Genomic DNA, 144179 nt, shown 5'->3' with positions numbered 1-144179 from the left:
TCCCCACTTCATTCCCTCCACCTAGATCCTACAACCTCCTTCTCCAAGCTTGTGTCGGCTGCCTCCTCCTCCTCACCTCATTTGCACCATAGATTCATCAAAATTAAGTGGTTAAATTACCTTTTTTGATAGGTAAGTAAGGGGAAAGCTATCTTTATGTTATAGATCTACTTTTTTTCTCCCTAGCTCGCTCCAACAACGTGCACATGCACTTTTTGTGGCCTAGCTAGATCTATGTATGTTTGTGGTGTTGCATATGTTTGTGGTGTTGCATATATGTTTGTGTTTGCAGGTACCGGTATTTGAAATGCGATAGTTTCCAATATTTTGCCGGAATGTTGATTCATTTTCGTTTCGGCGAGAATTTTGGCACTATGCATTCTTTTTGGTCCTATTTTTAGGGAAAGTCATGCCAAATTTTTTCTTGGTTCTAAAATATCGTTTTGCTCTACCCTGCAGGCGACCATGGTCCGCACGATGACCGAAGGCATCATGAATAGGTTTTTGAGCCCCGCGAAGGCCGAGATGCTTCAAAAGAACGAGACGGAGATAAGATGTCCGTGTCGAAGATGCAAGCTGAAGATCCTTATTGCGGACCCGGATTCCGGGCAGGTGCGTGACCACCTGCTCTTGCGTGGTTTCATGGATGGCTATCGGTGGCAAGGTGATGAAGATGACTATGAAGTCGTCCATGGGGGCCGGGCAAGAAATGAGGAAGGGCAGCAAGACAACCACCGCGGCTCGGGCGGGCGAGAAGACGAAGAATCTCCATGACATGATCACGACGGTGATGCTGTACACAGTCATCATGTAGAAGATGTCGGACATGATGATGAGGAAGATCAAGACGAAGGGCATGATCATGAAGATGAAGATGCCGGAGCAGACGACGATGGAGGCTGGGTGCAGGACCCTCATATTCAAGAGCTGCTTCTCAAGCAGACGGATAACGCAAGAGCTGCCACCCGAGAGAAAGCCAAGCTGGATCAACTAGAGATAGACGCGGTTACTCCATTATATGAAGGATGCAGGCCCGAGGATACCCGCCTGAAAGTAACGCTCATGGCTCTGGAGATGAAGGTAAAACACAATATGACCGACGCATGCTTCGACGAGAACATGTCATTCTAGCACGAACGTCTTTCCAAGGGGAACAAGTGCCCGACCAGTTTCGAGGAGGCGAAGAAAATCGTGTGTCCTCTGGGTTTACCGCAAGTGAAATACCATGTGTGCATGAACAATTGCATCATTTATCGGGACAAGCACGCGGAGTCTACCATATGTCCAGTGTGCGGCGTCACTCGATACAAGAAGAGGAAGAAAGCTCCTTGAAAAGTGGTGTGGTACTTTCCGATCACTCCTCGTCTGCAGCGGTATTTCGCGGACCCTAAGGTAGCAAAGCTCCTGCGTTGGCACGCGGATAGGGAGGAGAAGAAGCGGGAAGATGACGGAAATGATCCGGAGATAAATAAAAAAGACAAGATGCTGAGTCACCCTAAGGATGCGAGCTAGTGGCAAGCGTTGAACTTCGAAGACCCAGAATTTGGGAACGATACAAGGAACATCGTGCTGGGCGCGAGCACCGATGGAGTCAATCCGTTTGGCAGCCAGAGAAGCAGACATAGCACCTGGCCTGTGTTTGTCTGGATGTACAACCTCCCCCTGGTTGTGCATGAAGAGGAAGTACATTCACATGAGTATTCTAATTGAAGGGCCGGAACAACCAGGGAACGACATCAATCTGTATCTGGGGCTGCTGAAAGAGGAGCTAGACACGCTGTCGAAGTAATGGGCCATGGGTAGGCCAACCAGAAGCCCATAACCTTTCAAGACATCGGGGCAAGCTGCGCCCCTCAAGAGCCCAGGGCGAAGAGCCGCCTCCTGGGGAGTCTACGGCGAAGTGACCGGCTGCCCGCTCACGGCCGAGTCCCAGGGACGACTTCCAGAGAAGCCGGCTTTGGGGAGTCGGTCGGCGACTCCAACAAACCGTGACCTCATCAAAGGGGACGGGGCAGGGGCGTGGCTACAGTGAAGCCCACTCCCCGCCCTTACCAAGGGCAGGCATGGCTACAGCACGCCGTACTTGGGGAGATCTCCTTGCAGCGTGGCACTCTTGCCCGGCCGGCCCTGACATCAGCACCACTGTGCCACGTCTTGCGCCCACGATGTCTTGACTGTACGGCCTGGAGGCAGCGGGGCCCACCAGTCAGCGAGACCTCGGAAGACGGCGGGAGAACCGCCAGTCAGACCCATCGGGAGTCGGCCCGGGGGAGTCGGCCGAGCCCTCCCCCGGGGCCCACGAGCCATTAATCAAGGAGAGATGGGGAGTGGCCACAGTGATCGCCCGCCAGGCGGCGGGGCTGTTGCCACGACCCCATGACCAAGCTTGCATCATCAAGAGCACGGCTACAGTAAGCAGCAACCGGCAAGACCCGCCCGCGGCGGACGCGGCCTGTCGGCTCCGTACCAGACCAGTCGGCGGGACCCACCAGTCGGCGGGCCCCAGCAGTCGGCGGAGAAGTCGGAGGTCGGAGGCACTGACGGCTGGGCCCGCGCCCAGTCACATTACCATTGTACCCCAGGGGGGCAGGCCTATATAAACCCCCCAGGGCACCCATGCAAAGGGTTGGATGCCAGTAGTTCTAGACCACACCAGATAGAAGGAGAGAGCTAGCCTTGCCCTCTCCTACCACCCGAAATAGCTCACGGAGCAACCTTGTAAGCACTTGGCCATAGTGATCATGCGGAGACCCCGTAGAGCAGCAGTAGGGGTGTTATCTCCCCGGAGAGCCCTGAAGCTGGGTAAGATTCACCGGCGTGCATGTCTTCGCCTCATCCCGTTTCCAGGCACCGGCGACGTTCTACTCGCCCCCACCATGATAAGCCATCCGTTCGCATATGTCGCACCAAACCCCCGACACACGATGTGGAAAACGCCAGCCAATACGTGGGACGCCGCAGAGAAATAATATTTCCCTATGAGAGCCGCACTGCTCACGACGGTGCACGACTATCTCGGTTACGGATATCTCGCGGGGTAGGTGGTCCATGGATTTTCTGGATGCGTCAGGTGCATGGATGACACAACGTATCGCCAGCTAGATAGAGATCTCGGGTCTTCGAAAACTGTGTTCATGGGACATCGAAGGTGGCTTCGCGACGATGACCCGTGGAGAAAACGCAAGGATCTGTTCGATGGTGAAACCAAACCCCAAAGACGCCCGCGTACGAGGAGCGGCGAGGAAATAGACGAGCTGTTGAAAAATTGGAAAGATTGCCCACTGCCGGGAAAGAAGCAAAAGGCGCCAGAGCTGGAAAGAAGCGAAACGCGCCAGAGCCGCTGCTGAAGGTATGGAAAACGAGGTTTGTTTTCTGGGACTTGCCGTACTGGAAGATCCACCATGTGCCTCACACCCTTGATGTCATGCATATCACGAAGAACATGTGCGAGAGTCTGCTTGGTACCCTGCTCAACATGCCAGAGAGGACCAAAGATGGGCCGAAAGCAAGGGCAGACTTGAAATCAATGGGCATCAGGAAGGAGCTTCATGGTAATGATGATGATGATGAGGCGAATCAGGACACAGAAAGTCGTCGCAAAGGCAAAAAGGCCAAGAAGAACGGAAATGACTACCCTCCCGCGTGCTTCACTCTAAGTCAGGAGGAGATCGAGCAGTTTTTCACCTGCCTCATAGGAGTAAAACTTCCTTACAGTTACGGGGGGAAGATAAGAAGATACCTAGACCGAGCGAAGCAGAAGTTCAGCGGGATGAAGTCTCACGACTGTCACGTGCTGTTGACGCATATACTTCCAGTTGCAATCCGTGGGATCATGGACGCGCACGTCCGTGAAACGCTATTTGGCCTATGCAACTTTTTCGACATCATCTCTCAGAAGTCGGTTGGCGTGAGGCAACTCAGAAGGCTACATGAAGAGATCGTGGTGATACTATGTGAGCTTGAGATGTACTTCCCACCCGCATTCTTCGACGTTATGGTGCATCTGCTGGTCCATATCGTGGAAGATATCATCCAACTCGGGCCAACGTTCCTGCACAGCATGATGCCATTCGAAAGGATGAATGGTGTCATCAAAGGATACGTTCGCAACATGTCACGTCCAGAGGGAAGCATAGCCAGGAGCTTTCTGACCGAAGAGTGCATCTCCTACTGCACGAATTATCTAGGCATCGAGAACCCCGTTGGTCTGCCCGTCAACAAGCACCTCGGCAGGCTCGGTGGATGGGGTCACTGTGAGGGTCGCCACGAAATGCATGTCGACTTCGAGGGTCGACTCGCCGACTTTGAAAGAGCAAACCTAGTCGCGCTACAACACATAGACGTGGTCGATCCTTGGGTGGTAGAGCACAAAACCTTTATTGAGAAGACGTACAATGACCGAGGCCAACAGAGGACGGACGGAGATATAATCAAAGAGCACAACTCATGTTTCATGCGTTGGTTCAAGCAGAAGCTTCTGTCGTACCCTTTACATGAGGATTCTTCCGCGGAGGAACAACTCATATTCGCCTTGTCACAGGGCGCCGAACACAACCTGATGACCTATGAGGCGTACGATATCAACGGCTACACATTCTACACCGAGGACAAGGACATGAAGAGCGATGGTTATCAGAACTCCAGGGTAATGATGGAATCCTACACCGGTAACGACAAGGACAGATACTACAGAAGGATCGAGGAGATCTGGGAGCTGAGCTACGCTGGAGAGAAGGTCCCGATGTTCCGTGTCAGATGGGCCAAGAGCGTCCTAAAAGAATACCGGTATTTCACCACCATGGTTATACCCGAAGCCAAATCCAAGACCGCGGGCGCAAACGTCACCGCGAAAAATGAGCCATGGGTACTCGCTTCCCAAGTGGACCAATGCTTCTTCATTACCGACCCGTTAAAGCCCAGTCGTGTTGTCATGAGGAGAGGCAAAAGGAAGATCATCAGAATGGATGGAGTAGCCAATGAGCAAGACTTCGACAAGTACGTCGACCCGAAGATCGAAAATGACGACGACGATGAAGTAGCAGCATACACCACAAGAAGAAGTAGGACCACCCTACCTAAAGGACGCCCGTTCAAGACAAGAACTCCATTTACGAAAAATAAGGGCAAGAAGATTGTGAACAGATAGCTAGCTAAGATCGATTGTATTTAAATTGTAGCCTTCATTTCTCGATTGTATTTCATGGGCACTTTTTGAACTCATGAATGTTTTTAAATTTCACGGACACTCGATCTCGATCGCTATCCCACCTCGCCAGATATCAATCCCCCTCCGACGACCCACCGCACCCTCCCTGGCCCACTCCACCGTCACAAATAAATGCAACTAAAATTGCAAAAAAAAACAAATTTGATTATATTTTCAAATAACAAATTTGATGATATTTTCAAATAATAAATTTGATGATATTTTTTCATATTCATAAATATTTTCAAATAACAAATTTGATGATATTTTTTAAAAAATTATTACTATTTTTATAAAAAATTATTACTATTTCATATTCATATTCATTTTCTTAAAAATTATTAGATGCAACAAAAAATAATAATAATAAAAATTACTTATGGCGCACCTCTGGCTGGTGCGCCATTGGTATATAAAAAAAGATTACTAATGGCGCACCTCCTGCTGGTGCGCCATTGCTATATAAAAAAATTACTAATGGCGCACCGACGGGGGGTGCACCATTGCTATCTAAAAAAATACTTATGGCGCACCGCCGCGGGGTGCGCCATTAGTAAGCTTCCCCCTAGCTAATTCCTCCCTCTCCCTCGCCAGATCCCCTTCGTCCCTCTCTCCCTCGCCAGATCCACCCGCGCGCTGCCCGGACCCACGACGCCGCCGCCCCGACCTCCGCCGGACTCCACCCCCGCGCCCCCACCCCCGCCGCCCCGACCCCCGCCGGACTCCACCCCCGCCGCCCCTGTGCCCCCGCGGCTAACTAACGCTAGCCCACGCGGCTTCGTTGCGTCGCCGTCGCCGTTCTCTTCACCGACCTCGCCGTTCGTCCGCCGCCGCCGCCTCGTGCTCCGGCTACTCCCATCCCTCGCGCGCCCACATACGGCGGCGAAGGTGACCGGGTCCCCCGCTCGCCGTCTCCTCCGACTCCTCCAAGCCCCTCGCCTCCTCCTTGACCGGCGGCGGCGCCGACCCCGACGAGGAGCCCGTCCTGTCCCTCCTCTAGGAACTCGCAGTAAGCCACCGATTCTCCTCTGGCTCTTCGTATGTACATTCAGTTTATATTTTGGTGAAGCCTGTGGATTCGATGGGCTCTGAACTTCTTATTGCGTTGTTCCGGTGGTAGGATTGCTTGGTGCTCCCACCCAAATTCCTATCCCTGCTGCCCCGCGACCTCCGCCTCGATGTAAGCAGTCACTACCCCCTGCTGTCCCCCAAGAAGGCTTAGTCGATTACTGTCCAGTGCTTCCTAATAGAATTAGTGTTCACTGTTTGGGTAATGGTGTTGATGTGTTCTGTTCTGCTGAGAAAGAAAATGTTAGAAATCTCTCTGACTTACCGTAAATTATTTGCTCTGTTCCCCGTCTGTTCATGATTTTGCAATGCTGTGTAGTTTTAGATTTGTGAGGTGGGATGAATCCTCTGTATTGTATTTACTGCTCAGTTGAATCTGAAGAAGCCAAGGAGTATCCCCAACCTGTGTTTTACGTGTATATGAAGTGCCACCAAACCAAATTCAGCCGAGATCACTAGATTGTAGAATACGTACTATGTTGCCTGATGACTGAATAAGTTAAGTTGCACATCTGTGAAACAAATACAGAGAAAGAGGACCCATTCTTGATAGACTACAGTTGCTGGGGTTATGGGAACTTAGAAAGGCCTCTAGCTGATGAGATGTGAGTGACTCATTTTCTTCATAACAACATGCACTTTTACGATTTCCCCACATTTGCTCGTTGTTTTCGTGAAAAATATTGTCTGCTTGTGTGATGCACTGCTGTTGTATATTCCAGTGCCCGTGATCTGCTTCATAGTACTAATATTACATTAATATACTGTAAAATGTTGTTTTGTTCAGCAAAAAGTAGTTTCTTAAGACAGTCGTTTTGTCTTTTGATGATCCTCTATTTATTCGTCCTTTAAGCATGTTATTTTCTGGAGTGTCCATGGAAATATGAGCAGAGTAACTAAACTGTCTAAGCATACAGTAACTGATGCCTCACTCTTGAATGCCCTAGATCTGTTCAGAAGGGCCAGTGTTAGCAACTTGTTACCGAATTCATAATATTTCTCGCAACTGGTAGGGGGTTTGTACCAAACGGAGCAGATGAGCTTGGATCGGAGCTAAGATAATCAGTTAATAACTGTGCACTCACCGAGGATAATCACAGTGAGCGTCAAAATGTGGCTGGCAAAAATTGCCAATTCTATGCTGAAGTTGAGGCTCACCATTTGTTCTGTGACTACTTTTACTTAGTGGCTAAACAAATGTGGAACTTGGTTAGGCACTACATGCCAAGTTTGCTGGGTTTTGTCTCCAACCATCGTGTCGTGATGATTTTGCAGGTACCCTGAGAGGCCCTTGAGTTTGTCGGAATGTCGATTAACTTCCGTTCTGGCAAATTCGGGTACTCCATATGTCCTATTTTCAGCAAAGGTCATGATGAAATTTTCCGTGAATTTTAGCATGACTTTGCTAAAAAAAGGACATACGGGGTACTTGCGACTAATGCATGGGCCGGGGTATCTTAGTACTTAGTTAAGTAGGATCAACTGCCCCGCCATTCTTGCCGCATTAAACCATAGGTGGCAATAGAGCCAAGTGATTAGGCCCAACTTAGAATTCTCCTTAGCATCGATAAACCCTAGATGATAAACCCAACATAGGTGGCAATAGAGCCAAGTGATTAGTGGCAAGTGATTAGGCCCAACCTAGGGTGCCTCGGCATCGATAAACCCTAAATGATGAAAACTTAACTTAGCATTTAGGGTGCCTCGGCATCAACAAACCCTAAATGATGAAACCTTGGCTTCTATAGGGTGCCTTGGTGTCGATGAGAACCAAAATGATGTACGCTTAGGCTTTTAGGGTGCCTCGGCGTCGACAAACCCTAAATGATAAAAGCTTAGCTTTTAGGATGCCTCGGTGTCGACAAACCCTAAATGATGAGACCATGATCTTGTTCCTTGAAAATAACCAACTTTTTGACCAAACTTTTTTCCTATTTAGAGCGAAACATGGCCCACAATGATGAGGCCGGCGGTTCGGGCGGCAAGCAATTCTGGGAGCTGTCCCAGGAGTTGGAGGAAGAACCTCACCGCTATGAGGACGCCGCGGAAGACACCGATCCTGACTACACAACCCCTAGTGGCATCGGGGATGACACCACTGATGGTGCCGCCGAGGATGCCACCACTGATGATGGCGGCGCACGCACAGATGGCAGCCAATCGAAGAGGCAACGGAAGGACCAGCGCCCAAGCGTGCTCGGCACCGTCAAGGAGGAATTTACTGAAGTGAGCTCCGACGGGCATCCGACGGCGCCCAAAGAAGTAGTCAATGGGTACTCAGTTCAGCTCGGGTGCATTCTCCGGAGCACCGTCTCGATCAACACCGAGAACCTAAGGCATAAGGACCGAGGGAGTTTGCGCAGCCTCCTCTTCACGAAGCTGCATGAACGACACAAGTTCCCTGCTGAGTTTGCAAACACACGCCTCTCAGGGAATAAAGTGAACAGTGCCTCCCTCACGAGGATGAGCACGACCCTGTCTACTTGGAGAAGCACGGTGAAGGCAATGATTGAAAAAGGTGATAGTTATGAGAAGATCAAGGCGAAATATCCTTTGATGAGCGAAGATGACTACAAGGAGTTCAAGATCAAGTGCGAGAGCAGCAAAACCTCCGAATCAAGTCAGTGGGGGAAACAAATGCGGCAGTTGAACTAAGGGGTCCACCAACTCGGTCCCGACGGTTACAGAGTGGCGGAACCTATATGGGACAAGGAGGACGCGGAGCGTGCCGAGCAAGGCCTACCGCCCCGCTTCGAGAAATACCGTGACAAGCAGACCAGGAACTTTCTCAGGGCCCGGTACAAGGAGGACCCGGTAACAAAGGAGCTTACCACGGATCTGAAGACCAGGGCGCTTGAGCTTGTTCTGGTAAGGAATACACCCCCCGCGTAATTAGCTCCATACGGTTGCATTCTAATTAATCCCCAATATTTCTAAATGGTTCACGTTCGTTCCGCAGGACAATGAAAGCAGTAGCGCGGGGTTGTCTCAGATGTCCCCTTCGACACCCCTTTAAATAGGGCGTTGAACGTAATGAAAAACAAGGATAAACTCAGTAAGCCGACGTCAGCTGGTCGTGTGGCCGGCAAAGGCTTGTCCACAAAATGGTCGTCATACTATACCGCTGGTGGGCGAAAGGAGAAAAAGACCAGCTCGGAAAGCCAGTTGCGCGAGGTTGAAGCACTCAAGGCACAAGTGGCGCGGATTCCGGAGATTGTCCAAGAGCAAGTGCAACAACAACTTGGAACGACGCTCAACGCCATGGTGCCTACTTTGATTCATGGGCTGACGACGTCGATTGCGGGCGGCCAACAGGGGCCTCCCCCGGTTCCCAGATTCACGGCCAACAACTCGCACAACACGCAGGCGGCGCCATTGGTGTCTCCGGCGGCGCCATTGGTGTCGTGGTATTTCTCACGGGGGGATTGCGAGTCGACAGATGCCACAAGGGCTTAGTGTGTGGGTAAGACTGCTGCTGATAGGACCGGGAGCGGGTATGCGAGTAACAAGCGGTGGTTTACCCAGCTTCGGAGCTCTCCGTAGAGATAATACTCCTACTGCTGCATGTCTGAGTGTATCTATCTGGGGTGTACATCGGGCAGTACAAAGTGCTCCTGGAGCTGTATCTGGGATCAGTTCCAAGTGCATCTGATCTGGTATATGCCTATGCGAGGCATGCTAGTGGCCGGCCATGCTCATGGCTGTGAGCATGTGTGCTCATGTGGATGGATGGATGGATAGATGGATGGATAGCTAGCTTGCTTGCTAGCTTGTATGTGTCTCAGCGTCCATCCCCTGGATGGATGGATATGTGCCTTTATATAGGCATGGCTAGCTTACTTCCTAAGCTATGTGAGTGGCGTGGGGGGCAAGTGGGCATGGGGCACCATGCCCATGAGAGGTGTGGTGCATGTCATGCTTGTCCCCTAGGCACTTTATAGAATAGTGCCAAGGGGACATGTACACTGTAGATGATGGCGTCGCGGTACAGCTGTCTCGTCCGCGGTATGGCCGTCCCGTCAGGGTCTTGTCGGTGTCGGGTCGGGCTGCAGTCGGCAGCCGGCTGGTAGGCGCAGTCGGCAGCCGGCTGGGGAGCCGGCGGAAGCGGCCGGGCAGTCGGACTGAGGGGCTTTGCTAGCCCCGATGTCTTGAAATATCGTCTTGCCGTCCTCGGGGTACCCGTGGTCGATTACTCCGACGGTAGCCCCCAAGCCTCCGGGCAACTTGGCAAAGTTGGGCGGAGGTTTTTTGGCAAATGTTCATGGAAATGGTCATAAAAAAGGACAAAGTTAGTCCACGCAAATATATCATATGCTTGCTTTTAGTATTGGAAGTTTTATGCGGAGGGTACTGACTCAGTTTCGTCCGAGCCCCCTTAATCTTTTTCGTGTTCCCTCTGCATTTTGGCTTGTGCTCTTGCTTGCCGAACAGCCGCTCTGCGGTCTGTGGCTAAGAGTGGGCCGCGAAGTGGAGTGTACAGTACTCAGAGTCTAGGAGCAGATTCAACCGAGTAGATACTTGTAAAGGAAAACGGCCAGGTCGCCCGAGCGTTTTTCTTCCCAGACGTTTTTCGCATGGGTGGCCTCCAGCGCACACTCTTGCTAGTCAGACAGCCGCTCCGCGGTCTGTGACTAAGAGTGGGCCTTTGGTACCGCGCATGGTACTAAGCCGTCTGCGGGAACTAACGTCTCAGGCCAAGCGGCTAGCCCCCGGGCCAACTCTGGCTGGCGCCGGGGCGAACAGTGACGCTACTATAATAAAATGCGGAGACAGCCCCCGAGCATCGCTTGTGGTTATCCATGCTTGCGTGGTGCAAAAAATATGCGTGTGAGGAGCTCACATTGATTTTCGTGTAGTTGCGGTTGTTGGAGACAGCCGGCGCGACTCGGCGCTCGCGGAGTGCGACTCGGTGCTCGCGGAGCGCGTCGGCGCACCCGCTGGGTGAAGCCTTCGCCCGGCCGGTCAGGCTCGACCGGCCAGGCGGCGAGGCGTCTTGCAACGCCCTTTTTCTTCTGCCGGCTGCTGACAGCCGGACAAAACTCTTCTCTTGTCTGCAATCTTCGCGGGGGCGCGTAAGCGCATCCGCTGGGTGTAGCCCCCGAGATTTGGGCCGACTGCTGAGTAGTCGGGCCGGATCTCCCGGGAACTACTTTGTCTTCTCTCTCGCGGGAGCGCGTCAGCGCACCCTCTGGGTGTAGCCCCCGAGATTCGGGCCGACTGTTGAGTAGTCGGGCCGGATCTTCCGGCAACTACCTTGTCTTCCAGGCGGCGAGGCGTCTTGCAACGCCCTTTTTCTTCTGCCGGCTGCTGACAGCCGGACAAAACTCTTCTCTTGTCTGCAATCTTCGCGGGGGCGCGTAAGCGCATCCGCTGGGTGTAGCCCCCGAGATTCGGGCCGACTGCTGAGTAGTCGGGCCGGATCTCCCGGGAACTACTTTGTCTTCTCTCTCGCGGGAGCGCGTCAGGGCACCCGCTGGGTGTAGCCCTCGAGATTCGGGCACTCAAGGAGGGTCCAGTCGGCTGGGCTTGACCGGCCAGGCGGACAGGCGGCCAGGCCGGCGCTCCTGCCTGCCAGGCGTTGAAGCGGGCAGACAGGCAGGGTCACGTCTGGCCGTCCGAGTGGCGAAGCAGGCGGACGGACAGACAGACGTTTTTTCTTCTTCACTTTGTCCGGCGGTGGGCAGCCGGACGCTCATTTTTTTAGCCGTCTAGAAGCGAGCGACCGGACCGGTTTTTTGTTTCTTTGTCCGACTCCATGCGAGCAGCCCGACACCACCGGTCGGCCACTTTCTTTTCTCTCTTTTTTTTTGGGAGCCGGCTTCGCACTCGCCCATTGACTTTTCCTCTTTCCCTCGCATGGGGCAGCCGGCCCCCTTTCTTTTCATCTCCAGCCGGCCCTGGACAGCCGGATGTGGGAACCAGCTGCAGGCGGGCGGGGAGCCGGTGGCCGGCCAGGCCGGCCGGGTGGTGGGCGAAGCCGGCACGCGACGGAGCCGGCCGTCTGGCTCGGGGCGGAGACGGCAAGCGGCCGGAGCCGGGCGCGGAGGCCGGCAACAGAGGCGGCCGGGTTGGGGGAGCCGGTCGGGGCAGAGCAGGCGAGCTGGCACGGAGGACCCGGATGGGAGGAGCCGGACGCTCGGGGCCGGCTAGGCAAGAAGGCGGAGCCGACGCGGAGGTCCCGGGGAGGCGGCGCGGGAGCATGTAGTCGGCAGGCAGCCGGGCCGGCCGGATGGCCGGGGAGTCGGCCAACGCGGGAGCCGGCCGGGCCGCGCGCGGCATTAGTCGGCCGGGGAAGCCGGCGGGCGTGCCGCGGCTGTAGAGGAGGCGCGCGAGGCAGGCGGCCACGGGCGGACCGGCGCAGGCGTGGGGTCGCGGAGCCGCAGGGCGGCGCAGGCGGAGGCGGGACGGCCAGAGCCGGCAGCCGCAGGGACGCGGCCGGGGCCGGTTGCAGCGGCGAGCAGGCGGCCACGGGCGGAGTCGGCCCGGCGCAGCGGCAGCCGGCGTAGCCAGATCCGGAGTCGGTGGTCAGCATGGGTCAACTGGCGTGGCGGGGCGGCAGCCGGCGTGGCGCGAGTCGGAGCCACCTGGAGCGGCGAGGCGTAGTCGGCGTGGCGTGGTGAAGAGGGACCTGGCGGCGGGAAGGCGAGGCCGGGCCTGCGGACGAGCCGGAGGCGGCCGCGCGCGGGAGCCGAGGCATCCTAGCGCGGGGGCGGTCCGGTGCTTGAGCCGGCGCGGTTGGAGGCCAGGTTGACGCGGGCGGCGAAGGGCGGAGCCGGCGAGCACTCGGCGCATGCGGAGACGGCAGACAAGCAGCCGGAGCAACGCGGCGGGTGCAGTTGGCGCGGGGCTCGTGGGAGCGCCCGGCGCATTAGTCTGGAGCGATGGAGCAGCAGGGAGCCCAGGCGGACGCGCGCGGTGGAGTGACGGCGATGGGATACGGGAGTCGTCTCCGTGGTTGCTAGAGGTGCGGCCATGATGGTCCGTAGCAGACGGGGTGGCGAGCAGGGTAGCAGCTCGTTGCCGGAGCATCTTGTGGAGCAGCGGACCAGCACTCAGGGGCTGCCGCAACGCGTGGCCGCGAGAAGGGAGTGGCGGGGCTGAAGCAGCGCGCAGAGCAGAGAAGAGTGGAGGCGAGCCTGTACCTATGGCCATTATCTGACCATTGTACACACACACACGATCCGACTCGTATCCGGCTAGTGTATGGGCATCATCTAGGAAATATCTAGGCCTAATGTCTGGCCAATGGTTTGACCATTGTCTGACTTACATCTAGCTAGCTTGGCTAGATAATATGTGGAGTGGCGAATGGCGTGTTACGGCCAGAACAAGGCGCAGCGTGGAGGGGAGTCGACGCGAGCGGCGCGTGGACGGACGCGGCCGACGAAGCGAGGCCCCGCGTGCGGCGCGCGCGGACGGACAGCCGGCGTCGCAACAGTGGTGATGATGAAGGCGACGCCAACGGCGAGGACGCGGCGCCCCTCACGGCCATTCCGGGGGCATGTTGATGTCGAGCCCCCGACCGCTATCGAAGGGACGGCGTGACGCCGCGGTGGAGATGACGAAGATGGTCCCGCCCGGATTGCGAAACCAGCAGCAGCGCGGTAGCATAGTACCGCCCCACGGTGGGCGCCAACTGTCGTGGTATTTCTCACGGGGGGATTGCGAGTCGACAGATGCCACAAGGGCTTAGTGTGTGGATAAGACTGCTGCTGATAGGACCGGGAGCGGGTATGCGAGTAACACGCGGTGGTTTACCCAGCTTCGGAGCTCTCCGTAGAGATAATACTCCTACTGCTGCATGTCTGAGTGTATCTATCTGGGGTGTACATCGGGCAGTACAAAGTGCTCCTGGAGCTGTATCTGGGATCAGTGCCAAGTGCATCTGATCTGGTATATGCCTATGCGAGGCATGCTAGTGGCCGGCCATGCTCATGGCCGTGAGCATGTGTGCTCATGTGGATGGATGGATGGATAGATGGATGGATAGCTAGCTTGCTTGCTAGCTTGTGTGTGTCTCAGCGTCCATCCCCTGGATGGATGGATATGTGCCTTTATATAGGCATGGCTAGCTTACTTCCTAAGCTATGTGAGTGGCATGGGGGGCAAGTGGGCATGGGGCACCATGCCCATGAGAGGTGTGGTGCATGTCATGCTTGTCCCCTAGGCACTTTATAGAATAGTGCCAAGGGGACAGGTACACTGTAGATGATGGCGTCGCGGTACAGCTGTCTCGTCCGCGGTATGACCGTCCCGTCGGGGTCTTGTCGGTATCGGGTCGGGCTGGAGTCGGCAGCCGGCTAGTTGGCGCAGTCGGCAGCCGGCTGGTAGGCGCAGTCGGCAGCCGGCTGGGGAGCCGGCGGAAGCGGCCGGGCAGTTGGACTAAGGGGCTTTGCTAGCCCCGATGTCTTGAAATATCGTCTTGCCATCCTCGGGGTACCCGTGGTCGATTACTCCGACAATTGGTCTCTCCGGCGGAGGTGGTATTCGTGTCTCCGGCGCCGGCACGGGCATTGGAGCTTAATGCACCCGGGTGTACGCCGGCCAGCACCTCGCCAGCAAGCGGCCCCTCCGTCAGTTGCACGCCCGCTGTTGGTGGTGCCTCGACATTAGCCGAGCTCGACGGCATCATGGTAACTAAGCCTCTCAGCCGATGACTTCATCTCCTTGCCTTTGACTGGGCATCCCTGACGCCCTACATGTTTTCGCAGGGCACCACCGACGTTCCTTGCACTCTCCTGCACTTCGTGGGCAGCGAGTTGGTCGATGTCGCCAAGGGTAGAATCGTTCAACCGGGCAACCCCGTGTTCCACGGTAATCCGATGCCACCCACAGTGTATAGGGTTGAAGTGGTTCGGGTGCTGCCAGGCTGCGACGAGCTGTTACCTCCGATTTGACCTGCTGGGCCGACGAAGAAGATGAGATGACCCTCAGCGCCTGCCTAAGCTGGCCCTTGCTTTGGCCGAAGAGCCAGATTCGTTTGGGGATGGGGGACACCACCCCACAGATAAGACCGCCAGTCGTGCCGGCCCCAAGCCATGGCAAGAACGCCGCAACACTACCGGACATGCCGGACATCCCTATGGCACAGGATCCGGACATGCATATGGCACAGGATCCGGATGACGATGACAACGACGACGGTACATTTACCAACGTCGATAAGTACTTTGCTGAACATGGGTACGGTGACGAGTTCTGTGGGCCTCCTTCTCAAGAACCCAACCAAGACGACCGCGATCTAGCTGGTATGGCGGAGAAACCCAATTGCAACAGGCGTCGTCTGGCGTTCAGTTCTCAGGAGATGCCTCCAGCTGCCGCCTTCACCGAGCCTCAGATAGCTGAGGTGCGAAATATTATCAGCCCCAACACGCTCAAGAAGGCGGTCTGTGAGCAGAACTCGGTCCCATTACAGCATATCAAGAAGAAGGGACGGAAACGAAAGACTAAAAAGGGCGCTGGTGCAAGCCAGCCGGCACCGAGTACGATCCGTGCTCAGGACGGGCCACCTTCACCTAAGGATATCTCGAGGAGGGTGCATGTGGCGGGTAGGGCGATGCTACTGACAAATATGCTCAATGCTGCAACCGGTGCTATGCGGAGTCTGCATGACAGTGTTCTTTCTTTGGAGAAGCGGCGTCTCAGAGAGAATGATGAGGCATACCTGGTTTTCGTGGCCAAGGTGCCGGAGGGCAAGGGCTTTGTGAATGGCGCCATCGGGGGTACGATCGTCCTGCGGTTTGATGCCATCTTTGCTATGTTTAACCTTCATCCGCTGCACTACACCTTCGTTCGGCTGTTTTCGCTGAGTATGGAGATGCGGATCATTAGAGACAAGACCCCAAACATCGTGATAGTCGACCCCTTCTACATGTGTGCCAAGCTCTTGGGCAGCGTTGGGGACCGCCAAGTCATGAGTTCACACCTCGAAGGCGTCATTCTGGCAAACCCAGATAAGGATGACTTCCTCGTGCCTTACTTTCCCGAGTAAGCCATCCCCTAACCGCCCCGTAACATATGATTTCTTAGATTTCGATCGTTCTTTTTTTTTTCTAACATTCCGTGTTCTGTGCAGTGACACACATTGCACACTCACCCTCTTAAGCCCGAAATATTCCATGGCCACGTATTTCGACCCGAACCGTGACTCCAATATAGACTACACAAATATCAAGAAAGTTCTTGATGATGTTCTCCCCGGCTACACCAAATCTGGAGGTCAAGCAGCCGCCTGGCGGTCAGAAGGATGCCTACTACGCCCTCCATCACATGCGGGCGATCGTACGGGACCATCATCACCTTCTGCTACCAGATAATCTCAAAGATTGGGCCGCGAGCTTGTCGGCAATTGCTACATCTTGAGCTTGCGTTGGTTTTCCCCGAAGAGGAAGGGATGATGCAGCAGAGTAGCGTAAGTATTTCCCTCAGTTTTTGAGAACCAAGGTATCAATCCAGTAGGAGGCCACACTCAAGTCCCTCGTACCTGCACAAAACGATAGCTACTCGCAAACAACGCGATTAGGGGTTGTCAATCCCTTCACGGTCACTTACACGAGTGAGATCTGATAGATATAATATTTTTGGTATTTTTGGTATAAAGATGCAAAGTAAAAAGTAAAGACAAAGTAAAAAAAGCAAAGCAAGATTAAAGTGATGGAGATTGATATGATGAGAATAGACCCGGGGGCCATAGGTTTCACTAGTGGCTTATCTCAAGAGCATAAGTATTCTACGGTGGGTGAACAAATTATTGTTGAGCAATTGAAAAAATTGAGCATAGTTATGAGAATATCTAGGCATGATCATGTATATAGGCATCACGTCCGTGAAAAGTAGACCGAAACGATTCTGCATCTACTATTATTACTCCACTCATCGACCGCTATCCAGCATGCATCTAGAGTATTAAGTTAAAAATAGAGTAACGCCTTAAGCAAGATGACATTATGTAGAGAGATAAATTCATGCAATATGAAATAAACCCCATCTTGTTATCCTCGATGGCAACGATGCAATACGTGCCTTGCGGCCCCTTCTGTCACTGGGAAAGGACACCGCAAGATCGAACCCAAAGCTAAGCACTTCTCCCATGGCAAGAACTACCAATCTAGTTGGCCAAACCAAACGGATAATTCGAAGAGACTTGCAAAGATAACCAATCATACATAAAAGAATTCAGAGAAGATTCAAATATTATTCATAGATAGACTTGATCATAAACCCACAATTCATCGGTCTCAACAAACACACCGCAAAAGGAAGATTACATCGAATAGATCTCCACAAGAGAGGGGGAGAAATTTGTATTGAGATCCAAAAAGAGAGAAGAAGCCATCTAGCTACTAACTATGGACCCGAAGGTCTGAGATAAACTACTCACACTTCATCGGAGAGGCTATGATGATGTAGAAGCCCTCCGTGATGATGGCCCTCTTCCGGCGGTGCTCCGGAACAGGCCTCAAGATGGGATCTCGTGGATACAGAAAGTTGCGGCGGTGGAATTAGGTTTTTGGCTCCGTATCTGGTCGTTTGGGGGTACGTATGTATATATAGGAGGAAGAAGTACGTCGGTGGAGCATCGAGGGGCCCACGAGGCAGGGGGCACGCCCTAGGGTGGGGGGGGGCACCCCCACCCTCGTGACCGCCTCTCCGATGCCTTGGCGTAGGGTCCAAGTCTCCTGGATCATGTTCGGTGAGAAAATCACGTTCCCGAAGGTTTCATTCCGTTTGGACTCCGTTTGATATTCCGTTTCTTCGAAACACTGAAATAGGCAAAAAAAACAACAATTCTGGGCTGGGCCTCCGGTTAATAGGTTAGTCCCAAAAATAATATAAAAGTGGAAAATAAAGCCCAATATAGTCCAAAACAGTAGATAATATAGCATGGAGCAATCAAAAATTATAGATACGTTGGAGACGTATCAGCATCCCCAAGCTTAATTCCTGCTCGTCCTCGAGTAGGTAAATGATAAAAAGAGAATTTTTGATGCGGAGTGCTACTTGGCATAATTTCAATGCAAATCTTCTTAATTGTGATATGAATATTCAGATTCGAAAGATTCAAGACAAAAGTTTATATTGACATAAAAATAATAATAATTCAAGCATACTAACAAAGCAATTATGTCTTCTCAAGATAACATGGCCAAAGAAAGTTATCCCTACAAAATCATATAGTCTGGCTATGCTCTATCTTCACCACACAATGTATTTAAATCATGCACAACCCCGATGACAAGCCAAGCAATTGTTTCATACTCTAACTTTTCCAATCTTCACGCAATACATGAGCGTGAGCCATGGATATAGCACTATAGGTGGAATAGAATGGTGGTTGTGGAGAAGACAAAAAGGAGAAGAGAGTCTCACATCAACTAGGCGTATCAACGAGCTATGGAAATGCCCATCAATAGATATCAATGTGAGTGAGTAGGGATTTCCATGCAACAGATGCACTAGAGCTATAATTATATGAAAGCTCAAAAAGAAACTAAGTGGGTGTGCGTCCAACTTTCTTGCTCATGAAGACCTAGGGCAATTTGAGGAAGCCCATCATTGGAATATACAAGCCAAGTTATATAATGAAAAATTCCCACTAGTATATGGAAGTGATAACATGCGAGACTCTCTACTATGAAGATCATGGTGCTACTTTGAAGCACACGTGTGGTAAAAGGATAGTAACATTGTCCCTTCTCTCTTTTTCTCTCATTTTTTTATTTATAAATTTTTTGGGCCTTTTCTTTTTTATGGCCTCTTTTTATTTGTTTTTTTATTTTTCGTCTGGAGTCTCATCCCGACTTATGGGGGAATCATAGTCTCCATCATTCTTTCCTCACTTGGGACAATGCTCTAATAATGATGATCATCACACTTTTATTTTTCTTACAACTCAATACTTAGAACAAAATATGAATCTATATGAATGCTTTCGGCGGTGTACCGGGATATGCAATATGACAATGATGAATGTGTCATGATAAACGGAACTGTGGAAAGTTGCATGGCAATATATCTCCGAATGGCTATGGAAATGCCATAATAGGTAGGTATGGTGGCTGTTTTGAGGAAGGTATATGGTGGGTGTATGGTACCGGCGAAAAGTGCGCGGTATTAGAGAGGCTAGCAAAGGTGGAAGGGTGAGAGTGCGTATAATCCATGGACTCAACATTAGTCATAAAGAACTCATATAGTTATTGCAAAAATCTAGAAGTTATCAAAGCAAAGTATTACGCGCATGCTCCTAGGGGGATAGATTGGTAGGAAAATACCCTCGCTCGTCCCCGACCGCCACTCATAAGGAAGACAATCAATAAATAAATCATGCTCCGACTTCATCACATAACGGTTCACCATACGTGCATGCTACGGGAATCACAAACTTTAACACAAGTATTCTTTAAATTCAAAACTACTCAACTAGCATGACTTTAATATTATCACCTCCATATCTCAAAACAATTATCATGTTTCAATATTTTCTTAGTATTCAACACACTCAAAAGAAAGTTTCACAAATCTCTAATACCAAGCATATTATTATTAAGCAAATTACCATGCTATTAAGAGACTCTCAAAATAATTTAAGTGAAGAATGAGAGATCAATAGTTTATTTAAAACAAATCCACCACCGTGCTCTAAAAGGTCTAAGTGAAGAACATAGATCAAAATTACATAGCTCAAAAGATATAAGTGAAGCACATAGAGCAAAACTACATAGCTCAAAAGATATAAGTGGAGCACATAGAGTATTCTATCAAATTTTAATTCATGTATGGCTCTCTCAAAAGGTGTGTACAGAAATGATGATTGTGGCATACTAAGACACAAAGACACAAATAATACAAGACGCTCCAAGCAAAACACATATCATGTTGGTGAATAAAAATATAGCTCCAAGTAAATTACCGATGGAAGTGGACGAAAGAGGGGATGCCTTCCGGGGCATCCCCAAGCTTTGACTTTTTGGTGTCCTTGGATTATGTTGGGGGTGCCATGGGCATCCCCAATCTTAGGCTCTTGCCACTCCTTGTTCCATAATCCATCAAAAGAATTCACCCAAAACTTGAAAACTTCACAACACAAAACTTAAAGTAGAAAACTCGTGAGCTCCGTTAGCGAAAGAAAACAAAAGACCACTTCAAGGTACTGTAATGAACTCATTATTTATTTATATAGGTGTTAAACCTAATGTATTCCAACTTATCTATGGATTATAAACTATTTTACTAACCATAGATTTATCAAAATAAGCAAACAACACACGAAAAACAGAATCTGTCAAAAACAGAACAGTCTGTAGTAATCTGTTGCTAGCGAAAGATCTGGAACCCCAAAAATTCTAAAATAAATTTCTGGATGTGAGGAATTTATCTATTAATCATCTTCAAAAATAATTAACTAAATAGCACTCTCCAAATAAAAATTACAGCAGTTCTCGTGAGCACTAAAGTTTCTGTTTTTTACAGCAAGTTCAACAAGACTTTCCCCAAGTCTTCCCAACGGTTCTACTTGGCACAAACACTAATTAAACACAAAAACCACAACAAAAACAGAGGCTAAATAATTTATTTATTACTAAACAGGAGCAAAAATCAAGGAATAAAAATAAAATTGGGTTGCCTCCCAACAAGCGCTATCGTTTAACGCCCCTAGCTAGGCATAAAAGCGAGGATAGATCTAGGTATTGCCATCTTTGGTAGGCAATCCATAAGTGGCTCTCATGATAGTTTCATATGGTAATTTTATTTTCTTTCTTGGAAAGTGCTCCATGCCCTTTTTTAATGGAAATTGAAATCTAATATTCCCTTCCTTCATATCAATAATCGCACCAACTGTTCTAAGGAAAGGTCTACCAAGAATAATAGGGCAAGAAGGATTGCAATCTATATCAAGAACAATGAAATCTACGGGCACATAATTCCTATTTGCAAAAATAAGAACATCATTAATCCTTCCCATAGGTTTCTTAATAGTGGAATCCGCAAGATGCCAGTTTAGAGAGCAATCATCAAAATTACGGAAATCTAGCAAATCACACAAAGTCTTGGGAATAGTAGAGACACTAGCACCCAAATCACACAAAGCATAAAACTCATGATCTTTAATTTTAATTTTAATAGTTGGTTCCCACTCATCATAGAGTTTTCTAGGGATAGAAACTTTCAACTCAAGTTTTTCTTCATAAGATTGCATCAAGGCATCAACAATATGTTCGGGGAAGGCTTTATGTTGACTATAAGCATGTGGAGAATTTAGCACGGATTGCAAAAAGGAAATACAATCAATTAAAGAGCAACTTTCATAATTAAATTCCTTGAAATCCAATATAGTGGGTTGAGCAACATCTAGATTTTTATTTCTTTCAATCCCACTTTCATCAATTTCATCATAAAGATATAAATACTCCGAATTTTTAGAATGCCTTCTAGGTAAAGGAAGATCATATTCAGTTTCATCAAGATTTATATTGCAAAACAAAGATTTAATAGGGGACACATCAATAACTTTTAGATCTTCATCTTGATTTTCATAGGTATTGGAAGAACACGCTTTAATAAAGGCATCTTTGGAAGCACGCATCCTAGCGGTTCTTTCCTTGCACTCATCAATGGAAATTCTCATGGCTTTGAGAGACTCATTGATATCATGCTTAGGAGGAATAGATCTAAGCTTCAAAAAAATCAATCACAAGAGAAATTCTATCAACGTTTCTAGCCAAATCATCAACTTTAAGCAATTTCTCTTCAAGCAAAGCATTAAAATTCTTTTGTGAATTCATAAACTCTATAAAACTATTCTCAAATTCAGAGGGCATCTTATTATAATTTCCATAAGAGTTGTTGTAGGAATTCCCATGATTATTAGAAGTATTACTAGGATATGGCCTAGGATTAAAATTCCCTCTATAAGCGTTGTTACCAAAATTATTCCTACCAACAAAATTCACATCCATAGATTCATTGTTATTCTCAATCAAAGTAGACAAAGGCATATCATTAGGATCAGAAGAAACACTCTTAGTAGCAAATAATTTCATAAGTTCATCCATCTTTCCACTCAACACATTAATTTCTTCTATCGCATGCACTTTTTTATTAGAAGATCTTTTATTATGTAGGAGTTTAGTAGCATCTCCTAAAGTGATTTCCATAAAAGTGCCTCCCGCAGCCGAATCTAAAAGATTTCTAGAAGCAAAATTCAATCCGGCATAAAATTTTTGTATAATCATCCACAAATTCAAACCATGAGTAGGGCAATTATGTACCATTAATTTCATTCTCTCCCAAGCTTGTGCACCATGTTCATGATCAAGTTGTTTAAAGTTCATAATATCGTTTCTAAGAGAGATGATCTTAGCGGGAGGGAAATACTTAGAGATAAAAGCATCTTTGCACTTGTTCCAAGAATCAATACTATTTTTAGGCAAAGACGAAAACCAAGCTTTAGCACGATCTCTAAGTGAAAAAGGAAATAGCTTCAATTTAATGACATCATTATCGACATCTTTTTTCTTTTGCATATCTCATAAATCAACGAAGCTATTCAGATGAGTAGCGGCATCTTCACTAGGAAGGCCGGCGAATTGATCTTTCATAACAAGATTCAACAAAGCAGTATTAATTTCACAAGATTCCGCATCGGTAAGAGGAGCAATCGGAGTGCTAAGGAAATCATTATTATTGGTATTGGTGAGGTCACACAATTTAGTATTAGCCATCGCGACAAGCAAGCAAACTAGCACACAAGCAAACAAGAGCAAACGGGCAAAAGAGGCAAATAGAGAGGGAGGATAGAGAGAGAGAGGGCGAATAAAACGGCAAGGGTGAAGTGGGGGAGAGGAAAATGAGAGGCAAATGGCAAATATTGTAATGTGAGAGATAGGGATTGTGATGGGTACTTGGTTTGTTGACTTTTTGCGTAGACTCCCCGGCAACGGTGCCAGAAATCCTTCTTGCTACGTCTTGAGCTTGCGTTGGTTTTCCCCGAAGAGGAAGGGATGATGCAGCAGAGTAGCGTAAGTATTTCCCTCAGTTTTTGAGAACCAAGGTATCAATCCAGTAGGAGGCCACGCTCAAGTCCCTCGTACCCGCACAAAACGATAGCTACTCGCAACCAACGCGATTAGGGGTTGTCAATCCCTTCACGGTCACTTACGAGAGTGAGATCTGATAGATATAATATTTTTGGTATAAAGATGCAAAGTAAAAAAGCAAAGGCAAAGTAAAAAGCAAAGCAAGATTAAAGTGATGGAGATTGATATGATGAGAATATACCCGGGGGCCATAGGTTTCACTAGTGGCTTCTCTCAAGAGCATAAGTATTCTACGGTGGGTGAACAAATTACTGTTGAGCAATTGACAAAATTGAGCATAGTTATGAGAATATCTAGGCATGATCATGTATATAGGCATCACGTCCGTGACAAGTAGACCGAAACGATTCTGCATCTACTACTATTACTCCACTCGTCGACCGCTATCCAGCATGCATCTAGAGTATTAAGTTAAAAATAGAGTAACGCCTTAAGCAAGATGACATGATGTAGAGAGATAAATTCATGCAATATGAAATAAACCCCATCTTGTTATCCTCGATGGCAACGATGCAATACGTGCCTTGCCGCCCCTTCTGTCACTGGGAAAGGACACCGCAAGATCGAACCCAAAGCTAAGCACTTCTCCCATGGCAAGAACTACCAATCTAGTTGGCCAAACCAAACGGATAATTCGAAGAGACTTGCAAAGATAACCAATCATACATAAAAGAATTCAGAGAAGATTCAAATATTATTCATAGATAGACTTGATCATAAACCCACAGTTCATCGGTCTCAACAAACACACCGCAAAAAGAAGATTACATCGAATAGATCTCCACAAGAGAGGGGGGAACTTTGTATTGAGATCCAAAAAGAGAGAAGAAGCCATCTAGCTACTAACTATGGACCCGAAGGTCTGAGGTAAACTACTCACACTTCATCGGAGAGGCTATGATGATGTAGAAGCCCTTCGTGATGACGGCCCTCTTCCGGCGGAGCTCCGGAACAGGCCCCAAGATGGGATCTCGTGGATACAGAAAGTTGCAGCGGTAGAATTAGGTTTTTGGCTCTGTATCTGGTCATTTGGGGGTACGTATGTATATATAGGAGGAAGAAGTACATCGGTGGAGTATCGAGGAGCCCACGAGGCAGGGGCACGCGCCCTAGGGGGGGCCACCCTCGTGACCGCCTCTCCGATGCCTTGGCGTAGGGTCCAAGTCTCCTGGATCACATTCGGTGAGAAAATCACGTTCCCGAAGGTTTCATTCCATTTGGACTCCGTTTGATATTCCGTTTCTTCGAAACACTGAAATAGGGAAAAAAACAGCAATTCTGGGTTGGGCCTCCGGTTAATAGGTTAGTCCCAAAAATAATATAAAAGTAGAAAATAAAGCCCAATATAGTCCAAAACAGTAGATAATATAGCATGGAGCAATCAAAAATTATAGATACGTTGGAGACGTATCAGCAATCCAGGACGCGGACATCAGACAGGAATTCTTTCGCATCTAGTCGGAGTTTGCGGAAATCATCCATCAAGATGTCCTTCATACCTCGGGGCAGTTCTACCTCAGATATCAACTGTCCAACAGTGAGATAGACACAACGCTACAAATGCAGGCTGACAACACCCGCGATTTCATGACCATCACGACAGACGGCGGCTTCATCCACGCTCCGGTCCCATGAGTCGAGTCAAAAGTAGTGATGCTATGTGTAGTTCTGAAACATTTATTGGCTCATGTTGTAATTAAACTTTAATGAATTGTATGTCTCTTTGGTTTGGACAGTCATTCAACTTAGATATAATCGATGCTATTTATTAGTTGGACCATGAATCGTGCTATTAATGTCTTGCTTTTCTCTTCCGATCCTTTTGTTACATACTTATATATTGCTCATGTATTGTCTGTTGTTTGGATTGTGCACAGAGATGCCGTCGTATGTCGTGTACAAGGGTAAGGTTCCCGGAGTCTACGACGACTGGGTGGAGTGTCGGAGACAGGTTCATCGTTTCAGCGGTAACAGTTAGAAAGGGTACACCACTAGGGCGGAGGCGGAATCTAGATACGCCCGCTATCTAGCGGGAGAGAGGAGGGAGCGTTGGAGGAACCGGATGAAGACCAGTTTCATCGCGATGATGCTCATCGTGATGACCGCAGCTCTCTTCTATGTGATGGTAGTTTAGATGATCGATATCGACTTGTAATGTGAAGACAAACTCGCTACTCGCGGTCTCGAGACTTGTAATTTTCTATCTTTGTTCGGTCTTTTGAATTCGGAGACTAATATGATGAATTGTATTCGGAGACTAATCTTCTATTGTATTCGATGAATCTGCTGTTGCTGTGTGGTGCGGTCTATATTCTGTCCAATAATATGTTTTGTAACCTATGCAAAAATCAGAAAAGTAAAAAAAAATTTAAACCTAATATTCATACTAATGGCGCATCACCTCAAAGTGCGCCATTAGTATGCCAAAGGATACTAATGGCGCATCACTACACAGTGCACCATTAGTATGCCAAAGGATACTAATAGCGCATCACCCCACAGTACGCCATTAGTATGCCAAAGCACATGGGTAAATATGCCCCCCTGGGAGGCATACTAATGGCGCATGTTGGTCTATACTAATGGCGCACGGCGTGGTGTGCCATTAGTATACCAGATACTAATGGCGCACCCGTGGTGCGCCATTAGTATATAATACTAGTGGCGAGGTACTAGTGGCACACCAGTAGTGCGCCATTAGTAGGCAAAACTGGTGCGCCACTAGTAGGCCTTTTCCTAGTAGTGAGTGGATCACTGGACAGCGGTCAAGAACATCCTGAAATACCTGAAAAGGACTAAGGATATGTTTCTCGTTTTATGGAGGTGACAAAGAGCTCATCGTAAACGGTTACGTTGATGCAAGCTTTGACACTGATCCGGACGATTCTAAATCGCAAACTGGATACGTGTTTACATTGAACGGTGGAGCTGTCAGTTGGTGCCGTTCTAAACAAAGCGTCATGGAGGGATCTACGTGTGAAGCGGAGTACATAGCTGCTTCGGAAGCAGCAAATGAAGGAGTCTGGATGAAGGAGTTCATATCCGATCTAGGTGTCATACCTAGTGCATCGGGTCCAATGAAAATATTTTGTGACAATACTGGTGCAATTGCCTTGGCGAAGGAATCCAGATTTGACAAGAGAACCAAGCACATCAAGAGACGCTTCAATTCCATCCGGGATTTAGTCCAGGTGGGAGACATAGAAATTTGCAAGATACATACGGATCTGAATGTTGCAGACCCATTGACTAAGCCTCTTCCACGAGCAAAACATGATCAGCACCAAGGCTCCATGGGTGTTAGAATCATTACTGTGTAATCTAGATTATTGACTCTGGTGCAAGTGGGAGACTGAAGGAAATATGCCCTAGAGGCAATAATAAAGTTATTATTTATTTCCTTATATCATGATAAATGTTTATTATTCCTGCTAGAATTGTATTAACCGGAAACATAATACATGTGGATATACATAGACAAACAGAGTGTCACTAGTATGCCTCTACTTGACTAGCTCGTTGATCAAAGATGGTTAAGTTTCCTAACCATTGACATGGGTTGTCATTTGATTAATGGGATCACATAATTAGGAGAATGATGTGATTGACTTAACCCATTCTGTTAGCTTAGCACTCGATCTTTAGTATGTTGCTATTGCTTTCTTCATGACTTATACATGTTCCTATGACTATGAGATTATGCAACTCCTGTTTACTGGAGGAACACTTTGTGTGCTACCAAACGTCACAATGTAACTCGGTGATTATAAAGGTGCTCTACAGGTGTCTCCGAAGGTACTTGTTGGGTTGGCGTATTTCGAGATTAGGATTTGTCACTCCGATTGTCGGAGAGGTATCTCTGGGCCCTCTCGGTAATGCACATCACTTAAGCCTTGCAAGCATTGCAACTAATGAGTTAGTTGCGGGATGTGCTACGTCTTGAGCTTGCGTTGGTTTTCCCCGAAGAGGAAGGGATGATGCAGCAGAGTAGCGTAAGTATTTCCCTCAGTTTTTGAGAATCAAGGTATCAATCCAGTAGGAGCCCACGCTCAAGTCCCTCGTACCTGCACAAAGCGATAGCTACTCGCAACCAACGCGATTAGGGGTTGTCAATCCCTTCACGGTCACTTACAAGAGTGAGATCTGATAGATAGAATATTTTTGGTATTTTTGATATAAAGATGAAAAGTAAAAAGTAAAAGCAAAGTAAATAGCAAAACAATATAAAAGTGACGGAGATTGATATAATGAGAATAGACCCAGGGGCCATAGATTTCACTAGTGGCTTCTCTCAAGAGCATAAGTATTCTACGGTGGGTGAACAAATTACTGTTGAGCAATTGATAGAATTGTGCATAATTATGAGAATATCTAGGCATGATCATGTATATAGGCATCACGTTCGTGACAAGTAGATCGCAACGATTCTGCATCTACTACTATTACTCCACTCATCGACCGCTATCCAGCATGCACCTAGAGAATTAAGTTAAAACAGAGTAATGCCTTAAGCAAGATGACATGATGTAGAGAGATAAATTCATGCAATATGAAATAAACCCCATCTTTTTATCCTCGATGGCAACGATACAATACGTGCCTTGCTGCCCCTTCTGTCACTGGGTAAGGACACCGCAAGATCGAACCCAAAGCTAAGCACTTCTCCCATGGCAAGAACTACCAATCTAGTTGGCCAAACCAAACGGATAATTCGAAGAGACTTGCAAAGATAACCAATAATGCATAAAAGAATTTAGAGAAGATTCAAATATTATTCATAGATAGACTTGATCATAAACCCACAATTCATCAGTCTCAACAAACACACCGCAAAAAGAAGATTACATCAAATAGATCTCCACAAGAGAGGGGGAGAACTTTGTATTGAGATTCAAAGAGAGAGAAGAAGCCATCTAGCTACTAACTATGGACCCGAAGGTCTGAGGTAAACTACTCACACTTCATCGGAGGGGCTAGGATGATGTAGAAGCCCTCCGTGATGACGGCCCTCTTCCGGCGGAGCTCCGGAACACGCCCCAAGATGGGATCTCGTGGATACAGAAAGTTGCGGCGGTGGAATTAGGGTTTTGGCTCCTGTTCTGATTGTTTGGGGGTACGTGTGTATATATAGGAGGAAGGAGTACGTCGGTGGAGCACCGAGGGGCCCACGAGGCAGGGGGCGCAACCTAGGGGGGGCACCCCCCACCCTCGTGACCACCTCTTTGATCCCTTGAAGTAGGGTCCAAGTCTCCTAGATCATGTTCGGTGAGAAAATCACGTTTTCAAAGATTTTATTCCGTTTGCACTCCGTTTGATATTCTGTTTACCCGAAACACTGAAATAGGCAAAAAACAGCAATTCTGGGCTGGGCCTCCAGTTTTTAGTTAGTCCCAAAAATAATATAAAAGTGGAAAATAAAGCCCAATATAGTCCAAAACAGTAGATAATATAGCATGGAGCAATCAAAAATTATAGATACGTTGGAGACGTATCAGGCATCCCCAAGCTTAATTCCTGCTCGTCCTCGAGTAGGTAAATTATAAAAAGAGATTTTTTGATGCGGAGTGCTACTTGGCATAATTTCAATGCAAATATTCTTAATTGTGGTATGAATATTCAGATTAGAAAGATTCAAGACAAAAGTTTATATTGACATAGAAAATAATAATACTTCAAGCATACTAACAAAGCAATTATGTCTTCTCAAAATGACATGGCCAAAGAAGGTTATCCCTACAAAATCATATAGTCTGGCTATGCTCCATCTTCCCCACACAAAGTATTTGAATCATGCACAACCCCGATGACAAGCCAAGCAATTGTTTCATACTCCAACATTTTCAAAACTTTTTCAATCTTCACGCAATACATGAGCGTGAGCCATGGATATAGCACTATAGGTGGAATAGAATGGTGGTTGTGGAGAAGACAAAAAGGAGAAGATAGTCTCACATCAACTAGGCGTATCAACGGGCTATGGAGATGCCCATCAATAGATATCAATGTGAGTGAGTAGGGATTGCCATGCAACGGATGGACTAGAGCTATAGATGTATGAAAGCTCAACAAAAGAAACTAGTGGGTGTGCATCCAACTTGCTTGCTCACGAAGACCTAGGGCAATTTGAGGAATCCCATCATTGGAATATACAAGCCAAGTTCTATAACGTAAAATTTCCACTAGTATATGGAAGTGCCAACATATGAGACTCTCTATATGAAGAACATGGTGCTACTTTGAAGCACAATATATGAGACTTGCTATATCATGGTGCTACTTTGAAGCACAAGTGTGGAAAAAAGGATAGTAGCATTGCCCCTTTTTTTGGGCCTTCTTTTTTTTCTTTGGCCTTTCTCTTTTTTTTGGGACAATGCTCTATTGAATGATGATCATCACACTTCTATTTATTTACAACTCAATGATTACAACTCGATACTAAAACAAAGTATGACTCTATATGAATGCCTCCGGCGGTGTACCGGGATATGCAATGAATCAAGAGTGACAAGTATGAAAGAATTATGAACGGTGGCTTTGCCACAAATACTATGTCAACTACATGATCATGCTAAGCAATATGACAATGATGGATGTGTCATGATGAACTAGATGGTGGAAAGTTGCATGGCAATATATCTCGGAATGGCTATGGAAATGCCATAATAGGTAGGTATGGTGGCTGTTTTAAAGAAGGTATATGGTAGGTGTATGATACCGGCGAAAGGTGCGCGGTATTAGAGAGGCTAGCAAGGGTGGAAGGGTGAGAGTGCGTATAATCCATGGACTCAACATTAGTCATAAAGAACTCATATACTTATTGCAAAAATTTAGAAGTTATCAAAGCAAAGTATTACGCGCATGCTCCTAGGGGGATAGATTGGTAGGAAAAGACCATCGCTCGTCCCCGACCACCACTCATAAGGAAGACAATCAATAAATAAATCATGCTCCGACTTCATCACATAACGGTTCACCATACGTGCATGCTATGGGAATCACAAACTTCAACACAAGTATTCTTTAAATTCACAACTACTCAACTAGCATGGCTTTAATATTATCACCTCCATATCTCAAAACAATTATCATGCTTCAATCTTTTCTTAGTATTCAACACACTCAAAATAAAGTTTCACAAATCTTGAATACCAAGCATATTATTATTAGGCAAATTACCATGCTACTAAGAGACTCTCAAATTAATTTAAGTGAAGCATGAGAGATCAATAGTTTCTTTAAAACGAATCCACCACCGTGCTCTAAAAGATCTAAGTGAAGCACATAGAGCAAAATTATAACGCTGAAAAGATATAAGTGAAGCACATAGAGCAAAATTATCTAGCTCAAAGGATATAAGTGAAGCACATAGAGCAAAATTATCTAGCTCAAAAGTTATAAGTGAAGCACATAGAGTATTCTATCAAATTTTAATTCATGTATGGCTCTCTCAAAAGGTGTGTACAGTAAGGATGATTGTGGCATACTAACAAACAAAGACACAAATAATACAAGACGCTCCAAGCAAAACACAGATCATGTTGGTGAATAAAAATATAGCTCCAAGTAAATTACCGATGGAAGTGGACGAAAAGAGGGGATGCCTTCCGGGCATCCCCAAGCTTTGACTTTTTGGTGTCCTTGGATTATCTTGGGGGTGCCATGGGCAACCCCAAGCTTAGGCTCTTGCCACTCCTTGTTCCATGATCCATCAAAAGAATTCACCCAAAACTTGAAAACTTCACAACATAAAACTCAAGATAGAAAACCCGTGAGCTCCTTTAGCGGAAGAAAACAAAAGACCACTTCAAGGTACTGTAATGAACTCATTCTTTATTTATATTGGTGTTAAACCTACTGTATTCCAACTTCTCTATGGATTATAAACTATTTTACTAACCATATATTCATCAAAATAAGCAAACAACACACGAAAAACAGAATCTGTCAAAAACAGAACTGTCTGTAGTAATCTGTAGCTAGCGCAAAATCTGGAACCCCAAAAATTCTGAAATAAATTGATGCACGTGAGGAATTTATATATTAATCATCTGAAAAAATCATTAACTAAATAGCACTCTTCAAATAAAAATGACAGCAGTTCTCATGAGCGCTAAAGTTTCTGTTTTTTACAGCAAGTTCAACAAGACTTTCCCCAAGTCTTCCCAACGATTCTACTTGGCACAAACACTAATTAAACACAAAAAACACAACCAAAAAATAGGATAAATAATTTATTTATTAAATAATAGAAACGATAAATATTGGGTTGACTCCCAACAAGCGCTTTTCTTTAAAGCCTTATAGCTAGGAATAATATTTCAATGATGCTCACATGAAAGACAAGAATTGAAGCACAAAGAGAGCATCATAAAACATGTGACAAACACATCTAAGTCTAACATAATTCCTATGAATAGGCATCTTATAGGCAAAGAAATTAGCAAGGCAAGCAAAAACTAGCATATGCAAGGAAACGGAAAGAAACAATAGCAATCTCAACATAACGAGAGGTAATTTAGTAACATGAAAATTTCTACGACCATATTTTCCTCTCTCATAATAATTACATGTAGGATCATAATCAAATTCAACAAAATAGCTATCACATAAAATATTTTCAACACTATCCTCATGCATGCAAAGTTGACACTCCTCATATTCATCATGGGGTTTAAATAAATTTTCATGATCGAAAGAAGAATCACCCCAATCATGATCATTGCAACAAGTAGAGGACATAGCAAAACTAGCATCCCCAAGCTTAGGGTTTTGCATGCTATTAGCACAATTGACATTAATATAATTTAAAATAGAATCATTTCAATCATGCTTTCTATTCAAAGATCTATCGTGAATCGCTTCATGAGGTACTTCATCACACTTTTCAGATTCACGAATTTCAAGCAAAACTTCATAAAGATTATCTAGTGCACAAAACTCACTAGCAATTGGTTTATCATAATTGGACCTCTTAAAAAGATTAGCAAGTGGATGAGGATCCATAGATCTTAGGTTCTCTGTTTAGTAATAAATAAACAACTATTCTAACCATACGAGCAAACAAAAAGCAAACGGGCAAAAGAGGCAAATAGAGAGGGAGGATAGAGAGAGAGGGGGAATAAAACGGCAAGGGTGAATTGGGGGGAGAGGAAAACGAGAGGCAAATGGCAAATAATGTAATGCGAGAGATAGGGATTGTGATGGGTACTTGGTATATTGACTTTTTGCGTAGACTTCCCGGCAACGGCGCCAGAAATCCTGCTTTCTACGTCTTGAGCTTGCGTTGGTTTTCCCCGAAGAGGAAGGGATGATGCAGCAGAGTAGCGTAAGTATTTCCCTCAGTTTTTGAGAACCAAGGTATCAATCCAGTAGGAGCCCGTGCTCAAGTCCCTCGTACCTGCACAAAGCGATAGCTACTCGCAACCAACGCGATTAGGGGTTGTCAAGCCCTTCACGGTCACTTACGTGAGTGAGATCTGATAGATAGAATATTTTTGGTATTTTTGATATAAAGATGCAAAGTAAAAAGTAAAAGCAAAGTAAATAGCAAAACAATATAAAAGTTATGGAGATTGATATGATGAGAATAGACCCGGGGGCCATAGATTTCACTAGTGGCTTCTCTCAAGAGCATAAGTATTCTACGATGGGTGAACAAATTACTGTTGAGCAATTGATAGAATTGTGCATAATTATGAAAATATCTAGGCATGATCATGTATATAGGCATCACGTCCGTGACAAGTAGATCGAAACGATTCTGCATCTACTACTATTACTCCACTCATCGACCGCTATCCAGCATGCATCTAGAGTATTAAGTTTAAAACAGAGTAACACCTTAAGGAAGATGACATGATGTAGAGAGATAAATTCATGCAATATGAAATAAACCCCATCTTGTTATCCTCGATGGCAACGATACAATACGTGCCTTGCTGCCCCTTCTATCACTGGGTAAGGACACCGCAAGATCGAACCCAAAGCTAAGCACTTCTCCCATGGCAAGAACTACCAATCTAGTTGGCCAAACCAAACGGATAATTCGAAGAGACTTGCAAAGATAACCAATCATGCATAAAAGAATTCAGAGAAGATTCAAATATTATTCATAGATAGACTTGATCATAAACCCACAATTCATCGGTCTCAACAAACACACCGCAAAAAGAAGATTACATCGAATAAATCTCCACAAGAGAGGGGGAGAACTTTGTATTGAGATTCAAAGAAAGAGAGAAGAAGCCATCTAGCTACTAACTATGGACCCGAAGGTCTGAGGTAAACTACCCACACTTCATCGGAGGGGCTAGTATGATGTAGAAGCTCTCATGGATACAGAAAGTTGCGGCGGTGGAATTAGGGTTTTGGCTCCTGTTCTGATCATTTGGGGGTACATGTGTATATATAGGAGAAAGGAGTACATCGGTGGAGCACCAAGGGGCCCACGAGGCAGGGGGCGCGCCCTAGGGGGGGCGCCCCCCACCCTCGTTACCACCTCTTTGATCCCTTGAAGTAGGGTCCAAGTCTCCTGGATCACGTTCGGTGAGAAAATCACGTTTCCGAAGATTTTATTCCGTTTGGACTCTGTTTGATATTATGTTTATCCGAAACACTGAAATAGGCAATAAACAGCAATTCTGGGCTGGGCCTCCGGTTAATAGGTTAGTCCCAAAAATAATATCAAAGTGGAAAATAAAGCCCAATATAGTCCAAAACAGTAGATAATATAGCATGGAGCAATCAAAAATTATAGATACGTTGGAGACGTATCAGGATGATGTATTACAGAACGAGTAAAGAGACTTGCCGGTAACGAGATTGAACTAGGTATTGAGATACCGATGATCAAATCTCAGGTAAGTAACATATCGATGACAAAGGGAACAATGTATGTTGTTATGCGGTCTGACCGATAAAGATCTTCCTAGAATATGTGGGAGCCAATATAAGCATCCAGGTTCCGCTATTGGTTATTGACCGGACACGTGTCTCGGTCATGTCTACATAGTTCTCGAACCCGTAGGGTCCGCACGCTTAACGTTTCGATGACAGTTATATTATGAGTTTATATGTTTTGATGTACCGAAGGTTGTTTGGAGTCCCGGATGTGATCATGGACATGACGAGGAGTCTCGAAATGGTCGAGACATGAAGATTGATATATTGGAAGCCTATGTTTGAATATTGGAAGTGTTCCGGGTGAAATCGGGATTTTACCAGAGTACCAGGAGGTTACCGGAACCCCCCGGGAGCATAATGGGCCATAGTGGGCCTTGTGGAGAAGAGGAGAAGCGGCCAGGGCAGGGCCACGCGCCCCTCCCCCCTTCCTCTCTCCCTCCTCCTTCCCCCTCCACTCCTAGTCCAACAAGGAAAAGGGAGGGAGTCCTACTCCCGGTAGGAGTAGGACTCCTCCTGGCGCGCCCCTCTAGGCCGGACGAACCTCCCCCCTTGCTCCTTTATATACGAGGGTAGGGGGCACCCTAGAGACACAACAATTGATCGTTTGATCTTTTAGCCGTGCGCGGTGCCCCCCTCCACCATAGTCCACCTCAATAATACTGTAGCGGTGCTTAGGCAAAGCTTTGCGTCGGTAGAACATCATCATCGCCACCACACCGTCGTGCTGACAAAACTCTCCCTCAACACTCGGCTGGATCAGAGTTCGAGGGACGTCATTGGGCTGAACGTGTGCTGAACTCGGAGGTGCCGTGCGTTCGGTACTTGATCGGTCGGATCGTGAAGACATACGACTACATCAACCGCGTTGTGCTAACAGTTCCACTTTCGGTCTACGAGGGTACGTGGACAACACTCTCCCCTCTCGTTACTATGCATCACCATGATCTTGCATGCGCGTAGGATTTTTTTTGAAATTACTATGTTCCCCAATAATCACCGGTACGCATGGCGGGCTTCTTCCGGTGATCTGCCTCGCCTTTGAAATGCTTGCCTTTCTTTCGACATTGATGGTTGGTCGGAAGAAATCGACGATGGCCCAGGTACACATTCTTCCTGCATTTGTCCAGGTATATACTTTCGGTGTCAGCTAAACAGTGCATGCATGCGTGGTATCCCTTGTTTGTCTGTCCTGAAAGGTTACTAAGAGCGGGCCAATCGTTGATGGTTACAAACAACAACACGTGCAGGTTAAATTCCTGCTGTTTGTGCTCATCCCACACACGTACACCGTTTCCATTCCATAGCTGTAAAAGTTCTTCAACTAATGGCCTTAGGTACACATCAATGTCGTTGCTGGGTTGCTTAGGGCCTTGGATGAGAATTGGCATCATAATGAACTTTTGCTTCATGCACATCCAAGGAGGAAGGTTATACATACATAGAGTCACACGCCAGGTGATGTGATTGCTGCTTTGCTCCCCGAAAGTATTAATGCCATCCGTGCTTAAAGCAAACCATATGTTCCTTGGGTCACCTGCAAACTTAGCCCAGTACTTCCTCTCGATTTTTCTCCACTGCGACCCGTCAGCGGGTGCTCTCAACTTCTCGTCTTTCTTACAGTCCTCACTGTGCCATCACATCAACTTGGCATGCTCTTTGTTTCTGAACAGTCGTTTCAACCGTGGTATTATAGGAGCATACCACATCACCTTCGCAGGAACCCTCTTCCTGCGGGGCTCGCCGTCAACATCACCAGGATCATCTCGTCTGATATTATACCGCAATGCACTGCATACCGGGCATGCATTCAAATCCTTGTACGCACCGCGGTAGAGGATGCAGTCATTAGGGCATGCATGTATCTTCTGCACCTCCAATCCTAGAGGGCATACAACCTTCTTTGATGCGTACGTACTGTCGGGCAATTCGTTATCCTTTGGAAGCTTCTTCTTCAATATTTTCAGTAGCTTCTCAAATCCTTTGTCAGGCACAGCATTCTCTGCCTTCCACTGCAGCAATTCCAGTACGGTACCGAGCTTTGTGTTGCCATCTTCGCAATTGGGGTACAACCCTATTTTGTGACCCTCTAACATGCGATCGAACTTCAGCTTCTCCTTTTCACTTTCCATTGCGTCCTTGCATTGACAATGACGCGGCGGAGATCATCCTCATCGGGCACATCGTCTGGTTCCTCTTGATCTTCAGCAGCTTCCCCCGTTGCAGTATCATCGGGCACATCGTCTGGTTCCTCTTGATCTTCAGCTGCTCCCCCCGTTGCAGCATCACCGTATTCAGAGTGCACATAGTTGTCATCGTCCTCTTCTTATTCACCGTCTTCCATCATAACCCCTATTTCTTCGTGCCTCGTCCAAACATTATAGTGTGGCATGAAACCCTTGTAAAGCAGGTGTATGTGCAGGATTTTACGGTTAGAGTAAGACATAGTATTCCCACATTTAGGGATGGACAACACATAAAACCATTCTGCTTGTTTCCCTCAGCCACTTTGAGAAATTCATGCATGCCCTTAATGTACTCGGAGGTGTGTCTGTCACCATACATCCATTGCCGGTTCATTTGCGTGCCTTATATACAATTATGTGTGTCAAAAGTAAGAAAATCAGACAAGTATCTATCTAAAGTAAGAAAATCAGAAAGAAAATAAGAACAAGAGGCTCACCACGGTGGTGCCGGCGATGAGATCGGCGCGGGCGGTCGATGGCGGTGAAGACGGGGATGAGACGTGATGGACCGCTAAACCTATGCAAATCTCGGGGAAAATGGAGCTTGGAGGTCGAGCTTCAAGAGGAGAAAGCTTAACTATCATGGCTCGGGCATTTCATCGAACACCTAATGTGCATAGGAGGTGAGCTAGAGCACCCACATGCCCTCTCCTCGCCGGCCAGAAAAAACAGAGCACTGTGGAGTGCTCTGCTGCGGCGACGGGGTATATATAGGCAACTCATTTGTCCCAGTTCGTTGCACGAACCGGGACTCAAGCTCCCCCTTCCATCCCGGTTCTTGCCACGAACCGGGACCAATGTATGTGGGCCAGGAGCGAGGCCCATTGGTCCCGGTTCGTGCCTAGAACCGGGACTAATGGGTCCATATGAACCGGGACCAAAGCCCACGAGGCCCGGCCGGCCCCTGGGCTAAAGAACCGGGACGAATGCCCTCATGGGTCCTGGTTCGTGACTGAACCGGGACTAATGGGCTTGCCCTGCCCGAACCAAAGCCCTGTTTTCTACTAGTTATATGAGGGTCGTCCTCTAGTTTAACAAGGTGGATCACCATGTTGCCACTTATCTTTTTTCCCACCCTCGCTGAAGATGGATGTGATGTCCAAGTGATCGCAATCCATTCGATGTGGTAAGTCCCAAGGCAACACTAGTAGAAAAATTGCCTATTGTCCCGGTTCGTAAGGCCCATTTGTCCCAGTTTTTGAATCGGGACTAAAGGGTAGTTACTAAAGCATTAGGCCTTTAGTCCCGGTTCTTACACGAACCGGGACAGATGGGCCTCCACATGGCCGTTGCTGCGAGCCTAGGCAGGAGGGCCTTTGGTCTCAGTTGGTGGCACCAACCGGGACCAAATAGGCGTCCACACGTCAGCAACTGGCAGGAGCTGAGGTTTTTGTTTTTTGTGAAAGGGGGTGGTTTAGGGGGTAATTTAGGGTGTGTTAGCTAGCTAATAGAGAGAAGTGTCCTCTCTTATCTCCGTGCTTGGTTTACCAACGCTACTGCTATGCCTAAACATGGCTTAGATTAAAGTGAAGGCAACATGTGGTGCATGTCCAAAGTAATACTAATCCTAACTTGATCAAGTTTGGATTAGTACTACTTTCGACATGCACCACATGCATGTTGCCTTCACTTCAATCCAATCCATGTTCATTTCACCTACTGATATATGATAACTCTTCATGCCCGCATCATGCATCATCATAATAATAATACTACTAATCATCATCATACAACTTCTACTCGTTATTAATAACAAGTCATACGATCATCATCCTCATAGTCATCGAACCAACCCTACTTAATTGTTCTAGGCACATGATCATCAGTATTCGGTAGGACCTCAATACCCTCTTTAAGGTAAAATAGCATAAAACAATATAGACCCTGACTCTCCATTATGGAGAATGGAGATCATCCTGTCTCCAATTCTTGCGCTTCGTTTCCTTTTGCTTCCAAGAACCTCCTTACGACTGTCCATACATTTTTTCCATTCTTTGATTAGCATGTCTCCACTATTTTTAGAAATCCGGTATGGACAGTTGAGATTCATAGGATGACCTGGCTGTATGTTCAAAACATCAAGCCTACCTTTCTGATACATCAAATGAGGCAAACAATCCTCTGGGATTATCTGATGAAAAACATAGTAATAACTTCATAGTTAGCAAATGATGTACTAGTTTTAGAAGTATGCAAAAGATGCACGGATGTCATAATAGTAAATAATCTTACTAGGGTATCTCCATAGCAGTTACCGTAGTTCAACACGTGCACTAGCGGAACGTATTGACCATAATGTTGAGGAGTTTGATTGTAGATATTGTAATTCTCAATATCAGTACAAAATGCGATCAGATGATTTTTCTCCTGATAAGTTCATTCGGAGCCTTCGGTGTAGTAGGTTCTGTCTACCATCTTCTACACATTCTTTGAAGAATGAAAATAAGCTGTCAATGTAAATAAGTTGTCAACTATTTTGAAATGAACAATATAAATTAGCTAATAACTATGTTTGAGAAACTCACATAGCGGTAGAAATTGGAGGCGTATCAACAAGGACCTAAATGTCCATATTGTCTTCCTCCATTTCAGGATCACCAAGATCCATGGTGACAAGCATATCCTCATGAAAACCATACATCTTGCAAAGTGCTTCCCATTTTTTGCAACCAAAATGGGTTACGCTTTCAGAATTGTACAGCTTTACTTCAAAATCCACACCATGATGGGTCCGTACGTGAATTTTCTTTGTTTCGAAACTTTCATGGTCTTCAAAACCCATCCTCTCCAAGACATAGCGTCTTGCATGGCATGGGATAAGCTAGTCGAATTGTAAAAGATGAAAATTACATGTTGAAATAGTTGAAGTCATGCTTAATTACGAAAAAACACTTGTCGTCGTTGCATACCGTTTCAACATCGAAGGTCTCCTCCAGCTTAATGCTGAAGCGCCGATCTTCGTCGAGGTGAGGCCTGTCGCACAGACCTTGGTCGTCGTGGCACCAATCGCACTCCCTCGGGAGACTTTCGTCGTCCGAGTACGACATTTCCGATGTTCATAATTCAAATATTAAACTTACTATTAAATATATGTATTAAAAAACATAAATTAGATCATTATTATTCATCATGGGCTGACTATCGGTCTGTCGAGTCTTTTCTTGAAAACTCTCAGCTCACGTGGTGTACATATTCGACCGTCGGTGATGCATGCACTACTAGGGAGAAGCTTATACACAGGATCTTACCAGCAGCGAGTTTTAAATTAAGGCGTTGCTGCAATGTAGCAGTAGCGCACTCCGGCAATACTCCCTGCTGAAATAAACGTAGCAGTAGCGCGCCTCCTCTAAGCCGCGCTATTGCTATAATTCCCATGACCCCGCCGCGAAGATAGTTCTAGCAGCAGGGCGTTAATTCGGAGCGCGCTACTGCTAGGTAGTTTAGCAGTAGCGCCTTTGCCTTTAGAGCGCTACTGCTAAAACTAGCTATCTCCCACCCCCACGCTCTCCTCTATCCAATCCACACTCACACTCACACTCACTCCTCCTCAACCCCCCCCCCCCCCGCTCGCCGGTCCTCCCCCGCCGGCCGCCATCGCCCCTGCCAGCCGCCGTCGCCTACCCCTCTTCCCTCTGTGCCGCCGTCAACTCCTCGTCCTCACTGGACTCGGTACCGCCCTCCTCCTCCGTCCTCCCTCGACTCGCCGCTAGCCAGCCCCTCCTCGCTTCGCCTTCCTCCTCCGTCCTACTCTCTTCTCCCTCCTTGAGTCGCCCCTCCTTCTCCCTCTTCCCTGCTACATTTTGATTTACTAGGCTAGTTCATATGCAACATTTTGATTTAGTTGATTTAGTAGGCTAGTTGATTCAGTTGATTTAGTAGGCTAGTTGATTTAGTTGATTTAGAACATTTTGATTTAGTTGATTTAGTAGGCTAGTTGATTTAGTTGATTTAGAACATTTTGATTTAGAGTATTTCGTATGCTAGGGGATTTAGTAGGCTAGTTGATATAGTATGCACCATTTTATTGTTATTTTTTCTGTACATGGATAGGTAGGTGCTTTTGTTTTTTTTTGTAGTAAGTTTTTTTTTGGCAAAATGTAGGTGCCAATTTAGTTAAATTTGCCACTTGTTCTTTTATTCAATTATCTTAGGCAATAGGGGCCAAATTAGATGAAATGTCTTGGTAGGTGGTACCCTTATTTGGTAGATATTTGTGAAAAGTTTTTTCGGCAATAGGTGCCACTAAATGCTTTATTAGGTGGTACCTTGTCATCTAATATGTTACTAGATCTTTGGATTATAATTGTCCATAAAATTGCTTCTCGCGGAAGAACCAAAAATATCACATGCTACTGTTTTTCTTTCCTGTGAAGTGGATCGTTAATCCTTTGCTCATATTGCTTTAGGAAAATGGCGCCGCCACCACCACCACTATGTCGACTGTGCAAGTCTACGTGCGCTAGCAGCCTTGCAACTGGCAAGCTATTCGACATCTACTTCTAGTCGAGTTTTCGTCATGCGGCGGTAAGAAATTAGATGAAATATAACAATTATTTTATTTTTAGTGTTGGCATTACTGCATTGTGTCATTTTGCTTCTTTTACAAAGATAGTCCCATGCAATGTGAGGTTGAAATTCAACAGGCTGACAGGAGACACTGTGACATTTGATGCTCCCAGGGGCGTACACTATAGAAGTTGAGAAAGGACACAATATGTCGCAGATTGGAGGAGATGGATGGGCCCGTTTCCTCGCCCACATGCGTCTTACTGGTGGTGAGTTGATCAGCTTCTCCTTCAGAGCAGAAAGACCCAAGCTGGTTGTCATTTATCTCAACCTGGTGGAAGATGATGAAGATGACGAAGTTGATGAAGATGACGAAGATGATGAAGATAATGAGGACCCACTCGATGAAGATGATGAGAACACACTTCATGAAGCCATCGTAGCTCAAAGAATGAGGCTGAGCGAGGAGGAGGTGTGCAACCTATGGGACATAATTCCGCCACGTGATGACTTTGTCGGGGTGCCATTCCTGACCCGCCTGACAAGTACCATGGTCGATCGGCATGAAATGGTATGTTATACTGACTGTAGTAATTTGATGATATATATATGCTTTATTGTTATACTTACAAATGCAAATTATCCGATGATATGCTTAGTGAATCCGATGATATGCTTAGTGTAGAGTCCAATGATATGCTTTGTGGAATCTAGTTGATGATATGCTTTAGTGTAGAGTCTGATCACATGCTTATTAGTGTAGAATCCAAGGAACTATTAATAGTGTAGATAATCCATATATACTTATTAGTAGAATTCATGATTAATTAGTACAAATACGTAGTACTGTGTCTTTTGATAGTGTAGAAATCTAGACTTAATAGAAATATATTTGCAAGAGTTTGTGCGAGGCTATTTATTAATTGATATGTTTTTCTTATTCAGAAATTGCCAAAGAACCTATCTGTGAGTTGTGGTATCGAGCCTGATGAAGAAGGCTTAGCTGGACTACGCCTTAACGCAAGGGGCTCCGTCACCACCTGTACTTACCGCATGGACACAGACGGTCACACACACTTAAACTCGGTTGGGTGGAAGAGATTTCTCGTTGGCAAGAATCTTCATGTTGGACAGGCCATCCTAATTACTATCAGGAACACCCACCGCCCAGGCTTGAGGATGATGATCGTCGTCGATATCATCTAGAACTACATATGTGTGTGTGGCTATATCATCTAGAACTACATATGATGATCGTCATAGATATCATGTAGAACTACATATGATGATCGTCATCGATATCATCTAGAACTACATATGATGATCATCGTCGATATCACCTAGTACTGCTTGAGGATGCATGTTGAGTATATATGAAATTGTTATCTAGTACTCCCTCCATTCCAAATTACTCGTCGTGGTTTTAGTTCAAATTTGAACTAGAACCACGACGAGTAATTTGGAACCGAGGGAGTACTACCTAGTACCTATAATGCTTTATGAAATTGATATCTAGTAGTACCTAGTATCTGGAAATTGCAGTTTATTGAAGCTGAAACGGGGTAGGAAGCCGGGGGGAAATGATGAAAGATATAGCAGTAGCGCGGGGCCAGAAAATCGCTACTGCTAATTAATAGTAGCGCGTTCTGGAAAAGCGTTGCTGATATAGTCAATAGTAGTAGCGCGGGTACAGACCGCGCTACTACTAACAGTTAGCTGTAGCGCCTTATCGGTAGCACGGCTGCCCGCGCTACTGATAGCCTCAAAACCCGCGCTACTACTAGGGTTTCCCTAGTAGTGATGGTAGCTCCTCCTTTCATCCCCGAGTGCATTACACCAAGTTGTCTAGCACACGGGAATGAAGGAGAAGCTACCCCCACGACAGCAGTCAGGATTCTTCGTCCTCTCATATATATATGGTGGAGACTCTCCCTCACTGATTTCTCTTTGACATTCCGACCGTCGATGATGGTAGCTCCTCCTTTCGTACCCGAGTGCATTACACCAAATTGTCTAGCACGCGGGAATGAAGGAGAAGCTACCCCCACGGCAACAGCTGACATTCTCCGTCCTCTCATATATGGTGGAGACTCGACAGACTTAAAGGACATATCGAGCGCCTGAAATTTGCCGGGACGGAAATATACATGTTTTTGTCTACATCATATGAGCATTCAAACTTGATGGCCATTACATTTCAATTGTTGAATATATGAGCAAAAACTTTTACAAATATCTTATAGGACTCATATAGACATGGCGATTTGGCTGGTCTCACCTCGAGGTCGGAGGGGGGTCGGTGACGGGGATGATGGAGGGGGCTCCTAGATTTCTGCAAAAACAAAAACCCTATAAGCTATCAACTAATCAAATGCATACGCCTTTCATAGTGCTCTACAATTTTAGCATTCAAAGTAGCAGTACTTTTCCAATTTGAGCATTCAATAAGCAAAACCAAATCGTAAAATAAAGTAGTATTCAAATTAGCGTGCATTCAATTATAAGCAAAACTACATCATCTCTTGCGTCCGTACATCGTCGAATATTATCACTAACACACCTCGAATACTATCATACATATAGCATCGCTAATACAGCAAGAACCGTAGCGCCCGATGGGTATCGGCGCGGGCGGTGGACACCCAAAGAGAAGGAACCATCACAGGATCATAGCTCCGGTGAGATCCCTGAAGAACCTGCTAGGTATTGTCGAACATGCCCTCCAACGCAACCATGTAGAGATGGACGTGCTCGTCCTCGCTGACACGGTGACGTACCACCGCCGTGGTGTCCGGAAGCCTCGGCACCGTCACTGGCCCACACAACCGCCACCAAACAAGCTTCGAGTCAACGGCGGGCTGGCTCCTGACCAACCTACACCCCCCGGAAGGTAGCACCTCCTAATACCAGCCCGACAGAGCCCAGTCCTGGACATGCCCCCTCCGATCAAGCAGGCCTCCTCCGCCGAGTCGACGATGAGGATGCGGGATAGGCATCATGGACGTTGATGCGGGAATAATTGCTTCAACTAAAAAAATAAACTAGTTCTATTAATTTTCTTGCTAAAAATAAACTACTTCTATAGTAAAATAAAGTAGTTTTATTAAATCAAGTAGTTCAACTACTAAGCACTTACTATAAATAAAATAAAGTAGTACTTACTAAAGATAAACTACTTCTATATGTAGTAAAATAAAGTAGTTTTATTAGATCAACTAGTTCAACTACTAAGCACTTACTATAAATCAAATAAAGTAGTACTTACTAAAAATAAACTACTTCTATAGTAAAATAAAGTAGTTTTAATAAATCAACTAGTTCAACTACTAAGCACTTACTATAAATAAAATAAAGTAGTCCTTACTAAAAATAAACTAATTCTATAATAAACTAAAGTTGTTTAATTAAATCAACTAGTTCAACTACTAAGCACTTACTATAAATAAAATAAAGTAGTACTTACTAAGAATAAACTAGTTTAAGTAGTTCTATTATTTATGGACCCCCCCCCCTCATGTCGAAGTTATCAGGGAGGGGTATATCGACAACGACATACCCGATAAAAAATAAGAAGAGGAAGAAGAAGAAAAAAAGAGGAGAAGAAGAAAGGAATAGAGGAGATCGAAGAAAAAAAAGAAGAAAAAAAGAGGAGAAGAAGAAAGGAACAGAGGACTTATTTATTTCTTCTCCTCTTTATTTCTTCTTCTTTTTTCCTCTTCTTATTTATTTCTCCTCTTCTTCCTCTCCTCTTATTCTCCTTCTTCTTCTCCTTCTTCCTCTTCGTATTTTCCTTTTTCCTCTACTTCTTTTTCTTCTTCTTCTTCTTCTTCCTTCTTCCTTCTTCCTCTTCTCTTCCTTTTCCTTATTTTACTTTTTCCTCTACACTAACCTAAAATGCACTAACCTAAAATCGATATCTACTAACAACCTAAATAAAAAATCTGAAAAAACTGGACCTATAATCATATACACACACATACATATAATCACACGTATACATATAATCTGGAAAAAAACATCATAGGGGCACGGCGGCAGCGGCGGCGGCTAGTACAGGGAGGTGGCGGGGATCGGGGCGACGCTCATAGCCGGGGCGGCGACGGCGTCAGTGTAGGGCACGGCGACGAGGAGGCAGGGCCGAAGGCGTCGGGGCAGGGGTGGCATGGGGCGGTGACGGCGTCAAGGCAGGGGCGGCGGCGCGGCGGCGGCGGCGAGGCAGGGTCAGCGGCACGGCGACGGCGGCGAGGCAGGGGAGCGCGCGGCGACGGCGTCGGGGCAGTGGGAAGAAGAACTGAATCAAAAATTTTCACAAGTGTGGCTTATATAGAAAGAGCATTGGTCCCGATTTTTGGCACCAACAGGGACCAATGCCCCCTTTAGTCCCGGTTGGTGCCACCAAGCGGGATCAAAGGTCTCTTTTCAGAAGCCCAAAAGGGCGGGAAGTAGAGGCCTTTGGTCCCGGTTGGAGGCACCAACCGGGACTAAAGGGAGGGGGGATTGGTTCCGGTTGGTGCCTCGAACCGGGACCAAAGGTGTGCATTGGTCCCGGTTCGTGGCACCAACCGGGACCAATGTCCTGTGCGTGCCAAAGTTGTGGTGCGGTGGGATGTTTAGTCCCACCTCTCTAGCCGAGGAGCGGCAGGACCTGTTTATAAGCCCTGCCCCGCCCTCTCCATTGAACTCCTCTGAACTGCAGGCCTCTGATGTCTACTACACAACCTTCTTCTTGTAGACGTTGTTGGGCCTCCAAGTGCAGAGGTTTGTAGAACAGTAGCAAATTTCCCTCAAGTGGATGACCTAAGGTTTATCAATCCGTAGAAGGCGTAGGATGAAGATGGTCTCTCTCAAGCAACCCTGCAACCAAATAACAAAGAGTCTCTTGTGTCCCCAACACACCCAATACAATGGTAAATTGTATAGGTGCACTAGTTCGGCGAAGAGATGGTGATACAAGTGCATTATGGATGGTAGATAAAGGTATTTGTAATCTAAAAATATGAAAACAGCAAGGTAACTAATGATAAAAGTGAGCGTAAACGGTATTGCAATGCTAGGAAACAAGGCCTAGGATTCATACTTTCACTAGTGTAAGTCCTCTCAACAATAATAACATAATTGGATCACATAACTATCCATCAACATGCAACAAAGAGTCACTCCAAAGTCACTAATAGCGGAGAACGAACGAAGAGATTATGGTAGGGTACGAAACCACCTCAAAGTTATTCTTTCCAATCAATCCGTTGGGCTATTCCTATAAGTGTCACAAACAGCCCTAGAGTTCGTACTAGAATAACACCTTAAGATACAAATCAACCAAAACCGTAATGTCACCTAGATACTCCAATGTCACCTCAAGTATCCGTGGGCATGATTATACGATATGCATCACACAATCTCAGATTCATCTATTCAACCAACACAAAGGACCTCAAAGAGTGCCCCAAAGTTCTACCGGAGAATCACGACGAAAACGTGTGCCAACCCCTATGCATAGGTTCATGGGCGGAACCCGCAAGTTGGTCACCAAAACATACATCAAGTGAATCACGTGATATCCCATTGTCATCACAGATATCCACGGCAAGACATACATCAAGTGTTCTCAAATCTTTAAAGACTCAATCCGATAAGATAACTTCAAAGGAGAAACTCAATTCATTACAAGAGAGTAGAGGGGGGAGAAAACATCATAGGATCCAACTATAATAGCAAAGCTCGCGATACATCAAGATCGTATCACCTCAAGAACACGAGAGAGAGAGAGAGATATCAAACACATAGCTACTGGTACATACCCTCAGCCCCGAGGGAGAACTACTCCCTCCTCGTCATGGAGAGCGCCGGGATGATGAAGATGGCCACCGGAGAAGGATTTCCCCCCTCCGGCAGGGTGCCGGAACATGTCTAGATTGGTTTTCGGTGGCTACGGAGGCTTCTGGCGGCGGAACTCCCGATCTATTATGCGTTCTGGAAGTTTTAGGTCACGTGGGTATATATGGGTGCAGGGAGTATGTGACGCCCCGAGACCGTTGTGCCAGATGTTTTCCAGTTATTCGTTGTCTTTGACATGTCATTCGCTTGCATGTTGCATCTTGCCATGTCATCATTGTTTGCATTGCATCGTGCCTCTTGCCATTTTTGCATTTCATCATAATCACCATGTGCATCGCATTCTTCATGATGTTGTCTTGATCTATTCTTGTCATTTGTATCAACCCCTTCCCATCTCTCCCAAATCATCCCATGTGTCTGCACCGCCTTCTTCCTTCTTATTCCTTTCATTTTTGCAAGTGCCATTTTCTGTCATCCATAAATGTTCATTCTTCTCCTATAAATCTTACACCTTTCTTTTAACCCCTCTGTAAAATTTCAGATCATTTGAATTGTTTTGGTTGGGTTCAAAAATGGTTCAAGTTTGAATTTTAATTCAAACTTGAATTATTTTTCTGTCCTTAAAAATTCCCAAACCACTTTTATTAAATCGGGCATATTTCATGGTTTCCAGAAATATGTCCCTCTCTCCTCACATCCATTCCAAACCCTATGTACTTTCTTTCTATTTCTGTTTATGCAATAAATAGTAGAGACAAATAAAGGTAAATCAGAAGAAAGAGGAGTGAGAGAAGAGGAAGGGAGCCTAGCAAGGCCTCTGGCCACTTGGGCTTCCTAGCAACCGGCCCACCTAAACACCTCCTGTAGCCGCAGGCCACTTAGGCCCAGCGCCAGTGCCCGTAACCCTAGCCCGCACTCTGCTCGACCCCTTTCTCTCCCTCGCTCGGTCGCTCCCCATCTCTCTCCCGATAGCGCCGCCGCCAACGCACGCAAGAGAGCTCCACCGCCCGTTTTCCCAACGTCGCCCCTGCCGGAGTTCCTCATCTCCACCACCCGATCCGGCCGGCCTCCGCCGCTTTTGCCCGTTCCCGGCCGGATCCCGCCAGCAGGGCCCCGTCCCTGCCTCTGTATCCTCCACCACCGCGCCTCGTCCTTGCGCCTGCACCGGTGACCTCGCCGGAGCCTTGCCTTGCCCGCCGGTGAGCCCCTTCTCCGGCGACCCCGTCCTCTGCTCGCCGGCCTGCCTCGACCTCCTCTACAAGGACGACCCCGCTCCTCGTCTCCTTCGTCCGTGTCCCTTCCGTCACTGCACCTCCTGCCCGCCGGCAGGGCCTCGTCCCTACCTCCGGCGTGCCAAGCTCGTCGTCGTCCTCGCCCTATGAGATCACCACCGCACCACTGCCTCGCTGCAACTGCTGCTTCGCCGTCCAGTTCTGCTGCCTCCCGCGATTCCCCGCCGCCGTCGGCGACCACCAGGAGGACGCCGCCTTGTGCCGCTCCTCTCCCTCGCATCCTCGTCGTGGTACCGCGCGTTGCCCGACACCCCTGCTGCTTCGCTGGAGCGCTTTGCCGCTTCAAGTCCTCGCCGACCTTCCTCTGTGTGCCCGCAAGCTCCACCGACCGCGGGCTGCGTATCTTTCGCTGTCGGATACGTCAAGATCACCTGGTCCAAAACCACCGCAAGCCCTTCTGCACAAACTGCCAAGTACCTCTATGTATCGGATGTCGCCAAGTACCACGACGCCTTTGGGAGACCCGTGAACATCAAGCTCCTCTGCCACGAACGGTTACAGTGTTGTGGACCCGACAGGTACCCTCTTTGGACCGCCAAATTCCTTTACCGATGACTCGAACGTCTACGAAACATAAACGACTACCGTAGCGCCGAAGACCTTGGATGCTCGAACGAGTACCGAACGAAACGCCAAGTACCACTATCGCCGAGTACGACTACTTCAATGATGATACGAGAACAACTACCGTCGACCCTCGAAGCCTCCATGGACGTCAAGTCCCTCGCCGTGATCCCGAACATCTATGGAAAATTGTGCAACTAAGAACGTGAACGACTACCGCCACCAAGATCACGAGTACCTCTACCGTTGTCATGTACCCCTACTTCCACTACCGAACGTCCCGAGAACGTCTACTTCCCCTACACCGCATCGAACTTGAACCCCTCCGATAACGCACGCTTCGAAGGTATAACCATCGAGACGACGCCCGTGAATGAACGCATGTGTGATGTATGAAATGCTCGCGTTTGCACCGTGCCCGACATTTTTTCTTGCATGTTCCCCGTTGCCATACCGTCGTCTCGTGGGACACTCGTTTGCCGAGATCACCCCACCATCCTTGCATGACATGCTCCCGTCACACTCTCTTTTGCACCGGCATCTCAATCGAGTTATCGGAACCGGAAAGTTGCCGTGACATCATTTTTGGATTCGTTGTCGTGGCACCCTTTTTGTTTCCTCCACGATGAAAAATGCTTCATAATGCTCTTGTTAACATTTTCATAAAACCTGCATAAAACTTGCACATGTCATCTGCCTCATGATAACAACATCTAAAATGTTTAAAATTGTTGTTGCATTAAATTACTAAGACATATGGGGATTTACCGGATTTGTTGTTTATTATATCCGGCCCCATTTAAATTGTTTAAATGGTATAGCTTTGTTATGCTTCACCTCTTGCCATGTTAACCAACATTTAATATTGTTGAGTACCTAACCGAGATGAACTAAATAATTGATGTGGTGTTCCGTCAATATGCAACGGAGTTGTATATTGAGCTCCACTTAATTTGTAGGATTGCTTGTGCCCTTTGCCATGACATGCATATTTAAACCGAACATGCATCATACTTGATTGTGCATCATGCCATGATTATGTGTTGGTTGTTTACTATGTTGTTTGCTTCTTTCCGGGTTGTTTCCCTCGTTAGCTTCGGTTCCGTTCCGGAGTTGTGAGGATCCGTTCGACTACGTCCATTTGTCTTCTTCATGGACTTGTTCTTCTTCCTTGCGGGATTTTAGGCAAGATGACCATACCCTCGAAATCACTTCTATCTTTGCTTGCTAGATGCTCGCTCTTTTGCTATGCCTATGCTGCGATACCTACCACTTGCTTATCATGCCTCCCATATTGTTGAGCCAAGCCTCTAACCCACCTTGTTCTAGCAAACTGTTGTTTGGCTATGTTACCACTTTGCTCAGCCCCTCTTATAGCGTTGTTAGTTGCAGGTGAAGATTGGAGTTTGCTCCATGTTGGAACATGGATATTTTGTTGGGATATCACAATATCTCTTATTTTAATTAATGCATGTATATACTTGGTAAAGGGTGGAAGGCTCGGCCTTATGCCTGGTGTTTTGTTCCACTCTTGCCGCCCTAGTTTCCGTCATATCGGTGTTATGTTCCCGGATTTTGCGTTCCTTATGCGGTTGGGTTATAATGGGAACCCCTTGACAGTTCGCTTTGAATAAAACTCCTCCAGCAAGGCCCAACCTTGGTTTTACCATTCGCCACCTAGCCTCTTTTTCCCTTGGGTTAGGCCAGCCCAAGGGTCATCTTTATTTTAAACCCCCGGGCCAGTGCTTGTCTAAGTGTTGGTCCAACCCAGAGCACCGTGCGGGGCCTTCCCTTAGCAACTTGGGTTACGTTGGCTCCCATACGCTTAGCTTATCCGGTGTGCCCTGAGAACGAGATATGTGCAGCTCCTATCGGGATTTGTCGGCACAGCGGGTGGTCTTGCTGGACTTGTTTTACCATTGTCGAGGATGTCTTGTAACCGGGATTCCGAGTCTGATCGGGTCTTCCCGCTAGAAGGAATATCCTTCGTTGACCGTGAGAGCTTGTGATGGGCTAAGTTGGGACACCCCTGCAGGGTTTTGAACTTTCGAAAGCCGTGCCCGCGGTCATGGGCTGATGGGAATTTGTTAATGTCCGGTTGTAGAAAACCTGAAGTTGACCTTAATTAAAATGCATCAACCACGTGTGTAACCGTGATGGTATCTTCTCGGCGGAGTCCGGGAAGTGAACACGGTGTTGGAGTTATGCTTAACGTAGGTTGTTCTAGGATCACTTCTTGATCATAGTTCATTGACCGTGCTTTTGCCTTCTCTTCTCGCTCTCTTTTGCGTATGTTAGCCACCATATATGCTAGTCGCTTGCTGCAGCTCCACCTCATACCTTTTACCCCTACCTATAAGCTTAAATAGTCATGAGCGCGAGGGTGTGAGATTGCTGAGTCCCCGTGACTCACAGATACTTCCAACACCAGCTTGCAGGTACCGTTGAACCGTGTTGATGACGCAACCAAGCTCAAGGAGAAGCTCGATGAAGATCTTGTCCTTTGTGTTGTTTCGTTCTAGTTGATCAGTAGTGGAGCCTTGTTGGGGTCGATCGGGGATCTTTGTAGCTTTTGGGGTAGTCTTCTTTTATTTTGGTTCCGTAGTCGGACCTTTGATTGTATTGGGATGATGTAATGCTTTATTCATGTAATTGTGTGAAGTGGCGATTGTAAGCCAACTATGTATCTTTTCCCCTTTACTTATTTACATGGGTTGTGTGAAGATTACCTCACTTGCGACATTGCTTTCAATGCGGTTATGCCTCTAAGTCGTGCTTCGACACGTGGGAGATATAGCCGCATCGAGGGCGTTACAGAGTACGTCGGAGGAGCCACGGGGGTCCCACGAGACAGGGGGGCGCCCCCACCCTCGTGAGCACCTCGTGTCTCCCCTGACATGGGGTCCAAGTTCATCAGGTGTGTTCCCTTCCAAAAATAACTTCTCCAGTTGATTTCATTCCGTTTCGACTCCGTCTGATATTCCTTTTCTTCGAAACACTGAAATAGGCATAAAACAGCAAATTTGGGCTGGGCCTCCGGTTAATAGTTTAGTCCCAAAAGTAATATAAAAATGGATAATAAAGCCCAATATTGCCCAAAACAGTAGATAATATAGCATGGAGCAATCAAAAATTATAGATACGTTGGAGACGTATCAAGCAATCCCAAGCTTAATTCCTGCTCGTCCTCGAGTAGGTAAATGATAGTAAGAAAAGATAATTTTTTATGTGGAATGCTGGTTGGCATAATTTCAATGTAATTCTTCTTATTTGTGATATGAATATTCAGATCCATAAGATTCAAGAAAAAAGTTCATATTGACATAGAAATAATAATACTTCAAGCATACTAACTAAGAAATCATATCTTCTCAAAATAACATGGCCAAAGAAAGTTATCCCTACAAAATCATATAGTCTGGCTATGCTCTATCTTCACCACACAAAATATTTAAATCATGCACAACCCCGATGACAAGACAAGCAATTGTTTCATACTTTTGATGTTCTCAAACTTTTTCAATCTTCACGCAATACATGAGCGTGAGCCATAGACATAGCACTATAGGTGGAATAGAATGGTGGTTGTGGAGCGGACAAAAAGGGAGAAGATAGTCTCACATCGACTAGGCGTATCAACGGGCTATGGAGATGCCCATCAATAGATATCAATGTGAATGAGTAGGGATTGCCATGCAACGGATGCACTAGAGCTATAAGTATATGAAAGCTCAACAAAAGAAACTAGTGGGTGTGCATCCAACTTGCTTGCTCACGAAGACCTAGGGCATTTTGAGTAAGCCCATCATTGGAATATACAAGCCAAGTTCTATAATGTAATATTCCCACCAGTATATGAAAGTGACAACATATGAGACTCTCTATCATGAAGATCAAGGTGCTACTTTGAAGCACAAGTGTGGTAAAAGGATAGTAGCATTGTCCCTTCTCTCTTTTTCTCTCATTTTTTTATTTTTTATTTTTTTATTTGGTCCTTTTCTCTCTTTTTATGGCCTCTTTTCTTTCTCTTTTTTATTTGGGCTTCTTTGGCCTCTTTTATATATTTTTCGTCCGGGGTCTCATCCCGACTTGTGGGGGAAACATAGTCTCCATCATCCTTTCCTCACTGGGACAATGCTCTAATAATGATGATCATCACACTTTTATTTACTTACAACTCATGAATTACAACTCGATACTTAGAACAAGATATGACTCTATATGAATGCCTCCGGCGGTGTACCGGGATATGCAATGATGCATGAGTGACAAGTATGAAAGAATTATGAACTGTGGCTTTGCCACAAATACTATGTCAACTACATGATCATGCTAAGCAATATGACAATGATGGAGTGTGTCATAATAAACGGAACGATGGAAAGTTGCATGGCAATATATCTCGGAATGGCTATGGAAATGCCATAATAGGTACATACGGTGGCTGTTTTGAGGAAGGTATATGGTGGGTTTATGGTACCGGCGAAAGTTGCGCAGTACTAGAGAGGCTAGCAATGGTGGAATGGTGAGAGTGCGTATAATCCATGGACTCAGCATTAGTCATAAAGAACTCATATACTTATTGCAAAAATCTACAAGTTATCAAAGCAAAGTATTACGCGCATGCTCCTTGGGGGATAGATTGTTAGGAAAAGACCATCGCTCATCCCCGACCGCCACTCATAAGGAAGACAATCAATAAATAAATCATGCTCCGACTTCATCACATAACGGTTCACCATACGTGCATGCTACGGGAATCACAAACTTCAACACAAGTATTTCTCAAATTCACAACTACTCAACTAGCATGACTCTAATATCACCATCTCCATATCTCAAAACAATCATCAAGTATCAAACTTCTCATAGTATTCAACACACTCATAAGAGATTTTTATTATTCTTGAATACCTAGCATATTAGGATTTTAAGCAAATTACCATGCTATTTAAGACTCTCAAAATAATATAAGTGAAGCATGAGAGTTCATCTATTTCTTCAAAATAAAACTACCACCATGCTCTGAAAGATATAAGTGAAGCATTAGAGCAAATGACAAACTACTCCGAAAGATATAAGTGAAGATCAATGAGTAGTTTAATAATTATGCAACTATGTGAAGACTCTAACATTTAATAATTTCAGATCTTGGTATTTTATTCAAACAGAAAGCAAATCCTAACAAAATAAATTGACGCTCCAAGCAAAACACATATCATGTGGCGAATGAAAATATAGCTCCAAGTAAAGTTACCAATGAACGAAGACGAAAGAGGGGATGCCTTCCGGGGCATCCCCAATCTTAGGCTCTTGGCTATCCTTGAATATTACCTTGGGGTGCCTCGGGCATCCCCAAACTTAGGCTCTTTCCACTCCTTATTCCATAGTGCATCGAATCCTTACCCAAAACTTGAAAACTTCACAACACAAAACTTAACAGAAAACTCGTAAGCTCCGTTAGTATAAGAAAATAAATCACCACTTCAACGTACTGTAATGAACTAATTCTTTATTTATATTGGTGTTAAACCTACTGTATTCCAACTTCTCTATGGTTTATAAACTATTTTACTAGCCATAGATTCATCAAAATAAGCAAACAACACACGAAAAACAGAATCTGTCAAAAACAGAACAGTCTGTAGTAATCTAGATCAAACGTATACTTCTGGAACTCATAAAATTCTCAAATAAACTGCTGGACCTGAGGAATTTATATATTAATCATCTTCAAAAAGAATTAATTAAATATCGCTCTCCAAATAAAAATGGCAGCAATTCTCGTGAGCGCTAAAGTTTCTGTTTTTGACAGCATGATCAACAAGAATTTCCCCAAGTCTTCCCAAAGGTTCTACTTGGCACAAACACTAATTAAAATCATAAAAACACATATAAACAGAGTCTAGATGAATTATTTATTACTAAACAGGAACAAAAAGTAAGGAAAAAAAATAAAATTGGGTTGCCTCCCAACAAGCGCTATCGTTTAATGCCCCTAGCTAGGCATGATGATTTCAATGATGCTCACAAAAAGGATAAGAATTGTAACATAAAGAGAGCATCATGAAGAATATGACTAGCACATTTAAGTCTAACATACTTCATATGCATAGGGATTTTGTGAGCAAACAACTTATGGGAACAACAATCAACTAGCATAGGAAGGCAAAACAAGCATAACTTTAAAACTTTAAGAACATAGAGAGGAAACTTGATATTATTGCAATTCCTACAAGCATATGTTCCTCCCTCATAATAATTTTCAGTAGAATCATGAATGAATTCAACAATATAACCAGCACCTAAAGCATTCTTTTCATGATCTACAAGCATGCAAAATTTACTACTCTCCACATAAGCAAAATTCTTCTCATTCGGAATAGTGGGAGTATCATACGAAACTTGGATACTATAAATTGTTTCCACATTAAAAGAGTAATGTTCAGAAAAGGGGTAACCATAATCATGACAAGTTTTATAAATATAATCCTCACTACTTTTTATAGCATATGTATCATCGGAATAATTATCATAAGTAGGAGGCATGTTATTATCATTATGAATTTGCATATCAAAACTTGGGAGACTAAAAATATAGTCTTCATTAAGCGTAGCATCCCCAAGCTTGGGACAAACATTAATTGCAGCAAATATATTCTCAAATATGGCATCCTCATCAAACATAGCTTCCGCAAGCTTTGGCCTTTCCGTATCATAAGCATAATCACTCTCATCATTAATAGCATGGATAGCACCAATAGTATAGCAATTATTACATTCTTCCAAGCAAGTGCCAAAAAGATTTTCAAGATCATAAGAAGTATCATTATCTTCCACAATTATATTTTCATGAGGCACAATAGTAATAGGAGCAGCATTATTTGAGAGAGATATCTTTTTACCTCTCTTCCCTTTTCTTTTCTTCTTCTTCACCACATCATGTGTGGGTTCAATCCTCTTTTTGGAGCTCCTTATTAATGAGATTGGTTGAATAGGAGGCTCCTCCTCGTTACCTGATTCATCATAAGAACTAATAGGAGGAAATTGGGAAGTATCTTCCCTTTCATTAGTATTCTCTTCATCTTCTAATTGTTTTCTTTTCTTTATGTAGTTGGCAATATAAGGATTTTCAATGCAATTCACCGCACAATACATATAAACCTTCTCTAGATCAATTTCGAGGAATTTCTCAAGGTTATATTCTGGAATATGCTTAGTTTGACGTTTCAATTCTTCATAACCCAAAAGCAAACTTAGTTCATTATAATGCGCAAGGGAAATCAAGCCATCAGAATTTTTGGACACGATTCGGTCATGAAAAAATTTGCATTTGATATTTAAATGACCATGTTCATTGCAAAGTTCACAAGTACGGTAACGATATTTTAAATTTTCAGCACTCTCATCAAGACTTTCTTGCAACAATTTAGTTTCTAAACACTTATGCCTCTTGCAATATCTATCTTCCCTATTTGGTGTGTACTTGCAAACCCAATGCACTCCACAAAAATTGACATGTTTATAGGAGGCATTTTCATCATAACTAGTGCAATCATCATTAGCATGATGGATATTCAAAGAATTCATACTAACAACATTGCAATCATGCTCATCATTCAAATATTTAGTGCCAAACATTTTATAGATTTCTTCTTCTAGCACTTGAGCACAATTTTCCTTTCCATCATACTCACGAAAGATATTAAAAAGGTGAAGCGTATGAGACAAACTCAATTCCATTTTTTCGTAGTTTTCTTTTATAAACTAAACTAGTGATAAAACAAGAAACTAAAAGACTCGATTGCAAGATCTAAAGATATACCTTCAAGCGCTAACCTCCCTGGCAACGGCGCCAGAAAAGAGCTTGATGTCTACTACACAACCTTCTTCTTGTAGACGTTGTTGGGCCTCCAAGTGCAGAGGTTTGTAGGACAGTAGCAAATTTCCCTCAAGCGGATGACCTAAGGTTTATCAATCCGTAGGAGGCGTAGGATGAAGATGGTCTCTCTCAAGTAACCCTGCAACCAAATAATAAAGAGTCTCTTATGTCCCCAACACACCCAATACAATGGTAAATTGTATAGGTGCACTAGTTCGGCGAAGAGATGGTGATACAAGTGCAATATGGATGGTAGATAAAGGTATTTGTAATCTGAAAATATAAAAACAACAAGGTAACTAATGATAAAAGTGAGCATAAAAGGTATTGCAATGCTAGGAAACAAGGCCTAGGGTTCATACTTTCACTAGTGTAAGTCCTCTCAACAATAATAACATAATTGGATCACATAACTATCCCTCAACATGTAACAAAGAGTCACTCCAAAGTCACTAATAGCGGAGAACGAACGAAGAGATTATGGTAGGGTACGAAACCACCTCAAAGTTATTCTTTCCAATCAATCCGTTGGGCTATTCCTATAAGTGTCACAAACAGCCCTAGAGTTCGTACTAGAATAACACCTTAAGATACAAATCAACCAAAACCGTAATGTCACCTAGATACTCCAATGTCACCTCAAGTATCCGTGGGCATGATTATACGATATGCATCACAAAATCTCAGATTCATCTATTCAACCAACACAAAGGACCTCAAAGAGTGCCCCAAAGCTCTACCGGAGAATCACGACGAAAACATGTGCCAACCCCTATGCATAGGTTCATGGGCGGAACCCGCAAGTTGGTCACCAAAACATACATCAAGTGAATCACGTGATATCCCATTGTCACCACAGATATCCACGGCAAGACATACATCAAGTGTTCTCAAATCTTTAAAGACTCAATCCGATAAGATAACTTCAAAGGGGAAACTCAATTCATTACAAGAGAGTAGAGGGGGGAGAAAACATCATAGGATCCAACTATAATAGCAAAGCTCGCGATACATCAAGATAGTATCACCTCAAGAACACGAGTGATAGAGATCAAACACATAGCTACTGGTACATACCCTCAGTCCCGAGGGAGAACTACTCCCTCCTCGTCATGGAGAGCGCCGGGATGATGAAGATGGCCACCGGAGAAGGATTGCCCCCTCCGGTAGGGTGCCGGAATGGGTCTTGATTGGTTTTCGGTGGCTACGAAGGCTTCTGGTGGCAGAACTCCCGATCTATTATGCGTTCTAGAAGTTTTAGGTCACGTGGGTATATATGGGTGCAGGGAGTACGTCGGAGGAGCCACGGGGGTCCCACGAGACAGGGAGGCGCGCCCTAGGGGGGGGCGCCCCCCACCCTCGTGAGCACCTCATGTCTCCCCTGACGTGGGGTCCAAGTTCATTAGGTGTGTTTCCTTCCAAAAATAACTTCTCCAGTTGATTTCGTTCCGTTTCGACTCCGTCTGATATTCCTTTTCTTCGGAACACTGAAATAGGCATAAAACAGCAAATCTGGGCTGGGCCTCCGGTTAATAGTTTAGTCCCAAAAGTAATATAAAAGTGGATAATAAAGCCCAATATCGCCCAAAACAGTAGATAATATAGCATGGAGCAATCAAAAATTATAGATACGTTGGAGACGTATCAGCCTCTGGGCCTAATCTCGCACTGCTATGCCTGTGGGCCTGCTGGGCCTTCTGCGGGCCTGAATCCTGGCCCATGGATGGGTTTCTAGTCGTATTCAGGCCGTGGTGGCCCAGGAGGTGGCATTCTTTATTTTTTCCAGTTTTTTTGTTTTCTTTGTTGCTTTATTTTTTATTTTGTTTATACTTACAACAAAATACTTACTGTTGCTATTTTTATTTATTTTATTTTATTTTACTTTGTCTTATTTTCTTTCTACTTATTTATTTAATAAAAGTCTATTTTATTTTATTTTGTTTCTAGTTATTTATTTTATTTTATTTTGTTTCTACTTATTTATTTCATAAAAGTTTATTTTATTTTATTTTGTTTATACATATTTATTTTATTTTTTGCTTTTTGTATTTATTTTAATAAAATTCTTTTTTGCTTTTAATGTTTTGAACAGAAAATAATGTGATAATTTTAGTTGCATAAATTCTATATTTAGTTTCAATAATACTAGAGGTTTATAAAATCTTAGAACATAGTGGATACTAGGGATCAAGCCCTAACAAAACTAACTCAATTACATGATGAATCTCATCCAACTCCTCACCGACCAGCGAGCCTACGAAGGAATTACTCACTCCCAGTGGGGAGCATCATGGAATTGGCGATGGAGAAGGGTTGGTGATGACGAAGAACGAAGATCCCCCTCTCTGGAGCCCCAAACGGACTCCAGATCTGGCCTCCCGATGAAGAACAGGAGGTGACGGCGGCTCCGTCTCGTGGAACACGATAATTCTTTCTCCCTGATTTTTCTCTCCAAATATATGATTTTATAGTATCAGGGTTGAGGTCTGTGGGGCCACCAGGTGGGGACAACCCACCTGGGCGCGCTAGGAGGGGGCGCGCCCTGGTGGGTTGTGCCCATCCAGGTGCCCCCCTCCGGTGGATCTTGGCTCCAGAAATTCTCTTTATAGATATAAAAATTCCTCGCAAAGTTTCGTTCCATTTCGAGAACTTTTATTTCTGCACAAAAAACAACATCATGGTAGTTCTGCTGAAAACAGCGTCGGTTCGGGGTTAGTTTCATTCAAATCATGCAAATTAGAGTCCAAAACAAGAGGAAAAGCGTTAGGAAAAGTAGATACGTTGGAGACGTATGAACTCCCCCAAGCTTAAACATTTTCTTGTCCTCAAGCAATTCAGTTGATCAACTGAAAGTGAAAAAGAAAAACTTGTACGAACTCTTTTGCTCTAGTTTGCATAAATAAGCTTAAACAACACCCAAGTTTTCAGCCAACATTTTAACTAACCATGCCGACAATAACTCTTAAGAATTATATTAACTCATATCAATAACATAATCAGCTGGCAAGCAATAATAAGACATCTCAAACAGCAACACGTTGTCAAAACAACCGTGATATAATATGATAATAGTGGTATCTCCCTAGCACTTTCTGAGACAGCAAAACATAAATGCAGAGCACCTCCAAAGTCCAAGCAGCGACTAAAAATTGTAATTCATGGTAGAAAAGATCCAGTCATGATGGACCAAACATTAGCTACACACAATGCATAAGCATGACATCAGTGCTCTCAGGTTCTGGAACTTATTTTAGAAGGTGATGACACAACATAAAAGTAAATAGATAGTCCCTTCACAGAGGGAAGCAGTGATTTGCAGACGTGCCAGAGCTCAAGTTTTAAAACAGAGGTAAATGATATTTGAGAGATGCACCCTTCTCATTTACTTCCCGACCATTAGTTATCAATATCTTCCATGCTAGGCATGCTAGTGGCGGTTCCCAAGTGATAAAAGTAAAAGTTTACTCCCCCTCCACCAACAATCACACTTCATGGCTTGTCTGAAACAACGGGTGCCGTCCATACCAACAACAGTCCTGGGGGAGTTTTGTTTAATTATTTGCATTTTTTTATTCGGGACTGGGAATCCCTATTACCGCCCTTTCTTGTGCGATGGCGAGTGGATAAACACTCGACCTGAGAATAAACCGCTTAGCATGGAAGATACCTACCACCCCATGTCGTTCCATGAATGATCTAGGCACACAAAAGGATATTTATTAGAAGTTCTAGAGGTGGCACATGCAAATTTACTTAGGACGGTAGGGTAATACCGCATATAGGTAGGTATGGTGGACTCATCTGGAATAACTTGGGTTCAAGGTTTTTGATGTACAAGCAGAATTCCCACTTAGTACAGGCGAAGGCTAGCAATTAGATTGAGAAGCGACCAACTAGAGAGCAACAACGGCCATGAACATGCATTATGCATAAGTAACATTGAACACTAGCATGAGTAGGATATGAACATTATGAACATAAATATCATAAAGGCTATGTTGATTTTGATTCAGCTACATGCATGAACATGTTCCAAGTCAATCCACTCGAACTTTCACAGGAGGATACCATATCATCATACTACATCACAATCATTTTAACGCAATGTTGGTATCCAAGATAAATCACTATCCACTCCTAGCTACTTATGCATCGCATGAGAAACTATAATCTCTAATTGTTATTGCAAACATGTTTAATCATAATGGACTGAATCATGGATACTAGGTTAAACATATTTACACAAACAGAACAAGTCAAGTTCATACCCGTTTCTCTCTGCCATGGCCAGTTCATCGAATATCATCATTATTGCCTTTCACTTGCACGACCGAACGATGTGATCATAATAATAGTGTAATACGTCCATTTTGCATCATGCTTTTATATCGATATTTATTGCATTATGGGCTGTTATTACACATTATGTCACAATACTTATGCCTATTATCTCTTATTTTACAAGGTTTACATGAAGAGGGAGAATGCCGGCACCTGGGATTCTAGGCTGGTAAAGGAGCAAATATTAGAGACCTATTCTGCACAGCTCCAAAAGTCCTGAAACTTCACAGAAGTTATTTCTAGAATATAAAAAAAATATTGAGCGAAGAAAGTTCCAGAGGGGCCACACCCTGGCCATGAGGGTGGGGGCGCGCCCTTACCCCCTGGGCGTGCCCCCTGCCTTGTGGGCCCCCTGGTGGTCCTCCGATGCCCATCTTCTACTATATGACGTCTTTCGTCCGAGAAAAAATCACAAGCAAGCTTTTGGGAAGAAACTCCGCTGCCACGAGGCGGAACCAACCTAGGGCTCCGGCGGAGCTGTTCTGCCGGGGAAACTTCCCTCCGGGAGGGGGAAATCATCACCATCGTCATCACCAATGATCCTCTCATCGGGAGGGGGTCAATCTCCATCAATATCTTCACCAGCACCATGTCATCTCAAACCCTAGTTCATATCTTGTATCCAATCTTTGTATCCAAACCTCAGATTGGTACCTGTGGGTTGCTAGTAGTGTTGATTACTCCTTGTAGTTCATGCTAGTTGGTTTACTTGGTGGAAGATCATATGTTCAGATCCATTATGCATATTAATACCCCTCTGATTATGAACATGAATATGCTTTGTGAGTAGTTACGTTTGTTCTTGAGGACATGGGAGAAGTCTTGCTATTAGTAGTCATGTGAATTTGGTATTCGTTCGATATTTTGATGAGATGTATGTTGTCATCCCTCTAGTGGTGTCATGTGAACATCGACTACATGACACTTCACCATTGTTTGGGCCTAGAGGGAGGCATTGGGAAGTAATAAGTAGATGATGGGTTGCTAGAGTGACACAAGCTTAAACCCTAGTTTATGCGTTGCTTCGTAAGGGGCTGATTTGGATCCATATGTTTCCTGCTATGGTTTGGTTTACCTTAATACTTATGTTGTAGTTGCGGATGCTTGCAATAGGGGTTAATCATAATTGGGATGCTTGTCCAAGTAAGGACAGTACCCAAGCACCGGACCACCCACATATCAAATTATCAAAGTACCAAACGCGAATCATATGAGCATGATGAAAACTAGCTTGACGATAATTCCCATGTGTCCTCGGGAGCGCTTTCCTTCATATAAGAGTTTGTACAGGATTGTCCTTTGCTGCAAAAAGGATTGGGCCATCTTGCTGCACCCTATTTACTTTTATTACTTGCTCCTCGTTACAAATTACCTTATTACAAAATTATCTGTTACCGATAATTTCAGTGCTTGCAGAGAATACCTTACTGAAAACTGCTTATCATTTCCTTCTGCTCCTCGTTGGGTTTGACACTCTTACTTATCGAAAAGCTATGATAGATCCCCTACACTTGTGGGTCATCCAGACTCTTTTCTGGCGCCGTTGCCGGGGAGTGAAGTGCCTTTGGTAGGTGGAATTTGGTAAGGAAAAATTTACATAGTGTGCTGAAATTTACTGTCACTTGTTACTATGGAACATAATCCTTTGAGGGGCTTGTTCGGGGTATGAGGGAGTCCTAGATTAGGGGGTCTCCGGACAGCCGGACTATCTCCATTGGCAGGACTGTTAGACTATGAAGATACAAGATTGAAGACTTCGTCTCGTATCCGGATGGGACTCTACTTGGCGTGGAAGGCAAGCTAGGCAATACGGATATGGATATCTCCTCCTTTGTAACCGACCTTGTGTAACCCTAACCCTCTCTGGTTTCTATATAAACCGAAGGGTTTTAGTCCATAGGACAACAACCACAATATACAATTATACCACAGGCTAGCTTCTAGGGTTTAGCCTCTCTGATCTCGTGGTAGATCTACTCTTGTACTACCCATATCATCAATATTAATCAAGCAGGACATAGGGTTTTACCTCCATAAAGAGGGCCCGAACCTGGGTAAAACATTGTGTCCCCTGCCTCCTGTTACCATCCAGCCTGGACGCACAGTTCGGGACCCGCTACCCGAGATCCGCCGGTTTTGACACCGACAGGGTATCTTCACCCCGACCAGTAGAGCTTAGAGTTGCTCCTCAACCTATTGAACCTACTGAAAATGTTTACTTTGAAATTCCTTCGGGTATGATAGAGAAACTGCTAGCTAATCCTTTTGCAGGAGAGGGAACATTGCATCCCGATTTACAGTTAATCTATGTGGATGAAGTTTTTAGATTATTTAAGCTTGCAGGTATGCCCGATGATGTTATCAAGAAGAAGGTCTTCCCTTTATCTTTGAAGGGAGATGCATTGACATGGTATAGGCTATGTGATGATATGGGATCATGGGACTATAAGTGATTGAAATTTGAATTTCACCAGAAGTTTTATCCTATGCATCTTGTTCATCATGATCGTAATTATATATATAATTTTTGGCCTCGCGAAAGAGAAACCATCGCTCAAGCTTGGGGAGGCTTAAGTCAATGTTATATTCATTCCCCAATCATGAGCTCTCAAGAGAAATGAGTATTCAAAATTTTTATGCTCGGCTTTCTCTCAGTAATCGCTCCATGCTTGATACTTCTTGTACTGGACCTTTTATGATGAAGACTATTGAATTCAAATGGGATTTATTGGAAAGAATTAAACTCAACTCTGAAGATTGGGACCTCGACGAAGGTAAGGAGTCAGGTATAACATCTAAGTTTGATTGTGTTAAATCTTTTATGGATACCGATGCTTTCCATGAATTTAGCACTAAATATGGACTCGACTCTGAGATAGTAGATTCTTTCTGTGAATCCTTTTCTACTCATGTTGATCTCCCTAAGGATAAGTGGTTTAATTATAATCCTCCCATTGAATTAAAAGTAGTTGCACCTATTAAGGTTGAAGAAAAGACTATCACTTATAATGATCATGTTGTTCCTACTGCTTATGTTGACAAACCACCTTTCCCTGTTAGAATAAAGGATCATGCTAAAGTTTCAACTGTAGTAAACAAAAGTAATATAAGGACACACAAACCCCCTGAGCAAGTTAAAGTTGAACCTAATATTGCTATGGTTAAAGATCTCTTGGCCGATAATATTGATGGGCATGTTATTTACTTCTGTGATGAGACTGCTAGAATTGCTAGACCTGATACTAAAAATAAACATAGACCTGTTGTAGGAATGCCTGTTATTTCTGTTAAAATAGGAGATCGTTGCTATCATGGCTTATGTGATATGGGTGCTAGTGCAAGTGCAATACCTCATTCCTTATACAAAGAAATTATGCATGATATTGCACCTGCTGAGATAGAAGATATCGATGTTACCATTAAGCTTGCCAATAGAGATACTATTTCACCAATTGGGATTGTTAGAGATGTTGAAGTCTTGTGTGGGAAGGTTAAATATCCTGATGATTTTCTTGTTCTTGGTTCCCCACAAGATAGCTTTTGTCCCATTATATTTGGTAGACCTTTCTTGAATACTGTAAATGCTAAGATAGACTACAATAAGGATATTGTTTATGTTGGTTTAGGGGATATGTCTCATGAGTTTAATTTTGCTAAGTTTCATAGACAACCCCGTGATGAGGAATTGCCTAGTAAAGATGAAATAATTAGTCTTGCTTCTATTGCTGTGCCTCCTACTGATCCTGTAGAACAATATTTACTAGACCATGAAAATGATATGTTTATGAATGAAAGAAGGGAAATAGATGAAGTATTCTTTACACACAACTTGCCTATTGAAATCCTAGGGGATCCTCCTCCACCCAGGGGTGATCCTGTGTTTGAGCTTAAACCATTACCTTATACTCTTAAATATGCTTATCTTGATGAAAAGAAGATATATCTTGTTATTATTAGTGCTAACCTTTTAGAGCATGATGAAGAGAGATTATTGAAAACTCTGAAGAAGCACTGTGCTGCTATTGGATATACTCTTGATGATCTAAAGGGCATTAGTCCCACTCTATGTCAACACAAAATAAATTTGGAGAAAGACGCCAAACCAGTTATTGATCACCAACGACGGCTAAATCCTAAGATAAAAGAGGTGGGAAGAAAGGAAATATTGAAGTTCCTTAAGGCAGGTATAATTTATCCCGTTGCTGATAGTTAGTGGGTAAGTCTTGTCCATTATGTCCCTAAGAAGGGAGGTATTACTATCATTCCTAATGATAAAGATGAATTGATTGCACATAGAATTATTACAGGTTATAGGATGGTAATTGATTTCCGCAAATTAAATGAAGCTACTAAAAAAGATCATTACCCCTTGCCTTTCATTGATCAAATGCTAGAAAGATTATCCAAACATACACATTTTTGCTTTCTAGATGGTTACTCTGGCTTCTCTCAAATACATGTGTCAGCTGATGATCAAGCAAAGACCACTTTTACTTGCCCTTTCGGTACTTTTGCTTATAGATGTATTCCTTTTGGTTCATGTAATGCACCTGCTACCTTTCAAAGATGCATGATGGCTATATTCTCTGACTTTTGTGAAAAGATTTGTGAGGTTTTCATGGACGATTTCTCTGTTTATGGATCTTCTTTTGATGATTGCTTGAGCAACCTTGATCGAGTTTTGCAGATATGTGAAGAAACTAATCTTGTCTTGAACTGGGAGAAGTGCCACTTTATGGTTAATGAAGGTATTGTCTTGGGGCATAAAATTTCTGAAAGAGGTATTGAAGTTGATAAAGCTAAAGTTGATGCTATTGAAAAGATGCCGTGTCCAAAGGACATAAAAGGTATAAGAAGTTTCCTTGGGCATGCCGGTTTTTATAGGAGGTTCATTAAGGACTTCTCAAAAATTTCTCGGCCTCTGACTAACCTATTACAAAAAGATATTCCTTTTGTCTTTGATGATGATTGTGTAGAAGCATTTGAAATACTTAAGAAAGCTTTGATTTCTGCACCTATTGTTCAGCCACCTGATTGGAATTTACCCTTTGAAATCATGTGTGATGCTAGTGATTATGTTGATAAAAAATTAAATTTTATTCAATATGCTAATAAAACTTTAGATAGTATAAGAGAAATTGTGCTACTACTGAAAAAGAATTTTTAGCGGTTGTTTTTGCTTGTGATAAGTTCAGACCTTATATTGTTGATTCTAAAGTAACTATTCACACTGATCATGCTACTATTAAATACCTTATGGAAAAGAAAGATGCTAAACCTAGACTTATTATATGGGTTCTCCTACTACAAGAATTTGATTTGCATATTATTGATAGAAAGGGAGCTGAGAACCCCATTGCAGACAACTTGTCTAGGTTAGAGAATGTTCTTGATGACCCACTACCTATTGATGATAGCTTTCCTGATGAACAATTAAGTGTCATAAATGCTTCTCATACTGCTCCATGGTATGCTGATTATGCTAATCATATTGTTGCTAAATTTATACCACCTAGTTTCACATACCAGCAAAAGAAAAAGTTCTTCTATCATTTAAGACATTACTTTTGGGATGACCCACATCTTTATAAAGAAGGAGTAGATGGTGTTATTAGACGTTGTGTACCTGAGTATGAACAGGAATAGATCCTATGCAAGTGTCACTCCGAAGCCTATGGAGGACACCATGCTAGAGATAGAACTGCACACAAGGTATTGCAATCCGGTTTTTATTGGCCTACTCTCTTCAAGGATGCCCGTAAGTTTGTCTTATCTTGTGATGAATGTCAAAGAATTGGTAATATTAGTAGACGTCAAGAAATGCCTATGAATTATTCACTTGTTATTGAACCATTTGATGTTTGGGGCTTTGACTATATGGGACCTTTTCCTTCCTCTAATGGGTATACACATATTTTAGTTGCTGTTGATTATGTTACTAAGTGGGTAGAAGCTATTCCAATTAGTAGTGCTGATCATAACACCTCTATTAAGATGCTTAAAGAAGTTATTTTTAGATGGTTTGGAGTCCCTAGATATTTAATGACCGATGGTGGTTCACATTTTATTCATGGTGCCTTTCGTAAAATGCTTGCTAAGTATGATGTTAATCATAGAATTGCATCTCCTTATCACCCACAGTCTAGTGGTCAAGTAGAAATTAGCAATAGAGAGCTTAAATTAATTTTGCAAAAGAATGTTAATAGATCTAGAAAGAATTGGTCCAAGAAACTTGATGATGCATTATGGGCCTATAGAACTGCATACAAAAATCCTATGGGTATGTCTCCGTATAAAATGGTTTATGGTGAAGCATGTCACTTACCTCTTGAATTAGAACATAAGGCATATTAGGCTATTAAAGAGCTCAACTATGACTTCAAACTTGCTGGTGAGAAGAGGCTTTTTGTCATTAGCTCACTTGATGAATGGAGAACCTAGGCCTATGAAAATGTCAAACTGTTTAAAGAAAAATTTAAAAGATGGCATGACAAAAGGATACAAAAGCATGAGTTTAATATAGGTGATTATGTATTGCTATACAACTATTGTTTGAGATTTTTTGCAGGAAAACTCCTCTCTAAATGGGAAGGTCCTTACGTCATCGAGGAGGTCTATCGTTCCGATGCCATAAAAATCAACAAACTTCGAAGGCACAAACCCAAAGGTGGTGAACGGACAAAGAATCAAACATTATATCTTAGGTAATCCCATAAATGTTGAAACCAATATTATTGAAACCGTAACCCCGGAGGAATACATAAGTTTCACTTTCCAGAACGTTTCAGACTCCGAAAATAATAGGTATGTCGTACGGTAAGTAAACCGACTCCAAAACAGTTCTAATGGCAATTTTTCTCCGTTTTGGAATATTTAGAAAAATAGGAAAATAAAAAGTAGACCGGAAAGGACACGGGGCTTCCACGAGGGTGGAGGGTGCGCCCCCTGCCTCGTGGGTACCTCGTGTGCTCTCTGGACTCCGTTTTCTTGCATGATACTTCTTTTGATCGGTAAAAATTCACTATATAATCTCCTGAAGGTTTTGACCACTGTATCACGCAAAAATCTCCTGTTCTTGTTTGGAGTTGTTTTCTGCCAGGGTTGTCAAGGCCAAGCATCAGGTCGTCTCCCTCCTCCTCCAACAATGAGGGCAACGATGCTTGGCTAATGAAGACAGAGCTGAACAGAGAAGAATCCGGAGAGATCAACAAGGATGATGGGATCAAGAAGGTCATGGGGGATCAAGTTCTGGCAGTAGCAGAAGAAGACATCCATCCGCCTCACCACAATCTCTTTACCCCAACGGGGATTGAGGCTTTCAAGATGATTGAGTTAGCTCTTATTCAAAACAAGTATCTCATAAGTGAAAATATTTTGTTGAAGGAGCATATCATCGCACTCAAGGAGCATATCATCGCACTCGATGTGCGACTACCCATCATCACCAACACCTTTGTTGGGGATATTACTACTGGAGGTAAACCGGCCTTATGTAGCCGGGTTGACTCTTTGAAGATTAGAAGCCCATGAAGATGTAAAGATGATGGCGCTTTACGGAGGGCCCAAAGGCGGGTTACAGTCTGTAAATGTAAACCGGCCTAGTCATGTAACTTGTATAGTAAGATAGAAAGAGAGAGGCCGAACCAGATACGTTTATAAACCGGCTTCAGGACTCTGTAGCCCGGCGGGCGTCAACCTATATATATAAAGGGACGACCCGGCCGCGGTTTAGGGACAGACAACAACAACTCAAGAGCCAGACAAAGCGGATTCGCTCCTTGGCCTTCGAAACCCTAGCAATACCAATCACAACTAGACATAGGCTTTTACTTTCATCGAAGGGGCCCCTTTAAGTTAACCCGTTGCGATGGCTCCACGACTAAGTCCTTTCACGAGGACATCTGCCGTGACAAACTGTAACGCCCTTGATGCGGCTATAGCTCCCACGTGTCGAGGCACGACTTAGAGGCATAACCGCATTGAAAGCAATGTCGCAAGTTAGGCAATCATTACAACATCCCATGTAATACATAATAAAAGGGGGAGGTAACATAGTTGGCTTACACTCGCCACGTCACATCAGAGTACATAAATAGCATCCATCAAACAAACACTCATGGCCCGTCTACGGCGCCAAAATAGAAAAGAACCCAACATGCGACAAGGCCCTGAATCAAACCCCAACTAGGCACCACTACTGATCATCGGGAAAGGAAACATAATAACGCTGAGAGTCCTCGTCGAACTCCCACTTGAGCTCGTACTCGTCACCTGGAGCAGAATCACCTGGACCTGCATCTGGAATTATAGTATCTGTGAGCCACAGGGACTCAGCAATCTCGCACCCTCGCGATCAAAACTATTTAAGCTTATAGGAAGGATAAGGCAAGTATATGTGGAACTGCAGCAAGCGGCTAGCATATGTGGTGGCTAACTTATCCGCAAAAGAGAGCGAGAAGAGGAGGCAAGGCGTGAGCGAGAATCTAGAGGAATAACCTGCGCAAGCATAACTCCAACACCGTGTCCACTCCCCGGACTCCGCCGAGAAGAGGCCATCACGGCAACACACGCAGTTGATTCGTTTTAATTAATTAAGGTTTAAGTTATCTACAACCGTACATTAACAAATTCCCATCTGCCCATAACCGCGGGCACGGCTTTCGAAAGTTCAATCCCTGCAGGGGAGTCCCAACTTAGCCCATGACAAGCTCTCACGGTCAACGAAGGAATAGACCTCCACCCGAGACACACCGATCAGACTCGGTAACCCGGTACAACAAGACAATTCGACAGGTTAAAACAAGACCAGCAACACCGCCCGAATGTGCCGACAAATCCCGATAGGAGCTGCACATATCTCTTTCTCAGGGCACACTCAGATGAGCGCTCCATACAACTAAAACCAAACCTCGAGTTTCCCCGAGGGGGCGCTGCACAGGACTCTAGTTTGGACCAACACTGAGAGGAGCACTGGCCCGGGGGGGTTAAAATAAGATGACCCTTGAGTCTGCAGAACCCAAGGGAAAGGAAAAGGCTAGGTGGCAAATGGTAAGACCAATGTTGGGCATTGCTGGAAAAGCTTTAAACAAGGCGAACTATCAAGGGGTTCCCATTATAACCCAACCGCGTAAGGAACGCAAATCCGGGAACATAACACCGATATGACGGAAACTAGGGCGGCAAGAGTGGAACAAAACACTAGGTGAGGGGCCGAGCCTTCCACCCTTTACCAAGTATATAGATGCATTAAGATAACATGGCAATATAATGATATCCCAACAAGTAAATAAATGTTCCAACAAGGAACGGCTCCAATCTTCACCTGCAACTAACAACGCTATAAGAAGGGGCTGAGCGAAGCGGTAACATAGCCAATCAAAGGTTTGCTAGGACAATGGTAGGTTAGAGGTTCAATCATGCAATTGGGAGGCTGACAAGCAAGTGGTAGGCATCGTAGCAGTGGCAAAGCAAAAGAGCGAGCAAACTAGCATAGCAAAGATAGTAGTGATTTCGAGGGTATGATCATCTTGCCTGCACAGTTGTCAAAGTTGACTGGATCCTCACAAGCAAACTCAACGGGCTCCTCGGTAGCGAACTCGTCTCCCGGCTCTACCCAACAAGACAAACAAGCAACAAGGATACAATCAACCACGTGCAAGACCAAGCAATATGATGAAATGATGATATGCTATGCGGGATGCGATGCGGGATGCAAAATGCAAGATGTGACAGGAAATGGATGAACCTGGCCTCAACTTTGAATTCCAAGTGTGCCACTGGATAGAGGGGATGAAATCGCTTGAAAACGATATAAAGATCCTTGGAATCGGAGCTACGGTTTGGAAATGGCGAGCGTTTTACGAAACGAACCGATCTGCGATATACAGCAAGTAGGCTCCTAAATGCAACGAAATGAACATGCTACAGCCACCAAACATGAAAACAAAATACATGGCAGTGATGTACACAAGATGGTTAACAAAACACTAGCACTGAGCCATAGGCAAATTCATCCATTAAGAGGTTCAAACAAGCATGGCAAAAATGAATATGCAAAACAGATTCCAGACTTAGTGAAATTAACACTAGCCTGAAATTTCAGATCACGAAGCCCTCTTCGGAGCAGCAAAACAACATGATAAAAAACCTGAACATGACAAGTAAGAACATGGCATGGAGATACTCAACAAGCTTAACAAAACACCCAAAGTGACCTGGGGCCAAAAGGGTTCACAAAATATATTAACGGGCACACGAACATAGCATAAAACACAATCAGTTTTCAGACTCAGTGAAAACTGAGACATGCTGAAATATAACTCACGAAGGCATGTAAACGAGCTCGATGCACTCACCATGGTGCAAGTCACAGAAAGGCAAGCATACATCCATTGAGAAGGCACAAAATACAAGCTATACATGGCAAGAACAATGGCATAGCATGCACGGATCAACTACAATAACATCGGCAAAATCGCAAACAAGTTGACGATCTGCCCAGATTAACAACGAAGCAAAAGTTGAGCTCGATTGAGTCAACCTAGAGCACTCCACACATGCAAACAAAGACATGGATGAATAGAGCATAACATAAATATCAAAACTCCCTTACTGATCATCCTCAAAAGAGGCACGGATCACTAGGAAACAAGCTGGACATATGGCATCATGAACTAAAATATCCCAGACTCAGTGAAAATCACTAAGTCCCTGAAATCAGCAATCTCAGGTACCTCTCTTCGCAAGCTTGCACAAGACAACACACACATCCTAAAAATGCATGGGTGGCACCTCTGGAAAGAACACAAAATGCTTAACAATTCATCCCAAAGGGGCACAGGCATATCATGCACGGATTAAACATGGCAAAAATGACAAAAGTGCATGATGAACTAACGGATCTGCAATTTAACTCACGAAGCCTCCTTCTAACAGCATTTTGGGCAACAAGATGACCTCAAATGCAAATGATGCAATGGAATGAAATGATGTACATGTCGAGGCGAAGATTTTGATATATTATATGTCCAAATCGGAGTTACGGATGCGGAGATACGAGCAGTCAAAGATAGCACAAAAATCAGGGGGGGAGAGGGAAGAAAGTCAACCGGATCTAGGGTTTGTCCGGTTACTGTAGCTCGGATCGGGCACTATAGCAGCCCGAGCTCGGGCTCACCGGGAATGGCGCGCCGGTGACCATCCGGGAAGAGGAGGGCGGCGAGGAGAGGACCGGGCGACGGGGCGGCGGCGCCGGCTCGTGGGGACGGCGGCGGTGCCGACCGAAGCGAGGCGGCGGCCGGGCGTGGCGGCGAGGTCCCGCACGGGCGGCGGCGTGGCCCGTGGCGGCGCCGGCCACCGGCGACGGAGAGGGCGGCGGCGGACGAGGCGAAAGGCGGCGTAGGCGCGCGGGCTCTCGGGGACCGGCTGCGGGCCTCGGGCCCGGCGGCGGGGGTAGGAGGCGGCGGCGACACGTGGCAAGGCGTGAGTGGCTGGCGGGGCGCAGCGGACGTGTCCGGCTAGGGTCCGGACATGTCCGTCGGCGGCGGATCTGACGGGGGATGTTTTTTTTAAAACTAGGGTTTCGAGGTGGAAGACGAGATCCGAAATGGAGGGGGGTATAAATAGACATAAGTGGAGCTAGGAGAGTCCAAATGAGGTGCGGTTTTCGCCCACGCGATCGTGATCGAACGCTCTAGGACATGGAGCAGAGTTTGGTGGGTTTTGGGCCAAATTGGAGGGGTGTTGGGCTGCAACACACACGAGGCCTTTTTGGTCCCTCGGTTAACCGTTGGAGAATCAAACGAAGTCCAAATGATATGAAACTTGACAGGCGGTCTATCGGTAGAAAACCAAGGCCGCATGACAAGTCTCGGTCCAATCCGGAAATGTTTGAACCCCACACACGAAAGAAAGCTAGAAATGGCCACCGGAGGAGAGCGAAGCGCCGGAATGCAAAACGAACAACGGGGAAAACGCTCGAATGCATGAGATGAACATGTATGCAAATGCAATGCACGAGATGACATGATAAGAGATGCACGAAAAAGAAAACAACACACGGAGACAAAGACCCGAACCCGAGAAATAAATATAACTTAGCGCCGGAGACGGCAAGAGTTGGATACAAATATGGAAAGTAAATCTGAGGCGTTACACAAACCCATGACAGTTGGCGCCCACCGTGGGGCCATCGCACGATGGTTTTGAGTTCTTGAAGGGCAGCTTCGATGGACTCAAGGAATACGCTATGGGCCGGATGACGAAGAGTCGCCGCAGCAAGCTCTACATCGACAACGCAGGATGGGGTCCCAAGGACGATTCAATCGAATACGGGTACTGGGTCCCCTTTGGTGGGATTCACGTCTTCATCGGCAAGATCGGCGAACCGGCTCCCGAGCCGGACATCTGCACCGACATCATCGAAACGGCTCGGCGTGCAAGTTCTTCGCCGGTTCAGCCCGAGGTAAGGCATGTTTTCGTAGGTGTCGTCCGCACGGTGGTGTTGAGCTCTTAGAGGGATCTTTTATAAGGATCAAGAAGTTTGCAATTTTCTAGATGAAGAAGAATCATTGGGGAAGAATTTATATTGTGTTCAAGACAAGCAGTCAGATCTAATACCCGATCGAGGTTTGAATTAAGAAAAGATTAGGGTTGTGTGGAGCACGCCGTCGCCACTAGATGATCCGTCGAAATACAGATCGATTGATTCCGGTTGAAGCTGTCATTAGAAACCGAGACGAGGTTAGTTGCCTGCTCGAATTCCGAGATGATCAGGCCAGTTTTGGGGAGATCGGGCAATTTCGCTGCTGTTATTGGCCATCACCTGACGAAAACAAGAGGATGCCAACCATGGACTAGTACTACGGAACAGAAGCGACAAAGGAATTAAAAAAAGGGGTGTCGCGACCCGAATACGGAGCGGGGACAACTCGGACTCGACTCGTCTCCGCCATCGCGCGATAAACCGGCGGAACCATCCTCGTCTCCGAGCCGCTGCTATTTCGCTCAAAGCCGCCGCCGGGGTCCCTTGTCTCGCCTCGCTGAATATCTCAACTATGACAGTGCTAAATTGACCCGGTTTGAGATGCTTCGTCCACCTCCGCCACTCTCTGCCTTAATCTTAGCTGTGGGTCTCTAGCGAGTCATCTCCGTCGGCCGCCTTGTCCGTGAGCAGCCGCGGCCTCAAGCCCGGGCTTGCGTCGGTTGCCGCCGTCTTGAGCCCCTGCCTGGGCTCTGCTTCCCACTGTAGCTCCGCCGCGGACGCTCTTCGTCTCGGTCGTGTCATCCAACCGCCATTCGGGTTGCGGTGCCGCCCCGGCCCTGAGCCATCTCAGCCGCCGCTTTGACTCGCCATGGCCTGGAAACAGATAATGGCCCTGACCCGGATTCAGCGCATCAAGCCGCCATGCTCACGCCGGATCTTGCGCGCCTTCGCTCGGCTGTGGTCGGTTTAGAGCCGCAGCCGCAGCGGCCCGTCCTCACTTCTGCCTGGAGCCACCGGTGTGCATCCGCATCGAGCTACGGGTGTGCCTCCGCCTTGAAACCGGTTTGTGGCCTTATCCGAGTCTTAAACCGGCAAGATACGAAGCTTCAAGCCGCCTCCGCTTTGTGTCGCGGACTTGCCCACAAGCCGGTTTGCTGCCTCCATCGCCGCGCCACGACCTCACCCCTCGCCTTGTCAGCAACCGGCCACAGTCATCGCCTTTGGGCCGCCCCTCCATCGAGCGCCGCTGCCTCCGAGTTACCGTTTCAGCCGTCGCGACCCTGAACGGGCCAGGCCTCCACGCCCGTGGTTTCAGTGACCCGCCGCCGAGGCTCATCTCTGCCGCTCCTCCGGCCGGCTTCAGCTGCCGCTACTGAGTCGCCGCCCGCGCGAGGACTGCCCTTCCGCGCGCCCGAGAGGTCCTGCCGTCCGCCCCCGCGGCGTTCGCCTCGCTTTACCTTCGCAGAGTCGCCGCCGTCTTCAAACTCGTCCCTGTGGCCTTGCTCTGAGTGGCCGCTTCACTTCCAGCAAGCCGCCGCCTCCCGCTGCTTCAAGGAGCCGCCTCGAGCTGCGGCCTACCTCCGCCTGCGCCGAGCGACCTCGCCTCCGTCCCCAAAAATCGCCTCAGCCTCACTCCGCGGCCTGCTGAGTCGCCGACCCTGTTATCATGAACCGCCGCCGGGTCATACCTGCTACGAGTTCAAGTCTCAAGGTATACGTACTTGCTGTTACTTCCTAATGTAGTGATGGAAGGAAAAGTACTACGTCAATTAGTAGTCCATGGGATCAAAATTTGCTGCCGAAGATTTGACTGAAGATCACGATTTACAAAAGGACCGGGACATGAGTCATAGCCGCTGTCGTTTGAGTCGCGGCCCTAACTTGAGCCACTGGTTGCCACCAAGACAGCAACGGAAGAGCCGGCGCTTCATCAGCCGCGTGCCGCCATCTCTGTAATCAATCGCCGTTACAACCGAGTGACGCTGCGGCAGCAGTAACCCGCCTCGCTGGATAAGAGGAGGTGTTGGCCCGCACGGATGACTGCTAAAGATAATCAGTGGGAGTTAATTGTGCCTGATGATTCATCTTCATAATCGGCTCGTCATGACGACTGGGTTGATATCCCATAAAAAATCAAATCATGTGCTATCCTTTCCATGTATTTTATTAGTACATATTAAATTGTTTGAAAACAATTACTCTAGTCTGTGATATTTTTTCGCAGGACCATTATTCATTACAAAGGTGTCGCATAAGGAGTATGCGCCAATATTATTTTTGCACTAGCGCTTGTCCCTACAGCTGGACGGATATATGCGCAAGTTGCGCCCCGCTACATCAACATGTGTGGTTGACTCGCCTGCGTCCGCGCTGCTTCCAAACGCCGCGGCCGGTTCTCCCGTCCACGCTGGATTACAACGTCGCGACCGACTCATCTGTCTGCTCCCACGGCGGACTCACCAGTGATTGATTTTCGTTTCACCATGGTGATTATCAACTCCGCGGTGGATAACTACTGGCCTGGCGTATCAGGTGAAATTCATCCAGTATATTTTTCGATTATATATTGCTTTTTTTAAAAAAGAGCAATTACTCTGGCTTGCAAATTCTCCAAATGCAGGATAAGTTGTCTACTGCAAAAAGGTACTATTATATCACTGAGTTGGTGAATGACTCATATCGGTTTATATCACGGTCCAATATGGAGAATCTCAAGACAACTCCTCGAGTCATCTTAAGACTCGGGGGCTATGATGATATGACTCAGCAAGTCTTGCCAGTTTCAGCAAATTCAAGTGCCCCAGGATGTTGTAGGGAAAGATAACCTGATCCCGGAGGCTACTATTATATTAATTTAAAGGCCGTCAGAAATTTTCCAGCTGAAAATGAAGATTCCGGTTTAAAATCCGGTTCAAGGGAAAGATGTCCCCCATAAAGCTTTGAAGCTCTCAATATCCGGTTCAAAATCCCGGTTCAAGAAGAATTTATCTCTTGCAAAAAGTTAAAGGTTGCCAAAGAGGACCTGTTGCCATGATGCGCGGTTCAAACATGGGTATCCTGTCTTATTGGCTTATCATATTATTGATCACTTGAGGGCTTGGTCATATTCGAACCATAGCTACACCTCTTGATCGGCGTAAGACCACCAGGAAAATCAGTTAGGGGTCAAAGAGAGTGTTGCAAAAAGCACCAACTCAAACATAGACACCCATTGAGCACAGCTCACAAAGTTACTTGGGGGCTCTTTGTGCAAAGCAACAAAGAGTTTGAAAGGACCCTTGTAATTGGCTATCAAGCCACGACTTGGAAGCCTAGTGTATTCACCTAAAACCCCGGGTTAACCTGCCTTCATCAAGTAAGCCACTCCTATCCAGGTAATCCTGGCATGACCCGCCGAACGTTTGACAAGTCAATCTTATACAGACCCTGAACTTGTCAAAGTTAAAACAACGATTGGTTAGTTGGAGGCCCATCTTAAAAGGCTTTACAAAATGGTTTAACTCAGCAGCCTGGCATCCCATAAAAAGCCTCGAATTTGGGCCTGGCAGCCCTTGAAAAGCCTCGACTACACGGTTTTATTTGCCTTTGTCAAGATTTTTCTCTTTTGATAAATTTTATGTTGAACCGGCGTCTCTCGACCCGGCATGACTATCAGTCATCAAATTAACCTGGTGTTCTTTAACCAGGCTCGACTTTCAACTACAAGTTGTTAGTACATAATCACTTATAATCCGGTGTTTATTGACCCGGCCTGGCTTTGGACTATAAGTCGCCAGTATATATTTGGATTGCGCCATTGGAATTATGCGCTTATAAATCATTGGGTATATTATTCAAATAGCCAACATGGCTAGATTTTAATTATGACCAGTATTATGATTAAGGTTTCCAAAGTCGCTTTTGCGCAATGGCTACCATGTTATCAATAAATATGATTTATTCTACAATTGAAGAAATAGTCCCGAGTTGCTGCAGGCTTACGACCCGGCACTTGGGGGCTACATTATTTCAGTTGAAATCACATCAAATACACAAGTCTCATGTCGCTGCAAGCATGCACCATGACACCTGGGGGCTAATGCAAAGTCATTTTTTGCTCACCTCATTGAAGACCCAACTCATCACATGATAATGAGCCGGCCCTTGGAGGCTACCAATTGCTCTTGTCAACAATTCAAGGTACACAAGTTTTCATCTATTATTGAAGGATCCACTGCTCAGTTGGTAAAGCACAAAGCTCTCAACCTTGTGGACGTGGGTTCAAGCCCCATGATGGGGGTTACATCATATGATGTTATTTTCATTAAAGAATATATCAAGTCCCAGCTCAATATTATCTTATTGAGCCGGCCCTTGGGGGGCTACATATTGCTGCTCAAGTTTACATGATCATATTTACAAAAGTCCCTGCTCATTATTGCATAATAACCCGGCCCTTGGGGGCTACACTGGTTGAAGTTTTTATAAGAATAAGGCAATTTCAAGTCCCAGGTTGCTGCGAGCATGACAACCAGGCACTTGGGGATACATATGTGGAATACTCAGTTCTGACTGGTGATTGAAATGAACAACCTGGATTTCTTCAAGCTTGTGACATTCATATTGAAGCAAGTCTTAAGCTGTTGCTATGCTACCTTCTTAAGACTTGGGGGCTACAAGTGATAGGCATATAAGAAGTATATTTTCAAGCTTGATGTTAAACTACAATTATGACCTGGTGCCGTCACTATTTGTAAACCGGTAATGATAAACCGGCACAGTTTAACATTCTCAAACCGGCAAGTTCTACATTCTTAAACCGGTTGCAGATCAGATGAGTATTTCAAAGGCCAATATTTTTGTTAAGCATTGGGAGCTAAAGTCAAAGGAGTTATTCTTCACAATATTTATCTATGACAAACCAATGTCAGCAAATTGATTATGAAGCTGGTCTATTGACTCGGAATTTCTGAAGGAAATGACAAGGATTTAAAGATGCTCAGGATCAGTTTAACATGGATAAATCCAAATTAAACTGGGGGCTAATGTCGGGGATATACCCCGCGGTATGACCCGGCTGGAGTTGTAAACCGGCTGGGACTTGGTAAACCGGCGGATGGTAAACCGGCGGAGAGTTAAGACAGAGAGTCAAGATAGATGGCTAAGACAGACGGTAAACCGGCTAGTGTCAAACCGGCAGACAATGGTAAACCGACAGACAATGTTAAATCGGCAGACAATGTTAAACCGGCAGACAAAGTTAAACCGGCAGACAATGTTAAACCGGCGGACAATGTTAAACCGGCAGACGTTAAGAAGCCCAGGAAGGGAAGTCAGAATAGGTTAAGTTAAAGTCCGAGTTGGACTCCACATGTAACCCGCCCCTTCAACATATATAAGGAGGGGCAGGGCACCCCAAGAGGGACAAGTTCCACAAGTTGGACAAGTTAGGTTTAGACAATAGCTCTCGAGATAGAACACTCTTGTAACCGTGGTCATCATCATCAATATCAATGAAGCAGGATGTAGGCTTTTACCTCCAGCGTGAGGGGCCGAACCTGGGTAAAACACCGTGTCTCTCGTCCCGCTCAACCCCTCTCAAGCTACCACATAGATGCCTTGGTCTCGCGACTAAGTCTTGACACTAAGGACATCTGCCGTGACAATTCCACGACAGAAACCGTAGTCTGCTCTGATGACGAGTCTTTTGGAGAAACCGAGTGCTTTACCAGTTGCAGGACGGCCGGATTGAGGGAGGATCTGAGGGCAACAGTATTCCGGATTCCCCCAGTCTGCCAAATCGGGCCGCCATCTTCATGGCCGGCACACAATCGGCGCCTCATTCATCTACCGCCGCAGCAATGCTCTCCGGTTCAACGACGGCCACACCAGCAGGGGCAGGAAGCTCGGTGCCACCTCTGGCCCAAGTCTTGTCTGATTTGTTCGACGCTCTGGCAACATTGATGTCTGTGGAGGTAGACGCAGCAGCCAGGGATCATCACGATGCGGAGATTGCAAAATTGAAAGATCAGATAGCCCAGGCTAAAGCGGACCTAGCAGCAGAGAACGCCAGGATGGCTACGGAGCGGGCCGAATTGGAAGCATAGGCTTACCGGATTAGACTGGATCGGAATGCTTCAGAGGAAGTCATGAGAAGAAGGTACTGATCACGTCTCCCGTCGGTTTATGAGCTGCAGAATCTTTTCAACACGCCAGGTGCAGGAGCTGGTAACCAACCCACGCTAAACCGGGCGGGGGCGTCGGGAGCAGGAGCGCCGGTTCAGCCGCGCACGACGGACCTGCCTCGCCAGAACAACGTTGTACCATCAACGCCGCCTGGGCATTATTCCAACCCGTTGGACAACATTGTGGCCACCGCTTCACGCCTAGCGGCCCTCCCAACCGATGGCGAGTCACCAATTACAGTGGAAACACGTCGGGCCAGGGATCTCCTTCAGACAACACTAAATCAACAGCAAGCATATTCACACAGCCGTGAGAGGTTTCATTCCACTCCCCATCCAAGCCGGAGTTATAGCAGACACGTGGAAGACGAACCGGCCGTGTCCAGTAGTGCACACCGCCGAAATTCACCACGAGGGAACAACCCGGCTGGGGGAAGTGCTAATGCGCAAGATGTTGTGGACCATGGCCGCGCACGTCTAGAGGCCGAGTTGACAGCTCGACATGAAGCACGACAGCATACTCCGGTTCACCCCGCCACCTCCGTGGAGCCAGGGGCAATGTTCAGTTCCTTAGGGGTACCGTGTTTAACTCCTGCTTTGCGTAATGTGCGACTACCCAAGGATTTCAAGGGATCTCGTAAGGTACCAAATTATACCGCCGATTTGCCGCCAGAGGCGTGGGTGGAGAGCTATGAGATGGCAATGTAGATGTTAGATGTGGATGAGGCGGTGTGTGCTAAATATTTCACCATGATGTTGGAAGGAACAGCTCGCACTTGGTTGAAGAGCTTGCCGACCAGCTCTATTGGATCATGGGCTTAACTGAAGCACCGGTTTATCCAGAACTTCAAGGATACGTGTAAGCAGCCAATGTCAATTATAGATCTGGCCGCTTGTGTCCAAGAGGAAGGGGAGTCCACGACCCATTGGGTCAAACGGGTCTCGGCGATTTTGCATTCATCAGATCGTATCAATGCAGACACTGCAGTGTTAACGTTAGAGGGCAATTGCCATTTCAAACCGTTGAAACAGAAGTTGGGAAGCCTCAAACGTCACTGCAACGACATGTCAACACTCATGGACGCTTTGGTTACATATGCCGGTTCATATAATACCAAGGATCCGGATTCAGAGGAGGATAAACCTGAGAAGGGTAAGAAGACCGGCAATGCCAAAGGCCAACAACACAATCCGGCAGGCCATGGAAACGCTGGTAAACACAAGGCCGACAGTGGTTTGGACTTTGTCGCAAATACCAACGCGCAGGAGAATGGCCAGCGCCGTAAAGGCAAGCAGCCCCAGAGGGGTGGAGGTCCAGGCAACAATTTGGAGCGTTTGTTAAATCAGCCCTGTCCAAAGCATGGATCGAAGGAGAAACCGGCATCACATCTCTGGAAAGATTGTTATATCATGTGGGATTTCAAGAATTCCAATATGTTCCAATATGACAGCGGCCCGCCCAGCGGTTTAGGAGGAGGTTTCCACGGGCCGGGTTACAGAGGTGGTGGTTCTGGTTCAGGGTTTCCAGGCAATCAAACCAGACACGTCAATCAAGGACACCAAGGTAACCAGGGAGGTTACAACCATCAGGGGAGTCAGCAGCAGTCGGGTTATCAGAGCAATCCGAAACAGCTGAACAACGGGCAATATCATGTCTTCACTACTAGTTTGTGCAAACGTGATCAGAAGCTTCACAAAAGGGCAGTCAACTCTGTTGAGCCGACAGTACCTCAGTATTTACGCTGGTCGGAGCGACCTATTTTGTGGAGCAGAGAGGATCACCCGCCCCGGGTTGATAATCCAGGTCATTTGGCCTTGGTGGTAGCCCCTCAAGTTGGGGGATAAAAGTTCACTAAAGTTCTCATGGATTGGGGAAGTAGTATCAATATTTTGTATTATGATACATTCCGCCGTATGGGGTTGACAGATAAGGATCTTAAACCGTCGAGTACGGTATTTCATGGTGTGGTGCCTGGTAAGTCTGCATATCCCGTTGGTAAGATAGCTTTGGAGGTAGCTTTTGGAGATGACTGCGATTCAAGGTCAGAAACATTGACATTTGAGGTGCTGAAGATCAAAAGTCCGTACCACGCCTTGTTTGGGCGGCCGGTTTATGCTAAGTTTATGGCAAGGCCATGTTATGTTTACCTACAGCTTAAAATGCCAGGTCATAAGGGGACTATCACAGTACATGGAAGTAGAAAGATTGCTTTGGAGTGTGAAGAAGGCGATGCGGCTTATGCTGAGTCGGTTTGTGCCATGGAGGAGTTAAAATTCTATAAGGAGCAAGTTGATCCGGCAGACATGACCTCCTTAAAAAAGCCAACTACGGAACATGATCCAGCATTGAAGTTCAAATCAGCTACAGACACTAAGATGGTTGACTTTGTCCCTGGCGATTCATCCAAACAGTTCAGCATCGGCGCTAACCTGGATCCCAAATAGGAAAGCGCGCTCATCGAGTTCATCCGTGAGAATCGGGACATCTTTGCATGGAAACCTTCTGACATGCCAGGTGTACCGAGAGAACTCGCTGAGCACACACTCAACATTGATCCTAAATTCAAACTGGTCCGACAGTTCCTCCACCCTTTCAACGAGGAAAGGCGCAAGGCTATAGGTGAAGAGGTCGCCCGTTTGTTGGCAGCTGGGTTTATTGCTGAAGTTTTTCATCCAGAGTGGTTAGCCAATCCGGTGTTGGTTCTTAAGAAAAACGGCACTCGGCGCATGTGTGTGGACTACACAGATTTAAACAAGGCTTGCCCTGCAGACCCCTTTGCTCTCCCTCGCATTGATCAGATAATTGATGCTACGGTGGGTTGTGACCGTTTGTGTTTTTTGGATGCTTATTCTGGTTATCATCAGATCAAAATGGCAGTTAAGGACCAGGAGAAGACAACCTTTATAACTCCCTTTGGAGCCTTCTGCTATGTTTCCATGCCCTTTGGACTCAAGAGTGCCCAGGCAACTTACCAGCGATGTGTTCAGAATTGCCTTCATAAGAAAATTGGGCGCAATGTTCATGCGTATGTAGATGATATTGTGGTCAAATCCAGAAAGGAGGAGACTTTGATAGATGATCTACGGGAAACCTTTGACAATCTTCGGGTTTACAAGATGATGCTCAATCTAGAGAAGTGTGTTTTCGGTGTCCCGGCAGGCAAGCTCTTAGGCTTTCTGGTTTCAAACAGAGGCATTGAGGCTAATCCGGAAAATATTGCAGCAATTACGTCCTTGGCTAAACCGGCGTGTATTAACGATGTGCAACGTCTCGCCAGCCGGATTACAGCCTTGAGCCGGTTTATCAGCCGCCTTGGAGAGAAGGCCATCCCCTTATATCAGATGCTCAAGAAAACGGATAACTTTGTCTGGAGTGAGGCAGCTGAGAAGGCGTTTGAAGATCTGAAGAGGCAGCTCGTGGAACCGCCCGTGCTGGAAGCACCGATCGATAAAGAGCCATTATTATTATATGTGGCTGCTAATGCCCGGGCTATCAGCGTAGCCATTGTGGTAGAGCGTAAGGAGCCTGGCAAAGAGTATCCGGTTCAACGGCCGGTTTATTATATCAGTGAGGTGCTCATTGAGTCAAAGCAGAGGCATCCGCATTGGCAGAAACTGGTGTATGAGGTGTTTATGGCAAGCCGGAAGCTCAAACACTATTTTTAGGGCCATCCTATCACAGTGGTTAGTTCAGCTCCTCTGGGCGACATCATTCAAAACAGAGAGGCAACTGGGCGGATTGCCAAGTGGGCCATTGAGCTTGGACCCCATGGGCTCAAATATATACCCCACACGGCGATCAAGTCCCAGGCACTCATAGATTTCATCAATGATTGGACGGAGTTACAGGCACCTGAGGAGAAACCAGATAATACATATTGGACTATTCATTTTGATGGGTCCAGACAGTTAGAGGGTTCGGGGGCTGGAGTCGTATTAACTTCCCCACGAGGTGATAAGTTTTGTTATGTCCTCCGTTTAATGTTCCCTTGTACTAACAATGCAACTGAGTATGAAGCTTTACTCCACGGTCTTCGGATGGCTAAAGAGATGAATTTGAGCCGGGTTAAGTGCTTCGGCGATTTAGATCTAGTGGCTCAGCAAGTGTCTGGCACTTGGGATTCTAAGGACCTACTCATGGATGCATATCGGCGAGAGGTGGACGCAGTGGCTAGTCACTTTAAAGGTTATCAGGTGGACCATATAGACCAGCGGAAGAATGAAGCAGCGGACGCTTTAAGTCGTCTCGGTTCCCAACGTAAACCGGTTCCGCCCAATGTCTTTCTTGATGTATTCCACAATCCGTCAGTCAAAATACCAACCGAAGAAGATTTGGCTATTCCTGATCCGGAGGCTCGGTTGGTGGCAGCTCTGCATGCCATACCGGATTGGACGATCCCATATCTGGATTACATGAACCGGGGCGAGTAACCAGCTAAGAAAATGTTGGCTCGATAGATAATCCGGCGTTCCAAGTCCATGACCATACTCAACGGGGAGTTACATTGTTACAGTGTTTCAGGAGCAATTCAGCGATGCGTTTCTCCTCAAGAAGGTTGTGAGATTTTGCAAGAAATTCATGAAGGGGATTGCGGTCACTATGCCGGTTCAAAGTCGTTGGTTGCTAAAGCTTTTCGCCACGGTTTTTACTGGTTGACGGCGCATGCTGATGCGGAGAATTTAGTCAAAAGATGTGATGGATGTCAAAAGTTTGCCCGCCGTGCGCACATTCCGTCTCAAGAGTTGCGGATGATTCCAATTACATGGCCGTTTGCAACTTGGGGGCTGGATATGGTTGGACCCTTCAAGCGCTCCAAGGTCAAGAAGACCCATCTGTTAGTAGCAGTTGATAAATTCACTAAATGGGTAGAGGCAGAGCCAGTTAGCAAGTGTGATGCAGCCACGGCGGTTCAATTCATCAAAAAGGTGATATTCCGGTTTGGCTTTCCACATAGCATTATAACAGATAATGGCACTAACTTGTCAAAAGGAGAGATGGAAGAATTCTGTCAACGTGAGCACATCCGGCTTGATCTAGCATCACTGGCTCACCCCCAATCTAATGGTCAAGCGGAAAGGGCAAATCAAGAAATTCTACGGGGTATCAAACCAAGGCTTATGGTTCCCTTAAAGCGGACGCCGGGTTGTTGGGTCGAGGAGCTACCTTCTGTGTTATGGAGCATCAACACCACACCCAATAGGTCTACGGGTTACACGCCTTTCTTCATGGTTTATGGAGCGGGCGGTTCTTCCTAGCGACATCCGTCATGATTCGCCCTGTGTGGCAGCTTATGTTGAGGCTGATAATGAGAAGGCACGTCAGGATTCTCTAGACCTGTTGGATGAAGAGCGGGACCTTGCAGCAGCACGTTTGGCGATTTATCAACAAGATCTTCGACGTTATCACAGCCGCCGGGTTAAAACTAGAACCTTTCAAGAAGGTGATTTGGTGCTCCAGCTCATCCAGGATCAGACTGATATGCACAAGTTATCCCCCCCTTGGGAAGGACCCTTTGTGGTCAGCAAAAATCTGCACAACGGATCCTACTACCTCATTGATGTTCGAGAGCATGAAGACTCATGTCAATCGGAGGAGGAGACAAAGCGGCCATGGAACATAGCTCTCCTTCGGCCTTACTATACTTGAAGCCATAGGCACTTCACCTGTACATATTTATGACAGTGTATATACCATATAATGAACCGGAGCCTCCATTATAAGCGGGGTATCTGTTCTTTCTTATATCATGTGTGTGCTTTTCCAAGTTAATGGTCAAAGCGGAGTCTTTGTTAAACCGGCTATAGCAGCAGCATAAAGATAAGGAAAATCACTAGGGGGCTTGGTCATGTTTGTGTTGGGGAACGTAGAAATTTTTTAAAATTTTATACTCATCACCAAGATCAATCTATGGAGTTATCTAGCAACGAGGGAGATAGGAGTGCATCTACATACCCTTGTAGATCGCGCGCGGAAGCATTCAAGAGAACGGGGTTGATGGAGTCATACTCAACGTGATCCAAATCACCGATGACCAAGTGCCGAACGGACGGCACCTCCGCGTTCAACACACGTACGGTTGGGAAGACGTCTCCTCCAACTTGATCCAGCAAGGGGGAAGGAGAGGTTGATGAAGATCCAGCAGCACGACGGCGTGGTGGTGGATGCAGCAGGATCCCGGCAGGGCTTCGCCAAGCACAAGCGGGGGGGGGGGGGGGAGGTGTTACGGAGGGAGAGGGAGGCGCCAAGAGCAAGGGGGTGCGGCTGCCCTCCCTCCCCCCTCTTTATATAGGGGCCCTAGGGGGGCGCCGGTCCTAGGGAGATGGATCTCCAAGGGGGCGGCGGCCAAGGGGGTGCCTTGCCCCCCAAGGCAAGGGTGGCGCCCCCCACCCCTAGGGTTTCCAACCCTAGGCGCAAGGGAGGCCCAAGGGGGGCACACCAGCCCACCAGGGGCTGGTTCCCCTCCCACTTCAGCCCATGGGGCCCTCTGGGATAGGTGGCCCCACCCGGTGGACCCCCGGGACCCTTCCGGTGGTCCCGGTACAATACCGGTGACCACCGAAACCTTCCCGATGGCCGAAACTGCACTTCCTATATATAAATCTTTACCTCCGGACCATTCCAGAACTCCTCGTGATGTCCGGGATCTCATCTGGGACTCCTAAAAAATTTCGGGTTACTGCATACTAATATCTCTACAACCCTAGCATCACCAAACCTTAAGTGTGTAGACCCTACGGGTTCGGGAGACATGTAGACATGACCGAGATGACTCTCCGGTCAATAACCAACAGCGGGATCTGGATACCCATGTTGGCTCCCACATGCTCCACGATGATCTCATCGGATGAACCACGATGTCGAGGATTCAATCAATCCGTATACAATTCCCTTTGTCAGTCGGTACGTTACTTGCCCGAGACTCGATCGTCGGTATCCCAATACCTCGTTCAATCTCGTTACCGGCAAGTCACTTTACTCGTACTGTAATGCATGATTCCGTGATCAACCACTTGGTCACATTGAGCTCATTACGATGATGCATTACCGAGTGGGCCCAGAGATACCTCTCCGTCATACGGAGTGACAAATCCCAGTCTCGATTCGTGCCAACCCAACAGATACTTTCGGAGATACCTGTAGTGTACATTTATAGTCACCCAGTTACGTTGTGACGTTTGGCACACCCAAAGCACTCCTACGGTATCCGGGAGTTGCACAATCTCATGGTCTAAGGAAATGATACTTGACATTCGGAAAAGCTACAGCAAACGAACTACACGATCTTTGAGCTATGCTTAGGATTGGGTCTTGTCCATCACATCATTTTCCTAATGATGTGATCCCGTTATCAATGACATCCAATGTCCATAGTCAGAAAACCATGACTATCTTTTGATCAACGAGCTAGTCAACTAGAGGCTCACTAGGGACGTGTTGTGGTCTATGTATTCACACATGTATTACGATTTCCGGATAACACAATTATAGCATGAACAATAGACAATTATCATGAACAAAGAAATATAATAATAACCATTTTATTATTGCCTCTAGGGCATATTTCCAACAGTCTCCCACTTGCACTAGAGTCAATATTCTAGTTACATTGTGATGAATCGAACACCCATGCAGTTCTGGTGTTGATCATGTTTTGCTCTAGGGAGAGGTTTAGTCAACGGATCTGCCACATTCAGGTCCGTATGTACTTTACAAATCTCTATGTCTCCATTTTGAACACTTCCCCGAATGGAGTTGAAGCGACGCTTGATATGCCTGGTCTTCCTGTGAAACCTGGGCTCCTTGGCAAGGGCAATAGCTCCAGTGTTGTCACAGAAGAGAGTCATCGGGCCCGACGCATTGGCTATGACTCCTAGGTCGGTAATGAACTCCTTCAGCCAGACTGCTTCTTGTGCTGCCTCCGAGGCTGCCATGTACTCCGCTTCACATGTAGATCCCGCCACAACGCTCTGCTTGCAACTGCACCAGCTTACTGCCCCACCATTCAAAATATACACGTATCCGGTTTGTGACTTAGAGTAATCCAGATCTGTGTCGAAGCTAGCATCGACGTAACCCTTTACGACGAGCTCTTCGTCACCTCCATAAATGAGAAACATATCCTTAGTCCTTTTCAGGTACTTCAGGATATTCTTGACCGCTGTCCAGTGTTCCATGCCGGGATTACTTTGGTACCTTCCTACCAAACTTACGGCAAGGTTTACATCAGGTGTGGTACACAGCATAGCATACATGACAGACCCTATGGCCGAGGCATAGGGGAGGACACTCATCTTTTCTCTATCTTCTGCCGTGGTCGGGCATTGAGCCGTGCTCAATCTTGTACCTTGCAATACAGGCAAGAACCCTTTCTTTGACTGATCCATTTTGAACTTCTTCAATATCTTGTCAAGGTACGTACTCTGTGAAAGACCAATGAGGCGTCTTGATCTATCTCTATAGATCTTGATGCCTAATATATAAGCAGCATCGCCAAGATCCTTCATTGAAAAACACTTGTTCAAGTAGGCCTTTATGCTTTCCAAGAATTCTATATCATTTCCCATCAATAGTATGTCATCCACATACAATACGAGAAATGCTACAGAGCTCCCACTCACTTTCTTGTAAATGCAGGCTACTCCATAAGTCTGCGTAAACCCAAACGCTTTGATCATCTCATCAAAACGAATGTTCCAACTCCGAGATGCTTGCACCAGCCCATAAATTGAGCGTTGGAGCTTGCACACCTTGTCAGCATTCTTAGGATCGACAAAACCTTCCGGCTGCTTCATATACAATTCTTCCTTAAGGAAACCATTAAGGAATGCCGTTTTGACGTCCATTTGCCAAATTTCATAATCATAGAATGCAGCAATTGCTAACATGATTCGGACGGACTTCAGCTTCGCTATGGGTGAGAAAGTCTCATCGTAGTCAACCCCTTGAACTTGTCGATAGCCCTTAGCGACAAGCCGAGCTTTATAGATGGTCACATTACTATCCGCGTCTGTCTTCTTCTTAAAGATCCATTTATTTTCTATGGCTCGCCGTTCAACGGGAAAGTCAGTCAAAGTCCATACTTCGTTTTCATACATGGATCCTATCTCGGATTTCATGGCTTCTAGCCATTTGTCGGAATCCGGGCCCGCCATCGCTTCTTCATAGTTCGAAGGTTCACCGTTGTCTAACAACATGATTTCCAAGACAGGGTTGCCGTACCACTCTGGTGCGGAATGTGTCCTCGTGGACCTATGAAGTTCAGTAGCAACTTGATCTGAAGTTTCATGATCATCATCATCAACTTCCTCCCTAGTCGGTGCTGGCACATCAGGAACGTTTTCTTGAGCTGTGTCACTTACCGGTTCAAGAGGTAATACTTCATCAAGTTCTACTTTCCTCCCACTTATTTCTTTCGAGAGAAACTCTTTCTCTAGAAAGGACCCATTCTTGGCAACAAAGATCTTGCCTTCGGATCTGAGGTAGAAGGTATACCGAATAGTTTCTTTAGGGTATCCTATGAAGACGCATTTTTCCGATTTGGGTTCAAGCTTTTCAGGTTGAAGTTTCTTGACATAAGCATCGCATCCCCAAACTTTTAGAAACGACAACTTAGGTTTCTTCCCAAACCATAATTCATTCGGTGTCGTCTCAACGGATTTCGACGGAGCCCTATTTAAAGTGAATGCGGCAGTCTCTAAAGCATAGCCCCAAAATGATAGTGGTAGATCGGTAAGAGACATCATAGATCGCACCATATCCAATAGAGTGCGATTACAACGGTCGGACACACCATTACGCTGAGGGGTTCCAGGTGGCGTGAGTTGTGAAACTATTCCACATTTTCTTAAGTGTGTGCCAAATTCGTGACTCAAGTATTCTCCCCCACGATCTGATCGTAAGAACTTGATTTTCTTGTCACGTTGATTCTCAACCTCACTCTGAAATTCCTTGAACTTTTCAAAGGTCTCAGACTTGTGTTTCATTAAGTAGACATACCCATATCTACTCAAGTCATCTATGAGGGTGAGAACATAACGATAGCCACCGCGAGCCTCAACACTCATTGGACCGCACACATCAGTATGTATGATTTCCAATAAGTTGGTTGCTCGCTCCATTGTTCCTGAGAACGGAGTCTTGGTCATTTTACCCATGAGGCATGGTTCGCACGTGTCAAATGATTCGTAATCAAGAGACTCCAAAAGTCCATCTGCATGGAGCTTCTTCATGCGTTTGACACCTATGTGACCAAGGCAGCAGTGCCACAAGTATGTGGGACTATCATTATCAACCTTACATCTTTTGTTATTCACACTATGAATATGGGTAACATTACGCTCGAGATTCATTAAGAATAAACCATTCACCATCAGAGCATGACCATAAAACATATCTCTCATATAAATAGAACAACCATTATTCTCGGATTTAAATGAGTAGCCATCTCAAATTAAACGAGATCCTGATACAATGTTCATGCTCAAAGCTGGCACTAAATAACAATTATTGAGGTTTAAAACTAATCCCGTAGGTAAATGTAGAGGTAGCGTGCCGACGGCGATCACATCGACCTTGGAACCATTCCCGACGCACATCGTCACCTCGTCCTTCGCCAGTCTCCGCTTATTCCGCAGCTCCTGCTTTGAGTTACAAATGAGAGCAACCGCACCGGTATCAAATACCCAGGAGCTACTACGAGTACTGGTAAGGTACACATCAATTACATGTATATCACATATACCTTTAGTGTTGCCGACCTTCTTGTCCGCTAAGTATTTGGGGCTGTTCCGCTTCCAGTGACCACTTCCCTTGCAATAAAAACACTCAGTCTTGAGCTTGGGTCCATTCTTTGGCTTCTTCCCGGCAGCTTGCTTACCGGGCGCGGCAACTCCCTTGCCGTCCTACTTGAAGTTCTTTTTACCCTTGCCTTTCTTGAACTTAGTGGTTTTATTCACCATCAACACTTGATGTTCCTTTTTGATTTCTACCTCCGCTGATTTCAGCATTGAATATACCTCAGGAATGGTCTTTTCCATCCCCTGCATATTGAAGTTCATCACAAAGCTCTTGTAGCTCGGTGGAAGAGACTGAAGGATTCTGTCAATGACCGCGTCATCTAGGAGATTAACTCCCAGCTGAGTCAAGCGGTTATGCAAACCAGACATTTTGAGTATGTGCTCACTGACAGAACTATTTTCCTCCATCTTACAGCTGAAGAACTTGTCGGAGACTTCATATCTCTCAACCCGGGCATGAGCTTGGAAAACCATTTTCAGCTCTTCGAACATCTCATATGCTCCGTGTCTCTCAAAACGCTTTTGGAGCCCCGGTTCTAAGCTGTAAAGCATGCCACACTGAACGAGGGAGTAATCATCGGCACGTGACTGCCAAGTGTTCATAACGTCTTGGTTCTCTGGGACAGGTGCGTTACCTAGCGGTGCTTCTAGGACATAATCTTTCTTGGCAGCTATGAGGATGATCCTCAGGTTCCGGACCCAGTCCGTATAGTTGCTGCCATCATCTTTCAGCTTGGTTTTCTCTAGGAACGCGTTGAAGTTGAGGACAACGTGGTCCATTTGATCTACAAGACATATTGTAAAGATTTTAGACTAAGTTCATGATAATTAAGTTCATCTAATCAAATTACTTAATGAACTCCCACTCAGATAGAAATCCCTCTAGTCATCTAAGTGAAACATGATCCGAGTCAACTAGGCCGTGTCCGATCATCACGTGAGACGGACTAGTCAACATCGGTGAACATCTTCATGTTGATCGTATCTTCTATACGACTCATGCTCGACCTTTCGGTCTTCTGTGTTTCGAGGCCATGTCTGTACATGCTAGGCTCGTCAAGTCAACCTAAGTGTATTGCGTGTGTAAATCTGGCTTACACTCGTTGTATTCAAACGTTAGAATCTATCACACCCGATCATCACGTGGTGCTTCGAAACAATGAACCTTCGCAACGGTGCACAGTTAGGGGGAACACTTTCTTGAAATTATTACGAGGGATCATCTTATTTAAGCTACCGTCATTCTAAGCAAATAAGATGTAAAACATGATAAACATCACATGGAATCAAATAGTGACATGATATGGACAATATCATTTGCTCCTTTTGATCTCCATCTTCGGGGCTCCATGATCATCGTTGTCACCGGCATGACACCATGATCTCCATCATCATGATCTCCATCATCGTGTCTTCTTGAAGTTCTCTCGTCATCTATTACTTCTACTACTATGGCTAATGCTTTATCAATAAAGTAAAGTAATTACATGACATTTATGTTGACACGCAGGTCATAAATAAATAAAGACAACTCCTATCGCTCCTGCCGGTTGTCATACTCATCGACATGCAAGTCGTGATTCCTATTACAAGAACATGATCATCTCATACATCACATATATCATTCATCACATCCTTTGGCCATATCACATCACAAAATACTTGCTGCAAAAACAAGTTAGACGTCCTCTAATTGTTGTTGCAAGTTTTTACGTGGATGCTATAGGTTTCTAGCAAGAACGTTTCTTACCTACGCCAAAACCACAACGTGAATTGCCAATTTCTATTTACCCTTCATAAGGACCCTGTTCATCGAATCCGATCTGACTAAAGTGGGAGAGACAGACACCCGCCAGCCACCTTATGCCACTAGTGCATGTCAGTCGGTGGAACCGGTCTCACGTAAGCGTACGTGTAAGGTTGGTCCGGGCCGCTTCATCCCACAATGCCGTCGAATCTAGATAAGACTAGTAACGGCAAGATAATTGACAATATCGACGCCCACAACTGCTTTGTGTTCTACTCATGCATAGTAACTACGCATAGACCTAGCTCATGATGCCACTGTTGGGGAATGTAGCAGAATTTTAATATTTTCTACGCATCACCAAGATCAATCTATGGAGTCATCTAGCAACGAGGGAGAGAGGAGTGCATCTACATACCCTTGTAGATCGCGCACGGAAGCGTTCAAGAGAACGGGGTTGATGGAGTCGTACTCGACGTGATCCAAATCACCGATGACCAAGTGCCGGACGGACGGCACCTCCGCGTTCAACACACGTACGGTTGGGAAGACGTCTCCTCCAACTTGATCCAGCAAGGGGGAAGGAGAGGTTGATGAAGATCCAGCAGCACGACGGCGTGGTGGTGGATGCAGCAGGATCCCGGCAGGGCTTCTCCAAGCGCAAGCGGGGAGGAGAGGTGTTACGGAGGGAGAGGGAGGCGCCAAGAGCAAGGCGGTGCGGCTGCCCTCCCTCCCCCCTCTTTATATAGGGGCCCTAGGGGGGGCGCTGGCCCTAGGGAGATGGATCTCCAAGGGGGCGGCGGCCAAGGGGGTGCCTTGCCCCCCAAGGCAAGGGTGGCGCCCCCACCCCTAGGGTTTCCAACCCTAGGCGCAGGGGAGGCCCAAGGGGGGGGCGCACCACCCCACCAGGGGCTGGTTTCCCTCCCACTTCAGCCCATGGGGCCCTCCGGGATAGGTAGCCCCACCCGGTGGACCCCCGGGACCCTTTCGGTGGTCCCCGTACAATACCGGTGACCCCCGAAACCTCCCCGATGGCCGAAACTGCACTTCCTATATATAAATCTTTACCTACGGACCATTCCGGAACTCCTCGTGACGTCCGGTGTAACACCCTCGATGCGACTATATCTCCCACGTGTCGAGGCACGACTTAGAGGCATAATCGCATTAAAGGCATATGTCGCAAGTTAGGCAATCTTCACAACATCCCATGTAATATAATTAATAAAAGGGGAGATAACATAGTTTGCTTACACTCGCCACGTCAATCAAGTACATAAATAGCATTACATCATTCAAACACTCATGGCCCGACTACGGCACCAAAATAAAAGACAACCCAACATGCGACACGGCCCCGATCACCCCAACTGGGCACCACTACTGATCATCAGGAAAAGAAACATAGTATCGCTGAGAGTCCTCGTCGAACTCCCACTTGAGCTCAAGCGCGCCATCTGGAGCTGTATCATCAGGTCCTGCATCTGGTGTAATAGTAATCTGTGAGCCACAGGGACTCAGCAATCTCGCACCCTCACGATCAAGACTATTTAAGCTTAATAGGTAAGGCAAGGTAAATATGTGGAGCTGCAGCAAGAGACTAGCATATATGGTGGCTAACCTGTTCGCAAAAGAGAGCGAGAAGAGAGGGAAAAGCGCGAACGCATAACTAAAGAGGGCAATCCTGCGGCAAACATTACTCCAACACCGTGCCCACTTCCCGGACTCCGCCGAGAAGAGGCCATCACGGTAACTCACACGGTTGATTCATTTTTAATTAATTTAAGGTTCGAGTTATCTACAACCGGGCATTAACAAATTCCCATCTGCCCATAACCGCGGGCATGGCTTTCGAAAGTTCAAATCCCTGCAGGGGAGTCCCAACTTAGCCCATGACAAGCTCTCACGGTCAACGAAGGAATAGACCTCCTCCCGAGACGTTCCGATCAGACTCGGTACCTCGGTTCTTCAAGACACTTCGACAGGTCAAAAAAAATCCAGCAACACCGCCCGAATGTGCCGACAAATCCCGATAGGAGCTGCACCTATCTCTCTCTCAGGGCACACTCAGATTGTCTTAGGTATGGGTAGGCCAGCCCAGAGTTGCCCCTGGTGGCCACCGGCAGCTGACAAGTGGACCAACACTCAGAGGAGCACTGGCCCAGGGGGGTTTAAAATAGGATGACCCTCGGGCTCCGGAAACCCAGGGGAAAAAAGGCTAGGTGGCAAATGGTAAAACCAAGGTTGGGCATTGCTGGAAAAGCTTTAATCAAGGCGAACTATCAAGGGGTTCCCATTATAACCCAACCGCGTGAGGAACGCAAAATCCGGGAACATAACACCGATATGACGGAAACTAGGGCGGCAAGAGTGGAACAAAACACTAGGCGAGAGGCCGAGCCTTCCACCCTTTACCAAGTATATAGATGCATTAAGATAACATGGCAATATAATGATATCCCAACAAGTAAATAATGTTCCAACAAGGAACGGTCTCCAATCTTCACCTGCAACTAGCAACGCTATAAGAGGGGCTGAGCAAAGCGGTAACATAGCCAATCAATGGTTTTCTAGGACATGGTGGGTTAGAGGTTTGACATGGCAATTTGGGAGGATTGAAAGCAAGTGGTAGGAATCGTAGCATTGGCATAGCAAAAGAGCGAGCAATCTAGCAAAGCAAAGATAGTAGTGATTTCGAGGGTATGATCATCTTGCCTGCAAAGTTGTCAGAGTTGACTGGATACTCGAAAGCAAACTCAATGGGCTCCTCATTAGCGAACTCGTATCCTGGCTCTACCCAAGCAAGACAAACAAACAACAAGGACACAATCAACCACGTGCAAGGATCAAACAGTATGATGTGAACATGGTATGCTATGCGGGATGCAATGCGGGATGCATATGCACGATTGGACAAGGAATGCATGAACCTGGCCTCAACATGGAAAACCAAGTGTGCCACTGGAAAGACGAGATGAAATCACTTGAAAACGATATAAAGAACACCGGAATCGGAGTTACGGTTTGGAAATCGCAAGAGATTCAAATATGACACCGGTCTGCGATTTACAGCAAGTAGCCATCTAAATGCAATGAGATGAACATGCTACAGCACCCAAACATGGCAACAAAATATATGGCAGGGATGCATTCAAGATGCTTAACAAAAATCTAGCACTGAGCTACGGCCAATTCATCCATTAACAGGTTCAAACAAGCATGGCAAAAATGCATATGGTAAACAGATCTCAGACTTAAGTGAAATTAACACTTGTCTGGAATTTCAGATCAGGTAGCCCTCTTCGGAGCAACAAAACTACATGCTACAGGACTTGAACATGACAAAGTAAAGAATGGCATGGAGCTACTCAAAGAGCTTAACAAAAGTCCCTTAGTGACCTTGAGCCAAAAGGGAACACAAAATACATTTGCAAGCATGTGAACATGGCAAAAACATAATCAGTTTTCAGACTTGGTGAAAACTGGAACATGCTGAAAACAGATATCAAGTAGGCATGTTTACGAGCTCGATGCACTCACTACGGAGCAAGTCATGATAAGCTAAGCATACATCCATCAATAATACACAAAATTCAAACTAGACATGGCAAGAACAATAACCTAGCATGCACGGATCAACTATAACATCCTTGGCAAAATTGCAAACAAGTTGACAATCTGCCCAGATTCACAGAATAGCAAAAGTAGAGCTCGATTGACTCAAGCTAGGGTGCTCCATATATGCAAACAAACAAAGATATGGATGGATAGAGCACTACAAGATTAACAAAACATCCTTACTGATCATCCTCAAAAGAGGCACGGATCACTAGGAAACAACATGAACATATGGCATCATGAACTAAACAGCTCAAGGACTTAGTGGAAATGCTAAGTCCCTGAAAGCAGAATTACCAAGTGACTCACTTTGCAAGCTTGTGCTAGTCACCACACACATCACACAAATACATGGGTTGCACCTCTGGAAAGATGACAAAACCCTTAACAAAACATATGTAGAGCTCATGGGCATATCATGCACACAACAATCATGGCAAAAATGACAAATGTCTAAAATGGAGTAGCAGATCTGACAACTATCTCAAGTAGCCCTCTTCTAACAGCATTTCGGGCATCAAGATGAACTCAAATGAAAATGATGCAAAGGAATGAAATGATGTACTCTCTGAGACGAACAATTTGATATGCTATATGCCCAAATCGGAGCTACGGGTGCAAAGATACGATGCCATGAACAGGAGCATATGGACTAGGAAATTCCGGGGACTTAGAAAAAAAAGAACCACCAGATCTAGGGTTTCTTCGGCGGTTACTGTAGCAGCTCGGGCGCCGGAGTTCGTTGTTGTCGCCGGAGCTTGGTGTCGCAAGTGATGGAGATTTCGGCGGAGGAGGGGGCGGCGGCTGCCGGAGCTGGGGCCGGCCGGAGCGAGCGGCGGTGATGATGGCGAGGCGGTGAAGCGACGGAGGCGTGGCGAACTGGGGCGGCAGGCGCCGACGTGAAGGCGGCGCGGTGGCTCGCCGGCGTCGAGCGGTGGTGCGGCGGACGGCGCACAGGGGGGCGGCGGCGCGACGAAGGAAGAGCGGGGCGATGCGGGGAAGGCGGCGACCGGGCTCGGGGGCCGGCGCTGGGCCGCGCGGGCCTCGGCGGCGGCGGGTGGCGGCGCGCCACGTGGCAGGCGGCGGTTGGCGGTGGCGGATCCGGACGCGTCCGGCTCCGTCCGGACGTGTCCGGCGGTGGCGGAGATCCGAAATTTTAGGGTTTCGGACGAGGGGGGATCCGGATTTTCGGGGAGAGACCTTTATATAGGCATAGAGGGAGCTAGGAGAGTCCAAATGAGGTGCGGTTTTCAGCCACGCGATCGTGATCGAACGCTCTAGGTGATGGAGAGGGTTTTGGTGGGTTTTGGGCCAAATTGGAGGGGTGTTGGGCTGCAACACACACGAGGCCTTTTCGGTCCCTCAGTTAACCGTTGGAGCATCAAACGAAGTCCAAATGGTACGAAACTTGACAGGCGGTCTACCGGTAGTAAACCAAGGCCGCTTGGCAAGTCTCGGTCCAATGCAGAAATGTTTAATCCCCACACACGAAAGAAAGGTAGAAATGACCACCGAAGGAGAAAGAAGCGCCGTAATGCAAAACAGACAACGGGGAAAATGCTTGGATGCATGAGACGAACACGTATGCAAATGCAATGCACATGATGACATGATATGAGATGCATGACAACGATAAGAACACACGGAGACAAAGACCCGAACCCGAGAAAATAAAATAACTTAACGCCAGAAATGGCAAGAGTTGGATTACAAATTGGGTAAATCATATCCGGGGTGTTACAACACTCCACCACTACGAAAGGATCTCGTCCCGAGCTCTAGGACTGAAAGAATGCCGGGTATTCAGAACGGAGGTGATCCTCGCGTTCCCAGGTAGCTTCACGGGCGGAATGGTGTGACCACTTGACTTTGAGGAACTTGACCGACTTGTTGCGAGTCTTGCGTTCAGTCTCTTCAAGGATAGCAACGGGGTGCTCACGATAGGAGAGCTCTTCTTGGAGCTCAATGTCCTCGAAGTTGACGGTGCGGTAAGGAGTCTTGAAGCACTTTCGGAGCTGAGAGACATGGAACACATCATGAACATTTGCAAAGTTTGAAGGAAGCTCGAGTTGATAGGCGAGGTCGCCTCTCTTGCTGACAATGTTGAAAGGTCCCACGTATCTAGGGGCAAGCTTCCCTTTGATACCGAAGTGACGAGTACCTTTCATAGGAGAGACGCGGAGGTAAACATGATCTCCGATCTCGAAAGCCAAATCACGATGCTTACTATCATAGTAGCTCTTCTGACGGGATTGGGCTGCTTTGAGGTTATCACGAATGACTTTGCACATTTCTCTGCCTCTGAGATTAAGTCATTTCCCAAAAGCTGACGTTCACCGGTTTCAGACCAGTTGAGAGGGGTACGGCACTTCCTGCCATACAGAATTTCAAATGGGGCCTTGCCCGAACTTGCTTGAAAACTGTTGTTGTAGGAGAATTCAGCATAAGGAAGACAATCCTCCCACTTCATGCCGAAGGAGATCACACAAGCCCTGAGCATATCTTCAAGAATCTGGTTGACACGCTCGACTTGACCGCTAGTTTGAGGATGGAAAGCTGTGCTGAAGCGGATGTTGGTGCCCATGGCCTTCTGAAAAGAATCCCAAAACTTGGAGGTAAAGATGCTGCCGTCTGAAGAGATCACTTGAGGAATACTGTGCAGAGAGACAATTCGAGAGGTATAGAGTTCCGCCAATTGAGCTGCAGTGATTGACTCTTTGATAGGCAGAAAGTGAGCCACTTTAGTGAGGTTGTCGATGACAACGAATATAGCATCATTGCCACGCTTGGACTTTGGAAACCCAGTCACGAAGTCCATTTCAATGTGGTCAAACTTCCATTCTGGAATGGCAAGGGGTTGGAGGAGACTGGCTGGCCTTTGGTGTTCTGCCTTCACTCTTCTACAGACATCACACTCGTTCACGAATTGAGCAATCTCGCGCTTCATTCGAGTCCACCAATAAGCCTGCTTAAGGTCCTGATACATCTTCGTGCTCCCAGGGTGGATGGAGAGGAGAGAATTGTGAGCCTCGTTCATGATCACTTTACGAAGTTCACCTTTGAGCACAACAATACGATCCTCGAAGAAGAGAGTGTCCTTGTCATCAAGGCGGTAGCACTTGTACTTGGGTTGACTCTTGGCAATCCCAATCTTCACCTTTTTCACCATAGCATCAAGAAGCTGGGCTTGGCGAATCTGGTCTTCTAAGGTAGGAGAGACTTGAAGGTTGGCGAGGAAACCTTGAGGAACCACTTGCAGATTAAGTTTGCGGAAAGCTTCACAATGCTCGGGTTGATAAGGCTTGAGAATTAGACTGTTGCAATAAGCCTTCCTGCTCAATGCGTCAGCAATCACATTGGCCTTGCCTGGAGTATACTCGATACTCGGATTATACTCTTGAATCATTTCGACCCATCGAGTTTGCCTGAGGTTGAGATTAGGCTGAGTGAAGATGTACTTGAGACTTTTGTGGTCGGTGAAAATGTCCACTTTTCTTCCCAATAAGAGATGTCTCCAAGTCAAAAGAGCATGCACAACTGCCGCCAACTCGAGATCATGAGTGGGGTAGTTCTTCTCATTGGGCTTCAACTGGCGAGAGGTATAAGCAACAACTTTCTTCTCTTGCATCAACACTGCACCAAGACCTTGGAGAGAGGCATCACAAAAGACCTCGTACGGCTTGGATTCATCAGGCGGAGTCAGAACTGGAGCAGTGATCAATTTCTCTTTCAAAGTGTTGAAAGCAATGTCACACTCTGGAGACCAAACGTACTTGACGTGCTTCTGGAGAAGATTTGAGAGAGGCTTCGCGATCTTAGAAAAGTTTTCAACGAATCTTCGGCAGTAGCTTGTGAGACCGAGGAAGCTACGGAGTTGCTTCACGTTCTGAGGAGGTTCCCAATTCACAATTGCAGACACCTTCTCAGGATTCACGGCAATGCCCTTGGCAGAGATGATATGACCAAGATAAAGAACCTCATCGAGCCAAAATTCACACTTGGAGAACTTGGCGTAGAACTTGTGTTCCCTCAGCCTATCGAGTACCAAACGCAAGTGCTTGGCATGATCTTCCTTGTTCTTCGAGAAAACCAGAATGTCGTCGAGATAGACCAAAACGAAGTCATTGGTGTAGGCATTGAAGATGAAATTCATCATGCGAGAGAACGTTGGAGGAGCATTGACGAGGCCAAAAGACATGACAGTGTATTCATATGAACCATAGCTTGTCCTGAAAGCCGTCTTGGGAATATCTTGCTCACGGATTCGAATCTGATGATAACCCATACGGAGATCAAGCTTGGAGAATACTTGGGCGCCTTTGAGTTGTTCGAACAGCTCGTTGATGTTGGGAAGTGGGTATTTGTTCTTGATGGTCTTCTTGTTCAATGGACGGTAATCAACACAAAGTCGGTCCGTTCCATCCTTCTTCTTCACAAAAAGAACACCACAACCCCACGGAGAAGAACTAGGCCGGATGAGACCCATTCTCTCTTGAACATCGAGTTGCTTCTTCAGCTCCTTCAACTCTTCAGGTCCGAGCTTGTAAGGACTCTTGCACACAGGTTCCGTGCCAGGCTCAAGATCAATGACGAATTCAACTGGCCGGTGCGGAGGCATTCCTGGAAGCTCTTCTGGAAAGACGTCTTGATAATCGCAAACAACTGGAATCTGCGAGATAGCATCCAGTTCACCCTTCTCATTGAGAGAAAATAGACGGATGGTATCGTCACGAGCGGCAAAGACAATTACATCCTCAGACGAATGAGTCAACTGAATCTGCCTGGCTGCACAATCAAGCTGAGCCTTGTGCTTAGAAAGCCAATCCATTCCGAGAATAAGATCAATATCCGAGTCCCCAAGAACCGTTGGAGAAGCCAGAAACTTTTAGTCACCCAAGGTGATAGTAACATCCGGAGCAATGGAGTTAGCATGCATGCGCTTACCAGGAGAGACAACTGCTAATGGACTAGGCAAAATCTGCAAAGCCAAACCATGCTTAGATGGAAACGGCCTCGAGATGAAACAATGCGATGCACCCGTGTCAAAAAGAACTTTAGTTGGAATATCATTAACAGGAAGGTTACCCATGATAACATCTGACGAGTCCTCTGCCTGAGCTGCATTCATCAAATTGACCTTGGCGTGCTTGGGGTTATGCTTGACCACAGCTGTACTTGTCGATCTCACAGGAGGAGGAGGAGGAAGACGCCTCTGGTTGAAACACTTGTTGGCATAGTGACCCTTCTGTTGGCACTTGTTGCACGTGACCTCTGAAAGCGGACGGTGGTACGGAGCACTCGATCTTGGAGCTTGAGACGAAGTCTTGTTCTGAAAGCCAGGGTTGGGTGGGTGGGAGGAACCACTGCCACCTTTGCTCTTCTGCTGATACGGCTGACGGAACGGAGGAGGAGGAGGAGGAAGCCAATACTTCTGCTGCTTGGCCACTTGAGTAGAGGAAGAAGGAGTAGTGTCTCTCACTCGCTTCTTGGAAGCATCACACCTCAGTTGAGCGGCCTCTTGCTTCAGTGCCATGTTGTAGAACTCATCGTACCTCAAGGGCTCGAAGAGAACAAGAGCTAGCTGAATTTCTTCTCTGAGACCACCCCTGAACTGGTATATCATGCTCTTCTCATCAGGGGTGTCCTGCTGGGCAAAGCGGGCGAGCTTCTGGAACAACTTGTTGTAGTCATAGATAGACAAAGAGCCTTGCTTCAGGTTGCGGAATTCCTCACGCTTGCTTTCAACCACGCTCTGAGGGATGTGATGAGCTCTGAAATCTTGACAGAATTCATCCCAGGTGATAGCACGTCCACCTCTGGAGTCCTTGTACTGCTGGAACCACTCTGCAGCTTGATCTTGAGTTGGAAGGAAGCAAACTTGACAAAGTCCTCAGGCCTGACGTTACTACACTCGAAATGCTTGCACAGATCCACAAGCCAATTGTCAGCATCAGTTGCCTCAACACAATTGCTGAAAGTCTTTGGCCCATTAGCAAGGAACTGATTGAGCGTAGCAAAGTGATTCTGATTGTTGCCTTGGTTCCCTTGGTTGCCTTGATTGCACTCTTGAAGAATTTGCATGATCAACTGCGTGTTTGCATTGGTTGCGGCCATCACAGCTTGCCATGCCTCCGGAGGAGGTGGAGGTGGTGGCGGATCTTGATTCTGATTCTGATTGGTGCTCTTAGCGGGAGCCATCCTGAAGAGGTTGACCACCGTTAGCACATTGATAGACAAAATATTGAAGCTGAATCCAACGGAATGAAAATTGCAATATATAGTCTTCACATCCGAACAAAATGAACGAATGCATTCCTCTTGAAATGGTCACATATCCATAAATTGAGAAGCCACTTAGAATTAAGGTAGAGAAATAAATCAACAAGGTACGGATCAAGAACGAATAATCGGTAAGAAATCCCAATCTCAAACCAATATCCGTGGAAGAAGAACTAGATCTACAAGAGTTCCCACCTATGAAACTCCCGAACCTTTCCGGTTATGCAATCAGGTGTTGGGGATACAGGGGAAGCATAATATCTCACCCAAACTAGCAAATCTTACCTCCAGCTATATCCATCCTTCAACACATAACCGAGAAAAACTTCGGAAACCATCTACCTCAACCTTCGAAAAGCATCCGTTATACAAGTTATGGCGATACTCCCGAACTCCCGCCGCAGTACTGGGTGGTGTCGAGGTTATCTCACCAACGAACTGTATAAAAGAGATTTTCGATGTCGGCGTACTAAACTCAGGTATTCCAGAACTGCAACGATAAAATTATGACGACAACTCCTCAGAGCTCAACTCCCCGGGACACTTCCACAAAACCCCTGACAGGAGGCACCAAGACAATGTTCTCGTCATAAAACCATCGGAACGATTCCAAGATACCCGCGTGATCCTAAAATTTTTTTTTAGTGAAATTTGAGAAGAGAAGAGTCAAAACTCTATGTCAGGATGCCTTACCAAAGCGATGAGGAGACTGGGAAGTAAAAATAATTCCTAAACTCTCCGATATATAATTCCTAAATGACTCAAAACATTTTTCTAGACACAACTCGGCCGCTAAAAACGATCAAACAGTGGGGGCTCCTAAGGTCGGGGAAGGCTCTGATTACCAACTTGTAACACCCTCGATACGACTATATCTCCCACGTGTCGAGGCACGACTTAGAGGCATAATCGCATTGAAGGCATATGTCGCAAGTTAGGCAATCTTCACAACATCCCATGGAATACAATTAATAAAAGGGGAGATAACATAGTTGGCTTACACTCGCCACGTCAATCAAGTACATAAATAGCATTACATCATTCAAACACTCATGGCCCGACTACGGAGCCAAAATAAAAGACAACCCAACATGCGACACGGTCCCGATCACCCCAACTGGGCACCACTACTGATCATCAGGAAAAGAAACATAGTATCGCTGAGAGTCCTTGTCGAACTCCCACTTGAGCTCAAGCGCGCCATCTGGAGTAGTATCATCAGGTCCTGCATCTGGTGTAATAGTAATCTGTGAGCCACAGGGACTCAGCAATCTCGCACCCTCACAATCAAGACTATTTAAGCTTAATAGGTAAGGCAAGGTAAATATGTGGAGCTGCAGCAAGCGACTAGCATATATGGTGGCTAACCTGTTCGCAAAAGAGAGCGAGAAGAGAGGGCAAAGCGCGAACGCATAACTAAAGAGGGCAATCCTGCGGCAAACATTACTCCAACACCGTGTCCACTTCCCGGACTCCGCCGAGAAGAGGCCATCACGGTAACTCACACGGTTGATTCATTTTTAATTAAGTTAAGGTTCGCGTTATCTACAACCGGACATTAACAAATTCCCATCTACCCATAACCGCGGGCACGGCTTTCGAAAGTTCAAATCCCTGCAGGGGAGTCCCAACTTAACCCATGACAAGCTCTCACGGTCAACGAAGGAATAGACCTCCTCCCGAGACGTTCCGATCAGACTCGGTACCTCGGTTCTTCAAGACACTTCGACAGGTCAAAACAAATCCAGCAACACCGCCCGAATGTGCCGACAAATCCCGATAGGAGCTGCACCTATCTCTTTCTCAGGGCACACTCAGATTGTCTTAGGTACGGGTAGGCCAGCCCAGAGTTGCCCCTGGTGGCCACCGGCAGCTGACAGGTGGACCAACACTCAGAGGAGCACTGGCCCGGGGGGGTTTAAAATAAGATGACCCTCGGGCTCCGGAAACCCAGGGGAAAAAAGGCTAGGTGGCAAATGGTAAAACCAAGGTTGGGCATTGCTGGAAAATCTTTAATCAAGGCGAACTATCAAGGGGTTCCAATTATAACCCAACCGCGTGAGGAACGCAAAATCCGGGAACATAACACCGATATGACGGAAACTAGGGCGGCAAGAGTGGAACAAAACACTAGGAGAGAGGCCGAGCCTTCCACCCTTTACCAAGTATATAGATGCATTAAGATAACATGGCAATATAATGATATCCCAACAAGTAAATAATGTTCCAACAAGAAACGGTCTCCAATCTTCACCTGCAACTAGCAACGCTATAAGAGGGGCTGAGCAAAGCGGTAACATAGCCAATCAACGGTTTTCTAGGACATGGTGGGTTAGAGGTTTGACATGGCAATTTGGGAGGCTTGAAAGCAAGTGGTAGGAATCATAGCATTGGCATAGCAAAAGAGCGAGCAATCTAGCAAAGCAAAGATAGTAGTGATTTCGAGGGTATGATCATCTTGCCTGCAAAGTTGTCAGAGTTGACTGGATCCTAAAAGCAAACTCAATGGGCTCCTCGTTAGCGAACTCGTCTCCCGGCTCTACCCAAGCAAGACAAACAAACAACAAGGACACAATCAACCATGTGCAAGGATCAAACAATATGATGCGAACATGGTATGCTATGCGGGATGCAATGCGGGATGCATATGCACGATTGGACAAGGAATGCATGAACCTGGCCTCAACATGGAAAACCAAGTGTGCCACTGGAAAGACGAGATGAAATCACTTGAAAACGATATAAAGAACACCGGAATCGGAGTTACGGTTTGGAAATCGCAAGAGATTCAAATATGACACCGGTCTGCGATTTACAGCAAGTAGCCATCTAAATGCAATGAGATGAACATGCTACAGCACCCAAACATGGCAACAAAATATATGGCAGGGATGCATTCAAGATGCTTAACAAAAGTCTAGCACTGAGCTACGGCCAATTCATCCATTAACAGGTTCAAACAAGCATGGCAAAAATGCATATGGTAAACAGATCTCAGACTTAAGTGAAATTAACACTTGTCTGGAATTTCAGATCAGGTAGCCCTCTTCGGAGCAACAAAACTACATGCTACAGGACTTGAACATGACAAAGTAAAGAATGGCATAGAGCTACTCAAAGAGCTTAACAAAAGTCCCTTAGTGACCTTGAGCCAAAAGGGATCACAAAATACATTTGCAAGCATGTGAACATGGCAAAAACATAATCAGTTTTCAGACTTAGTGAAAACTGGAACATGCTGAAAACAGATATCAAGTAGGCATGTTTACGAGCTCGATGCACTCACTACGGAGAAAGTCATGATAAGCTAAGCATACATCCATAAATAATACACAAAATTCAAGCTAGACATGGCAAGAACAATAACCTAGCATGCACGGATCAACTATAACATCCTCGGCAAAATTGCAAACAAGTTGACAATCTGTCCAGATTCACAAAATAGCAAAAGTAGAGCTCGATTGATCAAGCTAGGGTGCTCCATATATGCAAACAAAGACATGGATGGATAGATCACTACAAGATTAACAAAACATCCTTACTGATCATCATCAAAAGAGGCACGGATCACTAGGAAACAACATGAACATATGGCATCATGAACTAAATAGCTCAAGGACTTGGTGGAAATGCTAAGTCCCTGAAAGCAGAATTACCAAGTGACTCACTTTGCAAGCTTGTGCTAGTCACCACACACATCACAAAAATACATGGGTTGCACCTCTGGAAACATGACAAAACCCTTAACAAAACATATGTAGAGCTCATGGGCATATCATGCACACAACAATCATGGCAAAAATGACAAATGTCTAAAATGGAGTAGCAGATCTGACAACTATCTCAAGTAGCCCTCTTCTAACAGCACTTCGGGCATCAAGATGAACTCAAATGAAAATGATGCAAAGGAATGAAATGATGTTCTCTCTGAGATGAACAATTTGATATGCTATATGCCCAAATCGGAGCTACGGGTGCAAAGATACGATGCCATGAACATGAGCATATGGACTACGAAATTCCGGAGACTTAGAAAAAAAAAGAACCACCAGATCTAGGGTTTCTTCGGCGGTTACTGTAGCAGCTCGGGCGCCGGAGTTCGTTGTTGTCACCGGAGCTTGGGGTTGCCGGTGATGGAGATTTCGGCGGAGGAGGGGGCGGCGGCTGCCGGAGCTGGGGCCGGCTGGAGCTAGCGGCGGTGATGATGGCGAGGCGGCGGAGCGACGGAGGCGCGGCGAACTAGGGCGGTGGGCATCGACATCAAGGCGGCGCGGTGGGTCGCCGGCGTCGAGCGGTGGCGCGGCGGCCGGCGCACAGGGGGCGGCGGCGCGACGAAGGAAGAGCGGGGCGACGCGGGGAAGGCGGCGACCGGGCTCGGGGGCCGGCGCTGGGCCGCGCGGGCCTCGGCGGCGGCGGGTGGCGGCACGCCACGTGGCAGGCGGCGGTTGGCGGTGGCGGATCTGGACGCGTCCGGCTCCGTCCGGACGTGTCCGGCGGCGGCGGAGATCCGAAATTTTAGGATTTCGGACGAGGGGGGATCCGGATTTTCGGGGAGAGACCTTTATATAGGCATAGAGGGAGCTAGGAGAGTCCAAATGAGGTGCGGTTTTCGGCCACGCGATCGTGATCGAACGCTCTAGGTGATGGAGAGGGTTTTGGTGGGTTTTGGGCCAAATTGGAGGGGTGTTGGGCTGTAACACACACGAGGCCTTTTCGGTCCCTCGGTTAACCGTTGGAGCATCAAACGAAGTCCAAATGGTACGAAACTTGACAGGCGGTCTACCGGTAATAAACCAAGGCCGCTTGGCAAGTCTCGGTCCAATCCGGAAATGTTTAATCCCCACACACGAAAGAAAGGTAGAAATGACCACCGAAGGAGAAAGAAGCGCCGGAATGCAAAACGGACAACGGGGAAAATGCTCGGATGCATGAGACGAACACGTATGCAAATGCAATGCACATGATGACATGATATGAGATGCATGACAACGATAACAACACACGGAGACAAAGACCCGAACCCGAGAAAATAAAATAACTTAACGCCGGAAACGGCAAGAGTTGGATTACAAATTGGGTAAATCATATCCGGGGTGTTACATCCGGGATCTCATCTGGGACTCCGAACAACTTTCGGGTTACTGCATACTAATATCTCTACAACCCTAGCATCACCAAACCTTAAGTGTGTAGACCCTACGGGTTCGGGAGACATGCAGACATGACCGAGACGACTCTCCGGTCAATAACCAACAGCGGGATCTGGATACCCATGTTGGCTCCCACATGCTCCACGATGATCTCATCGGAGTAACCACGATGTCGAGGATTCAATCAATCCATATACAATTCCCTTTGTCAACCGGTACGTTACTTGCCCGAGACTCGATCATCGGTATCCCAATACCTTGTTCAATCTCGTTACCGGCAAGTCACTTTACTCGTACCATAATGCATGATCCCGTGATCAACCACTTGGTCACATTGAGCTCATTATGATGATGCATTACCGAGTGGGCCCAGAGATACCTCTCCGTCATACGGAGTGACAAATCCCAGTCTCGATTCGTGCCAACCCAACAGATACTTTCGGAGATACCTGTAGTGTACCTTTATAGTCACCCAGTTACGTTGTGACATTTGGGACACCCAAAGCACTCCTACGGTATCCGGGAGTTGCACAATCTCATGGTCTAAGGAAATGATACTTGACATTCGGAAAAGCTACAACAAACGAACTACATGATCTTTGAGCTATGCTTAGGATTGGGTCTTGTCCATCACATCATTCTCCTAATGATGTGATCCCGTTATCAATGACATCCAATGTCCATAGTCAGGAAACCATGACTATCTTTTGATCAACGAGCTAGTCAACTAGAGGCTCACTAGGGACGTGTTGTGGTCTATGTATTCACACATGTATTACGATTTCCGGATAACACAATTATAGCATGAACAATAGACAATTATCATGAACAAAGAAATATAATAATAACCATTTTATTATTGCCTCTAGGGCATATTTCCAACAATTTGAACCACAGCTACACCTCTTGATAGGCATTTCAGCCACACAAGGGAAAATATGTGGAGCCAAAGAGAGTATTGTACACAGTACAAACTCAAACATAGGCACACGCTGAGCATCGCTCACACAATTACTTGGGGGCTCTTTTTTGCAAAGCAACAAAGAGTTTGGAAGGACCCTCGTAATTGGCTATCAAGCCACGGCTTGGAAGCCTGGTATATTCACCTAAAACCCCGGGTTAACCTGCCTTCATCAAGTAAGCCACTCCTATCCAGGTAATCCTGGCATGACCCATCGAACGTTTGACAAGTCAATCTTTTACAGACCCTGAACTTGTCATAGTTAAAACGATGATTGGTTAATTGGTGGCCCATCTTAAAAGGCTTTGTTAAATGGTTTAACTCAGAGGCCTGGCAGCCCATGAAAAGCCTCGATTTGGAGCCTAGCAGCTCGTAAAAAGCCTCACATATTTTCCTATTTGAATTTTTTTTGTTGACAATCATAAGTATTTTTTTAAAAAACCGGCGTCCTTGACCCGGCTTGCTTTCCAACCACCAGTTGTTGGCACATGATCAATTATAAACCGGTGGTCGTTGACCCGGTCTGGTTTGACTAAGTCACCAGTGTTATGAAGAAAATCCGGTAGTTATACCGGTCCGGTTTAATAGATAGACCAGCATTATGAAGATGAAATTATAAAATGTATCGGGTTGGTGTTAAACACCTTTGCATTATACACGTTTGATCAATCAATGAGGTATGTTCTGTACATTATTTTTTGTACAAACACTTGATTGTTCAGCTCAAGTACTATATACTTCTTGGATATTATGACATGTTTAGCGGTAAACCGCTAGACACTTTTAAGTTTTTTGGACCCAGGAAGGCAAGTCATCATAGGCTATGCATAAAATATATCCTGAAGGGCGGCACAGATTGTCACAAAGCGTTATGAAACATGCTCGATGGCATGGCAGATAAACAAAGTTTCAGCTATCCTATTACATGAAGCTTCAAACCGGCTCAAACAGTGCCATTGTTTTTCACAGTAGCCATATAAACCGGCGACCGGATCAGGACTCTTAATCACGGCGGTTTGACGATTGCGGATCAGATGGTGTAGGCACTTCTTCATCCCTCCCCAGCCGCTGGAAATCAGCCGTTGACCAATCGATTCCGGTTAAAGCTTGGAATACTACTTCCTCATGGATAAGATCAGAAGGGTTAATATCAGGGGCATAAGTGTGCTTACGAATCGGAGGCACAAGTTCTTTGACTTCATGGATCTCGGACGGCTGTCTTTTCCCTTCTGCATCATAAATGGTTGAAAATGGGACAAATCGGTGTCCTCAGCCAATTTGCTGGCCGCTGGCTGCATCTGTTTGGTCAGCCGCCGAAGATCATCATTGTCAAAGTTTGAACCGTCTTCTTTAACTCCTGGATATCCTTTAATGATATCCTCTGCTTCAAGGTCTGGAATCCAGTTCTTGCATCGGCTCTTTTTAACTCGGCAATACGCGCCGGTAACATGCCCAGCTTCTCAAGGGTTTCCTTAATCAACGTGGGCGCCGGTTTGTTATAAGCCGCTGTACTAATGGCTCGCTGAGATCTAAAGTATAGCTGTTCAACCAATGTATATGCTGCTTTGAGCTTCATCCGCATATCTGCACCAAGATGAGTGATCCGAGTTCCTGCCAAAGATTTTATCAACATTTTGGTCAGTTTTAAGATTCATTGACTGGTGCAACATACATAAGCAGATACTTACCAAAGATAGCAGAGGTCATAACGTTGATTTGGCGCTTCAAACCGGCTAGTTCTTCAACCACCGGTTTCAGGGCTTCCTCGGCATCTATAACTCTTTTGGTCAAACCGGCTTTTTCGGTTTCCCATTCAGCACGATCTTGATTAAAGGATTCTTTCAATTTTTCCATTCCGGCCAGGGCCTGCGTCAGCTCCTCTTTGGCTTTTGCAACTTCGGCTTGTTGAGACTTAACATTTTCTTGCAAGTCAGACTTTTGGGCATCTTTGCTTCTCAGTTCAGCTTGCAACATTGAAGGTATATTCAACAAAACAACATATTTATGCACTAAGTATAAAGCATATAACAAGTTATCCACTTCATACTTGGGGGCTAATAATGCCTATTTGCTCTCAAATACTATCCTCTATGCAAGTCTCCAGAACAATGCAAGCATTATCCTTGACACTTGGGGGCTAATGTACGTTTGTTCTAAACTGGCAGTGTGGATTAAAACCGGATTAACGTTATCTAATTTTTCAAACATGAGTCTTATCTATGATTGAGGACACGCCTTGGCAAGGATCAATGATGGGATGCTTAAAGTGTTACAAAGACCCGGTTTATGATTGACAATCATAAAACGGCTCTTGGAGGCTACTTGGAATAGTATTTCATCTATAAATCAATGTGCAAGGGAGAAGCATTTACCTCATATCGTTCTTTCATCAAATTCACCAAACCGGCTTCATAATCCCGGTTTGAGTGCAGATGGTTCAAGAAGCCGGAATGAAGCTCATCAGCGTTAAGATGAGCATAGTTTGATAAGTCGCTGCTCCATTTACCTTTATCCCTGGCAATTTGCTCTTCTTTGGCACTATGTTGAGCCAAAATGACGGGATGACCAGGAGAGCTGTGGCCTGCTCCAGTAATAATAACGTCGTCACCTTGGCCTTCAGGATTTTTGGTGGATGATAATGGAATTTTAGTGTCTTTCATTGGATTAGCCCGGTTTGGTTCTGTCGGTTCAGTATTAGGGGCGGCAGGCTCAACATCTTTTGGTTCGTCAGTATGTTGGCCGTCAAGGGGTGGATCATCAAAAGTTATTTTAGGATGGAGGCCTTCCGATTCACCAGTCTGCTCCGGTTCACTCTTGGTTCTTCTTCTTAGGCAACAGGGTCTTCTGGCGGATTGGTGACCTGAGCTTTCTTGCTGGGTCTGGCTTTGGCCCTGCAAACAGAATAAAAAAGGATTAATATCTTGTTCAAAAGATGTAGGGCGCATTGAAAGGAAAGGTTTTTCATAACTCACCCGGCCACAGTTTTCAAAGGGGGGAGTTGAGTTGCTGTCGATTCGCCAGAAGAGGAAGGAGGTGTCACCTGATAATTTGAATCGGACGGATTAAGAGGCTGTCTGAAATAACCTGCCTTGGGGTAAGAATGGTCAGAAGTAGGAGAGACCTCAGACCGGCGCTTCCGAACCGGAGTATCAGGTAAACCGGTAGAGGTGACCTGTTGGCCACTGTGTCGGGTTGTCCGGCGAGCTTCATGCTGTTGAGTCTTCAAAATAAATGTTGGATCCAAGTGAGCAAGAGGATGAGAAAAGCTTACTTTCCGGATTGTTTGGCGAGTTTTTTGTGTTGGCATAGAGTCTGAACCGGAGGAAAGGATAATTACCTCTACGTCCTCAGCCTGACTAGCTTCTGCCTCCTCCTGAGGAAGATCATTGTTAACAAGATGCATAAAAAGAGAGCCAAGTGAATCAAGTTCTACCTCAACTTCTGGGTCATCAGTATCATCATCAAGTTCCATATTAATCCGGTCAGCCGTTTTCAGCTTCGACGTCCGTTTTACGGCTTTGGTCTTCGGGCGGGTTGGTTTGACCACTTTATCTCCAGTTGGCTTTGGCGCTTTCTCTATGGATTTCCGTTTCCAGAAAGGGTCATCACCCTATACATATAAAGAAGAAGGGTTACAGCTTGTATAAGTCAAAGATATTAGAGATGAAGAGGAAGTGTAATGCTTACAGCAGGCGGTTTGTTCTTGGTGTAGAAGGGATTCAGACTGGTTTGACTACAGACCAGTTCCGATTCATTCAGAATTTTCTTTACACCTTCAGTAACTTCTTCCTCAGATAATTGGATGTTGCAGTAGCGTTGAGGATTGTCAACTTCACCGGTATATTCGCACATTAAACCGGGACGCCGGCTTAGCGGCAAGATACTCCAGGATATCCAACAGCGCACAAAATCCACACCTGTTAAACCATTTGCCATAAAGGCCCAGAGCTCGGCGATTTGAGGAGCGTATTTTGCCCTTTATGAAGAGCTCAGGCATTGTGGCATTGGGTGAGTATTGGATAATCTATGATCACGGAAGCCGGGGAGGGGATTTTCATCCTCAGGCGAAGTGTCTTTGCACTAGAACCATGTTTGGTTCCATTCCTTTGGGTGGCTATGGTGTTTGGCATGAGGAAATTCCACTTCTTTCCGCTTTTGAATCGAGACACCACCAAGCTCTGTGTTCGGGCCATTCACAAACTTTGTGCGCCGGTTTAAGTGAAAGAAATCCCGGAACAATTCTGCAGTTGGTTCTTCTTGTAAATAGACTTCACAGAAGACTTGGAAATTGCATAAGTTGGAGACTGAGTTGGGACCAATATCTTGTGGATGCAGTTGGAACCTGGCAAGCACATCTCGATAAAATTTTGGCCCTGGCGGTTTGAAACCACGGCCTATATGGTCAACAAAGATTACCACCTCACCTTGTCTTGGGGTTGGAGGATTCTCCGTTCCTGGAACTCGCCATTTGATCTCAGTTTTCTTCAGCAGAGAGCCGATGCTAACCATCTCATTCAATTGAGCCTCAGTAACCCGGGAACGAGCCCAGTTGCAGGCAGTGAATTGTTTGGCCATTGCAAAGCGAACAAACTGAAAATGAAAGGCCAGTTTACAAATTATTCATGATTATACACAAGAGACAAGGGAGTAAGAAACATATTGATATGATAAATGGTACAACCCGGAGACTAGCATAATGAGAAAGAAAGGTAATGCTAGCGCAGGATTGATCAGACACTGTTAAACCGGAGCATAATTATGAAGGTAACATGCTCTTCCGGTTTATCAGAGGGCTAATGGCATAGACTATTTATACAATGATAAACCGCTTATATTGGTGCGAGGAGAAACAGATCTCACAGGAACATAGAAACAGATCTCATAGTGATGTATAAAACTTTTGGATCTAAAGATAAGACAAAAAAGCAAAAATAATTGGATCTTGAAGGAGTGCGAACTCAAGCAATTTTTGACAGATTAGATCAGTTCTTTGCGCATAAGGATTTGTGATGACCATGATAGGTAAGCTACGGCAAGAGATGCATCAAGCATGAAGTGTCCATCTATTAAAGGAAGAACAGGGAAGAATAGCACTGATGAACTTCGGAAGAACTGCGAAGAATGTCGAAACCCTAGAACAGATATATGGTGAAAAAAGCAGAGAACTTACCGGAGCTGGTGAGGAAGCGGAAGGGCGCCATAGTTTTCTGGTGCGTTCAGGGCGATGCAGCGGCCAAGGTCGGAGCAGAGATGAAGGTCGACGGTGGCACGGAGTTCCAGAGGCTGAGCGGCGCGAGGAAGACGATGCGAAGAGGCACGGGGGGAAATGGTGAAAATGACCCCTCGGTCCTAGTTATAAGGCGAAGTGAATAAAAATGGCAAGTACGGGAATCGAGGAGCCCAAAAAATGGATAAGTTAATAAAGGTGTCGCCTCGATGACTGGATATATATTAAATGAAGGAAATCTCCAACATCAACGGATGGATGATGTCAGGACGGTTTATCGTAATTTTGAAGAATGACGTCACGGCGGTTTACAAGATCAAAAATGAAGATAAGAGAGAAGATTTTTTTCTAAAGTGTGGAAGATTGACATGAACAAGTTCAAACCAATCTGGGGCCTAATGTTGGGGATATTACTACTGGAGGTAAACCGGCCTTATGTAGCCGGGTTGACTCTTTGAAGATTAGAAGCCCATGAAGATGTAAAGATGATGGCGCTTTACGGAGGGCCCAAAGGCGGGTTACAGTCTATAAATGTAAACCGGCCTAGTCATGTAACTTGTATAGTAAGATAGAAAGAGAGAGGCCGAACCGGATATGTTTATAAACCGGCTTCGGGAGTCTGTAGCCCGGCGGGTGTCAACCTATGTATATAAAGGGACGACCCGGCCGCGGTTTAGGGACAGACAACAACAACTCGAGAGCCAGACAAAGCGGATTCGCTCCATGGCCTTCGAAACCCTAGCAATACCAATCACAACTAGACATAGGCTTTTACCTTCATCGAAGGGGCCGAACTAGTATAAACTCCCGTGTCCCCTTGTCCGGTTTAACCCCTTTAAGTTAACCCGTTGCGATGGCTCCACGACTAAGTCCTTTCACGAGGACATCTGCCGTGACAAACCCACAACAACCTTCTTCACCAACGAAGAAGAACTGAGCATCGGGTATGGGCACTCCCCTTGGCAACTGCCAAGCTTGGGGGAGTGCCCCGATATCGTATCACCATCACTTTTATCTTTACCATTTTTCTTAGTTTGATCCTTTTGATAATATCTTGATCTAGTAGAATAAAGTTTTAGTATGATCTAGTTGTGAGTTTTGCTTTATGATCCTTCTATGTAATCGAGTTCGTGAGCTATATATTATAAATATTAGTGTTGAGTCAAGGGCCTGATGATTTTTCTATGATCTTGAGGGAATAAAATAAAAGAGAAAGAATAAAAAGAAATAAAGAGATCATATGGATCTTATGGAGAGTAATGAGCTCACATATAAAGAGTGTGATGAATAAAAGTTGTTGAGAGTTGACAAACATAGTTTTGGTCATAGTTGCAATTAATAGGAAGTAATAAAGAAAGAGAGGTTCACATATAAATATGCTATCTTGGACATCTTTTATTATTGTGAGCACTCATTAAAGTATGATATGCTAAAGATTTGACGTTGGACAGGGAAGACAACGTAATGGGTTATGTTTTCTTACATCTGAGATAAATTATATTTTCATGGATCATCCAACATGTTGAGCTTGCCTTTCCTTCTCATGCTAGACAAGTTCTTTGCACCAAGTAGAAATACTACTTGTGCTTCCAAATATCCTTAAACCTAGTTTTTCCATGAGAGTCCACCATATCTACCTATGGATTGACTAAGATCCATCAAGTAAGTTGTCATTGGTGCAAGCAATAAAAATTGCTCTCTAAATATGTATGACTTATTAGTGTGGAGAAAATAGGCTTTATACAATCTTGTGATGTGGAAGAAATAAAAGCGACGGACTCCATAATATAGGTCCATATCACAAGTGGCAATATAAAGTGACATTCTTTTACATTAAGATTTCGTGCATCCAACCATAAAAGCGCATGACAACCTCTGCTTCCCTCTGCGAAGGGTCTATCTTTTACTTTTATCTTGTACCTTATATAAGAGTCATGGTGATCTTCACCTTTCCTTTTTACATTTTATTCTTTGACAAGCACAATGTGTTGGAAAGATCCTGATATATATGGCTAATTGGATGTGAGTCTGCATGAGCTATTATTGTTGACATTACCCTTGAGGTAAAATGTTGGGAGGCAAAACTATAAGCCCCTATCTTCCTCTGTGTCCGATTAAAGCTCCATACCCACAAATATTGCATGAGTGTTAGCAATTGTGAAAGACTAAATGATAGTTGAGTATGTTGACTTGCTGAAAAGCTCTTATATTGACTCTTTCCTATGTTATGATAAATTGCAATTGCCTCAATGACTGAGATTAGAGTTTGTTAGTTTTCAATGAAGTTTATGATTCATACTTGAAATTGTGATTGAATTATTACTTTAGCATAAGAGATCATATGACAATATATATATATATGTTGTTGTTGTTCTAAGAATGATCATGATGCCCTCATGTCCGTACTTTATTTTTATCGGCACCTCTATCTCCAAACATGTGGACATATTTTTCGATTACGGCTTTCGCTTAAGGACAAGCGAGGTCTAAGCTTGGGGGAGTTGATACGTCCATTTTGCATCGTGCTTTTATATCGATATTTATTGCATTATGAGCTGTTATTACACATTATGTCACAATACTTATGCCTATTCTCTCTTATTTTATAAGGTTTGCATGAAGAGGGAGAATGCCAACAGCTGGGATTCTGGGCTGGAAAAGGTGCAAATATTAGAAACCTATTCTGCACAACTCCAAAAGTCCTGAAACTTCACAGAAGTTATTTCCAGAATATATAAAAAATATTGAGCGAAGAAAGTTCCAGAGGGGGCCACACCCTGGCCACGAGGGTGGGGGCGCGCCCTACCCCCTGGGCGCGCCCCTGCCTCGTGGGCCCCCTGGTGGCCCTCCGATGCCCATCTTCTTCTATATGCGGTCTTTCGTCCGAGAAAAAAATTAAAAAAGGAAGCTTTCGGGACGAAACTCCGCCACCACGAGGCGGAACCTTGGCGGAACCAACCTAGGGCTCCGGCGGAGCTGTTCTACCGGGGAAACTTCCCTCCGGGAAGGGGAAATCATCACCATCGTCATCACCAACGATCCTCTCATCGGGAGGGGGTTAATTTCCATCAACATGTTCACCAGCACCATCTCCATCTCAAACCCTAGTTCATATCTTGTATCCAAACCTCAGATCAGTACCCGTGGGTTGCTAGTTGTGTTGATTACTCCTTGTAGTTGATGCTAGTTGGTTTACTTGGTGGAAGATCATATGTTCAGATCCATTATGCACATTAACACCCCTCTGATTATGAACATGAATATGCTTTGTGAGTAGTTCTGTTTGTTCCTGTGGACATGGCAGAAGTCTTGCTGTTAGTAGTCATGTGAATTTGGTATTCATTCGATATTTTGATGAGATGCATGTTGTCATCCCTCTAGTGGTGTCATGTGAACATCGACTACATCACACTTCACCATTTTTTGGGCCTAGAGGGAGGCATTGGGAAGTAATAAGTAGATGATGGGTTGCTAGAGTGATAGAAGCTTAAACCCTAGTTTATGCGTTGCTTCATAAGGGGCCGATTTGGATCCACATGTTGCATGCTATGGTTAGGTTTACCTTAATACTTCTATTGTAGTTGCGGGTGCTTGCAATAGGGGTTAATCATAAGTGGGATGCTTGTCCAAGTAAGGACAGTACCCAAACACCGGACCACCCACATATCAAATTTTCAAAGTACTGAACGTGAATCATATGAACGTGATGAAAACTAGCTTGACGATAATTCCCGTGTGTCCTCGGGAGCGCTTTCCTTCATATAAGAGTTTGTCCAGCTTGTCCTTTGCTACAAAAATGATTGGGCCATCTTACTGCACCTTATTTACTTTTATTACTTGCTACTCGTTACAAATTACCTTATTACAAAACTATCTGTTACCGATAATTTCAGTGCTTGTAGAGAATACCTTACTGAAAACTGCTTATCATTTCCTTCCGCTCCTCGTTGGGTTCGACAGTCTTACTTATCGAAAAGCTGCGATATATCCCCTACACTTGTGGGTCATCATAGTGCAAGAATGTCATGGACTAAGCTAGATTCTACAAACATTATATTCAACAGGAGAAGACAAGGTAAAATGGACTCTTTATTAGACCAACAATTATTCAAATGAGATCCACTCAAGATTTTCATCGTGGTCTTCTGCTCGGTAAGACGCGAATAAAAGAAAAATAAGTTCAAAGAAGAAGAAATATTTTTGGAGTTTTTGGTTTTCTCGTACAAGCAAACAAAAAGAAAAAGCAAAAACGAGAAAAACTATTTACACGGGAAAGCTCCCAACAAACAAAAGAAGAACAAGGAAATCTTTTTGTGTTTTCTTTTTAGTGCTACATCTAAGCATGCAAAGAAAGTAAATTAACTACAACTATTTTTTTTGTTTTTTAAGGTTTTTCAAACACGCAAGAAGAAAGCAAGAAAATAAAATTAAGCATGGATGATACAATGAAAAAGTGTAAACACCGACAACTGTAATGAGATGTGTGAACATGAATGTAATGTCAGTGAGAAACACGTACTCCCCTAAGCTTAGGCTTTTGGCCTAGCTCGGTAATCGATCAGTAGCCTGAATAGTAGTCAGAGTGGTAGCTCACGGAGGCTCTCGGTGCAGATGCCTCGGCCTGCCATGTCGCCTCGACTGTAGCGTTGTGGGCTCGGGCCTCGCTCTCAAGGACAAAATATCTTCCCTTGCTGTGATAATCAAAAAGAGTAGGCGTAGGCAAATATGTGTGCACAACAGACGCTTGGTTAAACAACAAGTTATAGGTGAAATTATGAATATTTCCATTAAGGATCTTATGATTTTTCATAGCATCAAAGTCCAAATACTGCGTGAGTAGGATAGTGTCAAAGGGCAAAGGCGAAACACCCAATCCTCGTGCTAGACGCGTGGCATAAATTCCACCATAGAAATAGAAACTATTAGTGTTACGTTGCAGTTTGCGCGCAACAATCACTGCAAGATTATAACTCCTATCACCAGTGAGAGTGGTGCGTATGAGGCTTAAGTATGGAGCACAAAGTGTACTACAATCTTGCTTGCCTACAATACATTTCCCGTTAAATAATGCAAAGTACTGGATTGCGTCACTCCCCTCGTCTCACCATAGCAAAGACTAGTCAAGAATGATTGGTACTCATCCCTTGGCAGTTCGTCAAGTGAACCCTAGAATGGGAGTTTGCAATGGTGAGCAAAATTCTCTAGTGATATGGAAAATGGATTTTCATAAAGCTTAAATGATACCCTAGACTCACAGGGATGGAATTTAAATCCTTTGACAAATGATTCAATGAGAGTGTGGTGTTGATCAAACTTATCTGAAATGTAGGGACCGAGACCGGCATTGTGAACATATTGCTCAAATTCCTCCTTAATGCCCACATGTATCATATAATCATCGCATGGCAAACATGTTTTGGTGGCGGCATCTCGAATGGAACTTTCGCTTGGTTCAGCATAAGACCGACGAGCAGAGCTGTCACTAGAAGTTGCCCCCAAGGATCTCCTCCTAGAAGAACACCTTCCAAATAGGTTCATCATGTTCGCGTACAATTTTCTGAAAATTTTTGGGTGACAAAAATTTATCAACAAAACTTAACAAGATTGATAGCAACTACTCATAGGGTTACATAGAGGCCATAGCAAGCATTCGAACTACTTAGAACTCTAAGAATGTAACATGCAAGCTCATCTATAGCAGAACCAAGAGTAGCTAATTATTCAAAATATAAACCACTAAAGCAAAAACTAATTGGACAAATGGTGAAGTCACATACCAAGCAAAAATCCCCCGAAACAGTTTCAGAAACGGAGCTTCGAGCAAAGAGATCGAAATCCGCGGGTTTGAGAGCAAGAACATGAGAGAGGAAGAGAGCAATGGTGAATTTTTTCTGGAGGTAGGTGATGATGTGGTGTGAAGAGATAAGTGAGGGGGCCCACGTGAGGACCACAACCCACCAGGGCGTGCCTGGGGGTCCTGGCGCGCCCAGGTGGGTTGTGCCCACCTGGTGCACCTCCCTCTGATATTATTTGCACCAAAAAAATCTTAAATATTCAGAAAAAATACTATTAAATTTTCAGAGCATTCTAAGAACTTTTATTTTTGGGTCATTTTTTATTGCACGGGAAATTCAAAAAAACAGAAAAAATGACATTTTATTTTATTTTAGTAATAAAAACAGAAAACAAAAGATAGGGACAGATGGTAGTGCTTACTAAATTCATCAATTTCATACCTCTCAAAAATGATCTATTAATAAGGTTGATCAGGTCTTATTAATAACCACTTTTGATTAGCATGAAACCGAAAAACTTGTATAAATCACTAAGTTACCTCAACGGGGATATGAATGTCCCCAACAATAAGCATTTCATATTTCTTTTTAACAGTAGGTAGAGGTATTTGAAAACTTCCAATAGTGATTGTCGGAGATCTTTCAATAACATCAATACCATTTACTTGGAATTGTTTCTTCGCAAAGTGCACTGTATGCTCATTACCATTGATATGAAATGTGACCTTGCTTTTATTTCAATCAATAACAGCCCATGCAGTATTCAAGAAGGGTCTACCATGGATAATCGACATATTGTCGTCCTCGGACATCTCAAGTATAACAAAGTCAGTCAAAATAGTAACATTAGCAACAACAAAGGGCACATCCTCACAAATACCAATAGGAATGGCGGTTGATTTGTCAGCCATTTGTAATTATATTTCAGTAGGTGTGAGTTCATTCAAGTCAAGTCTTTTATATAAAGAGAAAGGCATAACACTAACACCAACTCCTAAATCACATAAAGCAGTTTTCACATAATTATTTTTGATGGAGCAAGGTATAGTTGGTATTCCCGGATCTCCAAGTTTTTTAGGTACTCCATCTTTAAAAGTATAATTAGCAAGCATGGTGGAGATTTCAGCTTCCAGTATTTTTCTCGTATTGGTGATGATGTCTTTCATATACTTTGCATAAGGAGGCATTTTCAAGATATCAGTCAAGCGAGTACGTAAAAAGACGGGCCTTAGCATTTCAGCAAAGCGTTCAAATTCTTCATCATCTTTCTTTTTAGTTGACTTGGGTGGAAAGGGCATAGGTGTTTGAACCCACGGTTCTCTTTCTTTACCGTGTTTTCTAGCAACAGTCTCTTTTATCATATCTTGTATTCTTAGGTTGTGGGTTATCAAGATCAACTGGTGGTTCTATCTCAAAATCATTGTCTTGTTCATTACTATTTGTTTGAGTATTTTCATGAACCTCATTATTATCTTTTTCATTATCAGAAGGTGACTGTTCACTACCAGGTTGAGTTTCAGCATCAGAGATAGAAACTTAATTATCATTATCAGGAGGTTTCTCTACTTCAAGTTCACTAGAAGCATGCAAAGTCCTATCATTTTTCTTTTTCCTTTTCTTTGTAGAAGGACTAGGTGCAGTGGTGTTATTCCTTTGTGAATCCTATTCAATTATTTTTGGATGTCCCTCGGGATAAAGTGGTTCCCGAGTCATTTTACCTCCTCTAGTTGCAACTCTAACAGCAAAGTCATGTATATTATTATTCATTTCATCTAGCAACTTTCTTTAAGATTTAGAAACTTGTTCTAACTGGGTTTGTACCATAAAAGCATGCTTTCCAACACCTCTAACATCATTTGAGATTCTAAATAACAAGTCACTCAAGCGAGCAATCATATCAGAATTGTATTTCAATTGTTTCATAACATTTGCATTGAAGTGATCTTGTTTTCTAATATAGTTTTCAAACTCATAAAGGCATTGGCTAGGGTGCATATTGGGAGGATTGTCATTATCATTGAATTTCATAAGAGAATTTACCTCTACCACCTTAGGAGGTGGTGGTGTATTAAGCCCATGTATTTCTTTAATTGGAGGTAAATTTTTAACATCCTCAGCATTAACACCTTTTTCCTTCATAGATTTCTTTGCCTCTTGCATATCTTCAGGACTGAGATATAATATACCCCTCTTCTTCGGAGTGGGTTTAGGCGGTGGTTCAGGAAGAGTCCAATCATCATAATTTTTCAATATGTTATTAAATAATTCTTCAGCTTGCCCAATAGTTCGTTCCCTGAAAACACAACCAGCACAACTATCTAGGAAGTCCATAGAAGCATCGATTAGTCCATTATAGAAGAAATCATGTATTTCATTTTTCTTAACAGGATGATCAGGCAAAGCATTAAGTAACTGAAAAAGCCTCCCCCAAGCTTGTGGGAGACTCTCTTCTTTAATTTGCACAAAGTCAAATATTTCCTGTAAAGCAGCTTGTTTCTTATGAGCAGGGAAATAATTTTTAGAGAAGTAATAAATCATATCCTGGGGACTACACAGACAACTAGGAGCAAGAGTATTGTACCAAGCTTTAGCATCATCCTTTAATGAGAACGGAAATAATTTGAGAATAAAGTAATAACGAGTCTTCTCATCATGAGTAAAAAGGGTGGCTATGTCATTCAACTTAGTAAGATGTGCGACAGCAGTTTCAGTTTCATAACCATGGAAAGGATCAGATTCAGCCAAAGTAATTAACTTTGGGTTGACAGAGAATTCATAATCCTTATCATCAATAATGATGGGTGAAGTAGTAAACTTAGGATCATATTTCATTCTAGCATTCAGAGATTTTTCTTTATACTTGCATAGTAATTTCATTAGAACATCTCTATTCTTAGAAGCAAGAATGTCTCTAGTTGTCTCCTCATTCATAACATAACCTTCCTGTACGTTAGGCAATTCATATCTAGGAAGACTAGTTCTAGTAGGTGTTTCAGGAGTTTCAGATTTAAGCTCATCATCAGATTCATCAACATCATGTTGAATTACCCTAGCAATTTGTTCATCAAGAAAGTCACCAAGTGGCACATCATTATCATCAAACAAGGTACTAGCATCATCATAAGTATCATTCATAGCAGAAGTAGCATCATCAACAACTTGCGACATATCATGATTAATAGCATGTGGTGGTGTTGCAAGGTTACTTATAATAGAAGGTGAATCTAAAGCAGAACTGGATGTGAGTTCCTTACCTCCCCTCGTCTTAGAGGGATAAATCTTAGTCTTAGCATCCTTCAGATTCTTCATAGTGATAAATTGATAATAATCCCAAGTGACTCAACAAATATAGCTATGCTCCCCGGCAACGGCACCAGAAAAAGGTCTTGATAACCCACAAGTATAGGGGATCGCAACAGTTTTCGAGGGTAGAGTATTCAACCCAAATTTATAGATTCGACACAAGGGCAACCAAAGAATATTTGAAGGTATTAGCAGTTGAGTTGTCACTTCAACCACACCTGGAGATTAATTATCTGCAGCAACTTGATCAGTAGCAAAGTAATATGATAGTTTTGATTGTAGTGACAGTAGCAAAGGTAATAGTAACAATGATAGCAATAGTTTCATAGCAAGTGCAACAGTAACGAAAGAAGTAGTAACTTAGTAAGAACAATATAAGATAAATTTGTAGGCATTGGATCAGTGACTTGTTGGATGATATTCATCTTGAGACAGTTATAACCTAGGGCGATAAGGCACTCGCTCCAGTTCATCAATATAATGTAGGCATGTATTCCATAAATAGTCATACGTGCTTATGGAAAGAACTTGCATGACATCTTTTGTCATACCCTCCCGTGGCAGTGGGGTCCAATTGGAAACTAAGGGATATTAATGCCTCCTTTTAATAGAGAATCGGAACAAAGCATTAACACAGTGAATACATGAAATCCTCAAACTACGGTCATCACCGGGAGTGGTCCTGACTATTGTCACTCCGGGGTTGCCGGATCATAACACGTAGGAGGTGACTATAACTTGCAAGATCGGATCTAGAACATGGATATAATGGTGATAACATAAACGGTTCAGATCTAAAATTATGGCACCTGGCCCAAAGTGACAAGCATTAAGCATGGCAAAGTCATAGCAACATCAATCTTAGAACATAGTGGATACTAGGGATCAAGACCTAACAAAACTAACTCAATTACATGATGAATCTCATCCAACTTCTCATCGACCAGCGAGCCTATGAAGGAATTACTCACTCCCGGTGGGGAGCATCATGGAATTGGCGATGGAGAAGGGTTGGTGATGACGAAGAACGACGATCCCCCTCTCCGGAGCCCCAAACGGACTCTAGATCTGGCCTCCCGATGAAGAACAGGAGGTGACGGCGGCTCCGTCTTGTGGAACGCGATGAATCTTTCTCCCTGGTTTTTCTCTCCAAATATGTGATTTTATAGTATCAGGGTTGAGGTCTGCGGGGCCACCAGGTGGGGACAACCCACCTGGGCGCGCCAGGAGGGGCGCCCTGGTGGGTTGTGCCCATCCAGGTGCCCCCCTCCGATGGATCTTGGCTCCAGAAATTCTCTTTATTGATATAAAAATTCCTCTCAAAGTTTCGTTCCATTCAGAGAACTTTTATTTTTGCACAAAAACAATACCATGGTACTTCTGTTGAAAACAGCGTCAGTCCGGGGTTAGTTTCATTCAAGTCATGCAAATTAGAGTCCAAAACAAGAGAAAAAGCGTTAGGAAAAGTAGATACGTTGGAGACGTATCAATGGACAGTTCTTCTATTTCCAATGCATGCAGTCGATGCTTCCAAGCATCCCAGGAAATCCTCTTGCTGCGTTCTGTGCTAGGATCCGAGCAGTGTCTTCAGCATTGGGTGATCGCAAGTATTGCGGTCCAAACACTGCCACCACTACCCTGCAGAACTTGTAGAAACACTCAATGGTCGTGAACTCGGCCATGCACCCATAGTCATTGAGTGAATCACCAGGAGCTCCGGATGCAAGAATCCTCATAGTCGTCGTGCACTTCTGGATTGAGGTGAATCCAAGTTTGCTAGTGCAATCGTTCTTGCACTTGAAGTAGCTGTCGAACTCCCGCATGGAATTCACAATCCTGAAGAAAAGTTTCCGGCTCATCCGATAATGGCGCCGAAATACTTTGTCGTCGTGTAGTGGAGCGTCGGCGAAGTAGTCGGAGTAGAGCATGCAATAGCCTTCCAGACGATGTCGGTTCTTTGCTTTCAGCCGCCCCAGCGCCGAGCCACCTCGCCGCGGCTTTTCATTCCTCGCGATCAGGCCGGTGAGGGCGGCGAGGACCATGAGATGTTCCTCCTCCTGGACGTCGGCATCGGCTTCCTCCTCCAGCAGCGCGGCGAGCGCCTCCACGTCATCCGAGTCCATCACCGAGCAGACAAATCGACGAACACCTGGTGGGCGTGGTGGGTGCACAGCCGTCGGTATACCGCCCTGCACGGCCGGAGCACCGGAAAACTCGCCCGAATGGTGGTGAAGAGGCTGCAGTGGCGAAACCTTCTCTCTTTTCCGGCGGGGAATGGCCTATCTAGCGGTGTTGGGCGGTGGGCGGCGCCGGTATCGGCAGGGTGGTGGCCGAGTGTGCGGCGGGTGGGGGTGAATCTTGACGATTGCCTTGACTTTTCGTCGGACAGTGTAGCACAGGCGTGTTTTCCCCTTTCGCCGGAGCCCCCGAGCGTCCCAGCGCGCTGGGTTCGGCCTGCGATCGCTGGGCACAAAAACGGGTCGAGCCGGCGGATTTCGGCGTTATGGGGGCACGACTGGGGTTTTTTCCGGTGCCGGCGCGAAAAAAGTCGCCCTGGGGTGCCATGCCATGTACTGTACATGTTTTTCTCTATTTTCCTTTTCTTTATCCCATACTTGTTTCATGTACTATTGCATTTAAACTATCTGAGCGTTGGTCTGATGGCCATCGTTCATTTAATCTGATATCTGAATGTTTAGCAGGGGAACGACATTTATACTATGTATTTCTATGTGCTTATGTACTTCTAACTGATCTGATTTTCACCTCTCTACAAGATATTTTTTTGCGAGATCACCTCTCTACAAGAATTGACAGCTCTTACGTCCTATAGACACCCAATATGTAATATTGCATGTCTTATGTATTTGTTCGTCACATGTTGGAGCATTCTTCTCCTTCCTTTTCTGTGCACAAACTGTAAACACCTTAAAAATCATTGTAGTTTTAGTAACACGAACAAAATAATGCCTTTCTCTACATTCTACTTTTAGTCACATAAACAAACAAAATAAAATAATACATTTCTGTTTGCCTTTTACAGTGCATCAAGTCAATTTGAGCCGTTCGTTTCTATGGGTTGGAGGGCCAGATGAGTCGATACTACACCAGGTTTTGGGTAGTATATTTACTAGTTAAGAGCATTTTGGGTACTTCCATATTTATCAATCACGTGGTCAGGTTTCTTCCCCGCCATGGCCAATCTTTCCTCCCATCATTTCTTGCCCAGTCCATGCCAGCAAGCCGCCCTGTACTTTTCGGCGACAAGCCACGACCGCCGACGAAGCAAAGCTGACGGCCTCGATTCATGCCCTAAGGTGGAATTTCCCTCAGGCCAACTCCATCGCACGACCCCAAATCGTCCGGGCCTGTCCATTTGGGGCAAAACGGACATACCAGATGGCCAAGCGCGACCCTATCCGTAAAAAACGTCTGTTCCTGGTCCGGCTCGTCCTATCTTGGGCGCAAACTTGGTCTAGATTTGCGTCTGAAATGGACACAAGCGGACAATTCTGCATCGTCCTCGTCTGGGGTGTGTCCTCTGCATGTGACCCCTGGCCCGCTTGTCATTGAAACCAGAGGGGCCCGCCTGCCCACCCACCCATCCCTCTCTCTCCCCTCTTTTCTCTCCTTTTCCCAACCATGTCGGCTCCGGGCTCTAGCACGGCAGTGCCACCACCAGCACCCGCCGGCTCCGGTACTCTCGGGGCTGCTCGGCTGACGGAGAGCACGGCGGATGGAGGTGTGGCGAGATGTGGGCGCACTGTGCAGCGAGGCAGGATGCTGCAGCGCGACGGAGACGGGGGCAAGCATGTTGCGCGGCTAGGCGAGGCTCCGGCGAGTGTGGTCGCGGGGAGATGAGCGTGGCCGGCGCGGGCGTGTGGCGAGAGTGCGTGGCGCGGGCAAGGGCTGGGGCGAACGCGCGTGGCCAGCTGCTGCAGGGCGCGGGGAGCGGCTGTGGGCGGAGCGGCGGGCAGTGAGGCGACGAACGGGGCGGGCCGACGCTGCGGGGTGGCCGGGGCGTGGCGGGCAGATGGTGCGGGCGCGGCCGAGCTCACGACGGGCGAGGCGGGGCAGAGCGCGGGCAGGCACGGCCGAGCTAGCGGCGGCGGGGGGCAGGGCGGGGCAAAGCGCACGCGGGCTCGACCGAGCTCGTGGCGGCCGGGGCCGGGGCGCAGCGCAGCGGCTGGGACTGGGCGTGCGCGCAAGCTGCGGCACGGGAGAGGGCTGCATGCACGCGAGCGGCTGCGCGGCCGTTGCGGCGTGCGGCTGCAGCGCAAGCGGGTGGACGACGGCGACATGCGCGCGAGCTGCGCTACGGGCGAGGTCGGCTGTGCGGCGTGCGCGCGGGCGATGGTGGCGTGCGCGCAAGCTGCGGCGCAGGGGAGGGCGGCGTGCTCGCGAGCGGAAATGCCGGATAGCTAGCTAGCTAGCTATGTCAAGCGGCTGTGCGGGATAGCTAGCTAGCTAGCTATGGCACGGTGCGACGGGCTAGATAGCGAGCGCGGCTGGGCGCCGGCGTGCGCGGTTGGTGCGGCGGAGTGCGCGAGCTGATGCTGCTGCAAGGCGACCGCGGGGGCATAAGCACAGGCGGACATTTTGTCGTAGTCGGCTGCGTTGGGCGCCTTCAACGGAAGCCGGACATGCATGTCCGTTTTGCTATCCAATGTCATCTCAAATGAACGAAATCCAGACAAAACGAACGTTCACTTGAGGTCGTGGGGTGAAGTTGGCCTCACGTAGATAGGACACAACGATGTAGAAAAGCTCCGCCGGCCGGATAGACAATCATGTCACGCACATACGCAACAATCAGATCACTCCTTGCTCTCGTAACACAAGTGCGCACGCAAGACGCTTCTTGATGGCCACAAGCACATATGGTCCCCTGTGATTTTCTTTATTGCATCAACTCACCTTGTGATTACAAGGCCGGTGGCATTGAGCAGAGCTCTACGAAGGCCGGATCGAAGATGGGCACTTGATAAGTCTTCCATTCACTTTCTGCTCCTCGGCGGGTCGACGCCGGACACTTTCGGGCCGACAAGCTGCCCGACGCTCTTGGCCTGCGATCAGGGGTTCCGCACCATGCGCCTGAACTAGGTCCGTCGCCGTTGCCATTCCTCTCTAGCGGGGCAGCTCCGGCAGCCCGAGGGAGCAGCTGTGACGTGGGCCGCATATGCACCCGCTCGTTCCTCCATGCAATGAGGCTTGGGAGTGCATCGAGGGGGTCATCGAACTTGTCAATTGCCTCGCAGCACCACCCCGCTCACCACTTCAGACGGCCGTCGCACACCCACGCCGCCATGCTCGGCATCGCCCAGCCGCGTTGCCGTTGGTACTCATCAAATGAAATCAAATCGGCTAGTGCACCGGGCGCCACATGAAGCCGTGTTGTTTTGTGTGCACGCATTGGCTGCAAGGGAGTGGGTATAGCGGAGGTCCTTGCGGCGGCGAGTTGCATGGAGATTTTGCGGCGGCGTGGCGTCGCAAGCAGCGGAGGAATAGTGTCACGTCAGATGGAATTAACTTAATTAATATGATAATGATTAAACTAAGAAAGAATAAATCTACCTCTGATTGAGAATTACTAATATGCCTATGAGGAAAATTTTATCGATCGATACTGACCATTGGATCAACTAAATACTACCCACTATGTTGGGTAGTATGATGTATTGTAAAAAGTCTCAATTTTTTGCGTAGTCTTGAAGAGTTTTTATAGTGGCAGGTTTTGGTTTAGTTTGAGCTGTTAGCCCTGATCTATTCTTTTTCTTCTTCTCCGTCATGCGCAGCTCCATGCCAACGCTATCTTTGCCTCGATGTACACCATCGAGTAGCCAGAGGTTGAGGTTGATGGAGTATTAAAAAGGAAAAAAAGATAGTTGCAAGTCATCTAGCAAAATAAATGCCAAGATAAATATTGGGACAGACTATCAGTAAGTTGCCTGGAAATTTTTTGGATCAATATATTTTCTGGACCGTTCGTATTCCCTTCGTCCCAAAATAAGTGACTCAAGTTTGTACAAAGTTAAGTGACTTATTTTGAGACAGAGGGAATATTAAGTTCCAATGGCCTCACTTCATTCTTCTTCCTTCAGCTGCCATTCCTCCTCAAGCGCTCGCCCCCGGCTCCGATGGCCCGCCTTGCTGCCGCTCGCTGTGCCGTCACCGAGGGCTCAGTTTATGCTGGCGGGGAATCAAAACGAAAAGACCAACCACCCGCACCTGCTAACCCTCAAACTCGCCCGTATACGCTGCGGCGAGCCACGTCATCCCACACTAGTAGAAAACAGGGCTTTGGTTCGGGCCTGGCCAGCCCATTAGTCCCGGTTCAGTCACGAACCGGGACCCATGGGGGTATACATCCCGGTTCGTGAGCCCGGGGGCCGGCCGGGCCCTCGTGGGCATTGGTCCCGGTTCGTCTGGACCCATTTGTCCCGGTTCTAGGCACGAATCGGGACCAATGGCCCTCGCTCCTGACCCACATACATTGGTCCCGGTTCGTGGCTCGAACCGGGACAGAAGATGGAGCTATAGTCCCGGTTCCGGCCACAAACCGGGACAAATGAGCTGCCTATATATACCCCATCGCCGCAGCAGAGCACTCCACAGTGCTCTGTTTTTTCTGACCGGCGAGGGGAGGGCATTTGGTTGCTCTATCTCACCTCCTATGCACATGAGGTGTTCGATGAAATGCCCGAGCCACACTAGTTAAGCTTTCTCCTCTCGAAGCTCGACCTCCAAGCTCCATTTTCCCCGAGATTTGCATAGGTTTAGCGGTCCGTCATGTCCCTTCCCCGTCTTCACCGCCGTCGATCGCCTGCGCCGATCTCGTCGCCGACACCACCGTGGTGAGCCTCTTGTTCTTATCTTCTTTCTGAAAGAAAAATATTCTTACTTTAGATAGATACTTGTCTAATTTTCTTACTTTTATTATTGCTTATTATTATGTAGTGCGATGGTTTTGGTATCCGCCCCCGTCGGCCCACATCCTGGCTATGATTCGGATGTGGTATATATTATCTTTTTATAACTATTTGGTTCATTTATTGTTTATGACAATTATGCTGACCAATGTGACATAGATTTTATTTATGTAGGAGGTAGTTGAACCGGAAATTCCAACCGACCCTATTGTCGAGAGGTTAAATTTAGTTGAAGACGAAAACAATTACTTGAAGGAAAAAATAAAAAAATTGAAGAGGAGAAGATGATATTGGAGTTGCATGTTGCGGATGTCGTGGATGATCACGAGATCAAGATGGATGCAATGCGGTTGAAGATGAGAAAGATTAGAAAATATGCCATTCATACCGTGGGTTCGTATCATTATGCCGTTGGATCAATTGTTACCTTGGTTGTGATTATGATCGCAATTGTTGTTGCATTGAAAGGTTTTACATAGTTTCAATGTATGGTTTAAGTAGATGCTTTGGAGAGCTATATGCTGTTAAATTTGAACTATGTATGTACTTTGGTTTTAATGTGATGATGAACTTCTATTAATTTGGTTACTTATCTATCCATGTGAATCTGTAATGGTTTTTGACACACATAATTATATATAATGCAAGCAGATGAACCGGCAATGGATGTACGGTGACAGACACACATAATTATGTTTCTCGAAGTGGCTGAGGCAAACAATCAGAATGGTTGCATGAAAAATAACAAATGAAGTCAGAAAGGGTTGAAAATTGATGATGTGGCGTTGAATGGTGCATTTTGAACACACAAAAAGTCCGGAGTTTAAATAAGTTCAAAAAAATGAAATCCCTTTCTAACAAATGAGTTTTCGTCTGTAACCCTGATACTTCGAAAGAGATTCTCCATTTTGTACACGAAGTGCATCTAGTTTTTGCCGTAACCATCTATACTTTTTAGCACATGCTATGTGGGTGAAATGATGATACCATGCCAACTTTCAAACTAAAAGAATGAACTAATAGCAAAAATAATGAACTAATAGCAAAAAGAATGAACTAGAAAACACATGTGGGAGAAAGCACATGCTATACTTTTTAGAGTTCATTTGTAGTGCTTTTCAATTTTACGGTCATTTAGTGCAAAAAGAATGAACTAATAGCAAAAATAATGAACTAGAAAACTTTTATGGAACTCTGATAGAAAAAAAATAAACTAAAAGAATGAACTAGAAAACTTCAATGAAACTCTAATAGGAAAAACAATGAACTAGAAAACTTTAATGAAACTCTAATATCAAAAGGAATCAACTAAAAAGCTTTCATAAACCTCTAATATTATTGAAACTAAAATTATATAAAATTTATGCAACTAAAATTATCAAAGTATTTTCTGTTCAAAACATTATAGGCAAAAAGAATTTTCATAAATAACTTTTTTTGTTAGAAACTTTAATAGCAAAAAGAATTATCATAATTTTTTTGTTATAAACTAAAATAACAAAATGTGTTTTTGAATATAATGATAAAACACAGTAATATTAAATAGCAGGAAAAAGAATCACTCCAAAATCTATTTTTATAGTAAAGTTAATCACAAACTAGTGATTCACAAAAATTTCAATGAATTGAAATTTAAACTATTCAAATTGGAAAACTAATGGCACTAATAGAAAGTTTATTATTTTTATTACCTAAAATAAAAAAGAATCACTAAAAAATAGGAAGTATTTTATTTTTATAGTAAAGTTAATCACAAACTAGTGACTCACACAAATTTCAAAGAATCGAAATTTAAACTATTCAAATTGGAAAACTAATGGCACTAACAGAAAGTTTATTATTTTTATTACCTAAAATAAAAAAGAATCACTCAAAAACAATAAGTATTTTATTTTTATAGTAAAGTTAATGACAAACTAGTGATTCACACAAATTTCAAAGAATTCAAATTTAGACTATTCAAAATGGAAAACTAATGGCACTAACGGAAAGTTTATTATTTTTATTACCTAAAATAAAAAAGAATCACTGAAAACAGTACGTATTTTGTTGTAAGTAGAAAATAAAAAAAATAAAGCAACAAAGATAACAAAAAAAAACAGGAAAAAAATAAAAATGCCACCTACTGGGCCACCACGGCCTAAATACGACTAGAAATCCACCCATGGGCCAGGATTCAGGCCCGCAGTAGGCCCAGTACGCCCACAGGAAGATAAAGTGACTTTAGGCCTGTAAACCTGCATTAGAGAGGAGCTCGAAGTGGTCAGCGCAGCAGCACTTATAAACCACTGTCAAAGCCTCTCGGCTAGCGAGGTGGGACTAAACATCCCACCGCACTGCGACAGTTCTAGCACAAGACCATTGGTCCCGGTTCGTAGCTCGAACCGGGACGAAAGGGGGCCTTTGGTCCTAGTTCATGGCACCAACCAAAACCAATGCCACCCCTTTAGTCCCGGTTCGTGCCACCAACCGGGACCAAAGGCCTCTGCTTCCCGCCCTTTGGGCTGCTGAAAAGAGACCTTTAGTCCCAGTTGATGCCACGAACCGGATCCAAAGCTCTGGGTATATAACCAACACTTGTGAAAATGTTCATCGTCCTCTCGCAGTTGCCCTCGACGACCCTTCGACGACATCGACGCCGCCCGCTGCCCATGCCGTCGCCGTCGCCGGTGCCCGCGCCCTCGCCCTCGCCCTCGCCCGACGCCGTCACCGCGCGCCGCCCCTGCCCCGACACCGTCACCCGTGCCCTCGCCGTCGCTCGCGCCCTCACCCTGTGCCGCCCCTTGTAGGTGGTATGCCCTAGATGCAATAATAAATGATATTATTTATCTCAAAGTTCATAATTATGTTTATGTTCCATGCTATAACTGCTATGGTTCTCGAGTCTGCAATAACATGAGGCTCGGAGGAAGACTCATATGCACGTGTGGAATAATAAACGGTAAGAAGTATTCTTAGTCTGGCCTCTAAGACTGGCTCAAGTGTTGCATGATGGTTCTGTTTTCCTGATCATGGGCATGTCAATGCCAGCAACTTTCAGGGCACAATTTTAAGAGAACATTTGTGTTGAATCGACCCGGATTGATGTTACACTATGCGATTCATTCGTCACAAGTTTATGGTTGATAACACAGAGATGGTTAATGTTTGCATAATTCCTTAGACCATGAGAGTATCGAGTTTCTTCATACTTTCTTCATGAACTTTGGGGTTTGTTAAACGTCATTCGTAAATGGGTGGCTATTACGGCGGCTTACGGGTTCATGGAAAAGTTTGTCAAGTAACTTGATAGCTCAAGATTGGGATTTGCTCCTCCGACGATGGAGAGATATTCTCGGGCCCTCTCGGTGTTACGGTATCCATCATCGTCTGGCCAGACACAGTGTGATTTGATCACAGGGATGTCAGAACACGGAAACGAGAAAAGAGAACAAAACTGGTAACGAGGTAACTTGCATGGTGGACAAATTGTTCTTCCACGGGGATGCAATAAATCTCACCACGGGTGTTTGTGACATATCATGAAGCAACAGGAATAGCTCATTGCAACTGGAGGTTCACTCGAATATTCATTCGTGTGGGGTGTCCACGGCTCCGATGTTGATCATTGGTCGGAAAGTGTTCCAGTCATGTCTATGCTTCACCGAACCTATAGGATCACACTCTTAAGGGTCATCTATCTACTGAATACTAGACAGGGAGTCTGAGAGAAATTTGCCGAAAAAGTTTCGGAGACAATGGAAGAGTTCCGGAGAGAGAATAGCGAAATAGTTTCGTAAAACCGAAAAGTTGTTTCGGGATATACCATTAAGTAAATTTGGTTTCGGGAAGCGCCTGATAATTCTTGGAGGGTGCCAGAATTATTCTGGAAACTTCTGGGAATTTTTCGGGATAAAAAACCAGAAATGTTCCGGAGCTGCCGGTACCGGTTTGGTTGCTTTTCGCAGATGAAATTCACTAATCTGAAATTGTTTTGGAATGAATCCAAAATCATTTTAGTGGGTACTGGAATTATTCTAAGACCCACAGAAATATTTTTGGATTTAATGGATGCGAAAAATTGTCTTCACGAATAGTGAAAACGCATTCTTGTTTGCTTTTCGCAGATGAAAATCACTAAACCAGAATTGTTTCGGAACGCGTTGAAAATTATTTTAGTGGGTACTGGATATATTCTGAGACCACATAAATATTTTTAGTTCGAATCGATGCTGAAAAATGTCGTCATGAATAGTGGAAGTGCTTTTTTGCTTGGCTTCTTGGAGAAGCCACCTTGAGGGCCTTTTGGTATTATCCCCTTGGCTTCTTGGAGAAGCCACCCTTGGGCTTGGCCTATAAATAGGGGTGGAGGGGGCTGCCTAAAGACACACTCTTGCTCTCATACAAATGCCATGCATGATCTGGCTCTCTCTCTCTCTCTCTCCCTCCCAGCGAAATAGTTTCGTAGAGTCGAAAGGCTGTCTGGGTTCTGGCAGGAACTAGTTCTGGACGGCGAAGCCCTGCCGGATAGATGACACCGTATGTGTGCAACTCTGTAGAGAGATCATAGTTTCGGTCTTAGTTCGAGAGTGCCTCCCGAAGGGCTGTCCCTGTGACCGTTCGAGTTTCAAAGGTCCTCCCAAAGGGCTGTCCAAGTGATTGTCCGACTTTCGAAGGTCCTCCTGAAGGGCTGTTCGTGACACCGTTCGGAGGACTGTCCGACCACCTCTTAGAGGGCTGTCCGAGGGGAAGATGCGGGTATACATCCTCGCAGTTGGGAGGTTGTAAATCCTATCTGCGGGGATCTGCACCGCCGATCATCATCGACTCTACTTCCCGCTGCGCTACGAGTTGGTAACGAAAAAGATCAAACCATGTATATAGTCTCCATAGTAGTCCTGGACTGGTGCGTAGGTCCGAAATTTTTTATTTTCTGCTGCGTTCCCCTACAGTGGCATCATGAGCCGTGCTATGCGTAGATGCAGGTTACGATCTAGAATACATAGAGATGTATGGGTGTTGCACAATATAATTTGTAGTAGATGAGTTCTATTACTGAAAATTATTTGTGTGGGTAGTAGATGAAATCTATTACCCAATGTTCTTGTTGCTTCCCTGGAATTTGCATATTTTTGATCTTGATAACAGCATGGTGGATTTTCAATGTTCTGGCAATCCGCGATCCTGATTGATCAACGAAGTGCTAACAGTTCGTTGAAATCCACCATAGTTAGAAAGAAAGATGAAATTTCGCAGACAAAAGGGCAATGCAGATATAATCTGCACAGGGGTCATGCATATGACGAAGTTCAGTATGGGGCTAGATATTTTATTATCTCGTGTTTCATACACCCCGCAAAGTTAATCTAGCGACTTGAATTATCATACTTGATGATGGACGTTGGTAGCTTCGGTTTGTTTTGAAACCTTAGAAGCCACGAAACACAAGTTTTTTGCATGAACCAATTAGAGACGTCTAACTTGGTTTTGCAGGAGGGTTTGCATGTGCATGTGATGTGGTATAGCAGTGCTCATAATAATTTGATTATGTATGAGATGACTATATAATGTAATTAACATGACCTGCGTGTCATGATTCGGCATGATGGCTGGAGCCATATGATTGCACTTTAATGACCTGCGTGTCAACCTTAAGGAATGCATTAATTTTATACGCTATGGAGATAGCAATATTATCTGGTGCATCGACAAGGTGGTGGAAATCTTCGCGAAGGTGAACACTGATGCGAATGCCGAAGACGAAGAGATGAAATACTTCTCCGTCAGAAAGGGCTATACCATATCATGCTATTATGAATTGCATGAGATGTTTATCCCTTATGATGCACCCTTCTTGATTGCGAGGTAGTCGCTTTTTATTAGGGTGATCTCTCACTTCAAAATATTAAAGTAGTTAGTGTTCACCCAAGTGTAGCACCATCTGAAATTCGTATCTTTTTGGGGTGCGCCATGTACACATGAGCATGAACGAATCGAGAGGAATGAGGCGGGTGAGGTCGGACCTCGCAGCAAGATCACTTGGTTGTCTTTGACATTTAGGCAGGCGAGTCCTGAGCTCGGAACAAGCCCATTGAAAGATGAACAAGAATCACATAGAGATGTGATTGGCAAGTTGGCCTACCGACTGAAATTTGTGTCATCAGTGATTAACCCGTCCATGGCATCAAATAGAAATATGGATCTTGAATCACTCTAAATCGATTATGAGAGATATTGTTTTCAGTGGGAGCGCACTATTGAATTAACATGTTTAATTCTCAATGCAATTAGTTATGAACATTGTCTAAGTGTTTCTTGCAAAATAGTTGTAGAATAATGGCTCGCGTTTCCACCTTCCCTGTTAAAATTGAATAGCTGTTAAATATCTGGTTAAAACTTTACGATTGGTAACATAATGTGAGGATTGTCCTCAAAAGTGCCGAGAAGGATTTTGTCCTATCGCATGCTTTCTGTATCCTCCCGCTAATGATATGGATCATGTGACTCTCGTCCTTTGATCCAAAAGCTAGAATTCTGTTACGGTCAAGTGGAATATGTTTGCTTCCATGAAACCCAAAATTTGAAAGTTGGGATTGTTATATGATATTCATGGAACTGAAAATTATTTTCAGATACAAACAAAGCAATGTTTGTTTGCAAGTATTAGTAAAAGTGTTTACTATGCATTTGACTGTTGGGAAAGGGATCCAGAAGAACGCCTGTCATATAATGAAAGGTGAATAAAACAACAACTTAAAGAGAAAGGAAGTGTCCAAAGGGTGTTAGTATGACTTACACGCCTAGGAAGTCCGGGCCTAACGCCACTCTTAAGTTGGGTGCTTCTTTTGCGAGTAGGAGGAACACAAAAAGTTAAACTGTTAGAAGTATAAAGGCAGAAAGAAAGATGACTGGAATATCCAGCTCATGTATGAATGTCATACAAGTTTTTGATGTATAGTAGGCTGGTCAAAGATATAGTTCTTGGGAATTATGGTTAAACATGTTAATCACTAATTCTTGGGTATTGTGAGTTAATCACAAAGATACCCACTTGATTGCATTCTGTTGCGTATCAATGTAAGAGCTACTATGGCCTAAAAAGACTAGTGATACGTCTCCGTCATATCTACTTTTCCAAACACTTTTGCCCTTGTTTTGGACTCTAACTTGCATGATTTGAATGGAACTAACCCGGACTGACGTTGTTTTCAGCAGAATTGCCATGGTGTTATTTATGTGCAGAAACAAAAGTTCTTGGAATGACCTGAAACTTCACGGAGACTATTTTTGGAAATAATAAAAAATACTGGCAAAAGATCAAGACCAGGGGGCCCACACCCTAGCCACGAGGGTGGGCAGCGTGCCTACCCCCCTAGGCGCGCCCCATACCTCGTGGGCCCCTGGAGCTCCTCCGACCTCAACTCCAATTCTATATATTCGTGTTCGGAGAGAAAAAAATTAGGGAGAAAGATTCATCACGTTTTACGATATGGAGCCGCCACCAAGCCCGAAACTCTCTCGAGAGGGCTGATCTGGAGTCCGTTCGGGGCTCCGGAGAGGGGAATCCATCGCCATCGTCATCATCCACCGTCCTCTGATACGTCCATTTTGCATCATGCTTTTATATCGATATTTATTGCATTATGGGCTATTATTACACATTATGTCGCAATACTTATGCCTATTCTCTCTTATTTTCCAAGGTTTACATAAAGAGGGAGAATGTCGGCAGCTGGGATTCTGGGCTGGAAAAGGAGCAAATATTAGAGACCTATTCTGCACAGCTCCAAAACTCCTAAAACTCCACGGAAGACGTTTTCCAAATATATAAAAAATACTGAGAGCAAGAACTTCACCAGGGGGGCCACACCCTGCCCACGAGGGTGGGGGCGCGCCCACCCCCCTAGGAGCGCCCCCTACCTCGTGGGCCGCCTGGTGGCCCTCCGGTGACTATCTTCTGCTATATGAAGTCTTTCGATGGGAAAAAATAACAAGCCATCTTCTCGGACGAAACTCTGCCGCCACGAGGCGGAACCTTGGCGGAAACAATCTAGGGCTCTGGCTGAGCTGTTCTGCCGGGGAAACTTCCCTCTCGGAGGGGGAAATCATCGCCACCGTCATCACCAACGCTCCTCCCATCGGGAGAGGGCAATCTCCATCAACATCTTCATCAGCACCATCTCCTCTCAAAACCCTAGTTCATCTCTTGTATCCAATTCTTGTCTCCAAGTCCGGGATTGGTGCTAGTAGGTTGCTAATAGTGTTAATTACTCCTTGTAGTTGATGCTAGTTGGTTTAATTGGTGGAAGATCATATGTTCAGATCCTATATTCATATTAATACCCCTCTGATTATGAACATGTTTATGCTTTGTGAGTAGTTACGTTTGTTCCTGAGGACATGGGAGAAGTCTTGCTATTAGTAGTCATGTGAATTTGGTATTCGTTCGATATTTTGATGAGATGTATGTTGTCTCTCCTCTAGTGGTGTTATGTGAACGTTGACTACATGACACTTCACCATTATTTGGGCCTAGAGGAAGGCATTGGGAAGTAATAAGTAGATGATGGGTTGCTAGAGTGATAGAAGCTTAAACCCTAGTTTATGCGTTGCTTCGTAAGGGGATGATTTGGATCCATTTGTTTCATGCTATGGTTAGGTTTACCTTAATACTTTTGTTGTAGTTGCGGATGCTTGCAATAGAGGTTAGTCATAAGTGGGATGTTTGTCCAAGTAAGGGTAGCACCCAAGCACCGGTCCACCCACATACCAAATTATCAAAGTACCGAACGTGAATCATATGATCGTGATGAAAACTAGCTTGACGATATTCCCATGTGTCCTCGGGAGCGCTTTTCTCTATATAAGAGTTTGTCCAAGCTTGTCCTTTGCTACAAAAAGGATTGGGCCACCTTGTTGCATTTTATTTACTTTTGTTAATTGTTGCTCGTTACAAATTATCCTATCACAAAACTATCTGTTACCACTTATTTCAGTACTTGCAGAGAATACCTTGCTGGAAACCGCTTATCATTTCCTTCTGCTCCTCGTTGGGTTCGAAACTCTTACTTATCGAAAGGACTACGATAGATCCCCTATACTTGTGGGTCATCAAGACTCTTTTCTAGCACCGTTACCGGGGAGTGAAGCGCCTTTGGTAGGTGGAATTTGGTAAGGAAAATTTTATATAATGTGTTGAAATTTACTGTCACTTGTTACTATGGAAAGTAATCCTCTGAGGGGCTTGTTCGGGGTATCTTCACCCCGACTAGTAGAGCAAAGAGTTGCTCCTCAACTTACTCAACCTACTGAAAATTAAAATGAAAATGAAAATGTCTGCTTTAAAATTCCTTCGGGTATGATAAAAAACTGCTAGCTAATCCTTTTTTAGGAGATGGAACAAAACATCTATGAGCATCTAATATATGTGGATGAAGTTTGTGGATTATTTAAGCTTGCAGGTGTACCCGGAGATGTTGTTAAGAAGAAGGTCTTCCCTTTATCTTTGAAGGGAGACGCATTGACATGGTATAGGCTATGTGATGATATGGGGTCTTGGAATTACAAACGATTGAAATTGGAATTTCATCAGAAGTTTTATCCTATGCATCTTGTTCATCATGATCGCAATTACATATATAATTTTTGTCCTCGTGAAGGAGAAAGCATCGCTCAAGCTTGGGGGAGGCTTAAATCAATGTTATATTCATGCCCCAATCATGAGCTCTCAAGAAAAATGATTATTCAAAATTTCTATGCTCGGCTTTCTGATAACAATCGCACCATGCTTGATACTTCTTGTGTTGGCTCTTTTATGATGAACACTATTGAATTCAAATGGGATTTATTGGAAAGAATTAAACGCAACTCTGAAGATTGGGACCACGACAAAGGTAAGGAGTCAGGTATAACACCTAGTTTTGATTGTGTTAAATCTTTTATGGATACCGATATTTTTCGTGAATTTAGCACTAAATATGGACTTGACTCTGAGATAGTAGCTTCTTTCTGTGAATCTTTTGATACTTATGTTGATCTCCCCAAGGAGAAGTGGTTTAAATATGATCCTCCCATAGAAGTAAAAGTAGCTTCACCTATTAATGTTGAAGAAAAGATTGTCACTTATAGTGATCCTACTGTTCCTATTTCTTATGTTGAGAAACCACCTTTCCCAGTTAGGATAAAGGATCATGCTAAAGCTTCAACTGTAGTTTGTAAAAGCAATATTAAAACATATACGCCTCTTGAGCAAGTTAAAGTTGAACATAATATTGCTATTGTTAAAGATCTCTTGTCTGATAATATTGATGGGCATGTTATTTATTTCTGTGATGAAACTGCTAGAATTGCTAAACCGTGTGTTAAAGACAAACCTAGACCTGTGGTAGGCATGCCTGTTATTTCTGTTAAAATATGAGATCATTGTTATCATGGCTTATGTGATATGTGTGCTAGTGCTAGTGCAATACCTTATAACTTATACAAAGAAGTTATGCATGATATTGCACCTGCTGTGATGGAAGATATTGATGTCACAATTAAACTTGCCAATAGAGATACTATTTCACCAATGGGAATTGTTAGAGATGTTGAAGTCTAGTGTGGGAAAACTAAATATCCTGCTGATTTTCTTTTTCTTGGTTTCCCACAAGATAGCTTTTGTCCCATTATATTTGGTAGACCCTTCTTGAACACTGTTAATGCTATCATAGATTGCAAAAGAGATGTTGTTACTATCGGTTTAGATGATATGACTCATGAATTTAATTTCTCTAAATTTAGTAGACAACACCGTGAAGAATTATTACCTAGTAAGGATGAAATTATTGGTCTTGCTTCTATTGCCGTACCTCCTAGTGATCCTTTAGAACAATACTTGCTAGACCATGAAAATGATATCTTTATGAATGAAAGAAGGGAATTAGATGAAGTATTCTTTAAACAGGAACCTATTCTGAAAAACAATTTACCTGTTGAAATCCTAGGGGATCCTCCTCCACCTAAGGGTGATCCCGTGTTTGATCTTAAACCGTTACCTAATACTCTTAAATATGCTTATCTTGATGAGAAAAAGATATATCATGTTATTATTAGTGATAACCTTTCAAAGCATGAGGAAGAGAGATTATTGAAAACTCTGAAGAAGCACCATGCTGCTATTGGGTATACTCTTGATGATCTTAAGGGCATTAGTCCCACTCTATGTCAACATAAAATTAATTTGGAAGAAGATGCTAAACCAGTTCGTGACCATCAATGCCGGCTGAATCCTAAAATGAAAGAAGTGGTAAGAAAAGAAATACTAAAGCTCCTTGAGGCAGGTATAATCTATCCCGTTGCTGATAGTCAGTGGGTAAACCATGTCCATTATGTCCCTAAGAAGGGAGGTATTACTGTTGTTCCCAATGATAAAGATGAATTGATCCCTCAAAGAATTATTACAGGTTATAGGATGGTAATTGATTTCCACAAATTAAATAAGGCTAATAAAAAGGATCATTACCCCTTACCTTTTATCGATCAAATTCTATAAATATTATCTAAACATACACATTTTTGCTTTCTAGATGGATATTCTAGTTTCTCTCAAATACCTATGCCAACCAAAGATCAATCAAAGACTACTTTTACATGCCCTTTTGGTACTTTTTCTTATAGAAGTATGCCTTTTGGTTTTATGTAATGCATCTGCTACCTTTCAAAGATGCATGATGACTATATTCTCTGACTTTTGTGAAAAGATTTGTGAGGTTTTCATGGACGAATTTTCCGTCCATGGATCTTCTTTTGAAGATTGCTTGAGCAACCTTGATCGAGTTTTGCAGAGATGTGAAGAAACTAATCTTGTCTTGAATTGGGAAAAGTGCCACTTTATGGTTAATGAAGGTATTGTCTTGGGGCATAAAGTTTCTAAAAGAGGTATTGAAGTTGATAAAGCCAAGGTTGATGCTATTGAAAAGATGCCATGTCCCAAGGACATCAAAGGTATAAGAAGTTTCCTTGGTCATGCCGGATTTTATAGGAGGTTTATTAAGGACTTCTCTAAAATCTCTCGGCCTCTCACCAATTTATTACAAAAAGATATACCATTTGTTTTTGATGATGATTGTGTAGAAGCATTTGAAGTACTTAAGAAAGCATTGATCTGTGCACCTATTGTTCAGCCACCTGATTGGAATTTACAGTTTGAAATTATGTGTGATGCTAGTGATTATGCTGTAGGTGCTGTTCTAGGACAAAGAGTTGATAAGAAATTAAATGTTATTCAATATGCTAGTAAAACCCTAGACAATGCTCAAAGAAATTATGCTACTACTGAAAAAGAATTCTTAGTAGTTGTATTTGCTTGTGATAAGTTCAGACCTTATATTGTTGATTCTAAAGTAACTATTCATACCAATCATGCTGCTATTAAATATCTCATGGAAAAGAAGGATGATAAACCTAGACTTATTAGATGGGTTCTCTTGCTACAAGAATTTGATTTTCATATTGTTGATAGGAAGGGAGCTGAGAACCCCGTTGCAGACAACTTATCTATGCTAGAGAATGTTCTTGATGACCCACTACCTATTGATGATAGTTTTCCCGATGAGCAAATAAATGTCATAAATGCTTCTCATACTGCACCATGGTATGCTGATTATGCTAATTACATTGTTACTAAGTTTATACCACCTAGTTTCACATACCAGCAAAAGAAAAAGTTCTTCTATGATTTGAGGCATTACTTTTGGGATGACCCACATCTTTATAAAGGAGTAGATGGTGTTATTAGACGTTGTGTACCTGAGCATGAACAGGAACATATCCTATGCAAGTGTCACTCCGAAGCTTATGGAGGACACCATGCTGGAGATAGAACTGCCCATAAGGTACTGCAATCTGGTTTTTATTGGCCTACTCTCTTCAAGGATGCCCGTAAGTTTGTCCTATATTGTGATGAATGTCAAAGAATTGGTAATATTAGTAGACGTCAAGAAATGCCTATGAATTATTCACTTGTTATTGAACCATTTGATGTTTGGGGCTTTGACTATATGGGACCCTTTCCTTCCTCTAATGGATATACACATATTTTAGTTGCTGTTGATTACGTTACTAAGTGGGTAGAAGCTACTCCAACTAGTAGTGCTGATCATAACACTTCTATTAAAATTCTTAAAGAAGTTATTTTTCCAAGATTTGGAGTCCCTAGATATTTAATGACTGATGGTGGTTCACATTTTATTCATGGTGCTTTCTGTAAAATGCTTGCTAAATATGATGTTAATCATAGAATTGCATCTCCTTATCACCCTCAGTCTAGTGGTCAAGAATAATTGAGTAATAGAGAGCTCAAATTAATTTTGCAAAAGACTGTTAATAGGTCCAGAAAGAATTGGTCCAAGAAACTTGATGATGCATTATGGGCCTATAGAACTGCATATAAAAATCGTATGGGTATGTCTCCGTATAAAATGGTTTATGGAAAAGCATGTCACTTACCTCTCGAACTAGAACACAAGGCTTATTGGGCTATTAAAGAACTCAATTATGATTTTAAACTTGCTGGTGAGAAGAGGTTATTTGATATTAGCTCACTTGATGAATGGAGAACCCAAGCCTACGAAAATGCCAAGTTGTTTAAAGAAAAGTTTGAAAGATGGCATGACAAAAGGATAAAAAAGCACGAGTTTAATGTAGGTGATTATGTATTGCTATACAACTGTCGTTTAAGATTTTTTGCAGGAAAACTTCTCTCTAAATGGGAAGGCCCTTACGTTATCGAGGAGGTCTATCGTTCCGGTGCCATAAAAATCAACAACTTCGAAGGCACAAATCCGAAGGTGGTGAACGGTCAAAGAATCAAACACTATATCTCAGGTAATCCCATAAATGTTGAAATCAATGTTATTGAAACCATAACCCCGGAGGAATACATAAGGGACACTTTCCGGAACGTTTCAGACTCCAAAAAGGAATAGGTATGTGGTACGGTAAGTAAACCGACTCCAAAACAGTTTTTACGGCAATATTTCTTCGTTTTGGAATATTTAGAAAAATAGAAAAATAAGAAGCAGTCCGGGAAGGACACGAGGCCTCCACAAGGTTGGAGGGCGCACCCTACCCTACTAGGCGCTCCCCCTACCTTGTGGGCACTTCGTGTGCTCTCCGAACTCCGTTTTCGTACACGACACGTATTTTGGTCAGTAAAAATTCATTATATAATCTCCCGGGGGTTTTGACTCCCGTATCACGCAAAAATCTCATGTCTTTGTTTCAAGCTATTTTCTGTCAGGGTTGTCAAGGCCAAGCACTATGTCGTCTCCCTCCTCCTCCAATCATGAGGGCAACGATGCTTGGCTAATGAAGATAGAGCTGAAGAGAGAAGAACCTACGGAGATCAACAAGGATGAAGGGATCAAGAAGGCCATGGAGGAACAAGTTCCGGCAACAGAAGGCACCCTTCAACTGGATCACAATCTTCTTACCCCAACAGAAATTGAAGCTTTCAAGATGATTGAGTTAGTTCGTATACAAAACAAGTATCTCACACATGCAAATTTTGTTGAAGGAGCATATCATCGCTCTCAAGGGCATTATCCGCAAGTTAGAAGACCTCCTACGCTCGATGTGTGACTATCCATCATCAACAACTCCACCTTCTTCACCAACAAAGAAGAATTGAGTATCTGGTATGGGCACTCCACTTGGGAACTGCCAAGCTTGGGGGAGTGCCCCGGTATCGTATCACCATCACTTTTATCTTTACCATTTTTCTTAGTTCGATCCTTTTGGTAATATTTTGATCCAGTAGAATAAAAGTTC

The sequence above is a fragment of the Triticum urartu genome, chromosome 5A (assembly GCF_056163025.1).
Source record: "Triticum urartu cultivar PI428250 chromosome 5A, HENAU_Tu73, whole genome shotgun sequence".
NCBI classification, from domain to species: domain Eukaryota; kingdom Viridiplantae; phylum Streptophyta; class Magnoliopsida; order Poales; family Poaceae; genus Triticum; species Triticum urartu.
This window is presented reverse-complemented; position numbering follows the sequence as displayed.